Source organism: Pipistrellus hanaki, assembly GCF_964339955.1.
Source record: "Pipistrellus hanaki genome assembly, chromosome: 5".
Classification (NCBI taxonomy): domain Eukaryota; kingdom Metazoa; phylum Chordata; class Mammalia; order Chiroptera; family Vespertilionidae; genus Pipistrellus; species Pipistrellus hanaki.
The window spans coordinates 72,900,188-73,041,066 of record NC_140507.1 but is presented as its reverse complement, the minus strand read 5'-3'; the positions used below and the strand labels follow the sequence as shown (position 1 = coordinate 73,041,066).

Here is a 140,879-nt window from a genome sequence, read left to right as displayed (position 1 = left end):
CTGGAGGTGAGAGCCAGTGGCGAATAACAATAGTGGCAGCGAATATGTGTCTCCTCTGACCTGCGTGGACTGAGTGCCTGCCAGGGTTTTCCCAGGCAGTGCGGTGCAGGTGGAGGTGGAGGGGAGGGGAGCAGGGAGTGAGTCATCAAATAAGGAAGCCAGATAGCAGGGCCAGGTGATGGGAGTGTCTCTGCAGAGGACCTTTGGCCCAGGTGCCAGAGAGGCCTCCCTGAGGACGTGGTGCTGGAGCCAAGATCTGGAGGAAGAGAAGGAACTGGCTGTGGAAAAGTCAGGTGGGCTGGGGTGGGGATGGTCTGGCCGGAGGATACAGCCAGGGCAAAGGTCCTAGGGTAAGCCATGTTTGACCTGTTGGAGGAACAGCTCAGAGGCCCTTCTGGCTGGAGGGGAGGGAGGGAGGGAGGGAAGGAAGGAGGAGTACAGGAGAGGCAGGTCGTGTACAGCCCTGTTTGCCTTGTGGGCTACACGGAGGACTTGGATCCCGCTGCTCCCCCCCCCCCCCCCCCCCCAAGGGAGGTGGCAGCCCTGGAGAGCTGTACCCTGAGAAGAGCGGGACCTGACAAAGGCACTCACAGGCGCCCTCTGGGGGCTGCTGTGGGAAGGGCGGACGGGGCCAGGGTGGCAGCTAGAGGACTAGGGCAGATAGGCTTATGTCCTCCTCCCAACAGCCCCAGGAACTGGCGACTATCATTGTCCCCAATGTACAGGTGAGGAGACAGGCCCAGAGAGGTCAGGTTCCTTGCACAAGGTCACACAGCACACAAGTAACCTTCAGGAGCAGGAAAAAGCCAGAGGTCTCTCTCAAATTCTGGCCCACACAGAAACCGAGCAGCCTGTTAATTCGTTGTGTTGCTTTTTAAATTCTTTGACATATTCTTGAACTTCAGTATTTGTTTCTCCACCACACCGTGCCCACCCTGGGAGGGCCGGGACAGGTCTGTCTTAGTCACTGTGGTGTTTTCAGAAGCCAGTCCCGGGCATGGTACATATTACATGGGTGGTCATTTTGATAGCTGTTGAGCACCTGCTGAGTGGGAGCCTGCGGGGGACTGTGGGCACACAGACCTGCTCCCTGCAGTGAGGGAGGGCAATGTCGATTCATCTGTCCACGAAGCCAGCCAACACGTACTGGGGCCCTACATGTGCAGGCCCTGTGGGCACCCTGGAGGTGACCCGGGACAATGCTGTTCTGTCCGTTCAGTGCGTATGGCCCAATGCCAGAGACAGGCTGTTGGGGGTAATGGGGGCTGTGATGGGGAAATGTAGAGGGGCCCTTGGTCAGCCTCAGGGAATTGAGAAGCTGCTGGAAGGAAGGGGGAAGTTAGCTAAGACCTTAGGAATGGGCTGTGGGTTAGGAAAACAGCCGGCAAAAGCCTGCAGGGGTGGCCCAGTTAGGGGTTCAGCTATAATCCCTGTTGCACCAGCGCCCCCTGGTGGCCACCATCGGCCTGGGGGGACATCCCATGCCCTCTCTAGGCCAAACAGCCTTAAAGAAAAATAGGGAAATTCTCTTGAAAATTTTCCCCTTTAAAAACTGTGAAATGTGAATAAGTAATGGATATTTGGTTTGGGAGGTCAGTACTGTGTCCCTGCTTGGAACGATGTCTTTCTGAGATGGACAGTTTACGGATGTTCTCCCACCTCCGGGCCACCGAAGCTAGTGCTTTACCCAGTGTCACCGCATGTGCACAGCTGTGGCTCGGCTCGGGCAGAACGGGGACAGGAGGTGGGCTGCATCTGAACCTCACAAATTTACGTATTCAAGTGTGGTTGTCCCGCTGCTGGTGAGACAGAGGAGGTAACAGACCTCCCCCACCCCCACCCACAGCCTCCCCAATCATCAATGTAGCACTACACACAAATGCACAGTCAACAGGTGTGTATCTAAGTTTACATTCGGTTGAACAAGGAATACATTCTCATTCAAAAGGGACCAAAGAGGAATCTGGATAAAGTTGCCCTCTCTTCTCTGTCCCCAGCCACCCACTTTCCCTCTATTGATTTGTATCCAATCCCTGCCCTAGCAGCGTGTTCTCCCTGCAGCAGCCAGAGGACCCTTCTGAGCACCCAAGTCGGGTCATTTCTCCCCTCTGCCCACAGCCCTTCAGGGACCCCAACTCCCTCCCTCAGCACACAAGCCCAAACCTTGCCCCTGCCCGTGTGGCTGGGTGGATAGAGCATCAGCCTGTGGACTGAAGGGTCCCAGGGTCAACTGTGGTCAAGGCCACATGCCTGGGTTGTGCGCCCAAACTTCAGTGTGGGGCATGCAGGAGGCAGCTGGTCAATGAGCCTCTCTCATCATTGATGTTTCTACCCCTCTCCCTTCCCCTCCGATATAAATGAAAATATATTATTAAAAAATGAAAAAGCCCTTCCCAGAGGCCCATAAGACCCTGCAGGACCTGCCCTTACTTTCTCCCTCTCACTCCACTCCACCCACAGAGGCTTCCTCACTAATCCTCCAACCTGTAAGGCCTGGCCCTGCCCCAGGGCCTTTGCACAGGCTGTTCCCTCTGCCTGGAATGTCCTTCCACCAGAAACCTCCATAGCTCCCTCCTCACCTCCTCCAGATCTTTGCTCAAATGCCACCCTCTCAATGGGGGCTTCTCTGAGCACCCTATTTTTTTTTTAAATAAATCTTTATTGCTCAGATTATTACAATTGTTCCCCCCCCCCATAGCTCCCTTGCACCAGGCTCCTGCCCCACCCTCTGCCCTCACCTCCCCCCCCCCTCGACATTGTCCTCATCCATAGGTTATACGATTTTAATCCAGTCTCTTTCTGCACCCCCACACCCCTTTCCCCCTGATAATTATCAGTCCACTCCCTTTCTTTGCCCCTGATTCTATTATATTCACCAGTTTATTCTGGTCTTCAGATTTTTTTTTTTTTCCAATGCTAAAACTAAACCACATACATGTTATTTTCAAAACTTGTATGTCAAGAGCAAAACTCTGGCTATTAAATAATAACAACAATGCCAATGCAAAACAACAAAATGAGAAATCAGAATTATGGACATATTAATATTTTTAGCTACTAAGTGAGTCTCTTTTGTTGCTGGTGTAGATTTACTCAGAGTCCTTGGACTTGCTGCACAAGACTTTGCAGAAGACTGGAAGCTAACAGATACTAGCATGAGCAGGAACATGATTAAAGAAGTAGCTTCCACCTCAGTCTTTAATTTCTTCAGATGACTCCATGTTGGCACCTCAGTCCCTTGTGTAGCCTTCAGTTTTCCTCTCCCACTTTGCTGTCATCTGGGCAACTCTCAGTCCTTTTGGGTGAAGGGACACAGGAGCTTCTCCGAGTCCATTGTGATGACGGACATAACACTCTGGCACCCGAATTGGTTGCATTGCTCCTTCTTTCCTTTCATTTTGAACCCAGGGTTCGACCCCACAACACTCCAGGCCTGGCTGCTGCTGCTCCGGGCCTGGATGCTCCGGGCCTGGCTGCTGCTGCTCCAGGCCTGGCTGCTCTGGGCCTGCCATTCTTCCATTTCTCCAGCTGGTCACATTTTAAGAGCCCCATCGGTCCCTCATTGCTCTTATTATCATATTAATTGTTGACTATTAACTACCCAGTACCTCCTTCCTGTGGTTTTGGATGATAGATGTCCTTCATATTAGTTTTCATTTTTAAATTGTTGTGGGAGCGGCAGACCAGTTGCTCACCTATGCCGCCATCTTGGTTTCTCCTCCCTGAGCACCCTATTTAAAATTTATTGACAGTCGCACCCACCAGATCCTCCTGACTCGGCTCTTTTTCCATAACACAGAGCACATTTGGACAAAGTAAGTCATGTATTCATTGCCCACATTGTCACCTGCCTTCTCCATGAGGATGTGAGTGTTGTCTGTTGACTGCATTGCTGGATCCCAGTGCCTGGCACACAGGTGCTCAATAAATGAATGTGAATTATGTATAAAACATCCTTTTGCTTCCATGCTTCCTTCGGCATATACTGAGCACCTACTGTGTACCAGGTTGGTTTCAGATTCAGGGGATACAGTGTTGACTGAAGCAGACTCTGTTCCTGCCCTCTTGGGGCTCACAGCTCTGTCAGGGAGTCAGACATGACTAGGTGGTTACAGCTTGGGTAGTCCTGGGTGTGATGGGGTACACAGAGGTTTCTGGGGGTGTCAGGGAGGGTTCTTGGAGGGGGACGGAGAGGAGCCAGTGTGGTTGACCTGGGTACATAGAGGACGTGTGTCTCCCTGGCCCAGAGAACAGGAAGCTTCCTTTGTGTGGCCTCAGCTGAGGCGATGAGTACTCATTGCCACCAGGTGGCGCTGACGGCCAGTGTGTCCAGCCTCTCCCGCTCAGCGCTGGGGTGGGAGTATCCTCCCAAGGAACCCTGAGGGACAGGGACCCCCAGAGAGTGCCCCCTCTCCTGGCTTACAGCCTCCTTAAGGCAGCAGCCCAGCCATATAAATCTCCCCGCTAATTGTGTCTTTGGAAATCGTCAGGCTAATGCTGCTGGGGACCAGAGACCAGAGAGGGCAGACGCATGCCGTAAGCCACAGAGCAGGTCCTCCTCCTGCCCAGCCTACACAGCACCTCCGCCCAGCCCAGAGTGCCCCTGGGTGGGGATCTTTTATTTTTAACTTGGCCAATGGACAAGGCCTTATTATAGCTCTGGGAGGCGTAAAGGGTTTCCAGTTTCCAAGGGAAGTTACCAGTAAAAAAATATTCTTCCCAAGAAAAGGAGCGGCCTGAGACTTCTCAGCTGCCCTGGCCCAACCACCTCACTGGGGTCCCCTCAGACCCCCTCACGGCTCTGTGCCCACCCCCACCCTGTAAGCATGTCTCTGTGCCTGACTCCTCCCTGCACAGTGTCCCCTTTTGTCATACGGGGTGCTGCTGCTCTGTGGCATTCTCCCGCTGACCCCAAACTGCTTACCTGTCTACTGTCCTCGTGCTAACTTGCTTCTACTCCTTGAGTTGTTTGATAATTTTCTTTAAATGAATCTTCCCTCCCCTCCCCCCCTAGAATTAGATAGTGGTGATGCTATACAACCTTGCAACTATACTAAAAGCCACTGAACTGTACACTTTACGATGGTAAATTTTATCTTAGTAAAAAAAAAAAAAAATTTGTATAAAATAAGAACTTGTCTTTATTTTTCCTTTTAAATATGTTTTCATTGATTTTTGAGAAAGAGGGAGAGAAACATTGATTGGCTGCCTTCTGCATGCACCCCTTTGGGGATCCAGCTCACAGCCCAGGCATGTGTTCTGACCTGGAATGGAACCGTGGCCTCCTGGTCCACAGGTGGACGCCCAAGCACTAAGCCACTCCAGCTGAGCTCATCTTTATTTTTAAACTTGGGTCATTTGCAGTATTAACATCTGTGAACTCACATGTTGGGGGCAGCGAGCTATGCTTTCTTCCTTAGGACACAGGCAAATAAACACATAACTATTTTAAAAATTTGAAACTTTGTTCATGCATTAAATGTACAAATGGGTGGGCATATAGGTGCCCTATAACTATGAGAGTGCTACGGAGTAATTATTGTGTGGCAGGGCTTTTTCATGGGTAGACTCAGTTAACCCTTCATACAATGCCAGGAGGCAGCTGCTTACCATTACCCCATTTTACAGATGAGGAGACTGAGGCACAAGGAAGGGAAATGATGATACCAAGGTCATGTGGCCTGTGTACTAACCATTACTCCACACTGCCCAGTGAGCATGCCCATTCTCTGAAAGAGGAAACAGCTAAATCAGAGAAATGACTGGTGGGCTGAGGACTGAATCTTACCATGTGTTTCATTCAATTTAAACTTGAAAGAAAGAAAGAAAGAAAGAAAGAAAGAAAGAAAGAAAGAAAGAAAGAAAGGAAAGTCCTGGCAGAGTAGCTCATTTGATTAGGGCCCCAAGGTTGTGGGTTTGATCCCCAGTCAGGGCACACACAAGAAGCAACCAATGAATGCATAAAGAAGTGGAACAACAAATTGATGTTTTTTTCTTTCTCCCTTCTCTATTTCTCAAATCAATAAACAACTGGAAAAAAAATTTAAGCAGCTTTTTGTTTCAATAAAACTTTATTTACAAAAAGGAGGCTGGATTTGGCCCAGGCCTAAGCTTGCAGACTCCTGCCATAGATCGCTGATTCTCCATTTCACTCTCTTAGAAGCCTTCAGAGCCCGTTTCTCTCTAGCACTGCTCCAGTTGCTGCAGTCCACAAGTTTCGTTTGTTGTGTTTTATCTCAGTTCAAAAGATTTTCTAGTTTTCTGTATTTCCTTCTTTGGCTGAAGCTGGGCCACAGGTGCCCACCCACCTGTGTTACCTTCCTGTCCCAAATGACATCGGAGGTTGTTGTCCTTTAGAAGTCAACGCTAAGCCACTTCAGCAACTCACGGGCCTACCTTCCCTGGACTGGGAGCCTCTGATGAGTCACCGAAGGCAGAGTGCCGCTGTGCACCAGGCACCGTCCTGTGTAGACAAGGCAGCTACGCGGGGCTCCAGCAGCCCCAGAGCCACCGCGGGCCCTACCTCTGCTCCATTTCTCTCCACCCACCTACTGGCTCTGGCTCAAAATCTAGTCCATTTAGACTCCCCCCATCCCTGTTCTCCTAGATCATCACCAGCTCTGGCCAGCCAGCTTCCAAGTAGATCTGACATCTGTCCACCCAGGGCATGATTGATCCAGCCCTCTTCTCCCCAGCGCTCACTGGGACACTTGCATAGCTCACTCCCCCCCCCCCCCCCCCCCCGTGGGCTGTGGTCCCTGGTCTCTAGATCCACCCCAACCATTCCTCCAGCCTACCCATGGGGATCTCAACATTGAAAGCAGGTCATTCCTCTCCTTGGCTTGAAACTGCCACGGCTGCCTGTCTCCCTAAGGATAACACCCAAACAGCTCCCTGGGGGCTAAAGGTCCTGCACCCCCAGCTCCTCCTGCTCCCCATCACTCACTCTGATCTGGCCGCACAGGCCTCCTTGCTCTCCTTAGAAGGAACCGTGTGAGTTCATTTATTCATTCAGCAAACACTAAGAGTCCTCTGTGCGGGGCCTTCTCTCACGCACTGGGAACACAGCCAGGAAGAGCCTGTGCAGTGGACGTTCAGGGGAGGGACAGGATGGACAAAGGACGCTTGTAAAGAAAAGGATGGTTCTGTGGGTTAAGGTTATAGGGGTTGAGAAGGAAATACTAGTACCCGAGGGGGCTGTGGTGGAAGACGGCTGGGGCTGTGGCTCCGACAACCGGGGAGGGCTTCACAGAGGTGACATTTCGTCAGGATCATTGCTCGATGGGCTGTAGGACAGGGTGTTAGGGCATAAGGCAGGGGGAGAGGGTTGACCTGGGGGGGGATCTCAGGTGTCTTGTTCAAAGCCCAAGTTCAAAGTCTCTTCTGTGACCTACAGGAACCACAGGGGCTGGAACGCTTCTCCCCCAGCCCTGCAGGAGGGGTTGCCTAGCACATGTTGTGACAACCACTGGCTGGAACCACCCTCTCCGTCCAGCCCTCACAGGACCTCCCACAGGAATCCACACCCGCCCATCCTCTCTGGGCACATGCAGTGCCCTGCTGTGCCAGCGGTTGGTCATGTCACCTTTCCGGCCTGTGATGTGATTCGGAGCTGTGCTATCTTTAACTCCGGGCCAGGACGCTCTGATCCCCTCCCGGCCCCGCCCCTGTGGTAAACATGCTCAGATGACAGCGCTGGAATCCCGTGGGGGTGGCAGGTTCTGTGTGGGGAAGGGGGTGCGGGGGTGGCAGGTTCTGTGTGGGGAAGGGGGTGCGGGGGGGGGGGGGGGAGGGGAGAGACAAGCCATCAGGGCCTGCCCCCTATGCCCCCTGCTGCTGCCTCAAGTAGTCCAAGGACTGGAATTTCGGGAGTTGGCAGGCATTCATCCATTTCCTTACTCGGCACATGGGTGCTAAGGGCATGGCAGTGACTCAGACAGACCCTCACAGGGATCTGGAAGGTCTGGGAAAGGCATTATTAAGCAAGTAAATGAGCAAACCAGCAGGATTTCAGTTCTGCGGGGGCAGGAAGTGAGGTGGGAAGTGACAGTGAGTGGGGGGTGTGGCTCCCACTGGTGAGGGGGGCTGCGTGCTTCCTGCCCCTCACGGAGCCTCACTTTGCTCAGCTACCAGTGAAGCGGCCATTATCCCGGCTGTGTGGCCTTGAGCGGGCCACGTGGCCTCTCTGAGCTTGTTTCTTCACTGATAAATCACGGGTAATGATTTTATCATGTGCTTTCTTGTTTTGTTTTTTGCCTTCCTCCATCGAACCTGTTCCCTATTACAGAACCCCATTTCTGGGCTACTGATTGTTCTTTTTTTTATTTTTTATTTTATTGACTTTTTAGAGAGGAAGAGAGAGGTATAGAGAGTTAGAAACATCAATGAGAGTTAGAAACATCGATGAGAGAGAATCATCGATCAGCTGCCTCTTGCACACCCCTCCCACTGGGGATGTGCCCGCAACCAAGGCACATGCCCTTGACTGGAATCGAACCTGGGACCTTTCAGTCCGCAGGCCGAAGCTCTATCCACTGAGCCAAACCGGTTCCGGCTGGGCTACTGATTGTTCTGATCCACGTGAACGTGAACGCTGGGTCTCTGGCTGGCAGAAAGAGGCCTTCCCTCCTGCTGGCTGCCGTGTCAGGACCCGGAGGGAGCAGGCATCCCGTGTTGAGCTGCGGAAACAGCCTCCCCGGGCCCGGGAAGGCTGTGACGGGAAGCCTGTACGGAAAGCATTGCCACACACCCGTGTTCCTTGTCCGTGAGCCTCCTAACAGCCTTTGTCACCTCAGAATAGAAAGAATGCGTACTTGACCGGGCTGTGGTGAGCAGTCAGAGGCGGCCCACTAAGGCCCGCAGAACGGTGCCAGCACACAGTCCGGGCTCAGTAAGTGCTTCTGCGGTTGTCTCTCCCAGGACACGGCTCGGAGCACCTGCTGATTTGAAATCCACTCCTTTAAGGCAAGGATACAGCCATGTAGTGCCCGAGTGGATATTAGCTACTGAGGGCTGTTGGAGAACCCTCCAGCCCAATGAACTACTGGAGGCAAAATGTCACCAGGGCACCGCATGGTCTTTCCTAGGCCACAGGAGGCAAGACCATGGAAATCATCAGCCTCAGGAATAACAGCTCCAGCCTCCCCCCAGGGACTGGCCAACAGTGGGTGCTTTGGAAAACCCAATCGGGCAGTGCCTGGGGTAGGAGTTTGACTGTACTAATGTGGGGGAAACAGAATTTCACAACTGAGATGGCAGAAAAAAAAAAAAAGAGGGGGGCCTGGCTTTTCCTAAGGGGGAAGCAGCTCCAGGAAACCCACCAAGTTCATGGACAGACAGACCTCTGGGGCCACAGCACCCACGGCTCCATCCACGGGTCTCAGTGAGTGGGCAGGCTTTCAGAAGGGTCACGCCCACCTCTTTTCCATGCCAAGTGAGGGGTCTGAACTAAGGCGGGTGGTGTTCACTTTTTATGCGGTAATACTCCATTTCTGAGTGAAATCTTACACAGAGCCCCAGCACATAAAGAAAACTCCTGCATGGAGGCATGGAGCAGACTGACATACTTTGATGTGGGGATGGGTGGACGAGAAGAGATAAACCAAAGAATTTTTATACTTATATGCACAGCCCATGGAGACACAGGCAACTGGGTGCTGAAGACCTGGGGGGTGAGCAGGGGCTGGGAAAAGGGTAAAGGGGGGGGGTGTTAAAATGGGAAATATCTGTAATACTATCAACAATAAAGTGTGTGTGTGTGTGTGTGTGTGTATATGTGTGTGTGTATATATATATATATATATATATATATATATATGAACTCATTAGAGATGGCAGCCTGAGGGCATCTCCTTTAAGTGGACTGGCACCATGACCTTTTACTCTCAGGGTCACCCTTTTCCTCCCTTTGCCCCCCGCTACCCCAGCAGGAACTGTTGGGTGGTTTTCTTCTCATGTTCTTTTTAATGACAAACACCAGCACAATTTAATGGCCTCATTTCTTTATTCTGTGCTGTTTCCCACCTCCACGAGGGTAAACCTGGTCTTGCGAATAAATAACATCCTAGTAACACTGCAAACCCACACGAGGCCTAGTGTCCTCAGAGGGCAGAGTATCCGCGGGCCTGCTGCGGTGTCCGAGGCCCCGGGCAGCTGCCATCTGACAAGGCTGCAGAGGTGTGGGGTAAGGATGCCGCTGTCCTGAATGACCTGAGCTTCTGTCCCCTTCTGCTACTCACTCTTGTTTAAAAGGCCAGGAAGAGTCCCCTTTGCCTGTCAGGGCGTAAGCAGTACTTCGCGAGAAAGACCTCCCTGCAGCAGGTTCTCGAACACACGCACTTTATACTGAGTGATGGAAAGCCAAGACTTTGTACCATCTCAGCTCTCAGCATTCACCGTCTCATCCAGCGGATTTATGGAGTTAAATGCTGCACTTAGGGTTTCCTTAGGAAGACCTGAGCAGTGCTGAGAGTAGCTGGAGCCACTTAGGGTGGCTCTACCCACAATGCTGTGCACTTGTAAATCTGTGAAAAGCCAAGCCCCCAAACAACCTGGCTAGTTCTCACTCAGTGGGGAACACATCAAGCTGAGCTCCTTGGGCCTTTGGCCTGAACCTATTTAGAAAAAAAATACTTCTCTAATGAGGATGGAAATACGGGAGGCTCAAGTAAAAGGCAAATGGGTGAAGCTTTAAGGAAGGTACAGCCACCTGCATTTTAGGAACCGATACTGTGGTCTGCTACCCCCTTCACCAAATTCTCCACACAATAAAGCTTCTCCCGAGGGCCTTGGCAACCTCAGGCATGACAAAACCCTGGGTGCACAAAATTAACCTATCAAGTCTTCAAAGAAAATGTCAAATTCTTAAGAAAAAAAAGAAAATATGGCAGCAAAACCTCAGAACTCCTGTGATGCCTGCAGCCTGCCCACCTACTAAATAAACAGAACACCAAACCAGCCCAAGCTACGCAAGCAGCAGGCTACCCTAAACAGAGAGTCCTGCCTGTGTGGGAGAGAGTGGGGGGCAACTGTAAGAAGTGAGAGATGGTCTTGCTTCTTGAGTCTCCAACTTTCCACTCTGGGAGCCCCCATTCCTAACACTGCGTCCTGTGGCTGGGTTTATCCAGCCACATGAGGGGCAAAGGACAGACCCAACTTCCAGTTTCTTCCGGTTTCTAGGATAGGAAAACAATGGCTTTGATCCCTCTGCCTCTCAGGAAGCAAAATCTTCCTAGACCCAGGCAGATGGGATGTGCAGAAAGTAGCGCATCTTCTCCCCATGAAGGACGGTGCATGTCCTCCTGGAGAAACGTAGTTCTCCGAGCACATGCATGATCCTGAAGGCTTCTAGAACCAATAGCTAACTCCTCTCCCCACCTTCTGCTAGGTGACAGGCTGTGGGGTCGGGAGAGCCCTTCTTCCTGTTTCCTGCCACTTGAAGTGCTCACCAGGAGATGGCAAAGACTGGTGTGGGCACCTCTCCAGGTTTCTGCCCTCTCGGAAGCCTATCAGTGCAGTTCAATGAAAGCCTCCAGCTCCTCAGGGATGAAGCCTTTGTAGGGGATTTTATTCTTGTCCAGGGTGCGGGCTGCAAGGCACTGCAGGGTTACGTAGTTGAAGGGCTGGATGGTGCTCTTAGCCAGCAGCTTCTCATCCAGCAGCTCGTAGGCTGTTTTCTTGAAGGCGTTGGTGGCATCCATGTGGGCCCCGGCTTCAATCAGGGCGTTCATAATCCCCGGACAATTGTTCTGGGCAGCTATGTGCAACGGCGTGTTGTTGTCAAAGTCCCGACTGTCTGGGTCGGCCCCACAGTCAAGCAGGACCTTGACCACCTGGAGGGAGGGGAACCTGCCCACTGGGTATCGGCCCACGTTTGTGGTGTCCTTGTCCACGGCCATGTGCAAAGGAGTGAAGCCATTCTTGCCCCGGGGGGCACACTTGAGCAGCCGGTAGACGGTCTGATGCTTCAGATGCTCCTGGTCGGGTGTGCACTCCACTTTCTCCAACAGGTACAGCAGGTGGAGGATGATGGCCAGGGCCTTGGTGAACTGGACAGAGTCCCCAGGCTCCTTGGGCAGCTGCAGGGCCCGTTCCACTTCCCGGACCCCCTTGCAGAGCACCCCCATGAGATCAGCGAAGCCAATTTGGGTGCCCAGGCTGCCCTTGGCTGCCCGGTCCTGAAGTACGTAAGAGAAGAGTTCGGCAAATGAGAGGAAGCTGCTGGCGGTCATGGGGCTCAGGGGCTCCAGGTTGTTCTGTTGCATGTCTAGGGCATATTTCCACAAGCGGATGCAGCGCTCAAAGTTGCCTGAGTCGGCGTACACGGCACCCCTGTATCGGATATAGTAAGAAGTGTCTGGGTGAGAGGGCCCCAGGATGCGCTCTCGGATCAACAGGGCCTGCATGCGCATCTCGTCCGGGTCGGTTATAAGTGCTTCCAGTTCCTCGGCCGTGTTCACCTCCCTGGAATAATCATAGGCCAGGACCAGCTGCGGGGGCTCCGGTTTGGGCAGGTACTCGCCCCCCTGGTGCCGCAGCTCCATGGCCCGTCTCCAATGTTTCAGGGCCCCAAGCAGATCACGCTTCTTATCCACATACGTGGCCCCCAGCAATTCCAAGGCTTCCACAGCAGCTTCCCGGCTGGTGGGGCAGCAGCTCTCGTAAGTTTCACTCAGTGGTTCCTCCGGGGAGGAAGGGCCACAGCCGGCCCCCTGGGACTTCTCGCATCCCAGACCAGAGGGACCATCTTGGGCCAGCCCGGGCTGCACCTCCACGCCGGCAGGCTGCTCCTGAATAAGGTATTCCACGATGTTGGTGTGGCCGGTCACACTGGCGGCCAGCAACGGGGTCATGCCGTAGCCATCGCGCTCCATGCGAGCGTTGCACCCGAGCAGCAGCTGCAGGATCTCCAGGCTGCCGGACTCGGCGCAGTCGTGCAGGGCGGTGTTGCCCTTGGCGCTGCGCCGGTTCACCTGGGCGCCCTGCTCCAGCAGGTAGCGGGCGATCTCGCGGTGGCCCTTGTAGCAGGAGATCATGAGGCACGTGTGCCCGTGCCGGTTGGCCACCTCCAGGTCGGCCTGATGCTCGCCCACCAGGTAGCGCACCACCTCCAGGTGCCCGTCGAAGCAGGCGGCGCGCAGGGGCGTGGAGTTGGTGCGCGTGGTGCGGTTCACCGAGGCGCCGCGGCGCAGCAGGCTCCGCACCACGTCCAGGTGGCCGGCGGCCGAGGCGGCCCACAGCGGCGGCGCGCCCTCGATGGTCTCGCCGTCGAAGTGCACCGAGCCGCTCGCCTCCACGCTCGCGCCGCACCGGTCCACCAGGTACTCCACCACGTCCAGGTGGCCGTAGCGGGAGGCGATGAGCAGCGGCGTCCCCTCGCCGGCCACCTCACCCGTCAGCTCGTCCAGCTCCTCCCGGCTCCGGCCGCTGAGCAGCTTTTGCAGCAACTGGAGCTTGCCGTCGCGGGCGGCATTGTACACGACGGTGCGGAGGTCCATGGTCCGGACCTCCGCCAGGCCATCGGCTGGCCGCCGGGAGACGGGGAGACGGCGGGCTACAGCCCCGATGGCCCGGCTGCAACCTTCACCGTCTCCCCCGCCGCCATCTTAGGGGCTCCTTGGGCGGAACAAAATGGTGGCCGCTGCCGGGAGCCGCGGCCTAATGGGAGCTCACAGAGAAATGTAGTCCTCGGAGCCGGCCTGCTCTGTAGGATAGGGAAGGAACTGTGCGGTTTGAGAACTCTATCTCCCAGAAGCTCGCGGGCTAGCCGCAAGCGAACTTTTAGCACGGCGCATGGTGGGAATTGTCGTTCCATTTGCCGCCGACTGTGGCGGAAACTGTCAACGGAGGACTACAATTCCCGAGATGCAATGCCATCGCGATAGCTTATGGGACCCAAGGAAGTGTTGTGACTGTCTCAGTGCCGAAGCCTACAGGAAACGCAAGCTAGCGCCAAAGACTACATTCCCCAGAAGTCACCGGGAGCGACTTGGGCGCCTATTACCGAGAGGGAAAGCCGGCTAAGCCGGCCGAGCAGTCTGATTTGGGCTGCTGACCGACAGGGGGCGCTCGGAGAGGCAGGAAAGCCAGCAGGGCGAGGGCAGTAGGGGTGCAGTAAGTACAGGTGGCCCCTAAGGGTCAATCTCGTGCACTCACTTCTCATGCATTTATTCTTTCATTCACTCACCCTTCAATACTGTCAACTGAAGGTGCCGGTTGGCCACCTGTACTTACTGCACCCCTAAGTGGTAACTCCCAGAGATTCTCGGGGTGCGGTCATGAGGGGAGGCGTTAGGGATACAGTTGTGATACAGCGTGTGTGTGGACCGGCTGGGCTGTGAGACAGCTCAGGTGTGAGGCCGCTCAGTCCAGACAGCCCGGTGAGGGTCTCTCGCTGCTTCCGTGCCGGTGTCACGGGTCCTGCTGAGGGAACGCAGTCTTGGAGGGAAACTGAGAGGGAACTCTGTGGAGGCTGAGGTGAAGCTGGCCCGTTGAGCGGGCTCTCTCGTGTTTTTTTTTTTTTTGTTTAATTGTTTTAAAGTTTTGAAGTAATTTTTTTATCCAATCGGATCACAGGAAAGTCTTTTTCTCAATTTTGGTACTAATTATCCACTATTCTCTGAGGAAGCCAGCCCCCATAAAAGAAGTCAAGACCGTCATGCTGGCTAGACTAGTGTAGACCCTCTTGTTTGCCTTACCACCAAGCTGAACCCTGCCCAAATCCCTGACCTACCGACTCCATGACATTGTTTTAAGAGCGTATGTTCTGGAGTAGTTTGTGATGCAGCAATAGTAACTGGAACCGGGTTCAATGTAGCCTGTGGCTTTAATTTCACTGTCTATACTTACTAACCAAATCACACAGCTCCCTAAGAGTTTGTTTACTGTGTCTGCTTCCTCTCTGGAGGACTGCCTGTTCAATGGGAAGATACGCCTTGGTTTAGATTCTAAGAAACAGTCTCATTGTGTTCCTGGAGGGACCGGATAGATCCCTGCTGCTTCCCGCAGCCTGAGGTATTGATATATGCCTTTATATAATTAGTTCAGCCATGTTTATTGATATTCTCAGCACGGACTGTGTTTTGGGTTCCTTGCCACAAGCTGGGGGTGTCGCAGTGAGCAGGCAGACAAGTGTTCTCAAGAACCCAGACTCTGATCAAGGGAGGGAGGCTAGGTCAGGGTGTGCAGTCAGGGATGTGGGAACCCAGAGGAGGAATAGGTTAGACCTGGCTGGGGAGGGAGGAAGAAGTTGGGAGGTGTTTCACTGGTAGGGAGTTTTTCAGGTGAAGTTGTTGAAAGAAGCAGTGTTTCATATCATGCTAGTTAATCTGTTTGGCTTAATACGTTACCTCAGGCTTGGTGACTGCTGTGGACTGAATTGCGTTCTCCCAGAATTCGTAGGTTGAAGCCCTAACTCCCAATGCGACCGCATTTGCAGACAGAGGCTTTAGGGGGTGTCACCAGCCTTGACAGTCATCCAGGGCCACTTCCAGCCCATGCCATTTTCTGGGAGAAACTCATTAAGTCTGACCCACTTCAAGGGGAGAGAACCAGACACCATTCTCTCACGGGAAGGGAGTTAGATGTGGGAGAGATGTCAGTGTGTTTGGAGATGTTTTAAAATCATACACAGGCCCTCGCAGGTGTTTCTCAGTGGTTAGAGCATCAGCCTATGCACCAAAGGGTTTTGGGGTCAATTCCTGGTCAAGGGCACGTACCTGGATTGCAGGCTTGATCCCTGGACCAGTCAGGGTGCATGTGAGAGGCAGCCAATTGATGTGTCTCTCTCACATCACTGTTTCTCTCTCTCTCCTCCCCCTTTCCTCCCTTCCACTCTCTAAAAATTTAATGGAAAAAATATCCTTCCATGAAGATTGGCAACAAACAAACAAACAAACAAAAAAAGAAAACAACACACCCCACAACAAAGAAAAAAAGACCACACACAGAGCAAAGACCCAGGGGATAGACTGTAGCATAGGCACAATGCGTTCAGTACTTCTCACTCCATGCCTACAAGACAGCCTTTTAGGGGAATTCTTCGACAGCAACGAGGGGACAGTCCCTTCTCTTTAAAAGTGCAATTGGTTCTTTTTATCACATACTGGATAAAACATTCAGAGCTAAGCACATCTATCAAAAGGACATTTCATCAAGTCCTCTTGATTTTTTCTACAAGATAAGACATTGCTGAATAAATAACACACATTGTCCGCACTACTTTCTTAGCCGTCTCTGGTGAAATATTTTATTTTACTTTATTTTATTTCATTTTATTTCATTTTATTTTATATTTTATGGCAGAGGTCTGACTTGTGAAGATACCCACTCACACGTGAAGTTTGGGGAAAGGGAGGCGTCTACCATGGGAAAATTATGTGGGGACGTTTTATTCATTTTAATTTATTTTTTATTGATATCAGAGAGGAAGGGAGAGAGAGATAAGAACATAATGATGAGAGAGAATCATTGTTTGGCTGCCTCCTGCACACCCACACTGGGGATCAAGCCCGCAACCCGGGCATTTGTCCTGACTTGGAATTGAACTATGACCCCTGGTTCATAGGTCGACACTCAACCACTGAGCCACACTGGCTTGGTCATGGGGACATTTTATTTCATTATTTTTTAAAATATATTTTATTGATTTTTTTACAGAGAGAAAGGGAGAGGGATAGAAAGTTAGAAACATCGATGAGAGAGAAACGTTGATTAGCTGCCTCCTGCACACCCCCACTGGGATGTGCCCACAACGAAGGTACATGCCTTTGACTGAAATCGAACCCAGGACCCTTCAGTCCACAGGCCGATGCTCTATCCACTGAGCCAAACCGGTTTTGGCCATTGGGGACATTTTAGTCACCACTTCTCAAGCAGAGATACTGATATTGGCGGCATTCAATGATATGTATTCTTTCTTTCTCATTGAGGACCTTACCGGTGACCTTTGCTCATTTCTAATAGAAATGCTGAGTAGCAGGAGTGTGTGGTTCCCTGTGACAACAGGCAAGAGAGAAGCTTTTCTTTGAGCATGCAAGTTAAAAAATTGAAACAAGATTATCCCCGTTAACATGTGCAACTCATCGCATTTAGGACATTCACAATGTTGTACAACCATCACTTCTGTCTAGTTCCAAAATACAGGGGTAGGCAAAAGTAGGTTCATAGTTGTGAGTATGCAAAACAGTTTATTTTTTTATTATTATTTATTGTATTATTACCCATATGAACAACTGTAAACCGACTTTTTCCCACCGCCATGTTTTTGTTACCCCAAAAAGAAACTCCTTCCCCATAAGTAGTCACACACCAATCTATATATTTATTATATACTAGAGGCCCAGTGAATGAAATTTGTGCACGGGGGTCAGAAGGTCCCTCAGCCCAGCCTGCACCCTCTCCAATCTGGCACCCCTTGGGGAATGTCCGATTGCCTCTCACAATCCAGGATTGCTGGCTCATAACCACTCATCTGCCTGCCTGCCTATCTGACGGCTTCTAACCCCTCTGCCTACCTGCCTGCCTGATCACCCCTAACTGCTCCCCTGCTAACCTGATTGCCTCTAACTGCCTCTGCCTTGCCCCACACCCAGGACCCAGGATTCCCTCCTCTGGCCAGTTACAGGCACCCAGGACCCGGGCTGGCTTTGCCTAGGCCGGCCGCAGCTGTAGGGGACCGTGGACGGGCTTGTCCCTCTCTTGGGCCGCAGCCTGACTGGTCCCCATTCCTCTCTCGAAAGCTCATTTGTGCCTGGCTGGTCCTCATTCTTCTCTTCCCAGTATTGAGTATCTGAGCAGTTAAGGTGTGATGGCATGAGGGTGTGATGACCATTTACATATTAGCTCTTTATTATATAGGATTATATATGTACATAAATGTGATATATAAGTATATATGATACATGTTTATATTATACTGGAGGCCCGGTTGCACAACATTCATGCATGGGTACGGTCCCTAGGCCTGGCCAGCAATCAGGGCTAATCAAGTTCCCAGGTTCCCCACCTCTCCGCCTCCCCACCTCCCTGTCTCCTCCTTCCCTCATTTCCTCAACACCCCTGCCACTGGTCACCTGCCGTGTTCCATGCTGCCCCCTGGTGGTCAGGGCATGTCATAGCATGTGATCAAACTTCCAGTCTCCTGGCCGAATTCCCAAGGGGACACTTTGCATATTAGCCATATATATATAAAAAACTAGAGGCCCAGTGCACAAATTCATGCACAGGTGGGGTCCGGTCAGCCTGCCCCGATAGTGTTTGATTGGGATGGGCCAATGGGGGGAGGGCCACAGGCAGTTGGCCAGTCGGCCCTGCCCCCTGGTCGAACTCCCAGTCAAACTCCTGGTGGAGAGGACAATTTGCATATCAGTCTTTTATTATATAGGACTAGAGGCCCGGTGCATAAAATTCGTGCACTGGGGGGGGGGGGCGGTATCCATCAGCCCAAACTGCACCCTCTCCAATTTGGGACCCCTCAGGGGATGTCTGACTGCCTGTTTAGGCCCAATCCCTAGGATTGGGCCTAAACAGACAGTTGAACAGTTGAACATCCCTTACACAATCTGGGACTGCTGGTCCCAACTGCTTGCTTGCCTGCATGATTGCCATTAACCACTTCTGCCTGCCAGCCTGATCACCCCCTAACCATGCCCCTACCAGCCTGATTGACGCCTAACTGTTCCCCTGCCGGCCCAAGAGTCCCCAATTGCCCTCGCCTGACAGCCGGGTCACCCTCACATGCCCTCCCCTGCATATTCCCTCTTTATTAGATAGGGTTTTTTCCTTAACATATTGGACAGTGTACCTGCCGTGGTCTTGACAAACCAGTAAAGATGTAAACCCAAACTAAAAGTGTCATAAAATAAACTCCTTAAACAGGAATTTCATGAGACCTTGGAAAGGTGATATCAAGTGGTTGTTTCTTCCTTTTTTTCTTCTCTTTCTTTTTCTTGATGTTTCACCTTTTGTCCTTTCTTTCTTTTCTCCTTTTATTCCCTTTCTGTCTCTAATCACTCTGCTGGGGGCAAGGGAAGTCCCAAGGCTATAGGTGTATGTGGGGGGATCACTCCATGGGGGGCAGGCCCTTTGGAGGCTGACACCCCAGGCTGCCCAGGGAAGGGATAGCTCTTGGGGGTACAGCTTCCTCCCAGGCCTACACCCCCCGGCTGTGGATGGGAGCTGATTGCTGGGGGCGGGGGATAGGCAGTTGAGGGGCCTCCCAGGCCCACAGCCCAGGCGAAGCTAGGCGCAGATGGCATGTGGGGGTGAGGGAGTAGGGATGAGGGGATGGGGGGAGGGTGCGGTCACCGCCCAGGCCTATGGCCCAGGTTGCAGCTGGGAGCTGAGCACACAGAGGGTGCACAGCCGCCTCCCAGGCCACTACCCAGGTAGCCACTGGGACCTGATCCTGCCAGGGTGTGTGCCACCTCCCAGGCCTATGGCCCAGATGGGGGCTGACAGTGGATCTCATGTTTCAGGGTGTGTGTGTGGGGGTGCGCACCGCTTCCCAGGCTACTGCCCGGGTCACGACTGGGAGCTGATCGCACCTGGGGTGTGAGGCCGCCTCCCAGGCCATTGCTCAGGCCTCTGCTGGAAGCTGATCACACAGGGGTGCGAAGGCCCTCCCAGGACAGCAGCTCAGGTCACAGCTGGGAGCTGATAGCACCTGGGTGCGGGGCCGCCTCCCAGGCCACTTCCTGGGTGGCGGCAGGGAGCTGATTGCGCAGGGGGTGTGAAGGTGCCTCCCAGGCCAACAGCCGGGGCCTCATACTGCCTGCTCTCAGCGGCAGCCCTCCCTGGGCTTGAGAAACTGGGCACTGCCATCTTGTGTCTATGGGTGCCGCCATTTTGTCACGGAGTGATGGTTAATTTTCATATTACTCTTTTATTATATAGAACAATGATATATCTATAATTTAATTTATAACAAAATATAATGTATTATAAATATTACATACATGTATAAGATACATAAAATGTAATGCATATGTATACACACATACATATAATGTATATATAATGTTTTCTGAATAATTTGGGGAAATAATTTGGAGCCTTTACAACCTTTACTCTCAAGTACTTCAGTGAGCATTTCCAAAGAACAAGGACATGCTCTCCCAGACCCACAGTGTAATGATCAGAATTGGAAATGTCACACTGATAAGCCCGATCATTTAATCCACCATCCAGATTCCGAGACTTTCCATTGTTCCAATGGTGTCCTTTCCAGCTGCCCCCATGGAGTCAGTGACGTTCACACCCCTTTCCTGCTTTCCTTCTCCTGACCCAGACTGGTTTGTCACCGAGTCTGGGCCAGGTGGGATCAAACGAGGGTGATTTTTTTTTCTCCAATTATTGCCTCCCCTGCTCTCTTGTCAAATCTCCCTTCTCTCCCCTGAGGAGCACATTGTGTAACGTGACTGATCACTGTCAGTGAAAGAGTCTTGTCCTGTCCTGTCCTGTCCTATTAGCAATTTCCATCTCAGAGCTTTCTTCAACCCCTTGCTGATTCGTGATGTTACCGGGAAAACTTGGGGCAACTCCCCGCTCTGCCTAATCCCTTCTGCCTCACTTTGCTCACGTGCCCGGTGTGCTCTGGTTCTGTCCGCCCCCCTGCCGCGTGGCGGAGGCAGGGCTCGGAGAGGGTCTCTGAGTGCACCAGCAGGTGTGAGCTCTGACCACCCACACAACTGCTCCCCCTGGATCCAGAAAGGCAGGCATGGAGAGCACAGATTCCTGAGGCAGATATGGGTTGGGGGAGGAAACTCAGCTATCTCCTTGTGATGCTGCCTGCCTGTTGTCATGGAAACCCAAGCCACTCTCTTTTGAAGGACCCATTAAGGTGCAGGATATAATCAGCACCCTGTCTGGCAGACCCCCACCCTCCCTGGACAATGCAGCATCTGAGTTGGGCCCTCACCACCCCTCTCCAGCCCTGGCTGGGGATGACTCGCTATGCGACCACATGTCTCCTTTTCCTGTCCACATCTTGGCCTCCTCCCCCGTGGAAATGGCTGAGGGACGTGTCGCAGTTGCCACATTGTCTATGTGTATCAAACTATGAGAAGGGTGTAAGGTAGTGGCTGAGAATGCAGACACTGTATACAAACTGCCAAGAGTCGAGTCCTGGCTCTGCCACCCAGGGGCTGTGCAACCTCGAGCGACTTGCTTCCGCTCTCTGAGCCTCGGTTTCCTCTCCTATAAAATGGGGAATGATAATGGTGCCTACCTCTTAGGAGCTAATATATGTATAGCTGTTAAAATAGACCTAATATATCCATCTGATGTACTATTATCCAGCTACACAAAAGGAATGAACCATGGGCACACGCTACAGCATGGATGTACCTTGAAAACATGCTGCTCCGTGAAGGAAACCAGACACAAAAGGCCACATAGTGTGATTTCATTGATATGAAATACCCAGAACATGCAAACCCAAAGAGACAGAAAACACATTCATGTTGCCAGGAGCTGCAGGAAGGGGGGTGGGGGTGGGGAATGAGTGCTTAACAGGAACTGTGTTCCTTTTGGGGCGATGGAATGTTCTGGAATTAATCAGGTGGTGGTGGTGGTCGCAGGACTCTGTGAAGCATGAAATGTCACGAAGTTGTCACTTTAAAAAGGTTACATGCAAATTTTACGCTCTGTGTACTTGCAAGGTTTAACTGTTGTTCTGATGGAGGGACACACCACAATGACACTCACACAGAAGGAAGGCAGGGTCCTTTGCCACTTGGAGCTCCAAAGAAGAGGACATCAGGCTTACCCGAGGGACAGGTGACAGTCACCGGGGGCTGTAGGGTGAGCCAGTGGGGTTAGCTAGGTTTCCCGGGCTTCCTGAAATGGGCTCATTTGAATAATTTGCCAAACTCCAGGACCATAGGGCTGTCCCTCGTTGCCTGGTGATGCCTAGCTCTTGGACAACTGAAGGAGGTGTCTAGTGGCCCTTGAGTATGAGTGGATAAGGCAACTGGTCCGGATGTGGACTTAGTCAATTGCTCAAAAGGACCTGATTGGCCTCAGAAATGGGTCCTTCCCACTCTCCTTTCCTTCCTTCGTTCTGTGGAAATAGCTACTCATTCCTCACCCGTGAAAGTCCAGGCATAGAATTGCTGAGTCAAAGGGAAGAAAATAAGCTTCTTTTGTGCTTAAGCCACCGTTATTTTGAGCCTGTTAGAGTAATTGGACCGTCTCCCCATACATTGGCAATCCCTGCTTCTTCGCCTCGCTCTCTGGCACCTTTGCTCCTGGAATCACCATCTTGTCTGAGACTCCACTTTCATGAAATCCCAAGTGAAGATAATTGGACAGTGACCAGATGGAATAACAAAATTGAATGGGCAGTCCCTTCAGTTCAGGTGCCCTCAGCTCCATTACAAAGGATGGCTCATCTTCATAGGTGCATGTGGCCTTCGTATTTGTGTTGACAAAGGGGCTCAGACACCAGCATTTATATCAACTGAATACTTATCAGGTGCTAACACTGATCTGGGCATGGATGGGAGGAGGATGAAACTGGTGAGATTAAAGAAGGTGCCCCCTCCCAGAGGTCTCTGGGAGAAACGACAGGTTGGTGGGTTTTATGTACCTTTATTTTTATTTTTTGCTAGAGGCCTGGTGCATGAATTCATGCACAGGTGGGGTCCCTCAGGGTGGCCTGCAGGGATTGGGCCCCAGCTCATGCCCCCAGGCTCGCAGCCCCGCAGTTCCTGCCTGGCACCCCGCTGTGGCCTGGCACCGTCCCCTCACCTGCTCCATTATCCTGCTGCTGCTGTCCAGGTCTCCTTGGGGCCCATCAGGGTCAGCAGCACCTCCACTACCACCCGCTGCCAGCGCAGCATCACAGACACCCGCCATGTTCCACACTGCCCCCTTGTGGTCAGCGCACATTGTAGTGAGTGGTCGAACTCCCGGTCAAACAATTTGTATATTAGGCTTTTATTATATAAGAAGATTGATTTCAGAGAGGAACAGAGAGGAACAGAGAGATAGAAACACCAATGGTAAGAGAGAACCACTGATCGGCTGCCTCCTGCACCCCCAGCATGTGCCCTGACCAGGAGTCGAACCATGACCTTCTGATTCATAGGTTGATGCTCAGCCAATGAGCCACACCAGCTGGGGCATTTGGTTTTTTTAAATCTAAGGAAGGATTCCCCTAAATAAGAATCAGTGCGGCAATGGCCAGTGTGGGTCAGTGGTTAGAGTGTCGGCCCACACATCAGAGGATTGCGGGTTTGATTCCTGGTCAAGGGCACAAGTGTGGGTTGGGGATTCACTCCCCACCTCCACTGGGAGCCCATATGGGGGGGCAATCAGTTGATATGTCTCTCACATCTCTCTCTTTCCCTCCCTCCCTCCCTTCCACTCTCTCTGAAAAGCAATGGAAAAAATATCCTCAGGTGTGAGGATTAACAACAACAAAACAGAATCAGTGGGGAAGCTCATCAAAATGCAGATGCTGCGCCCCCCTCCAGCTTATTGAAATTGGTAGGGTCCTAGGAGTCTGCATACTCTAGGAGCTTCCTAGAGGAACCCAAGATGCTCCTGGGTGGGCCAGTGGTTAAGGGCGGCTGGTGGGGAAATGGCAGGCAATGCTCTCAGCAGGATGAGCCAGGCTGTTTTGAAATTTGAATTCCACCCTTCAGTCAATGGGAGTCTTGGAAGGGCTAAAGGCAAAGGTGGGACTTGATCAGATTTGTGTTCTAGAACAACCCCTCACTGTCTGTGGAGAACAAATGGACGGTGGTGTGTGTTGGGGGAGGGAAGAGACAGCCACGCAGGGATTGCGGCAGAGGGCTGGGGGAGAGGCTGGGTTTGCCCAGAATGACTTGCCCTGGCAAATACCGGGTTGAGGAAATGGATGAGGAGGGGAGGGACCCTGGGATGTGGAGAGGCTGCCACATTGATGGGGACACAGAAGGAGGGGAGGTGGGGCCTGGGTGGGCTGGATGTTCAGTGTGAAATGATTAATGTAGAGGCTCTGAGAGACCCAGGGGGATACATTTGTAGAAATCTCGGGGCAGAAACTCCTCTTTCCTAGGGGGTCCCTAAAAGGCAGTATCCGGTGCCTTTTTTTTTTTTTAATCCAAAAGCTCTTCCATTCCCAAAGGGAGATCTATATATAACACAAAAACTCTCACAATTAGCCTTGATCCAGATATTGAACCCCTCTCCCCACCCCATTCTCAAAGTGCCTCTGGCGTGTAGGTGTCTTGTAATCATATTTCCTCTGCTCGTTAATGAACTCACTGAGGCAGTCCTCCTGGAGAGAGAAAGGTTTCATTTGTCTGGGGCTGCGGAGGGAGACGGGGTTGCCAGAGCTAATGAGGAATCAATGCCTCGTAATTGCTAATTAAATGAGCTTGGCTCTCCCCTGGGGCTATTAGTTGGCTGGCTGGCCCTTGAATGTCCACAAATTTAATTATAGTCCCCAATAAACACCCACAGCACCCCCCCATCTCTGTGGGGGAAACCAAGGAGAAGCAGGATCTTCACGTGTGTGCGGAAACCATCAGTTCATTTATTAATTCATTGATTTATTCTCTGATGCCTTTCTTGATTCAACCAATGTTTATTGAGCACCTGCTGTGTGCCAGGCTCTGGTTAGGGGCTGGGGCCACAGCAGTGAAAAATACAAGTGCAGTCTCTGCCCTCGCGGAGCTCACAGTGTCATGGGGGTGACAGACAGTCCTGTAAACAGTTAACAATAACCAGAGTAAGTGCCGGAGAGAAGACATCCCCGGTGGGAGTGTACAACACAGACTTGTTATATACTTATGGTGGGTGAGGAGGCAACAAGGAAGGTTTCCCTTGGAGAAATGGGTCTGGGATAAGAAGGGAGAGGGAGCTCGTGGGGTGTCTGGGAGGCAGAGCATTTCAAGATGAGGGAGCAGCAAAGACCAAGGCTCTGAGGCTGGGATCACTTCAGCGTAGTGTCTGTGACTTGATCAGGATGTCTCGGAGAACTGGGGGTGAGCCACGCCGATGCCACAAATCACCTCCACAAGTTTACACCTGTCCTGCAGTTGGTCCATGGGACTGATGGTGAGGTGTGGGAGAAAAGAAATCATTCCTGGAATTTTTATTAACAAGTCTTCGTAGAATCCTGATCTAGAGAGAACTTCAAACACCATCCCCTCATTGATTCCCAACCCTGGGTTCAGTCAGATATTTTGTATTTTCAGGCCTGCGAGGGGCATATGGGTGTCATGGATAACACCATGCATGGCACGTTGCTATGTGATCATGGGTGCATGCCTCTATTTTACTCCCCCCCTTGCTCTTGCCCCATGGAATGAGCCTGCTCACCCCCCTGGGTGGGAGCGATTCCTTCCTGGCCTCCCACAGTTACTGTCCGCCTCAGGGGGAGGTTGATGGGAGTCCGCGCTGTGAGGAAGCTGTGACTTGTTGTCATAGTACACCAGAACAACAAAATCACTAGTCTTCCACACAGCACCAGACCACAGCTGCTGCCGTCTTCTTTGCCACCCTTCGCCCTGTGTGTGCCACCCCCCGACCCAGCTCTTCCCCTTCACCTGAGCCACGCTGTAATATATGGGCTTCTCGCTTCTCCACCGCCTCCTGTCCTCCACTCCTGGCCCTCCTGGGGAGAGGACGGGTCTGGTCTGAAAGGGCCCAACTCCCACCCACGAAACGTGGAGTTTGGAGTTGAATGGATGTGGGGTTGACTTGGATTCACCTTTGGCCTGAGACCCCCTTGACCTGTCCCTCTCTGGGTCTCAGTTTCCTCAACTGTCACCTGGATGTAATAAACCCCATGTCCTGAAGTCGGAGATGGCATGATATAATGTATGCAAAACGCCTGACACAATGTTTCTCAAAGAAGTCTGGAAAGGGCACAATATGTCATCTTGGCAGGCACTCCCTAATTCCCCCATAATCCTGCAGATTGATCATGGTACCTGTTGGGAATCACAGACTTCTGTGTGCTGTTTCATCTCATCTGGAAAATAAGGCATTGGGGGGAAAAATCTATTAAGTGAGAGGGGCAAGTCTCCAGAAGCGTCAGACACCCCGGACCACCCTCTGCTCCCCCATCAAGGTACAAGGCTCTCCCTTAATTAACCTGGGGAGCTGCCCGCGTCTGCCGGCACCTGCTGGGAGCTGTCCAGAAGCGGTGCTGAAGCAGGTCTCGGTTCCCTCCCTGGACCCCGAGAGGCGCTGTCCGGAGCCTCCGTGCTGAAACAAATAGTAATTTTCTCCCTTGGTCCTCGCAGAGCTGTCTCCCGCCTCGGTGCTGGAGAAAACTTAACTTTCCTCTCTTCCAGGCTCAACCCACTCCCCTGCCTTCTCTGTTCCTCTGACATTGGGGAGCCCGCCTTCCAAACCTTTCTTTCCTCTCCGATCCTCTTCCCCGGGCGCTTCAGAATGGCAAGGGTCGCAACTGGGACTCACACCGGCTCCTTACCTCATGGCGCGTCCCCAGGACTTACCTCCCAGGTAGTCAGCCTGGTTGGTCTCCGCTTTCCAGGCCGTCAAACTTCGCCGTCTTTGTCGCTCTCTGGGAAGATGTCCATGCGCTGACCTGCAAACCCGCCCCATCCCCGAGGTACCGGGTCCCCCAAACCACCCCTCCTTCCACGCAGCTGAAGTCCTCCCCCCCCCCCCCCCCCCCCGCGCGTCTCACCTGCTCCCAGTCCTGTAGCAGATGCAGGTGTCCAGTGCCTGCCGGAGGCGGTGACTGCGCTTTTATGGGCTTTGGGGGAGGCGGGGCACCGGCAACCCAGGGAGGGGCTCTGCCAGCCGGCCAATGGGACTCGGCCTCGAATGCAGCTCCAAAGATTACCTCATAGGTTGTGGCCTCAGCTTCAGAATAAAAGACTGGCATCTGCCCAAAATCTAGGTTGGGGTTTTCTGGAGGGGGAGGGGCCGCTCATTGTAGCGCCCGGGATCTACCCACTCGGCCCAACCCCCTCCTGGGTCTCTGAGCTCCCCCCCAGTTCAGCAGCTCTGGCTCAGTCAGTTTCCCCAGCTTGCGCTGTTGTTAGATCAGGAGAGATAAAGCTGGTAAATTGTGTTGCGGGGAGTGGAGGGGAGGTAGGCCAGGTTCAGAATATTTAAATCTAGTTTCATGTTGAGAAACTGGGGTCTGTGTGAAGGTAGGGCTCAGAGGAGCCTGGAGCAGAGGTGGGACTCAAGCCTAGACCTTCTGATTCCTGGACTCAAAACCCAATTCATAACTTAGTTTATTGTTTTACTTTACTGAGTAGACTCTGAGCCAAAAAACACACAAACTTGGGTTCACGTTCAGATTTTCCTCCTCCTTGCTGTGGGACTTTGGGCACCGCTGAACCCCTCTGGGCTTCAGTTTCCTCCACTGTAAAATAGTATCTTCTCAGAGCATTGTGACGAGGCATTAATGCTATGGTGTGGGTTGCATCTTGGAAATAAACAATCAGGGCTAGGACTCAGGTGAGGGAGGCACTTGCCTCAGGTACATTTAAGGAGGCACCAAAAAAACCACACATCAGTAATCAAAATAAACCATATTTCAATGCAGTGTTGTTGTTTTTAAAAAAATCAAAATTAATGAAAAATACACACTAAGCAAAATATCATTTTAAATAAACAACAGAATCTGCATTACCGATTTTTTCCTTTAGCCTCAGGCTCCAATGCAACTTGGCATGACATTGGAAAAAAAGTCTGGACCTGGTAATTTTTCCAATAATGTAGCTGTTGTTATTTCCCAAGATGTTCCATCCATTTTTCTCAAATCACCTTTACTGTGTTAGGCACGGCGTTGGGGAGGGGCACATTCATGAATTCAGCAACTAACCTTCCTTTAGGGAGGGTGAAGACACGAAAAAGTAATTCTTTGCAAATACAGCATGCATGGCAACAAAGGGATTTGTGTTCTGGCTTGTGCTCTTCCAAGGATGAAAGTCCCCTAAAAGAGCTGCTTATTTTGTGCAACATGAGCTCAAATGAGCTACCTGCCGATCACCCATGGATCCAGGAACATCAGATAAGGCTTGTCAACAAAGATACCCGAACCAAGGCTTAACTCCATAGGTGCACCGGGGGAAAGTTCGGTCAGACCCTGGGGGAGTGGATGCAGAAGCTGTTTGGATTTTTCTGACACATAGTAGGTACTCAACAAATTCACTGTCAAGTGCAATACTCATCTGAAACACTCTAACTTCTGCATTATGTCTCCACTCAGAGACTTGTCCTGGCTTCACAGTTCCAAAAGAGGAGCAAGGAACTTCTACCAAAGGAAGAAGAAATGGGAATGTAGCCTAGAAATGGCTGCTTTATTTATTTGCTTCATTGCTTTTCCTTTTTATTATTTTTTTTGGTGGGTGGGGAGGTGGGGAGATTCAAACCCACAGGCAAATAGCAAGATAGTGCAATGCACTTCTGAACGTAATCATCTTTACCTAGATTCACCCACCCATTGTTAACATTTTGCCACATTCACTTTATCTTTGTCTCTCTTCCAACCATAATAAGAGGCAGGCACAGTGGCCCCTTCATTCCTAAATACTTCAGCATGCTTCCTTCATGGTCAAAGACAGTTTCCTATGTAACCATAATGTGATCATCACAACCACAAAGTTAAAATTGTGACAATACTATTGTCTACTCTCTAGCCCACGTTCCACTTTGACCAGTTGCCTCAATACTGTCTTTTATGACATTTATTTCCAAGTTGGGATCCAGTTCAGGATTGTGCAATGTATTTCATTGTCCTGTGTTTCCCATCTCCTTTGCTGAGAGGTGAGCTTTGTAGTAGCTCTATCTTGTTAGACCCTAGGGTTCTCCTCTCAACTCAGAGATCTGACTTGCTCACTGCCTTCAATGAGAGTGTGCCTGGCACCCTCTTACCCACACACAGTGCCTGGCACCCCTCTGTTACAACACAGTTTTATTTAGAGGATTTTAAGTCACTTCCTCCTTTTATTTAGAGGATTCTAGAATGACATGGCCAGAAATACACACCTCAAACCTACTTTATCCATTCACTTCACAATAAAAATATTTGCACTGGGGATTCAGCAGGGAACAAAGCCAATCTTATTTTTGTATTCCATTTAGTGTAGAAGATAGACAGTAAACAAACATATAAAGGAACAAAATAACTTCACACAATAATGACAGCTATAAGAAACAGACTGGGGGTGGAGTGGGGTATGATAGAGCAGGAGTCTGCTAACTTTTCTGTAAAGGCCAGAAAATAAATATTTTCTGCTTTGCAGGCCAGCTGGTTTCTCTCCTGGCTATTCTGTTGTTGTAGCTCAAAGGCAACCTTGGAGAATATATATGGGTGGGACTGTGTTCCAATAAAACTTTATTTACAAAAACAGTGGCAGCTTTGCCCTGGCTGATGTTGCTTAGTAATTAGAGCATCCACCCTTGCACCAAAGGGTCGCAGGTTTGATTCCCAGTTATGGGCAAGGAGCAGGATTGTAGGTTGGGGTGTGTGCGGGAGACAACTAATCAATGTGTCTCTCTTACATCGATGCATTTCTATCTCTTCCCCTCCCTCCCTCCCTTCCATTCTCTCTAAAAATAAATGGAAAAAAATATCCTGGGGTGAGGATTAGCAACAACAACAAAATAGTGGCAGCCCTCCCCAAGGGCCATATTTTCTAGTCCCTGCCTAATATGTGACTGGCTGGTGTAAGACATGTAGCTTTAGGCTGGGTGGTTGGGGCAGGGCTCTCTGGAGTGGGCTTGTTTGAGCTGAGACCTGAAAGGTGAGAAGAAGACAACCGTGGAAAATTTAAAGGACAAATATCAGGCTGAACAGTGAGTTTGTTGGGTTACTGTTTGTAGGAACAGTTAGTTCCTAGAGACTGTGTGTGTGTGTGTGTGTGTGTGTGTGTGTGTGTGTGTGTGTGAGAGAGAGAGAGAGAGAGAGAGAGAGAGAGAGAGAGAGAGAGGCCCTGAAGTGTGTCTTGGAGGGGACTTGCACCTCTCTGTTACTCAGAAAGAGGTGGCCAGGAGCAGATCGTATAGGAAAGCCTCCCCTCTTTCTTTCTCTCCCTTCTTGAGCTTTTACTTGTGTTGAGCTTGGTGCCAACACTTCACATGCCAAGTATTCCAAAGGCTTCAAGACAACCCCATACAATTGCTATCGTTGTTGTCCCCATTTTACAGATGAGGAAACTGAGGATCTAAGGAACTAGTCAAAGGCCACCTGGAAAACAAGAGGCAGAGCTGGGATTTAAACACAGCTCTTGCTTGGCTGGCGTAGCTCGTCGTTGAGCGTTGACCTATGAACCAGTGGGTCACAGATCCATTCTGGGTAGGGGCACATGCTTAAGTTGCGGCTCGATCCCCAGGTGTGGGTTGTGCAGGAGGCAGCTGTTTGGAGATTCTCTCTCATTATTGATGCTTCTATCTCTCTTCCTCTCCCTTCCTCTCTGAAATCAATAAAAATTAAAAATAAATAAATAAACACAGCCCCATCTCTTGGCTCCAAAGCCCATGCCCCTCAGCACTCCCCCACCCCAACATTGCCTTCATTTGCGGTCTCCTTCATACCTTCTGGAGAGCAGTTAAGCCTTTACACTGGGATTCGGAGATTTTTCAATTCTAAACTGCAGAGCAGATGTCAAATGTCCTGTTTTAAGGAAGTGGCAGAGGCAAACCTTCCCCATAGACCACAATAATTGGGGGCTGGAGCTGGGATGGGGACCCCCGTCTGCTGACCCCAAGATCTAAATTCTTGTTCACTGTCCATTCCTTCCCCTGTCCTCTTCTAGAGTCCTCATACATATAGAACCTTATCCTTTATTGTCCTCACACACAACCTTTTATTTATTTACTTACTTTTTAGAGAATTCAGTTTTAAAGCCAGGTATATTGAGGTATAACTTCTATACAGTAACCTTCGTATTTTTAGGTGCACAGTTCTGTAAATTTCGCTAATTGCAGTTATGTATCCAACACCGTAGTCAAGAAACAGAACAGTTCCCTCACCCCAAAAACGTTCTCTCCTGCTCCCCTGAATAGTCTATCCCCACCCTGATCTATAATTCCTGGAAACTGCTGACGGGATCTCCATCATTATAGTTTTGCCTTTTCCAGAACATCGTTTAAATGGGATCACCTGGCGTGCAGCTTTCGGTGTCTGGCTTCTCTCATCTCCACAGTGCATTGGAGATCCATCCATGTTGTTGTGTGTTTCGGGAAGTAGCTTGTTCTCATTACTGAGTAGCATTCCCTTGTGTGGGTGGAGTAGGGCGTGTTGAGTCACTAGTGCAGGGACCCTGGGTTCAAGGGCATCTCCAGGATTGGGGGCTTAAGGATAAAGCTGCTAGAGAGGTTCACGTGCAGGTGTCTGTGTGGACAATATGTTTTCATTTCTCTCTGGGAATACCTAGGAGTGGGGTGTCTGGGCCATATGGTCAGGGTATTTTTGACTTTTAAGAAGCTGCCCAACTTTTTTTTCAAAGTGACCACACTATTTTGCATTTCCATGAGCGGTGGATAAGCATTTCTGTCGCTCCTCATTTTCATCAGCACTTGGTATTGTCAGTTTTTGGGTTTTTTTGAGCCACCTAAGCAATGTGCCGTGTCTTTTTCTTTCTTCAGTGTCTTCTTTTAATACACAAGGTAGCATTCTATATATTCCTTACAGAACGTGCTGTTTTTCACTTAACCGTTTATATAGGAGAACACAATCCTATGTTAATCATCAGCAAAAAGTCTAGTTGGAGAGACAGACACTCCCAGGTCATTACAGCTCAGAGTGGACAAAGCTGTGAGGGGAGAGACTTCAGGGTACTGTGGGAACCCAAGGAAGTCACCTGCCCCAGCCCAGGAAGATGGCGGATAAACCAAAGAGGGCTTCCTGGAAGAGGCACCACTGTATAGGCTGAGACCTAAGTCTGAGGAGGAGTGAGCTGAGTGAGGTTGTAGGAGCGTGTCCCTGATAGAAGAAACGTCATATACAAAGGCCCAGGAGAAAACTCTGGATTTGGGCACGTTTAGATTCAGGTCCCACTTGGCTGTACAGTCCTTCCTCCTCTTGCCTCTTCTGCCTACTTTGGGGTCTAGCTGGCCCATTTAGACAGAGGCAGCAACTTCCCCTTGCAAACACTGGCACCTTCCCAGGCTCCATTCTGCCTTCCAGAACAATCCTAGCTGGTGTTTTTTTAATCACTTACTGTGCCCTTGCTGGTTTCGGCTCTGCCCTTGTCATCTCCCTGGGAATCTCAGCTTCATAGACAGCCCCCTTTGACGGTTTTCTCCCCTCTGGGGCCCCAGGATCTGCCACGTTTGCCCATGTCCCAGGAGACAGGCAGGTGCAGGTGGACAGGAATGAATGAGTCTCATTAGAGAATGTCCCCCACGAGGCCCCAGCTCGGAACAGTAGCTAATTATCTCCGAGGATAATAAGCCAACAATGGGTATTAATTAATAGCTCATCACAGTAGAAAAGAAGGTTTAGGAACAAGGGTCTCTGGTGATTCTTCCTCTCCCTGCTCCCTGCCTGACACACACACGTGCACAGCCCCTTCCTCAACCGTTACTATAGAGACCTCTTTCCTGCCACCCTCATGAGCATTCATAAATCAAGACTGCACAGATGGTGGCCTCAGCAAGCCTGTTGTTCTCTCTCCATGGACGGTTTCTGGAGCCCTGAGGATTAAGGAAACAGGGCTACTCTGGACAACATCTGCCTGGTTCTGAAACCTGACCCTGCAGCCCGGGCAGGAGGAGATTAATGGAGGCATTTACTTGGAAGGGGCAGAACACACAAACAGGCCAACCTCCTCGCCTGAGGCCTCCAGGGAATCCCTAATGAAGGTCTCAGCCCCCCATCCTGCCCCCAGTGAGAATCACCCAAGGCACTTTAACACTTCAGACCTGGGGGGAGAGGAGACTTGCAGTGTGTATCCTGGAATTATTGCAATCATACCAGCCAGTGTTTCCTGAGCATCTATTTTGTGCCCAGCACTGCACATTTTATGTATCATACGTGCACACTGAAACACTATATATAAAGATTATTATAACGCGGATGCTTGTTTATTTGTACAGAGCTTTATGTATCGTACAAGGGCCAGGATCCTGCCCATTTTAATCCCTCTGTGTTTCCCAGTGCCTGGAATTGATAGTCACTGAACGAATGAATGATTTCGTTTACTTCTCATAGCCCCCCTGCAGCATAAGCACTAAATCCCATTTCTTGGCATGTGGGAACCAAAGCTCAGAGAAGTGGAGACATTCCCCCCAGGACATCCAGCAAGCAGGGGGCAGAGGAGGTATCTGAAAGGAGATCTTCCTGTGACAGAGCTCCCTGACCCTCGTTCGGATGAGGCCTCGTTCACAAAGCAGGTCAGGGACCCAGCCCGGACTGGAAGACAGCTTCCCGCCCCTCCCTCTGGCCCCCTTCCCTGGCTCTCCCCTCTTCCCTTGCAGCCTTAGCAACAAGCACATCTCAAACACTGTTTCTCAAAAGTAGATATTAGTGGATGGTGCTGCATGTACCAGAGTCAAGTCTTTAAGAGGCTCCTGGAACTCTTTTCAGCTTGTCTGCTCCGATCTCACGTCTGTCTAAGAGGCCAAGACATAGAGCTTTGTCCCTGAGGGGAAAAGGGCAGCACACCGAGGCCAGATTGCTGGCTGGTGCTCACACCAAGAGAGGGTGGCTGGCTGGGACGGGATGTCCCCTCCCCCCACGCCATCCTGCTGCTCCCCTGAATGACTCCTCTCTCACACCTGCCAGTTTCCAAAACCGATGTTGAGGCTTTCATGTTGGCTCTCTGACCCTCACAACATCCTTTCCATAACACTCTTTTCTGTGTAAGCAATACTGCCAGCTACCATTTATTGAGCACCTACTAGGCAAGGGCTCTCTCTACCTCATCTCATCCTTACATTAACTTTCCAAGCTTGATGCGACTAGCCCTGTTTCTTGGAGTTGTACGTGGGCACAGAGAGGTTGGAATACTTGCCCAGGCTCACACAGCAGAGAAGCGGGGAGAGCTGTTGTTCAAAACCAGAGCCCCCACTCCTGGCCGCGGTGTGTGGTTGGTGTCTGTGTTCTGAGAGGGACCAGCTCCCAGTCTGCCAGGGGTGGGTCACAGCCTGCAGAGTCTATGAGGAAAGCCACGCCTCTCGGGACCCAGTTTCCTGTCCAGCCCTGAGTCCTGGGAGAACCGCGAACAAGCACCGAACAACGTGTGCTCCTTTCTCAGCTTTTGGAAGTGCTTCATGTATTGACACAATTCCTGGTACAACCCTCCCCAGCAACGGTCCTAACTTTGACTGCACATCCTAGCGGGGGGTGGGGCAGGAACAGAATTCTTGGCAGCCGTAGTGGTGGAAGGGAGTGAGGTGGGTGTGTGTCAGGGAGGCCACTAGGAGGCTGGGCCACTTGTGTAGAGACAGGGAAGGTGAGAAAGAGCCCATGAGTGAGCGGAGCCTGCCAGGCAGAGGGAATAATAGGTGCAGGGGGAGCAGCAGGGGCAAAGGGCTGGCGGGAAGCCGTTTTGGAGAACCTGAAAGAGGTCCAGGTCCACCCCCCTGTCCACGGAGATCCTGGCCGTTCACTGTGTCAGTGATAAAGCTGGTCCTTGTGTTCTTGATGAGGCTGAAGACTAAGACCCACCGCAGACCACAGTAGGTGCTCAATTAATGTTTGTTGATGAAAGAATGAATAAAGCAAAAAGCTGGTAGGGATTTAAGAGGTCAGACAGTCTAGTAATCAAAAAGTCAAATTCAAGCAGGGATGTTTCACATTAACATTCCCAATTTGGGCTCTTAAAAAAATCATGCGAGGAAACAAGCCCCCGTGGCTGCCAGTCAGAATGCCTACCCAATCTCTTCATTTTTACCTGTGGGAGAAACTGAGTCCAGAGCCATCACATGACACTTGAAAGTCTCATAGCTCATAACTCAGAGCTGGGGCCATGATGATAATGAGCTTCTAATTATCGAATGCTTATTGTATGCTTCACATGCATTCTCAATAAATACAACTGCTGTGGAAAAATATTGAGACACCCTATTTGTTTGTTTAATTTTTACTTATTAATTTTAGAAAGGAGAGAGAGAGAGAGAGAGAGAGGAACTTGGGTTTGTTGTTCTACCTATTTATGCCTTCATTGGTTGTTTCTTTTATGTACTCTGACTGGAGCTCGAACCCACAAGCTTGGTGTATGCAGACTACGCTCTAATCAACCTGGCCAGGGCCTTCTTGTTTTGTGTTTGTTTGTTTGTTTAACATATTTTTATTGATTTCAGAGAGGAAAGGCGATGGAGAGAGAGAGAGAAACAGCAATGATAAGAGACCATTATTGATTGGCTGCCTTCTGCACGCCCCACACTCGGGATGGAGCCCGTAACCCTGGCATGTGCCCTGACCTGGAATCCAATGGTGACCTCCTGGTTCATAGGTCGATGCTCAACCATTGAGCCACACCGGTCAGGCCCCCTTCCGCTCCCCCCCCCCCCCTTTTTCTTTTAATTGATGAGGAATCAGAGCACGCCCAAGGAGGGTAAAGAACATCTGGAATCCCAGGGCAGAGGCTGGATTCGAACCCAATCTGCGTAGAGCTAAGTCTTTTTATATACTTCCTTCAAGAGCGCATTTTCCCTATATTTGTACAGGAGGAAACTGAGACAGTGGAGCGGTGTGTGTGTGTGTGTGTGTGTGTGTGTGTGTGTGTGTGATTCAATAACAGCGATTGAGCCAATCCTTTGAGACCCCAAAAGTTAAGAATTAGCCCACGCCCCAAACTCCAGATTTACCCAAGCCCGAGACTGCGGTTTCCCACTCCCACCTTCCTCCTCTATGCAACAGGCGCTTAATGAGCTCTTTGATGGAGGTTGTGGAAGCAGCGGGAAGCTGCAGGAGGGAGAGGGTTCTGCTTCCCCGCCTCCCCCCTCTACTCCTCGGGGTCTGCCCAGCCCCCAGCCCCAGCCCCAGCGCACCCGGAGCTCTCCCACTGCAATTACGGTAATTAGCTCCGAGCCTCCAGCCCGGCGGGAGGAGGCAGGGAGGCGGACTTTGGCCCAGGCTGACCTGCTTCCAGACGGGCCATCGGATTGGTGCATTCTGAGCACGTGGTGCGCTTGCTGGACTTGTTGCTGGGCATCCCGACGTTGTCCAGGCAACGCCTGCCGCGCGTCCTCTCTGCCAAGTGCCTGAGAGAAGTGGCTGTGCAGAGGGTCTGGAGACTTGGCAGGAGAGAGAAGAGGAGGAATTGGGGGGGGGGGGGGGAGAAGGCAAGTTGCTTCCCTTCCCTAGTTTCCCCAGGCCCCAGCCCCCCAAGTCCCTAGCCATGAGGCCCCCATGGACTTGACATCCAGGTGGGTGCACAAAGTAGGTTCAAGGTCACAGACCTGGCCAGGGAGAACGCAGCCCGCCAACACAGAACGGACCCATGCCAGGGACTATCCCATGCGCAGACAGGGTGTATAGACAGAACACAGATATACAGATCTTGCATTAAAAACCAGTTGCTGAAAAGCCCACCAGGCTCAGAGCTTGTGTTCAGAAAGGTATGATACTGAACAACACAGAGATGAGACAGTCCCTGTCCTTGAAATCATCACCCTCAACAGTCGCCCCTACACCTGACCACTTCCACATGCAGTGCCTCAGCCAAGCACTTTACCTGAATTTCATCTTCATTACTCCCATTTTACAGATGAGGAAGCTGAGGCTCAGAGTGGGGCCAGCTAGGAGGCAGGGACCTAACTAGAACGTAGGGACTCCACCCTCCAGGAGTGTCTATTAAAGCCCACATTCTTAGTCACTTTGTAATACTATAATAATTATAATAATGATAATAGAGTATTAGTTAGCTATTGCTGTGCAACAAAACTTAGTGGCTTTAAAAACAACAATATTTAACATGATAATATATACACCTTTTTGTCACCTTAAAAGATGCTACCTCTGCCCTAGCCGGTTTGGCTCAGTGGATAGAGCGTCGGCCTGTGGACTCAAGGGTCCTGCGTTCGATTCGGGTCACAGGCATGTACCTTGGTTGTGGGCACGTCCCCAGTGGGGGGTGTGCAGGAGGCAGTTGGTCGATGTTTCTAGCTCATTGATGTTTCTGACTCTCTGCTCCCTCTCCTTTCCTCTCTGTAAAAAATCAATAAAAAATATATTTTTTTTAAAAAGATGCTACCTCTAAGAAAAAGATTGGTTTTTTTTAATACATAATCAGAATATGACAAATGCATGAAATTGAACACTGATTCAATGTTATTATCCAATATATAAAACCTATTCAAATTTTTTTGACCATCCACATCATGTTCTTCATAGTATTTTTTTTTAAATCTGAAATATAATCAGAATCATATATTGCATTTAGTGTGCCTGTCTGAGTTCATTTTCCTTAACTTCCATACATTTGGAGAGAGCAGAGATGTTGTTTCATAGATGCTTTTGGTTTGGATTTGTCCTATGGTCTCTATAATTCATTTCATACATTCCACAAACAATTATTGAGCTCCTACTGCAAGCCAGATGCTGGCATCCCAACAGCTGAGAGGATTTCCTGGTGGTGAGATAAATCCATCAAGTGGGGGGCAGTGGTGGTAGCTTGATATGTCCATCCCTTCCTGGCCAAATACCCAGCTCTATTCTACACTGGCTGTGTGACCTTGCATTGGACACTTTCCCTCTCTGGGCTTTAGTTTTGTCACTTGGAAAATGTGGCCATTGCTAGTCTTAACTCCTTATGGGGGTTCTGAATATTGAATGGCACCACACATGGCTAGACTGGTAAACACCGAATGCACAATAAACCAAGTTAACTCTTATGATTTTATTATTCTGTGAGTCTAGTTCACAGTTTCTCCTTCTCCTTGGCTCTGCCGACATCGGGGCCAGATAGTTCGCTGTGGCGGGTCGTCCTGTGCATTGTAGGATGCTGAACACATCTCCACCCACTTCATGACAGTAACTGACTCCCCTAAGTTGTGACAACCACAAATGTCCCCAGATATTCCCTGGGGGAAGAGAATCACCCCTAGATGAGGATATGTGGTATATGACTTTATTTTTAAAAGTATATTTTGTTGATTTTTTTTTTTTTACAGAGAGGAAGGGAGAGGGATAAAGAGTTAGAAACATTAATGAGAGAGCAACATTGATCAGCTGCCTCCTACACACTCCCTACTGGGGAGGTGCCCGCAACCAGAACCAAACCTGGGACCCTTGAGTCCACAGGCCAACACTCTATCCACTGAGCCAAACCAGTTAGGGCTGGTATATGACTTTAAAGACGAGAATTGAAGCAATCTATAACTAGGAGATCAAGCACTCTATTCCCACACATCTAAAGGTTGCGAGATGCTAATGAGTCTAAAGTCCCTTTCTAAGCATCTTTGAGCTTAAGATGTCTGGTTTCACAAGGGTAAGGTTTCCCAAGCTGTAGTCAGACACTTCATTTGCCACCCAGCCTGCCTGGGCCCCTGGAGAACTTCCCCTGGCCTAGTCCCTGTGTCTCTGTGGATCTGGGTGCGCCTACCCACCCAGCCCTGAGAACAAGGACTCAGGTTTCGGCTTAGGACAGCTCCTGGGAGGTCCTTCTGGGCAGGTGAGGGGCTTGAGAGTGGGGCCTCTCTGATGAAGACTGAGCCTGATAATCCTTGTGTCACTCTTGCCCCCAATGTCAATAGTGCTGAGGTAGAGAAACCCTGGTTTATATTAGGAAAGGGACCAGTACTACATCTCCACACACATACCATCTTCATCCATGCACAACCATTTACTGTTGCATTTGTTTCATCTTTTCAAAAACAATTTTATTTGTTGTATTTTTTTTTTTTTACTACATGCGTGCGTAGTCCCTGCAGACAGTTTACAAATGAGAGAAAAACACCAATGAAGATGAGAGTCACACACTACGACCCCCTGCAGAGGAAATTGCTGCTGACAGTTTTTAATATCCTCCCCTGCCTTTCCCCCCATGGGCCTGTGTTCTCATTCATATATTTACAACAATGGAATCATCCAGCATGTTATTTCACTTAATAGATGGGAAACACTTTTTCATGGTTTGAAATTCTCTCCTACATTGTATTTCCTGATACAGCTGCCCCACATTTTTAGTAACAAGTGCCCCCACATTGGAATTCCTGGTTGTTCACAGTTTAGGGCTAAAGCAACTTTGTGGTAGACCTCTTTGGGATTAAGTCTTTGTACATGTTCACATTTATTTCCTTAAGGTAAGGGGATGGAGGCAAAAATTGCCACATCAACAAGTGAACCATTTTAAAGTGAGCCGTTTAATATATATATTTTATTGATTTTTTACAGAGAGGAAGAGGGAGGGATAGACAAAACATCGATCAGCTGCCTCCTGCACCCCCTCCCACTGCGGATGTGCCCACAACCAAACTACATGCCCTTGACCAGAACCGAACCTGGGACCCTTCAGTCTAAAGGCTGACACTCTATCCACTGAGCCAAACCAGTCAGAGTTAAAGTGAGCCATTTTTAATGACAACTAATGAAATTGTATTATCAACTACAATGCAATTTGAAAATTCAGTTTGTGAAAAAACTGAAAGAAGGACATGAAGAGGAAAAATGTTTTATTTATTCCATCATTTAGTTCAATGTCTCTTGACAGTTTGGAGCACACCCTGCCAGAGGTTTTTCTATATGAACACAAACTTATGTTCATAAATTTCACTTTTCAAAATATGAGATCACCTGTTCTTAACAATAAAATCCTCTTTAAAATGAGTAAGATCGCCCAGTTGGCACGGCTCAGTGGTTGAGTGTTGACCTATGAACCAGGAGGTCATGGTTAGATTCCTGGTCAGGGCATATGCCTCATTGCAGGCTTGATCCCTGGTAAGGGGCATGCGGGAGGCAGCTGATCAATAATTCTCTCCCATCATTGATGTGATTTTTTAAAATATATTTTTATTGATCCCAGTGAGGAAGGGAGAAGGAGAGACAGAAACATCAATGATGAGAGAGAATTATTGATCAACTGCCTCCTGCATGCCCCACACTGGGGACCGAGCCTGCAACCCAGGATGTGCCCTGACCGGGAATCGAACCATGACCTGCCGGTTCAGAGGTTGATGCTCAACCACTGGGCCACACCAGCAAGGCTCATCACTGATGTTTTGATCTCTCCCTCTTCCTTTCTTTCCTGAAATATATATAAAATGGGTAAGATTGTCTCTGTTCCCTCCTTTTTTTCTGTTCTAATTACTTCAAAAGCCAGGACCTACCTGACTCCTTTTTCTGTTGGTTGTGTGACCTCAGGGTTGAAAATGTCCTCATTCATTTGTTCATTCAGCACGTATTCATTGAACGTCTGCTGTGTGTCATACATTTTTCTAGATGAGCGATGAAGAAGACAGACAACCTTGCCTTATGGAGTTTGTAACCTAAAAAGAAAGAAAGACAGATACTAAACAAGGAAGCATTATAACACAGGGTATTGGAGAAAGCATAGGGCCACATGAGAGAAGATATAGCAGGTGACTAGCGTAGTCTTTCCTACAAACATGTGAGCTGAGACCGAAGAATGGATTGGCAAAACTAAGAGAGACACAGAGAGGAAAGAATGTTCCGGAAGGTGGGCACAGCATGTGCAAACGCCCTGAGGTGCAAGGGAACACAGCCCATTCTAGGCACTAGGTCTGTGTGGAAAAAAGTAAGGGATGGGGTATCCTGGTAGGAGATGTCCCTGCAAGGGTCCTGATTCTGATGCTGGCTGGGACTAAGCTGGGTGTGAGGAGGTAGGATTTGGGTTAAGAGCAGAGAAAGTGTCAAGGAGACTCCCCAAAATTCTGGCCTGTAAGGCAGGATGGATGGTGTGAGGCTTGATGAGGTTTATAAGAGATGGATCATGAGTTCAGGTTTGGATGCATCAAGGTATCTGTTAGTGTTAGAGGTTTAGGGGGTGGTCAAGAAGTCAGGTGGGAAATAAGTGGGGGCAGGCACAGATAAGGGGCAAGGTATCCTAATGGCCCAAGCACCAATAAGCCAGCCCCAAGTCACACACCCCCACCACCAGGACCCCCTTCTCCAATACTAGAATAAGGCAGAGCCTGGGGAAGCGTCTGTGAGGGTTACAACTGCAGGCAGGCCTTGGTACAGCCTCCTTCCTCTCCCCTCTAGAACTTTGAATATATTTATATGATCATTAAATCCAAACCAGAAAAACTTATACCAATGTATCAAGTGTTTTATTCCAACAGAGAGAGAGAGAGAGGGAGAGAGAGAGAGAGGGAGAGAGAGAGGGGAGGGGAAGGTAGGGGAGAAAGAGAGAGAGAAACTGGCTAGGGCAGACAACATTCTCCTGAAACCATGGTGACCAGTATGACTTAGGGGGCGGGTGCTGATGATATTAATAATAATCTCTGTGGCCGAAACCGGTTTGGCTCAATGGATAGAGCGTCGGCTGGGGGACTGAAAGGTCCCGGGTTCGATTCCGGTCAAGGGCATGTACCTTGGTTACGGGCATATCCCCAGTAGGGGGTGTGCAAGAGGCAGCTGATCGATGACTCTCTCTCATCGATGTTTCTAACTCTCTATCTCTCTCCCTTCCTCTCTGTACAAAATCAATAAAATATATTAAAAAAAATAATAATAATCTATGTGGACTTTTCCAGCATGAGTTATTATACGGGTAAGGCAGCATGTGTGCGTGTGCACGTGTGAGTGCATGCATGGGTGTGACTGCAGTGGTGTGCAGTTTTCCATACGAGTTTAGAGCTGCTTATGGGCAGATGGTGAGTGCCATGTGTGTCCCAAGTGTTGCTTTACATGCATTTGTGCAACCAGCTCTGTGCACCTGTGCATGTGCCCGTGCTCATGCAGGTATTTGAGTCTGCTTGTACATATATGTGCATGCAATGCTGGGTGTGAGCCACTTGTGCACTTGGATGAAGGTGAGTGCTCCCGTGCGCACCTGTGTTGGTCATGTGTGTGTTATTCCAGAAGTGTGTATGCATACATTTAGGTGCATGTGCATGAAGGGAGCTTAAGGTAACAATTGGGAAATGAACATCTATAGTCTAAATAATACTCTTGTAACAATGTTAATTCCCCGATTTTGACAGTATTTCTAGAGTTTCGTGAGACGGGGAATTTGCAACTTCCTGTAAAACCTATAATTACGTTTAAATAAAATGTTTTAAAATCTGGAACTAAGAAACACCAATTTCACACATTTTCGTGTCTCCTCGAAACAAGCAGGAGAAAATGCAAAATATCTAGGCAGCCAACCTATGATTTTTTAAAATATATATATTTTATTAATTTTTTACAGAAAGGAAGGGAGAGGAATAGAGAGTTAGAAACATCGATGAGAGAGAATCATCAATCAGCTGCCTCTTGCACACCCCCTACCGGGGATGTGCCCGCAACCAAGTTTCATGCCCTTGACCGGAATCGAACCCGGGACCTCTCAGTCAGCAGGCCGACATTCTATCCACTGAGCCAAACCAGTTTCGGCCAATCTATGATTTTTTAAAAAGTAATATTTCTAACTGAGAACATGGTTGATTTTCTAAGTCTCCCAGGCTCCACGTGTGTTTTGAAACAGGGGGTGCAGGTGGGAGTGAGGAGACTCAGACCCAACCCAGGCAGGTGCAGCCATGTGGCCAACTGGTGACTCGGGAGGACCTGGGAGGGGACTGGGGACATATAGAGTGAAACACAGGATCAGGCGCATTAGCAAATGCACGGCACTTCACAGGTGACGACGAGGAAATTTAATCAAGGTGGAGTGGAAAAGCCAGAGGCATTAAATCTCTTGGGAGTATCAGGGGAATGAGAGGCAGAGCAGCTAATCCCCAGGGGTGTCAGGTTGTCTGACCACCTGCTGCTATGGGGGTCCCCCCAAATCCCAGGGTTTGGAGCTGAAAGGGGGTGGAGAAGCAGAGACACGGAGATGCAGAGAGAGAATAAGGCAAGGAGGGAGGGAGACAGAGGCCAGGAGGAACACACACACACACACACACACACACACACACACACACTCTGAGACAGAAACAGTGAGAGACACAGAGGCAGGCAGATAGAAAGACATAGAGAAACACAGAGAAAGAGACACAGAGGCAGGCAGATAGAAAGACATAGAGAAACACAGAGAAAGAGAGACAGAGGCAGACGTAGAGACAGAGGAGAGACATAAAGAAATGATTTAAACATTTGCTGCCTCTATTAAGCCACTGTCTGCTTGCTTAAAAGGATGGATCAATTAATGATGCATTCAACGGTCTTCTCTCAGCAGGTCAGTAATGAATCAGTTACATATGGCTGCGTGACAAAACACCCCAAAACTAAAGGCTTACACAACTTCTGGTTCCTCATGGCTCTGTGGTTTTGCTGAGCAGTACTAGCCTGAGCACATTCACACAGCCGCATGCAAAGGGTGTCTGAGCTGGTCTATAAGGTCAAAGATGGTCACTTCTACATGTCTGGGGCCTTGAGGGTGGCCTGAAGGTGGGGATCTCTCTCTACATGCTGTACTGCTGAGGCTGGAGGCCTCCAAACTGCATTCCCCAGAATTCCTTGCAGCTAAGCTCTGGATGCAGTCAAGTTTTGTTAATGGCTATAGCTATATCTATATCTATATCTATATCTATATCTATATCTATATCTATATCTATATCTATATCTATCTATATAAAAGCCTTAAGCGGCCATTATCATTGGATGCCCAGAGGACCGTCTGGATGACCAGCAGATAGCTATGATGCGCACTGACCACCAGGGGGCAGACGCTGGAGCTGCCCCCTGGTGGTCAGTGAGCTCCCATAGCCAACCTCCCGCAGTCCCTTCCCCAGCAGCTGGCCCGATGGACCAAGGAGGGACCCCACTTGTGCACAAATTTGTGTACTGGGCCTCTAATAGTCCTATCGATATAATGGTCTATGCAGAGGCTGTGTTTTTGGCACACCTGCTCTGTATTTCCTGGCAAACACGGTGGTGATATGGTGTAGATAAAGGTGTGAGGGTATCATTTCTGGAGGGCATTAAAGAGGCCGTGGGGGATCCAGTTTTGTTGCTGTCCTCAGCAGTTGTCCACCAGTTAAATCTGTTGAACATCTGTTTTCTGCCCCTTGCAACCCAAAGAGTCCTAACTGAAGGTAAAGTCTTCATGGATGGGTATTTTACACTCAAGAAAGCGGAGAATTTAGTTTAAGGAAAGGGATTTCTGTGAGGAGCTTCCCAGCTCAACCAAAGCAAAAAAGGCAATAACACTATAACGCTATGACATGCGCTGGCGCCAAGGCGGGTGCGATGCGATTGATCAAAGGACCCGCCCGAGTAATCCTCAGAAAGAACACTGCTTGGACCACAGTGAGGTAAACTGAGTCCAGCAGGCACAGGACGGTTTGCCCGGTATCACACCGCGGTCCCTGATGCAGCTCTTTTCCTCCCTGTGGCTGGGGGAGGGGAAAGGGCGTCGGGGGGATGGGGGAAATTTCTGGGTGTTCAGGATTGCAACTAGAACAGGAATAAAAAACGAGTCACCAGCAAGACGGTGAGGCAGAGTCTTAAATTGTCACTGGCCTGAAAAGGGCCGGCTCAAGAGAGGATGCGGAAACATACAGACATCAGGGGACAATGTGGCACGGACGATGCTTTTTAAAAACCCTCAACTCGGTCTGAATTTCCGAACAAAGAGCACACGGCGGCTGATGTTGTCAGGGTCCTAGGGCACAAACATCACCTCTGCTCAAATGTTTACTTTTCTGTGAGGCATGGCACCCTCTTACCCTATAGTCATCACCCCCTTTCCCCTGGTTTACTCATCTCCTTAGTGTTTAACCCCATCTAACATGATACAGTTTATGTGCTGTTACTGTGTCCTAACTACCTCTCCACTATGGGGGGAACTCCAGCAGGGCAGTGATTTTTTGTTGCTTTGTGTACTGCTGTGTCCCCCATAACAGTACCTGGTACACAGTAGGCACTCAATAAATATTGATTAAATGAGTGAGTGGATTCTATATGTGTATATATATAATTACATAAATATAATATAATAATAAAAGTGTAATATGCAAATCAACCGAATGACCAAACAGCAGAATGACCATCTGGATGGCCACGCTATGACATGCGCTGGAGCCAGGCCAGCCAAGGCGGGTGCGATGCCATTGATCAAGGGACCCGCCATTGCCTCACGATCACCCCGCAGAAGGAGGCCCAGACCATCGGCTGGCGGTGCTGCTGTGAGTGGCCAGAGCCTCCCTCTGCAGGGCGATTGACTGTGGGACCCCCAGATGGACCGTCCCACAGAGGGAGGCCCAGGCCACTGGCCAGCGATGCTGTGGCTGGTGTGCCGGGCCAGCCAGCCATCACCCCACAGTGGGAGGCCTGGGCCAGCTAAGCAATTACACCCCATACCTGTCGCCCACAGAGGGAGGTGACCTGTGGCAGGGGGGGAGGGGCAGCATCACATAGATGGCAAGCAGTGGCAGTGGCAGGGGCGGGGTCAGCTGCTGGGAGCGGAGGGAAGGAAAGCCCCCCCATAGGCCCTGATCGGGGGCCAAGCCTAGGGACCCTACCCGAGGGGTTCCAGATTGCGAGAGAGTGCAAGCCGGGCTGAGGGATACCCTCCTCCCCCCCCGTGCATGAATTTCATGCACTGGGCCTCTAGTCCTATATAATAAAAGCCCAGTGACCGTAAAGGCAGAATGACCAGAACTACCATTCGACCATGAGGTGCACTGACCACCTCTTGGCTCCAATTGCCTGATGGCAAACAGGGACTCGGGAGTGACTGGCAGGGAGGATGCAGGCAGTGCTGGGCCAAGGCCCCCGCCCCACCAGTAGCCCCACACACAGGGGGCAACCTGAGGTGGGGGTGGGGCCGGTGAGCAGGTGGGAATGGCCAGCTCTCTCGGTCCCTCCCCTGGCCCTCAGGCTCTGACCGCCCCCCATGGTGAATGGAGAACTGGAGTGGGTGGTGGGGGCGGGAGGGCTGATGAACGGGCAGAACAGCATCTCTCGGATGATCAGTGAACTTGAGCATGTTTCCATATGTCTCTTGGCCTTCTGTATGTCCACTTTTGAGAAGTGTCTATCTAGATCCTTTGGCACAATACATTTTAACTATATACATCGAATTCAAATTTCACCAGTTTTTCCTCTTAATGGAATCAATAGTGTTAAGTTATTAATCCTTTTAGTAAATTAAATTAAATTTGTGAATTTAATCCAGTTACCTATTAATAGGATTCTGGCTTAGGATCCCACAGAACATTTAGTCTCCTCCGGTCTGAGACAGTTCCTCAGTCTTCCCCTGTCTTTCATGACCTTGACACTTTTGAAGAGAACTGGTGAGATATTTCCTCAATTTAGATTTGTCTGCTATTTGCTCATAATTAGATGGAGGTTATGCATTTTTGGGAAGGAACCCATAGAAGTGATGTGTTTGCAGTGCATCGTATCTCATCATCGCTGTCTCATCATCGCTGATGTTAACCTTGATCCCTTGGATAGGGTTGCAGATGGAGCACCTACACTGGGAAGCTAAACCCCCCCCCCCCCTCACACACACACACACACTTTGTTATCCATAACCAAGTATCTTGGAGAAAGGTACTTTGAGACCATGCATGTGTGTGCATGCTCCAACTTCTGCTCACTGATCTGAGCATATGATAGATTTGGAAGGTCAAGCCAACAGATGACTCTCATGTTTCTAATGCAGTGGGTGCCCTACCCATGTCCCCTCAGGCCACCCCAGAGGTCACCTGCTCTCAGTTCTTAAATCTTGCAAGTTGAGGGTGTTCTCTGGTCGAGGTACTGAGCTTGGTTAGGACGTGTGTGTCTGGGGAAGCAGATGCCCCAGGAGGGACACTGCAGTGGATGGATAAAGGGAGGGACAACTCTGAGAACCCACGCTGCAAAGGGGGAGTGAGACCAGGCAGGGAAGGGATGGTCACTATGGGCAACCCATTCCTGTTGCCCATAGTGACCATCCCTTCCCTGCCTGGTCTCACTCCCCCTACTCTTGGCAGGGGGGTTCCTCTGCTCCCACATCCACTATCTGTCCCCAGACCTCTGTCTCAGGGGCTGCTGCAAAGGGCTGGTATGGAGGGCATGCTCACGAGTTCTAGCTTGAATTCAGAGATTTTAAAAAACAGCTTTTTTGAGATATAATTCACATAGCATAGAGTTTACCTCTTTAACATACTGGTATTGTTTTTCTGTCTGTTTTCAATATGGTCACAGAGTTGTGCAACCATGGCCACAATCTAATATACTTATTAATTTTTTTAATGTAACATTAAAAAAATATATTTATTGATTTCAGAGAGCAAGGGAGAAGAAAAGAGAGATAGAAACATCAACAATGAGAAAGAACTATTGATCGGCTACCTCCTGCACGCCCCCTACTGGGGGTCGAGCCTACAACCCAGGCATGTGCCCTTAACTGGAATCGAACCTGGGACCCTTCATTCCACAGGCTGACACTCTATCCACTGAACCAAACCAGCTAGGGCTGCCACAATCTAATTTAGAACATTTCATCTTCCTGGAAGAGATCCTGTCCCCATTGACAGTCACTTCCCATCCCTCTCCCCCGGCCCCTGGCAACCACTAACTCACTTCCTGTCTCTGTGGACTTTTCTGTTTTGGACATTTCATGTACATGGAACTACACACACACACACACACACACACACACACACACACACACACATGGTGTGGCCTTTGGTGTCTGGCGTCTCTCACGGAGCAGCATGTGTTCAAGGTCCATCCACGCTGTAGTGAGTGTCAGCGCTTAGCTCCTTTTCATGGGTGAGTGATATTCCGGTGTGCGGGTGGACCACATTCACCTGCTGATGGGCATCTGGATTGCTTGCACTTTTGGGCCGTTGTGAATAGTGCTGCTGTGAATATGGTTGTACACATCTTTTTTAAAAAAAAAAAATATATATATATATATATATATATATATATATATATATATATATATATTTTTTTTTTTTTTTATTGATTTTTTTACAGAGAGGAAGGGAGAGGGATAGAGAGTTAGAAACATCGATGAGAGAATCATCCATCAGCTGCCTCTTGCATACCCCCTACTGGGGATGTGCCCGCAACCAAGGTACATGCCCTTGACTGGAATCGAACCCAGGACCTTCCAGTCCACAGGCCGATGCTCTATCCACTGAGCCAAACCGGTTTCGGCTGGTTGTACACATCTTCATGTAGGCTAGGGCCATGGACACGGTCATCCATAGGAAGCGCCGGAGGGTGTGTGCAAAGGTCTTTGCACAGGATCTGACACAGAAGAGCAACGCGCACCTTCTTTTGTCTTGGGTCTAGACAGGAGTGGAATTGCTGGATCACCTGGCAACTTCACATCTAACAGGTAGAGGAGGGGGATGCTCTGAGCCCCTCACCCCCCGCCTCAGGTTGTAACCACCGTCTCTCATTATCTATTTCTAGAATTGCTGGTTCGCCTTCCCACTGGAAGGTCAGCCCCCAGAAGGCAGGGACTTCTCTGTTTTTTCATTGCTGTGTCCCCTTTGCCTAGTGCTGTGCCCAGCAGGCAGCAGGTGCTGGACAAATATTTCTTCTTTTTTTTAAAAAAATATATTTTATTGATTTTTTACAGAGAGGAAGGGAGAGGGATAGAGAGCTAGAAACGTCGATGAGAGAGAAACATCGACCTCTTGCACACCCTCTACTGAGGATGTGCCCGCAACCAACGTACATGCCTCTGACCGGAATCGAACCCCGGGACCTTTCAGTCCGCAGACCAACGCTCTATCCACTGAGCCAAACCAGTTTCGGCGAGAAATATTTCTTAAGTTAAGGAAAGGAAGTGAGGATGGCTGGCGTGGCTCAGTGCTTGAGCGTTGACCCACTCAATTCCTGCTCAGGGCACATGCCAGGGTTGTGGGCTCGATCCCCAGTAGGGGGTGTGCAGGTGGCAGCCGATCAATTATTCTCTCTCATCATTAATGTTTCTGTCTCTCTCTCCCTCTCCCTCTCCCTTCCTCTCTGAAATCAATACAAAAATACATATTTTAAAAGTTTCTTTTTAAAGAAAGGATGTGAGACCTATGGCGAGCTTAGCACAGTGCCTGGCACACCCTGTTAGACAGACATGAGCGGAGCACCAAGGATGAGCCAAGCACTGAAACTCACCAGGGCAAAAAGCCTCGGGTGCCCAGCGAGGGCCAACACTGGGAAAATAAGAGCCTCACCCCAGGGTAACCTAACCTCCCCCAGCATCTCTCTAGGCATGTGGTTTGGACCCCCTGACCTTTTCCTCCCTACGGATAGCATCGGCCTCAGTTGTACTTCAGCTCCAGGCCCAGAAAAGCAGCAAAACCAGAAAAGTGACACTGTGGCTGCCTCAGGGCTAGCTACATTGACTAATGACCCCCGGCCTGCACTAACCTGTCAGTAGAGACCATCTCCCTGAAGGAGCACACCTGGAAAGCTGATGGACATCCTATTGAGACCCTCCCTGAATACCTCCCCTAAGATTTCCACCTGCGAGAAAGAGATAAATATGCTCCGGACGAAGGATCCAGTGCGTGCTTGTCCTCTGAGGGGCACCGCCATGCCAGTCCCTCCCCACCTCCTTCCCCACTGGCACCTGCCCCTCCCCCAGCGGAGCACTGGGCAGCGAGCCCCCTGAATCTGTCTGTCTCCATGGGCTCCTTCTCTCTGGCTTCTCAGTGAGCCAAACCAGCCAGCCCAGCCCAGCTCTCCTATTGCTTCTCTCTGCCCTTCCTTGTTTCGAGATCCCAAGTATATTTTGGCTGCCATCATGGACCCAGTACCCCTTGGCTCAGTGCTGTGCAGCCCTTCCCCTGGGATATCCCCACGCCCCATCCCCTTTCCTTAAATAAATTCCATTTTCTTTATTTACTGTCTGAGATTGCTAGGTAGCCTGCCCGCACAACATGCACCCCCAACTTTAACCTTTCACACTCAACACCTGTAACTATGGATTTCACTGCCGATGCCCTGGGGGTTGGGAGGGTGGGGTGCCTGGGCCAGGGCCTGGGCTGGGCTTGGACCACTTTCTCTTTGTAGCTTGGTTGTTTGGGTCTTTCTGTCTCTGCTTCCCTCCCTCTCCTTTCTCACTGCCACCTTCCTATCTCTGTCTCGGCCTCTGACTCTCTCTCTCTCTCTCTCTCTCTCTCTCTCTCTCTCTCTCTCTCTCTCGCTCGCTGTCTCTGTCCTGTCTCAGTCCTCCCTGACTCCCTCTGGGCGACTCTGCCTACTCATTATCTGTTCAGTCTCTTTCCCTTTCTGTCTCATTGCCCTCTCTCCCTCCTCTCTTGACGTTCTGTCTGTCTGTCTGGTGCTCGATCTTGTTCCCTCTGTCCTCCTTCTATGGCTAGCTCCCTTTCTGTCCCTGTGTCTCTGTCCCTTCCGATCTGTCTGACTCTGCCTGGGAGGGTGGGGGGGGCTCTCACTCTCCACTCCCTGCTCACCTCCAGGCCCTGTAAGGGTCATGCAGCCTGTAGGTCTGGGAACACCCTCCACCCTCCACCCTCCACCCTCCACCCTCCACCCTCCACCCTCCACCCCCTCTTGGTTGCCAGGGCACTGGGGCCAGGGAGGAGCCTCGGGTTCATTACCCTAATGGTGTCTGCCAAGGGCACCCAGCTGGCCCGGGAAATAGGCCACTTAAGCCTTTTGGAGCTAATGGCAGTCCATGGCCATATCTCCTGACCGCTTTTTGGGGGGTAAGAGGGGAGAGACGAGGGGAGGAAGAGGAATATGGGGGAGATGAGGGATAGGAAGTGAGATGGGAGGGAGGAGGAGAAGGGAGAAAGGTAAAGTGGGAGGGGCTGCAGCTCTACTTCAGGACTGAGGTGTCTTTGGGAAAAGCAGAGGTGGCTGGAGGGGTGGGAGGCTGGATCCTGGACCCCAGTATCAGCGCCCCCGACACACACACACACACTTACACACCACAAATTCCCACTCGGAGGCACCTCAGAGCCACACGAGTCCTTAATCACAGGCAGTTCTTGGGACCCCCAGACTCCTAGGAGACTGTCCCGGAGTCACACAGGTACACCCCCAGAGCCACAGATGCAGGCGGGGCCATGGACACAGTGATCCTAGAGAAGCCCCTGAGGCTGTGTGCATAGGTCTTTGCAAGGATCCAACACAGAGAACCTGTATACATAGCACACACATAGCACAGACAATGGACACACATGTGCACGTATCCACACATGTGCACATGCTCACAATCACAGACACACAAAGTACAAGCAAACTGTGCGTCACTCACACACTGCACAAGAGGCACGGAGAACTCCCAGGACATGCACAAACCAGTAAGTAAGCAACCGCACACACTTACACTGCATATGCACCGGAGGCATGGAGCTACCACACACCAGGGCCTATGGGCTGGATCTCACCTTCACAAACTTTCACACCCGTGATCAGGCGCAACCTGTCATGAGAACATGCACAGACTCAGAGTCACAGACACACAGGCACATGCAGAAACAGACCCGGCAGCTCCAATGACACAGGAAGCCGCGGCCAGCGGTTTACTAGGTCCCCTCAGCCTCCCTCAGGGCCACATGCTGCTGGCAGGAAAGACAGCCCAGTTCGGCCAGAGCCACCAATCTTTTCTGAAGATGCGAGCCTTCTGGATGTTTCTGTGAAAGCAGTTACATAAAAAGAGAAAGAAAGAAAGAGAGAAAGAAAGAAAGAAAGAGAGAGAGAAAGAAAGAAAGAAAGAAAGAAAGAAAGAAAGAAAGAAAGAAAGAAAGAAAGAAAGAGAAATGAACCAGTAAGTTATATGCATATACGCATAACCCATGAACACAGACAACAGTATATGGTGAAGGCCCGGGTGGGTGTGGGGTGGGCTAGAAGGGGTCATTGTGGGGGGGGAAAGGGACATCTGTAATACTTTCAACAATAAAGATGTTATAAATAAATAATAAAACTAATATGCTAATTAGACCAGACATCCTTCAGGACCACCTTCCAAATGAAGCCAGGGCTGTGAGAGAAGCCAGGTCCCTGGTGTCAGAGGGAAGCGGTGCCTGCAGCCAGGAGAAGGAAGGCCCACTCTCGCACGGATTTGTGCATCGGGCCTCTAGAAAATAAATAAACAAACACAGCGTGTAGCCCACACCGGCAGAACTGAGGATCTAGAGCCCAGCCTCCAATTTGCAGAGGAGCTCCAGCCGCCAGTTGGGCAACCTCTTGGCCTCTAGGAGCCTTCACCTTCTCTCTCAGGAAATTGTCATCGTAGCAGGCCTGTTTGGAGGGAGGGCTGTGGTATGATGCCAGCTCAGCTAGGGAATAGGGGTGGGGGGCTCCTGCCCTCCCCATCCCCCCATATCTGCCTGCCTCTGCCTGCCTCTGTCCCTGGGTTTCTCTGCCCCTCTTTGCTGTGGTCTTACCCCATCCCAGTCTTTCTGTCACACACACACACACACCCCAGCCAGGAGAAGGCAGGGAGGCTTTTTGGCGGAGCTGAGTTCTCACAGGAGTAGAATGTGTGTGTGTGTGGCGGGGGGGGGGGGGGGGGGGGGGGGGTGTGTGCTAGGTTTGAGACTAACCTCCACTATCCCAGGAAACAGAACGCTTCATTTCTCTACCCGGCCTTTTGTTTTGAGCTAGAATTGAGGCCTCTTCATCCGTCTTCCGCGTGTGGAACCCCCATGCAGAAGCCCCCACCTCCTTTCTCTTTACTTTTTATTTCTTTAATGATTATGGTATCACATAATTGTCCTCATCCCCCCATTTCCATCCCAAAATCCTCCCCATGTATATTCCACCCTCTGTTGTCCGTGACCACTGGTTAGGCTTATATGCATGCACACAAGTCCTTTGGTTGATCTCTCTCCCTTCCCCCCACCTTCCCTACCTTCCCTCTGAGGTTTGACAATCTGATCGATGCTTCCCTGTCTCTGGGTCTGTTTTTGTTCATCAGTTTATGTTGCTCATCATTTCCCTTAGATGCGTAAGATCATGTGATACAAGAAATACACTTATAAGAACCGAAAATGAGACAAGCCATAATGGTTATGCTGAGAAGCAAATGAATCAGTCTGTAGTGAGTTTCTTTCTGGGCCAACAGATCTTTTGAGTCCCAATTTCTATGTCAAACAGTTCCTTATGTGTATATGTCAGCCATGGCATTTCAGATCTGGGTGGTGAACGAATCCCACCCCCTTTCTTATCCTCTGTGGCCACGTGGCCTTGACTTCCAGTCCTGGCTGCCACTTGTTCTTCTTCTGTGACTTTGAGCCAGTCACTGCCCTCTCAGTGCCTCAGTTTCCTCATCTGTATGGTCCCCTTCCTCCTCCCTCCCCTTCCCCCCTCCCTCGTGGCCCCCTCGGTCCCCTATCATCTTTAATTGGCTCTTATGGTCCTGAATTCCTGGGCCTCTGCACAGCCTTGCAAGGCTGGACTGGGCCTCAGCTTCCCCACCGCCTCCTGCTAGCCCATCGGAGGGTTCCTTTGTGGAGAGGTGGCCCCCAGGCCCGACCCCCTCCCTGCCCCTGCCAGCACGCTCTGCAGACAGCCCCGGGGAGCCCATTGTCCTTAAGGGCTGCTGTAATTTTGTCTCATTCAGCCTGGGAGACAGCAATTAGAGCTAATAAACAGACCCCAGACTCCTGCTCCGCTGAGTCTCCATCCCAACCCTGCTCCCCTCCCTGTCGCCCAGCTCCTCTACCTTCCTCCAAAGCAGGGGAGGGCCGGAGAGCAGAAAGCCTCCGGGCCTCGGTTTTGTCCTCTAGGAAGTGGTTATGGAGTGGGTCCCCAGACTGGGCCCACTGTCTGTCCTGCTCTATCGGACTGGAAGGCCTGCCGCTCAAATCAGCCTCTTTCCCCGGAGTCTTGAGACACCAACCGGCCCCATCCTCCCTCTGGTCACCCTGCCTTCCCTCTCCCAGCCCCGTCTCCTTTTACTCTGCCTCAAATTCAAGGTCGCGGTTTGTGATGAGGGCGGGGGTGTGTTCCAGGTGGGGCAGGGTCCTGGCAGGGGAGACGGCCTGTTCTCCATGGGGACGGGAAGAGAAGGCCACACAGAACTCATGGACTTAGCGGTGTGGGCAGGGCTAAGGGGAACCGTCAATCGGGTGGGCTCACAGGAGTGAGGGGAGGGAGGGAGCAGACAACGAATCTCAGAGAGAAGCCTCGGAAAGGCCTGCGGCCACCAGGTGCCTGGGCTCCCCTGGCCCAGTCAGGACGACACAGATTAACCCTTACATCTAACCACTGTTCCCGCAGGCGAGCTCATTCAGCTCTTCACAGCACCCAGACCTCACCCAGGAGAACCGGAAGCACAGAGAGGGCGAGTGGTTTATCTGATGTCCTACAGCTAGTAAGTGGCAAGCCTTAGATTTTAACCCAGGTGCCAGTGCTTGTATGCCTAACCACTAGGCTATACATACATACTTTTAAAAATATATATATTTTATTGATTTCTTTATGGACAGGAAGGGAGAGAGATAGAGAGTTAGAAACATCGATGAGAGAGAGTCATGGATCAACTGCCTCTTGCATACCCCCCACTGGGGATGTGCCCGCAACCAAGGTACATGCCCTTGACTGGAATCGAACCCGGGACCCTTCAGTCCTCAGGCCGATGCTCTATCCACTGAGCAAACCGGTTTTGGCTATAGTGTCTTACTTTTATAGTATAAACTGGAGGCCTGATGCATGAAATTCATGCAAGAGCCTTGGCCCCGGCCCCCACCTGCCACCACCACCGGGGCTTCTGCGGCCTCTGCCTCGGCAGCTGCCTGCTGCGGCTTTGTCCAGAAGAAAGGACAGATGCCTGGTCTAATTAGTATATTATGTTTTTGTTATTATAGATATTTTCTAAAATATGTTTATAGTGATTTTTAGAGAGAAAGGGAGAGGGATAGAGAGATAGAAACATTGATGAGAAAGAAACATCATTGCCGTAATCTGCTGCCTCCTGCATGCACGCCTCTACTGGGGACTAAGCCCCCAGCCCAGGCGTGTGCCCTGACCAGGAACTATGGGCTCAGGAACCACCTCTTGGTTCCTGGGTCGATGCTCAACCACTGAGCCATGCTGCCCCGGCCGGTATGAATGGTGAGCAAATGTAATAGACTCTTAGGCAGGTCAGCCTCTGTCTTCAAACAAAGGAAAAGGATTTCTAGAAGGGAGTCGAGAAACTTCATTCATTCATTCATTCATTCATTCATACAATTAATGTCTTTCCTGAATACCACATTGTGTTCCATGGACAGACCGACATCTAAGGCACATGCGCTGGCTCGGGGAAAAGCAGAACTAGCAAGGTTTCTGAAAGGAAGGCCATGGGACTTAGTGTTTGTCTGTCTGGGTGGGGACAGGTGGGGGGCAATTGGGGAGAGGACCAGGCTGAACAGCAGGGGAAAGGGCACCACTGCCTTGCTGGGTGCCAGGTGCCTGCCCTGGGCAACCCTCCTGGGCATCGTTGCCCATTTAGTGCTCACGACAACCCCAGGAGGGGGCGCTGTCCACCCCCCCACTTTGCAGACGAGAACACGGAGGTCAGCACCGGACGCTGCGATGCAGTGGCGCCAGCGTCATTGCCGGGATGTCTGGGTGTCCGTCCTCGGGGTGTGCTGCACGGCTCCCAGGGGAGCACCGGGGGAAGGGGGCGCACAGTGATCTGGGGCACAGACACCCTGCAGCGAAGGAACAGGAAAACGGGGCTGGTGATTTAGAACGTGAGTTGGGGCCTGACAGCTCAGCCTGGTCCGTGGTTTGGTGTCAGAGTCTTTTTCCTCGTGGCCTCCAGGAGGGCATCCAGGGTGAGAATCTCCCTTCTAGAAATCCTTTTCCTTTGTTTGAAGACATAGGATCTGAAGCACAGAGACATGTCCGTGGGTGACACAGTCGATGGCAGAATCCACTCTAGTGTCCCCACCCAGAGGGGCCCCGGAGCGAAATAACACTCACCAGGAACGCTCTGTGTGGGGCCAAGCCCCAGGCTTAGCCCTTCTTTTGTGTAATCCTCCCACCACCCTCCATGAGATAGCGCTGTGGTCCCCATTTTACAGATGAGGAAGGTAAGGTTCAGAGGCGGACAGCTTCCTGCCCAGCACCACACAGGGAGGCTGAGTCTGTGAGGACAACCAAGAGAGAGTGGGAGAGAGACCCAGTCCAGGGGAGATTCCAGTAGGTTGGGGGGGGGGGGTGTACCTGGAAGGAGTGGGGATGGATTCAGATGGGGAATAAGAAGAGTTTCTCATGCCCCCTGCCCCCATCACTCCCTCTCTGAGTTCCATCTCTCCCTACATTTAGCCTTCAGATGGGAGATGGTTGGAGTGTGCAGAGCTAAGAATACAATGCAGAGTGGCCCTGAGATGCAGGGATGTGAGCAGCTGAGAGAGGGAAGGAGACAGGGAGGGGGGAAAGCCTCACTCCTCATGCATGCCCAACCACCCCTCCCCCCGGCTCCCTTCTGCAGCTTCTGCCAACTGCCTGTTTTATCTACCATTCCCGCACCCCCACAGCAAAAATAACAGGACTACCTTGTTGCCTTCTCTTGCTTGAGAAAGCCATTTCTGTACGTACAGGCTTTGGGTTACCTGTGGCGAGGTTTAGAAATGTGTGTTCCCGAGTCCGAATGCTGGCGTCAAAATCCCCACTCGCCTGCCCTGGCCAGGTGGTTAGAGCGATCTCCCCATATACCCAGGTGGTGGGTTTAGTCCCTGGTCAGGGCACATACAAGAATAAACCAATAAATATGTAAATGAGTGGGATGACTAATCTCTCTCTCTCTCTCAAATTTAAAAAAAAATCAATAAAATAAAAAATAAAATTCTAGCTTGCCAGCTAGCCAATTGTATGGCTTCACTTCTTTGGGCCTCAGTTTTACCATCTGCCCGGTAAATGGAATCCAAAATCACGCCTCCTAGGGTAGTTGTGAGGATAAAATGCATTAGAAGAGTGTCCACTGTCCAGCAGGCCTTCAACAGAGATCATCTATTGCTGTGGATATGGTGACTGAGGTGTGTGAGATAGAATGTAAGGATCTACAAATGGCAGGAATGGGGGCAGACCCCGCACGGCCTCAGACACAAGGCATCATTTTATAAATCAATGAGAATGACTAAGATATGGTGGGGCTGGGAGTGCCCAGCTGCTGCAAACCTCCCCTGGTAATCCGTCAAAGAAACGGCATTGAGAATATACGTGATTATAGTCGTTTTGACACTAAGGGAACAGATCATTTAACTTAAAGGTCGTTGTCAATCGCAAACAGTGCTCTTGGCCGGCGCAGGGCTGTTGCCGAGGGCCAGGGCAGTGAATGAAATTGTTTATGAAATCTCAGTACACAGCCGAAACCGGTTTGGCTCAGTGGATAGAGCGTCAGTCTGTGGACTGAAGGGTCCTAGGTTCGATTCCGGTCAAGGGCACATACCTTGGTTGCGGGCACGTCCCTGATAGGGGTGTGTGCAGGAGGCAGCTGGTCGATGTTTCTCTCTCATCGGTGTTTCTTGCTCTCTATTCCTCTCCCTTTCTCTCTGTGAAAAATCAATAAGATATATTAAAAAAAAAAAAATCTCAGTACACAGCTCCTAGAGGAGCTTACATCTGAGCCTTCATTTCCCCAACTGCAGAATGGGCACCTCCACCCCCAGAGCGTCTGTCAGAGGAAAGAAGTGACTGAAACATGTGGTAGGGACCTGTCTCCGACTGTCATCATCTTACTGCTACTTAACTAAACTCATTGTCATTATTTGATATGTATTTACTTGTTTGTTCGTTTATTTTTAATCCTCACCAGAGGTTATTTTTTCCTCCATTGAGAGGAAGGGAGCAAGGGGAGAGAAAGAGAGAAACATCAACCTAAGAGAGACCATCTGCCCGGCCGACGTGGTTCAGTGGCTGAGTGTCTACCTATGAACCAGGAGGTCATGGCTTGATTCCCAGTCAGGACACATGCCCGGGTTGTGGGCTGTATCCACATTGTGGGGTGTGCAGGAGGCAGCTGGTCATCATTGATGTTTCTAGCTCTCTCTCCCTATCTCTCTGTAATCAATAAAAATATATATATAAAGGGAGGGGTGCGCGAAACCGGTTTGGCTCAGTTTGGCCTGCGGACTGAAGAGTCCCAGGTTTGATTCTGGTCAAGGGCATGTACATTGGTTGCGGGCACATCCCCAGTAAAGGGGGGGGGGTGTGTGTGTGTGTGCAGGAAGCAGCTGATAGATGTTTCTCTTTCATTGATGTTTCTGACTCTCTCTCCCTCTCATTTCCTCTCTGTAAAAAATAAATAAAATATATTTATTAAAAATTTTTTAAAGGGGGTGGGGTACCCTAGTTGGTTTGGCTCAGTGGATAGAGCGTCAGCCAGCGGACTAAAGGGTCCTAGGTTTGATTCTGGTACAGGCCATGTACCTTGGTTGCAGGTATATTCCCAGTAGGCAGCTGATCAATGTTTGTCTCTCATGGATGTTTCTAACTCTCTATCTCTCTCCCTTCCTCTCTGTAAAAAAAAAAAAAAAAAAAAAAAAAAAAAAAAAAAAATCAATAAAATATTTTTAAAAATAATAATAAAAATAAAAAAATAAAAAAGGGAGCATGGAAGATGCTGATAGCACCTGTACCCTGGGATTGTTATGAGGACTCAATAAGTTAAAAAAGTGACGTTTTCTTAGAACAGTCCCAAGCATGCATTTCTAATATTCCATGCATGTTATTCTCACACACACACAGGGGTCTGAAGCAGCGAGCCTCTGAGAAAGCTCCCCAGACTGGAGTCATTGAAAGTCTAGGCACTGACCTTCCTTCCTTCCTCTTTCCTTTTTCTCCCTCCAGTGTTTGCTGCAGGCTCCTTGATTGGCTTGACACCTGCTAGGAAAGGCCAGCACCCCTGCCTGCAGGGGACAGACACTTCTGCAAATGCCGAGATGAGTGTTGGGAGAGGGAAGTGCCTGACTTTGAGATGCTGAGGTCTGGGCTCAGAGCAGAGATGGAAGGCAGGATGGGCTGGGCAGCAAAGCGGGGTTAGAGTTGGGGTGGGAGCACCGGGCCATGCTCTGCCAGCCGTGCTCCTGCTGACACCTAGTGGCAAGACAGGATTATCATCGTTTTCATCCCAGCTTCCTCTCTGAGCGTGTAACCTCGGCCAGAATATCTGACTGACTCCCTGAGCAGCCACACCATGTCCCTCCGTGGGCTCTGGTGAATCGTGCTGCTGTGGATTCTGTGGGAAAGGTTTTATGGGGATGCATGCCTTCTATTTTCTTGGGTAGATAGGAGTGCAACTTGCTGGGTCAGATGCTCATTCTACATGTAACCTTTTGAGGCATCGCAGGCTGTTTTGTTTTGTTTTATTTTTTGGTCCTCACCTGAGGATATTTTTCCATCGATTTTTTGGGAGAGTTAAAGAGAGAGGGGAAGACAGAGAGAAACATCGATGTGAGAGAGACACATCGACTAGTTGCCTCCTGCACAAGCCCTGACCAGGGCCCGGGCTGGGGAGAAGCCTGCAACTGAGATATGTGGCCTTGATAGAATCGAACCCAGGACCCTTCAGTCCAAAGGCTGACACTCCATCCACTGAGCCAAACCAGCTAGGGCTACAATAGTTGCACCATCCTGTTTTCCTACCATCCATGCATGAGGGTTCCAGTTACTCCACATCCTCGTCAAAACTTATTGTCTGTTTTCTTTTTAAAAAATATAGCCATGCCGAAACCGGTTTGGCTCAGTGGATAGAGCGTCAGCCTGTGGACTGAAGGGTTTTGGGTTTGATTCCAGTCAAGGGGATGAACCTTGGTTGCGGGCACATCCTAAGTGGGGGATGTGCAGGAGGCAGCTGATCGATGTTTCTCTCTAATCAATGTTTCTGACTTTCTATACCTCTCCCTTCTCTCTGTAAAAAATCAATAAAATATATTTTTTTTAAAAAAATATATATATATAGCCAAAACCGGTTTGGCTCAGTGGATAGAGCATCGGCCTGCAGACTGAAAGGTCCCAGGTACGATTCCGGTAAAAGGTATGTACCTTGGTTGCAGGCACATCCCCAGTAGGGAGTGTGTAGGAGGCAGCTGGTCGAAACTTCTAACTCTCTATCTCTCTCTCTCTTCTGCTTGGTAAAAAATCAATAAAATATACATATATTCATATTGGTTTCAAAGAGGAAGGGGGAGGGAGAGAAATAGAAACATCAATGATGAAAGAATCCTTGATTGGTTGCCTTCTGCACGACCGCCACTGGGGACCGAGCCCGCAACCTGGGCATGTGGCCTGTTTGGGAATGGAACTGTGACCTCCTGGTTCATAGGTTGATGCTCAACCACTGAGCCATCATGGCCTGGCTTGTCTGTTTTTGTTTTGTTAATTCTCATCCTTTTCCATTGATTTTTAGGGAAAGTGAAAGAGACAGGGAAAAACAGAGAGGAATATTGATGTAAGATAAGCACATCGTTTGGTTGCCTCCTGCCGCAACCAGTGCCCTTGACCATAATCAAACCTGAGACCCTTTGGTCCACTGGCCAACACTCTATCCACTGAATCAAACCAGATAGGGCTGCCTTCTTGATTCTAGTTACCTGGGTGGGTGTGAAGTGGTAAGTCCGGTCAATATTAGGTTCTAAATAACCCTAAGAACAGTCTCCTCATCACAGTCCCACTTGGACTTCTTCCCTTCTCGACCCCTCTGCCACTCCCAAGCTCACCAAGTACATGGTCAGTAAATTCTCCTTCAGTGAATGAATGGATAGCCCTAGCTGGTTTGGCTCAGTTGATAGAGCGTTGAACTTAAAGGTTCCCAGGTTCGATTCCGGTCAAGGACACATGCCTGGGTTGCAGGCTCCATCCACAGTAGGGGCATGCGGGAGGCAGCTGATCAATGATTCTCTGTCATCGTTGTTTCTCTCTCCCTCTTCCTTCCTCTCTGAAATCAATAAAGACATATTTAAAACACACACACACACACACACACACACACACACACAAAAACACACAGCCGAGGCCAGTTTGGCTCAGTGGATAGAGCGTCAGCCTGCGGACTGAAAGGTCCCAGGTTTGATTCCGGTCAAGAGCATGTACCCTGGTTGCGGGCACATCCCCAGTAGGGGGTGTGCAAGAGGCAACTGATCGATGTCTCTCTCTCACATTGATGTTTCTAGCTCTCTATCTCTCTCTCTTCCTCTCTGTAAAAAATCAATAAAAAATATATTTAAAAAACACACACACACACACACACAAATGGGTGGATGGGCAGATGGAATGTTACTTTAGCTGTCAAAAATAATCTTACAGAAGGATGTTTAATGAGGAGGGAAGTTGTGGTCGGCAGAATAACGCCACTTCCCCAAATCCACATCCTAATCTCCGGGACCTCCTTATATGAAAAAAAGACCTTTGCAGATGGGATGAAGTTTAGGACCTTGAGATGGGGAAAATTATTTTCACTATCTGGGTGGGCCTAATGTCCTTGTAAGAGGAAGGCAAGGGAGTCAAAATCAAAGAATGAGAGGTGACAGTAAGACCAGAAATTGGGAAGGTGCAGCACCATGAGCCAGGAGTGCAGTGGCCTCTAGAAGCCGGAACAGGTGGCACCAGATGCTCCCCTGGACCCTTCAGGAGGAGCCAGCCCTGCCCACACCTGGTCTGCAGCCCCCTGAGACCCATTTTTGGATTTCTGATGCCCAGGACTGCAAGATAACAAACTTGTGTTGTTTCCACACAAGGATTTGTGGTAAATTGTCACAGCAGCAAGCAGGAGGAAATGAATACAGAAGGATTCGTATATATTCCTATGTGACTGCCCTGCTGGGTTGTACTGGGCGCTGAGACAAAAGGGAAAATGTGTGCCTCTCAATATAGGTTTTATGTAATTTTTAATTTCCCCCAGAAGTAGATTTTGAACATGTTATAAAGTGTTAGCTTCCATTACACGCAGGAAAGTAAAATTATAATAAGTTCTTAACATTGTGCATTTCAATATACCCACTTTTAAGTTTCAATCTATTTTTAATGACGTCCTGGGGAGAAATACCCATTAAAATACATTAAAAGAGGTATAAAAGAGGCACACATTTTTGCACTGACTTCAGACTCCAATGTATGGGTTGGCAAGGCATTGCCAACACCTGTCTTGATGAAAACTTGCTATTTTATTCATTATGGAGTTATTTTGCCATTTATTTGATATTTTATAGTAGTGCATTAAAATATTTATCTCAATTGAGTTTTTTGGAGCCCCCTTAATTTTTGCACCTGAGGCCAGTGTTTACTCTCCTCACCCTAATTCTGGCTCTGCAGAGGGAGGAAGGGAGGGCGGAAAGACTTTACAGCAGTCTGACCTTAAATTCTTTGCCATAATCTCCCTCCCCTCTACCATCTTAAAAAAGAGAAAGCAAACAAGCTGGCTGTGGGTTATGAGATGAAAAGTCATTTTAATTAACTTCTTTTTTTTTTTTTTTTTTTACTTCAAAATTTCCTGAGCGTAGTGTGTAGACAGTAAAAGTACTTTCCAGAAAGTTCTTGTAGAAAGTGGTTTGGGCTGAAGCAACATTGTAAATATCTGTAGACACTTAGGTGATATTTTCAATAAAGATTCTAGGAGATGAGCATTGGTTTCAGCATGGGTTTGTGAGCAATTTTTGTCTTTGTTTTATTTAATGGGACCTGTGTTGACGATAAACTAATAAAGTTGTGGTTTTTGGAGGTTTTCCTCTTCCTAACTTCCATTGCATCAAGCAAGAGTGATGAGCATTTAGGAAAAGCGGAAATCATCTCAGACGACCGCAACCAAAGGATACAGTATTCATTTCAGAAGCTATAATGTAACAACTTTTGTAACATTGGCTCTGAATAATCATCATAAAAGGTCTTGCCCCCGATGGTTTCCGTATTTGTAACTGTTACCACGTTCGCCTCACACGCGCAAGATCTCCTCCCAGGCGGAAACACGCTCATTTTGTTTCTTTATTACAGAATTTAAATATTTACTTCAAAGTAACTTCTTGGAAATTCTGGTTCAGTGATTTTTTTTTTTCTTCTTCTGCATCCCTGTCGTTTTAGGAATGACAGCAGAATTCTAAAAAAACTATTTCAAAGTCAAAGCAATTGAAATTCTAGCTCGGTTCTTTTACCATAAAACTTTTAGATGGAGAGTCAAGGGAATAGAAAAAGGCAATTAGCAGGGTTGCGTTGGCCGGGAATCGAACCCGGGTCAACTGCTTGGAAGGCAGCTATGCTAACCACTATACCACCAACGCCCCGGCAAGCTGAGCTTCTCCAAGGCTCTTTAATAGGAAACACATTGGATTGGCTGCGGTGCCAAATAATGGGATGTCTCTCCCACGCGTCCCTCCGCGCATCGGAGGACACCGCCCTCGGATGTTCCACGCCGCCGCCCGCCCTGCCGCGCTACACGTCCCCCAGCGCCGCGGAAGCCTGGGTGCCGGCGCCGGCCCCGGCCAATCCCGGGCCGCCGCCTGGGCCGCTCGACTTCCGGGTCAAAGGGTCCCGAGCCTCAGAGTACCCCGTGCTCGCCTCCTCCGCTGTCCCCCGCGCCCGCCACTTCCGGGGCCGCAGTCCCGGGCATGGAGCCGCGAGTCTGAGGCGCTCCGGCCCCGGGACGACCCGGCCCGCCCGGCCGCCGCCCGCGCCGGCCCGAGCCCTGGTGAGCAGCGCCCCGCGCCCCATCCCGCTCGGCCGCGACCCTGCATCGCCGAGACCCGCCCGTACCCTCCGCCCCCGCCCCGCCGCGGACCCGCACTCTGGTCTCTCCAGCCCCCGGTGGGTTTCCTCTCCGCTCCGGCCTCTCCTTCCCCTGCACCCCCTCCCGCCCCCTCCTGCTGGGCCCCCTCTCCGCCTCCGCCCGGCCGGCCTCCTCCCCACCCGTCCCGGCGCTGCATGCCACCTGGCCCGGGCCCCTTCCGGGGGGCCGCGCCCGAGCGCGCCTCCTCTCCTCGCCGGCTCTGGAGGCCCCACTTTCTCCATCTCCCACGCAAATAGGAGAGCGGAGGCCACCTCTCTGACCCGTGTGCTGCCCCCTGCCCAGGGCTGGGCCCTCCGCTTCCACATCCCCGCAGGTCCAGTCCCTCTTCTCAGCTCCCCCCATCCCCATCCCCATCGCCAGGCCCGCCCGGCCGCCACCTTCCTCCCACACCTTCTCAGACCAGCCTGGGTACTTCCCCCCCCCCCCCCCCCCCCCGACACTGCCCCTGAGCCCTCCGAAGCAGCCCTTCTCTTTGCCTCGGCTCCTGTCAACCCTCCCTTCCCCCTCCATGAGGAAGTCTTAAAAAAAAAAAAAGCCTGCTTTCGAGGAGCTGGGACTAGAGCCCAGATGTGCACTGTGGTCACCAATCCCTGTCGTCCCTGGCCGGGTCCTGGGGACTGGGCCCCGGGAGGACTTGTGTCCTGGGCGTGGTTCAGGACCTCAGGGCTGTGAGGCTGGCTGGGAACAGCCCCGGTAGAGGGAACCAGGCAGACAATCGGGACTCCCCAGTGATTAGTCAGTCCCTCCATTAACCCAGTGTGTTCATGACACATTCACTCCGTCAAGGTCTTGTGTCCGCACCCCCAGCTGGAATGGAGGCTCTCTGGACCCTTTAGAAGGTCCGTTGTGTGGAGGTGGGGCGGCCAGGCCGGCTGGGTGTGGGCTAGTGGGATCCATCTGCCTGTTCCGGGATATAGAAGTTGGCAGGAAGTGGTTTTCTACAACCCTGGGGTCACCGCCGGCAGGGACAGTTGGCTGGGACCCAGGCCAGTAGCTGAGGTTTTGTGTGCTTTTGCTGGAGGCTTTTCTTTCCATCCAGCATCCTGGTCCAGCCGCCCCACCCCCTGCCCCGTATGTACCCCCTGGGATGAGAAAGTGGAGAGCGCTGATTCCAGCCGAATTTGGCAGAGGTGTGGCTGCAGTCTCCCACACCTAATGCAGCGCCTGGTATTCGGTCAGTGGATGGTGGGAACTCTGGATCGGAAAGGGACTTCAGTCCATTCTCCCCTCGGTGTGATTTTAAATAACCTGCTTAGTCAGCAGTATTAGCTGTCATGTAGTTTCTACGATGCCAGGCCCTGCCCTGTGCAGTCTCATTTAATCCTCACCGTAGCCCCACTGCAGTCCCATCTTATCGCTGGGAAAATTGGGGCCCAGAGAAGTTACGTGACTTCCCCAGGGTCACACAGAGCCAGGATTTGGACCCGGACCTTTCTGATGCCCAGAGCCCACTCTTCACGCTGCACTGAGAGTGAAGCCAGTGCTTTTTTTAAAAAAGTATATTTTATTGATTTTTTTTACAGAGAGGAAGGGAGAGAGATAGAGTAGAGAGTTGAAACATCAATGAGAGAGTCATCGATCAGCTGCCTCCTGCAGGCCCCCTACTGGGGATGTGCCCGCAACCAAGGTACATGCCCCTGACCGGAATCGAACCCCGGACCTTTCAGTCCGCAGGCCGACGCTCTATCCACTGAGCCAAACTGGTTTCGGTAAAGCCAGTGCTTCTTGTGGTGACATGTTGCTTCACCTCCTGCATGATCTCCGTCCTGCTTTTTCTTTAAGTGGGCACCTGCCTGTTGTCCTGGGACCCAGCTTGTTGAGAAGGTTGTTGGGTGCCAACCAAACCCTTTGACTTTAGACAGTGTCCAGGTGAGGACAGGGACAAGCTCACCCAATCTAGAATGCTTACTGAGTGCTTCCTATGTGCGAGGCATGGCTGGGCCCAGGACACAGCAGGAGCCGGACAGCTGTCCTGCCTTCGTGGTGTGGGCAGCCCAGTGAGGAGTGCTCACTCGCTCAGAGCAGGGGTTCTCAGCCTCGGAACTAGTGACGTTCGGGGCCAGGTCATTCTTTGTGGGGTGGAGGGAGAGGGCCATCCTGTGCATCGTGGAATTGGGTCTCCACCAATCAGATTGCTAGTAGCATGCCTTCCAGCCGTGACAACCAAAGATGCCCCCTGGGGGCCCTGGTTGAGACACCCTGGATTAGGGGATCCCATTTACCCCTCCCCCCAGGAGATACTGCGTTCTCTAGTCATTTTGGTTTGCTGGGGTCCTAGGATGCTGCACACATTTAAATACATAAACTGAGTGGGGAGGGGGAGAGAGTGACTCACAGCCACTGGGGGTCATTCTGGTGTATACCATCAGGGATTTTATTTTATTTATTTCTTCAAATATATTTTACTGATTTTTTTACAGAGAAGGAGGGAGAGAGAATTAGAAACATCAATGAGAGAGAAACATCAATCAGCTGCCTCCTGCACCCACTCTACTGGGGATGTGCTCGCAACCAAGGTACACGCCTTTGACTGGAATCGAACCTGGGACCTTTGAGTCCGCAGGCTGATGCTCTATCCACTGAGCCAAACAGGTTAGGGCAGGGATTTTATTCTTTGTGAGCCTGAGGATCTAATTCAAACTTTTCCTCCAAATAATGAATGCAGTGTTTTCCCCTCAGTACTGCTGACACTGGGGGCAGGTCATTCTCTGTTGTGGGGACAGTCCTGGGCCTTGCGGGGTATTGAGTCTCATTCCTGACCTTCACCCCCTTGATACTAGTAGCACCTCCACCCCATCAATGGTGACAACCAGAAAATGTCTCCACACATCACCAAGGGTCCCCTCGTGAGGCAGAGTTGTCCCCTTTGTGAACCACTGTCCCAGAGCAAGTGCTGTGCAGGATGACCACGTGTTGTGACGGGGTGACAAGTTAGCAACTTTGGATTCAGTGCCTGGAAAGACCTCTAAAGAGGTGATACTGATACCCAAAGGATAAGAGCAAGCAGGTCATACGAAAAGGAGGGAAAGGGTATCCCAGGCAGAGTGGGAACAAGAGTGGTGTGTTTGGGGAAGGGTAAGGCCAGTGTGCTGGAGATCATGGTCAAGGGCAGGGGAGCAGGGGAGGTCAGGCGGGCCATCGGGAGCATCCACAGTGGGGAATTTGGCTTTGTTCCATTTCTGGCAGTGTGTGGGTGGGATCCTCGGAGCCATTTGATACTCTCATCTTCTCAGGGACTTCTCACCTTGGGAGAGCTGCTAGGCAAAGAGATGCTGTTTTCTGGCAAATGTCAGGCACCCTCTCAAATTTCAGGCCAGGGCATCAGAATGGCCTTGGCATTGAGTGTTCCCGGAGGCATGGAGGGCTGCCCGAGGAACTGAGACGCGAGAGAAGCAGGGGAGAGCTTGCACCCCTGGATTGCCTGCTGGGAGCTGCAGCCCTGTGGTCTCTCCCGTTGCAGGCTCCCCACCTTCCTGACCAGCCAGGTGGTTAATGCGGACGGTTAAGAAGCTTCGCCTGGACAACAACTCAAACACAGGAAGTTGGAGGAGGTGAGGCGCATGGCTCTGGGCGCGCTGATCGCCAGGGATGTTGCAGAGTCTTAGGTCTGGGAAGATCCCTTTGCACCCTCACCCCCCTACCGTTCTGCATTCTCTAAGGTGAACTTCTGGCTGTTTTGCGGGAGGTGACGGTGTGGGCCGGCGCAGGGTTTCTCGGCCCTGGCACTGCTGGCATCGGGGCCAGATCACTCTGTGAGGCTGTCTTGGGCAGTGTGGGTTGTTGAACAGCATCCTGGCTCCCACCCACTTGATGTCAGGAACACGCCCAGTCACGGCAACCACACACGTCCCCAGAGATTGCCCAGTGTCCTCTGGGGACGGGATCAGCCCTAGTTGCGCAGTGATGGCCTGGTGGTTAGGATGTGAGTTTTGAGTCCAACAGACTTGGGCTCCCCTCCCCTGGGGGTGACATGGGTCAGGCCATTTGACCTCTTTGAGCCCACTTTGCAGGCTCTCAGATGGAGCTGAGCCTGAAACCCACCTCCCAAGCTTACAGTGAGGACTGGAGGTCATTACTCACACAAGATTCGTGAGTTTGGTAACTTCCACGTGTGGGGCCTGGCGTAAGTTGAAGAAACTGTAGGAATTTCTTGACCAAGTTGACCCATGTCAGTCTCGGTTATCTAACAATCATTTGCTTTTGTGGAGGCAGGAAGGTCTCAAAGATGATTCTGGAAGACGCTAAACATGGTGATTCGTTTCCAAGACGCAGGCTGAGAACATGCAGTCCCCGTGTCTGATGGGTGAATGTGTCAGGTGTCAGTTGTGACGGGAACCCATGTCTCTCTGTGTGCGTTAGGTCCCGGGTGGGCACAGGCTGGACTGCACGCTGACTCTGTAAGACTGGTCCTGAGAGCGGGGGGCCTCAGTGGTGCTGGGCAGAGAGCAGCCTGCTGCTTCCTGGGAACCCCCAGCTTCAGGGACATAGGGAGTGACCTGAACACCACTCCGAGGCAGTACGTCCTGTCCCTGCCCAGCACCTGCCCAGCACCAGCCTCCCTCCCCGCTTTATCTCTCAGTGGTTGGCCTGAACTCTCCCCGAGCTCAGGATCGACGGTTTCTTCTTGCCTTCCACCTGCTGCCCTCATCACAGGCCCCTCTGGTCTCTGGTTGATGCCAGTGGTGGCCCCAGCTCTTGGAGCACCAGCTCAGGCAGAGATCATGGAGCTCCCATCAGGCCTTGACAGTGGCTGAACCGGATGTCCTGCACTGTTGGCTGGTTGTGGCCCAGGCTGTGGAGGCGCCTACCGATTGGCAGAAAGAAAGTGGAGGTGGACATGGCCTAAGAGGCGTGCGGTCCACTTTCATTTCCCAGTTGTGTAAACTCTTGACTCAAGAAGGCCAGCACAGGCTGGCGCTGGATGGCGCAGGGCCGGCACAGACTTGCTTCACCGGGGCCCCGTCCCTCTTCCCCAGCCTCTGCCTGCAGTCAGGGCTGTGCCTCGGGGAGAGGAGAGGCAAGTGGAGAGCCTGACTTAGCACCAAGCCTTCACCTGTCTGCGAGCTTGGGCTGCCCCACTGCATCTAGAAGATTCTTAGAAGTTTCTCCGATGTTTCATTTCATTTCTCATCTCCTGGATCGCATTTTCGCTCCTTGGACTCTCTGTAGCGATTGGAGGCAAGATCTTTTTTTTTTTTTTTTATCACTCTTTGCTGTGGAGATAAGCCATTCGACTCTGTGAGTGCTTTCCCCAGGCTCTTTGCTTCTGGGGTTCCCTGGGGGACCCTGGAGGCCATGATCTGTCTTTCTGCTGGGAACAGGGCTTGCGCTGTGGTAGCGGAGTTGGGGAGGAGCCCCCTGGCTTGGTTTTCTGGGCTTGTCGCTGGCGGTGCGTGGGTCCTTGGGTCCGTGTGGGGTCTGCAATGCTCAGCCGGTTCCTCCTATCCCCCCCAGTGAGTCTCCCCCATCTCTGGGTTTGGTTTGTCTGACCTGAGGGCCCTGAAGGCTCTGCTGGCCAGTGGTCTGTGTCTTCAGAGCCAGCCCCGGAGGAGCTGAGGGGCAGGACACCCCAGCTCACTGCGCTCGTTTTGGATGGCCTCATGAGATGGCCTGGCTCCTCCACAACTGGGTCACCATGTTTGTGTTTAGATTTCTCTAAAACAAATATTTGCCTGGCCAGGCCAGTCTGGTCAAGAAGTGTGCTCAGCAGCGTGGGTGGGAGAGGAAGGGAGGGGGCCTCCGCACGGCCACAGCTGCTCTGGAGCGGGATGGGCTCTGCGGGGAGGGTGGGCACTGCACTCTCTCACCGAGTTCTCACGGGCCTGCTTCTCTGAGCGCCTCCGGTGAGGCGCACGTTTTCCCTGCTGGCCAGCCAGCTGATGAACTCTGTGCTCAGGCTTCTGTGCGTGGGCCAGTGGCCTTCCATGGCTGTCTGTGGAATGCCCGCTGTGCCAGGGCCACGTGAGGTTCTGGGGATACAGCCGTGACTAGGACAGACATGGGGGAGCCAGGCGATCGACAGGCCATCATTGTGTCGCATTCTCTGTGTGTGGCATGTGAAAGATGAACGGAGGCCAGCTTTGGTATGATGGTCATAGAAAGTTTCTAAGGACCTGACAGGTATTTAAGCTGAGATTTGATTTGATATTACTTGAGCAAAGAGAGGAGTTTACAAGGTGTTCTGGCAGAAGGAACAGCATGAGCAAAGGCCCTGGGGTGGGAAGGAGTCTGGGCTGTTTGAGGCGCTGAGAGAGGCCAGTTCGCCTGGGGCATAGTTTTGCCAGGGAATGAGGTTCAAGAGCGGCCCAGGCAGAGGACAGAGCTCTGAAGGCCAATATGAGGACTGGCTTTCGCCGAAGGGAAAACCCCCAAGAAAGGGTTTTGAGTTGGTAGACAGTTACCATCATTCAGCTGAGAGGTGACGGTGTCTTGGATCTTAGCCGTCCTGGTGTTGGAGAGAAATATTTAGGGGACGGGGGAAGTTGCACAGTGTGGGGTTTGGCAGGGGGAATTGGAGTGTCTGATGAGGAGGCAGATTGTGTATGGAACTCTGGTACCACTTCCCTTCTCATTTTCTTCCCGCCTGTCCCTTCCTCCTCATAGCTTCTCGCTGAATTCTGAGAGGGCGGAGAGGATGGCCACCGGGGCGCCGATGCCCGACACAGATGACACGGTCGAGATGGAGGACCCGGCAACCCACTTCCAGGTGCAGAAGCACTCGTGGGAAGGGCTCCGGAACATCATCCACGGCAGCCGCAAGAACTCGGGCCTGATCGTCAACAAGGCTCCCCATGACTTCCAGTTTGTGCAGAAGACAGACGAGTCCAGCCCCCACTCCCACCGCCTCTACTACCTAGGTAAGCCTCCCGTGTCCCCCGGGCCCTCTCGCTCCTTTGGGCCCGGGGGCTGCCCTGGAGCAGGTCAGTGTCTCTGGGACGGCTGTTACTAAGGCCTCTCATGTCCACAGGTCAACTGGTCCTCATGGTTAAAAGATCCAGACTGATGGGCCTGGCCCTGCGCCAGCTGCCATGCCCCCCACAGACATCAGGGTCAGCTGTGCAGGTGACGGGGCCAGAGGCCGGTGGGCCCATCTGTGCTGCAGGGTGCTATGGTTCGGGCCTGGAACACGGGCCTGAGCCACTGAGATGAGTTCAGTACCAGGCAGCTGGGCCTGCCCCTGGGCTGGGCTTGGGAGCTGTGGGACTCTCTGCACAGCGGGAGCCACAGTAACTCCAGAGGCTCTGGCTGCGGAGGGCAGTGTTAAGAAGGCCCATGGAAAGCCCTGGCCGGTGGCTCAGCTGGCTGGAGCGTCATCCCATACACCAGCAAGGTTCCCAGTTCGATTCTCACATTCCTGGGTTGTGGGTTTGGTCCCCGGTCAGGGAGAGTATGAGAGGCAAACAGTCTGTGTCTTTGTCTCTCTCTTTCTAAAAATCAGTAAAACCATATCCTTGGCTGGAGAAATAATTAATTAATTAATTAATTAATTAATAAGGCTCATGAAAGCTCTGTGATTGCACAATCGTACGCCCCGTGGTCTTAGCAACAGAGGATGGCCTGCCACTTTTTTGCATGGCTGCCCCAGATACCTGGGTAAGCATGTTAACAACTATTCACTTCCTTCTCCGTGTGTGTGCCTGTGGAGCAGCATTCTACACATCTGCAGTTGTTGACATGTGTGTTCCCTGCCGGGCCAGGTGGGCAGTTCCAGGGTACCCTCGGCAGCCACGCCTCGCCTGGCTCCTAGGAGGTAGACAGTTAATATCTGCTGGGTAAGCGAATGTTGCCCAACTTCACCTAAAGGTGTCACGGAGCAGATACAGTTCCAAGTGTGTTTGAAAGCAGCGTGACACGTGATTGTTGACCCAAGGCAGGTTTCTGTGCTCAGCACTGTCAGCTTCCGGGGCCCGGATCAGTCCCTCCGTACCCTCAGCCCCTGGGACAGTGCCCATTCCTGGTCATGCCCTCTGCCCTCAGCCAGTATCGGAGTGAGTGATGGAATGGACGAATGAAGGTCATTCTGCCCGAGGTTAACCCCGTGCTATTGATTGTGACTGTGACCTAGATGGACATCAGACGGCCCGCCGCTTCCCACAGTCGATGCAGGCCCTCCCCATAGAGACCACGTGGAACCCGGTGGCGGTCGGGCAAGCACAGGGTCAGAAAGGGGAGTGGACTAGCATGGGGGTTGGAAATCTAGTTTTACTGATGCCCGCACGCCCACTCATTTACTTCTGTCGCTGCTGCTTTTGCATATAGGTGACCTTTGCGAAGGTCAGTGGCCTGCAAAGTTGAAAATATTTACTGTACAGCCCTTTACAGAAAACAGTTTGCCAGGCCTGGCCCAGGAGAAACTAGGGCTGGATGTGTGTGCTTCAAGCTTCATTTAGCCGAGGAGGAGCTTGGCTGTTAGGACTGAAAGTGGCCAAGATTCAAGGAGTGTGGGGAGCTGTTGCCTCTTTTCCCTGCGGTTTCCTGGCCCCCCTCAGTCCCTTTTTCCACTTTCTTTGGTCACTCACTCAAGTTCAGATTCCATCCAGGTCAAGGTGCTTATCTGAGTTTCCTTGGGCTGCTGCTGTAACAAAATACCAGCAAGTAAGTAGGTGGCTTAAAACAACCAAGATTGACCCTCTCACAGTCAGGGCATCAGAACTCTAATCAGTTTCTCTGGGCTGAAATCGAGGTATTGGCAGGGCTACAGGGGGCTCCCTGCAGAGGCTCTCAGGGAGAGTCGCTTCTGGCCTCTTTGAGCTGCGGGTGGCTGCTGCCATTCCCTGACTTGTAGCTACATCGCCGCAGTCTTTGCCTCCATGGTCACATCGCTGCCTCCTCTGTGTCTGAAGGCTCTCTCTGCCTCCTTACAAGGCATGATTACATGTGGATAATCCACCCTAATCTCCCCAGTTTAAAATTCTTAACTTAATCCCATTTGCAAAATCCCTTTTGCTACTGAACGTAACATATTCACAGATTCTGGGGATTAGGGTGTGGACATCTTTGAGAGCCATCTACAGAGCCGCTGGAAGGGACAGAAATCTCTGAGCTCCTTTGAGCCACCAAGTATACCTTGTAGTCAGGTCGCAGGGGCATCTCTGGGTATCCAGCCCCCTGTGTGTGTTCTTCTCCCTGGTCCACTTTTACTGCTCTGCCGTCCGCGCCCAGGGTTTCTCGTCTAGGGTTCTAGCCGACAAGAGATGGGTTTCTGGGAGAAGGAATCAGATCGGCTCAACATAAGTCAGATGTTCACTTGTCCATGGCCTGTGGGTATGTCTGTAGCTGGGGTGGGCCGGTACCCGAGGTCCACAGAAGGCTCTGAGGGCCCATCCCAGTGAGTAGGGGTGACTGGAGACACGGGCTGTGGGCCCGGCAAAGACCCCAAAGTGTGCCTAGAACAGTTCAGATCTGTACTGCCTCCTTCAGGGTGACACTACTCACCCTTGAGCTGATCCAGTCTGAATCACTCAATATCCTCAGGGTACCCTTGACTTCACTTCACGTCCAAGTTTCTGGGGTAGCCCTCTCCAGACCCCCCCAAGTATTTATAACACGGCTTTGCACCAGCCCAGCACCTGAGCATGCTGGCAGTCAGCGACTCAGTGGATGGAACAGAAGGGGCCTCCAAGGGCGATGCCTCGCCCGCCACTCTAAGCGCCACCTCCCCCTGCTTTCCCTGAGACCCCTGCCTCGGGCACCAGGCTTTGCCATCATGGCATGTGGAGCCAATCACTGAGTCCTCAGGGAAAGCTCTTCCAGGTGCACCTGATGAAGCCCAGTGCACTCCAGATGGATCAGAGAAGGGACTGTGCCGGCTGCTGCTGCTGCCAGGAAGATGGGGTGGCGGTGGCTCAGGTTCCAGGGCTCAAACTGCAGCGTCAGGAAAGCCTCTCCTGGCTCTCCTGCCCCTCCCCAGGGCACAGGAGCCTCTCGTACAGGACAGGGAGGGCGCAGGGCCCCGGGCAGCTTTGAGGGCTCTTTAGGCAGGAAATACAAGACCACTGTGTTATGTCCAGATCCAGGGTTCTATGCCCCACCAGGCCAGTCACCCAGGCCACAGTGCATGGTGGTAGAGATGGTGGTTGCATTTGAGATGGGGTGCTGTTCCTATAGAAGGGACAGAGCCGGAATGAGAAGGCAGAGGAGGGGCAGTGGTAGTCATTGGTCATCTCAGACCCCTGCCTTGCATGCCGATCATCACCGACACTGGTGCTGAGGGCAGCTCATCCAGGGAATGTGCTAGCTTAGGCCATCAGCTGGGGAGGAGGTGGTCCCAGTATCCTTGGCAAGGCCTCACCCTTGACTTCCCATTTGGAAAGCTCCAGCTGTCCCACAGAACTCTGCAGACAGAGGTTGTCCAGAGCATGAGCAGTGGGCAGCGTGGCCGGGCAGTGTGATGTCTGCGCCTCCAGCTGGGGATGAAACAAATGGAAGCAGCTTAAAGGGTCCTTAGGCATCGAACTGTGAGTGCTGCCCACCTGCCCATCTAAGTTAACTTCATATTTTCCTTAAATCTACTGTTAAAGGAGCCCTTACTTACCTAGTAATTCTCTTTAAATATGCTTGTATTTTGCTAACTATACTTGGTGAGCAACTTTATCATAAGTGGAAAACCCATGTCACTTGCCATATCAAGAAGCTACCTATAAAGATAACTAAATAGAACAATTATTTTTATTATTTTGGTCAATCCTCACCCAGTGATATTTTTTCCATTGATTTTTAAAGAGCATGGAAGGGATGGAAGGGAAGGGAGAGAAAGAAAAAAAGAAGGGGAGAGGGAGGAGGCGGGGAGGAGAAACATTGATTTGAAAAACTTACATCAATTGGTTGCCTCCCGCACACACCCCAATGGGGACCCAGAGATCAAACCTGCAACCCAGGGGTGTGCCCTTGACTGGGAATCAAAACTGTGACTCTTCGGTGCACGGGCAGCACTATAACCACTGAGCTACTGGCCAGGGCTCTGCCGTTAACTTTATTAACAGCAATTGTATTGTCATCCATCCAAAGTAAAGACATTACCGTTTGGAAGATCTGCCATTGTTTTATTTGCCACTAAGAACAGGACAGCACCTTCAACAAGAACACACATCTCAACATCAGAGATGTAAGAATAAGAAAAATTGCAATTTACTGGAATTAGGTTGATGTCTCTGAGTGGCATATGCTAAGTGCTTTGTATTTCTTACCTCATTTAATCCACACAGAATCCTCACTGCAGCTGCTGTAGTTTTATAGATAAGGTTAGGTCAGTGGTTCTGTCGTGGAGGTGCTGTCCTCCAGGGGACACTGGGCAACGACATCTATAGTCATCACGACTAGGGGCACTCCTGGCATTGAGTGGATGGGGCCAAGGATGCTGCTACACATGCCACAGTGCCCAGGACGTCCCCACAGAGTGACCAGGTCTCAGTGTCACCAGTGCCAAGGGAAGAAATGCTTGACTAGACACACACCTGCTCTAACCCTAGAGCAATTCCTGGCCTTTACAAAAGCTTTTAATAAAGGACATTGAAGACCGGAGCCTCGCCTGTTGAGAGCTGGCTAGCCCTGACCAGCCTTTTTTTATTCTATTGTGTGTGTGCTGTTTCTTCAGTAATTTAGTTCAAGAAATTCAGGACACACGTCTCTGCTGTGGAGGATCTGGTACTACTGCGGACATGCTTAAACCTGGGTTCGTAGCTTCTCTGGGGAGGGGTGTGCAGCCAGGTTGTGTTGGCAAGATGACATGGAAGCAGAAGGAACCAGCTGGGCCCAGGCATGGAGAGCCTGAGGCTGGCCCTGCCCTGTGCTGGACCAAGTCACCCATTCTGTTTTCTCCTCTTGCCCAAGGGATGCCTTATGGCAGCCGAGAGAACTCCCTGCTCTACTCTGAGATCCCCAGGAAGGTCCGGAAAGAGGCTTTGCTGCTCCTGTCTTGGAAGCAGATGCTGGACCATTTCCAGGTGAGCTGCGCCTGTTGGGTCCTGCCTGTGGGCGAGGGAGGGGCCAGGTCCTCAGACTGCACACCCTTTCTGTGGGTCCTCAACTTGGGGTCCAGGCCAGCGACTTAACTCATGCACACTGCAGAGCAGGGCTTCCTGCTCACCGCAGCCCTCCCCTCTCCTCCTTCCTCTTCCCCCCTTTCTTTTCCCCTTCCTTCTCCCCTCTCCCCTCTCCCTTTTCCCTCTCCGCCAGTCTGTGCTCAGCCCCAGAGTCTAGGCTTCTGATAAGAGTGCTTATCAAAGCATCTCTTCCTTTTAAATGCCTCACCAAAGACTTGAACTGACTTGGGCCAGGCCTTTTTATGGAGTCTTGGCTAATAATTAATGTCATCCAGAGTTGACTCGGTTCCAGGGAGAAGGATGGCGGGTGAAGAACGAGAGTGCCTTTTTCATTGGTTGGTTTAGTTCTGTAAAAGGAAGTTGACAGCAGGGTGTGGGGGATGACACACTCTGAGTTTCTCCATGCCAACGCAACAGCTCTCCCTTTGCCTGCCCCACTTAGTCCCCAAGCCAAGGAGCTGTATTCACACAGCTTTTGTCTCAGCATACGGTAATTTTGCTTTGGGTTCTGCTTTTTTATTTTATTTATTTATTTAAGTTTTTTTTTTTTTTAATTGATTTCAGAGAGAAGGAAGAGAGAGAGATAGAAATATCAATGATGAGAGAATCATTGATTGGCTGCCTCCTGCACACCCCTATTGGGGATTGAGCCTGCAACCTGGACATGTGCCCTTGACCGAAATCAAGCCTGAGTCCCTTCAGTCCACGGGCTGATGCTCTATAAGACTTGGGTTCTGCTTTTTTTAAAAAGGCATTTCTTATCATTAATGTTCCTCTCCATCTCCATGTCATCTTCAGAACTCTTCTTGCCCACAATATTTTAGCTGCCCACAATATTTTACGCCAAGGTTGGATGTGTGGGTGGTCAGGTGGTCTGGAATTTGCCCCGCCCCCCATCTGTGCAGAAAGTATGACTGATGTTAGGTGGGTTCAGATCGAATGCTCTTGGCAGGAAGAGGGGGTGAAGAGGGTGGAGGCGTCTGTAGGGTTGGCGTTGGGGACCTGGGAAGAGCAGTCCAGCAGGGTATCCCCATGCTGGGGGGCAGAGGACAGTCCTCTCTGCCATGGAGGTTACATAGGAAAGGGGCACAGGGAAGCCCAGAGGCGGGCAGGAGGGGAGGAGCTCCATGTAAGACCTGGAAAGGACTCTGCCACCCGTTCTCCGTGCAGCGCTGCTCATCAGAACGTTCTCTCTAGCGTGGACCCAGGTCAGATAGTCAGGCTCCCCCTGGTAGTGCCCAGGTGCCAGGGCCTCTGGCTGCTGACACTGGCACCTGTCTCCGTGTGTCCCCAGGCCACGCCCCACCACGGGGTCTACTCTCGCGAGGAGGAGCTGCTGCGGGAGCGGAAGCGCCTGGGCGTCTTCGGCATTACCTCCTACGACTTCCACAGCGAGAGCGGCCTCTTCCTCTTCCAGGCCAGCAACAGCCTCTTCCACTGCCGGGACGGGGGCAAGAATGGCTTCATGGTGAGCGCTGCCCCTCGCTGCGGTGGGGTGGGCAGGTGGGCGGCATCCTGCCCCCCCTGAGCCAGGCCTCTCTGTCTCCAGGTGTCCCCCATGAAGCCATTGGAAATCAAGACCCAGTGTTCTGGGCCTCGGATGGACCCCAAGATCTGCCCTGCCGACCCCGCCTTCTTTTCCTTCATCAACAACAGTGACCTGTGGGTGGCCAACATTGAGACAGGCGAAGAGCAGCGGCTGACTTTCTGCCACAGGGGTAAAGCGGGCAGAGGGCGCCAAGTCCTGGCCAGGGTGGGCAGGAACCTGCACCAGGGTGTGGTCTGTTGGGCCAGGCCCAGCTCAGCACCTTCCAGGCATAGTCATCAAAGGCACCAGTCCAGCTTCTAGAAAATACCCTGCCCCCACTCCACCCTCCCTGACCCCAGGCACCTTCCTGAACCCGGCTCTCACAAGCCCCCCTCCTGTGTGGCCCTTTGTGGTCCTCCTCCACCAGACACTTATTCTGCACCTCTGATCACTCGGCCCTTCCCATCTCTGCTCTCCTTTCTGACTCTGTGGTTCAAGCTCAGCTCTCACCTGCTCCTGAGTTTTCTCTCATGCCCCTCCTCATTGGAAGGTGACCTTTCCCTTCTAAAGATGTTTTCAGAACTCTGCACCTGGCGTGGCCGCAGACCTGTCCCCCTGTCCTGCCCCACAGCCCTGGTGCCCTCGCTCTAAACCTGAGCAGCTCAGCCGGGGGCAACTCAGACACTGGCCATGTCCAGGGACACTTTTACTTGTCATAGCTGGGTGGGGATGTCCTGGGGTCGAGTGGGTGGGAGTTCAGAGATGCTACTCAACACCCCGCAGTGCTCAGGACATCCCCCCACAGAGTGTTAGTGCCGAGGGGAAGAAACCTGCTTTAAATGAGACTCCTCACCTCTCGTCCTGCTTCCTCCTCCTCCAGGCTTGTCCAACGTTCTCGAGGACCCCAAGTCTGCAGGCGTGGCCACCTTTGTCATCCAGGAAGAATTCGACCGCTTCACCGGCTACTGGTGGTGTCCCACAGCCTCCTGGGAAGGTAGGTCCTTTCCATTTAAAAAAAATTCTTCTCCTGTCCTGGCCAGTGGGTAAGTGGTTTGAGCATTGGCCCATGCCCTGAAGAGTTGTGGGTTCGATTCCTGGTCAAGGGGATGTACCTGGGTTGCAAGTTTGATCCCTGGCCCAGGGCAGGTGCTATAGGCAACTAATTGATGTGGCTCTCTCCATTCGATGTTTCTCTTTCTCTCTCTTCTTTCTCCCCCTCCCTCCCTTCAATTCTCTCTAAAAATCAATGGAAAAAAGATTCTTGGTTGAGCATTAACAACAAAAATGTTCTATGTACACTTCTTTTATTAATAAACTTTCCTGCTGTTTGCACTTTTCACTTTAAAGAAACCTCAGGAGCCTTTCTATTGATGTCAGTGTCTCAGTCCATTTGAGGTGCTGTAACCACACCGCAGTTTGGGGCGCTTATAAATGGCGCTTACTTACATCTTATGGTTCTCAAGGCTGGTTGTTCAAGTAAAGGCGCCAGGAGATTCAGTGTCTGGTGAGAACCTCTTCCTGGTTCACAGATGGCACCTTCTTGCTGTGTCCTCATGTCGTGGGGTCTCTTTCCTAAGGACACTTACCCCACTCACAAGGGCTCCCTCCTTATGACCTAATCACCCCCCAAAGGCCCATCATGTAGTGCCATTATGTTGGGGATAGGCTTTCACATTGGATTTGGGGGGACACAATCCATTGCAGTCAGCACACAAAGAGCTCTTTGGAGCGTGAATGTGCCATGGTTTATTGAGCTAGTTCTTTGGTTGTTTCTAGTTGTGGGGTATGGTTTTATTTTGGGGTCATAACCAATACTCCTATGAATACCTTTATACACGGATCCTGGCGGGTGATCTTCTGGGCGTATATCAGTCGTTCTCATCTGGGGTGAACCTGCCTTCAGGGGACATTGCACAATGTCGGGAGACACCTGTTTGTCACACCGGAAGCACAGCGCTGCCACTCCCAAGCCCACGGCCTTGAGCCAGCCACTCAGCCTCTTAGGCATCCAGTGGCCGCCCTAACGCGGGTGTGGAGCAGACGGAGGCTTCTGGAGACACCTTTGGTCTGTCCCCAGTGGGTCTTAGGGGAGGACAGAAAGCAGCAGTGGCTGAGGAAGGAAAGGGCCTGCTGAGGAAGGAGCTGCCACGGCTCTGTCCCTGCGACGTCACCCCACTCCCTTCTCAGCTGTTACACCCAGTGATCCACGTGTTCTCGCAATGATCTTCATTGTAATTCTTCTGGAGACAGGTGTTAACTTGGGCTGCTGAACCTGCTCCCGCAGACCGCGGGCCTCCCCGGCAGACACTTGTTGTCTCACAGTGCTCAGGTCTGCAAGTCCCGGGTCAAGGTGTCAGCACCTTGGCCCCTCTCCTTGGCTTGTTCTCCCCGTCTCCTCACCAGTCTCCCTCTGTGCATGTCTGTTCTTAATCTCTTCTTATAAGGACACCAGCCGTATTGGATTAGGGCCCAACCTAGTGACCTCATTTTGCCTTAACCACCTCTTCAAAGATCTCATCTCCAAATACAGTCACATTAAGAGGTCTGCAGTTAGGGCTTCAACATAGGGATTTGACAGGAACATAACACACTTCAGCACACGAACCGCCTCCGTAGCCATTTCCCACACCGTTTTGTGCTGGGAATAATTCAGGCCTTGTCCCCATTGTGCAGTGAGGGAACTAGGCCCCAGAGGAGGTGTGACTGGCTGAAGGCTGAGTAAAGGGCTGCCCCGGGTTCCAGCACAAAGGCTCATGCTCGTGCCTGGGCCCAGCTGTGGCACAGCAGTCCCTCCTGTGCACGGGATGGGTGGCCTCCCGGCACCCTCAGTGGTGTGCCCTGCCTCCTCCCAGGTGCAGAAGGCCACAAGACACTGCGAATCCTGTACGAGGAGGTCGACGAGTCCGAGGTGGAGGTCATTCACGTGCCCTCTCCTGCACTAGAAGAAAGGAAGACAGACTCGTACCGATACCCCCGGACAGGTGAGTGCCCGGCACAGGTGGGCATGGCTGGGCAGTTGGCTGAGTCCCCGTAGAGCAAGGTGAGGCACCAGCTAGGGTGGCCCCAGGAGCAGGAGCAGGCCGGGCTCGGGAACAGCAGCAGGGCCAGCACCGCTTCGGGGCTCTGGACACAGAGGAGCCAGGGGGAGATTGTGAGGGGTGTGGGCCCCAACCTGGGACGCATCAGACATTCACCACCTTGTGAGGATACGGACTCGAGTTTGCCTCTTTCTCAAGAGAAACTGTAAATCCAGACTCATTTGAGAAATCACCCAGGTTTTTTAAAAAAATATATTTTTATTGATTTCAGAGAGAAGAAAGGAGAGAGACAGACAGAGAGAAATATCAGTGATGAGAGAAAATCATTATTGGCTGCCTTCTGCACACCTGAGAATCGAGCCCAAATCAAACATGACCTCCTGATTCATAGGTCGATGATCAACCACTGAGCCACACTGGCTCGGCATAAATCTCCCAATTCTTAAATGTTGCTCGAATTATTTAAAAATACTTAATAAACCCAGCCGGGTGTGGCTCAGTGGTTGAGCATCGATCGACCTTAAACCAGGAGGTCAGGTTTGATTCCCAGTCAGGGCATATCCTTGGGTTGCAGGCTTGATCCCTGGTGAGGGGTGTGCAGGAGGAAGCCAATTGATGATCCTCTCTCATCATTGATATTTCTATCTCTCTGTCACTTTCCCTTCCTCTCAAAATTAATAAAAATATATTTTAAAAAGATAAAAATAAAAATACCTAGTAAGCCAAACAAAATGGGTGGCAGGCCAGGTTCCGCCTGCAGGCCTCTTGTTTGCCGCCTCCAACGAAGCAAATGAAAGAATTGTTCTCGCTACCTGCAGCCAGCAGCCCCTCCTGTCTGCCAAGCTGGCAGAGCCTCCTAGAGGATACTTCCAACCCCCAGTGCAAATGGGAAAAGTGAGGCTCAGAGACTTCCCTGCCGGGGGCGCTAGAGCTCTGAGTGCCACAGTTGAGATTCGTCATAGAAATGCCTGGAGCCTGAACCAAATCCCACCTCTGGAAGCACGCCTTAGTTCCAGGCTATAAGCCACCTGCCCCCCTGGACTGGGGCCCGATGTGTCACATGGGATGTGGGCCACCTTTCTGCATTGTCGGTGGTTTTATCATGGGTTTGTCTGTCCCGTCTTCACAGCCAGGCTTCAGGCTCTCCAAAGGCAGCAGGTGTCTTCTTCGTTATGTTCTACCATGACCTCTCCCTCAGCTAGAGGTTGTCCGTCACTCTGTCTGGATGAGGTCCTGGCCCAAAGTCAGAAAGTCCTGCTCAAGGACTGTGTGCCTGGACCAGGGAGGGAGACCTGCCCATGGAGAGACCTGTGGACACCCTTCTTTCCCCTGACCCCATGTCTCCTCTCTGTGCTCCCCTGCACCCTCCACCCCAACACCCGCTCTCACCCTGCATGGGCGACACCGGCCAGGCTCACCTCACTTTCATTTCTGTAGGTAGCAAGAATCCAAAGATCGCCTTGAAGCTGGCCGAGTTTCAGACTGACAGTCAAGGCAAGGTAAGAGGGCCAGAGAGCCCCGAGGAGCTCTGGATGAGAAGGGGGGGTCAGGGGTGCGATTGGAGCTGGGTAGGTAGTTGGGAGCGTCAGCAGGCCGCTCACCCCCTTCCCGAGGCAGGTGCTCCTCTTGGCCAACTGAGTGCAAAACAACACCGTCCAGAGCTCTGCTTCGGCTGGGCCCTGCTGCCCCTGTCACTGCACCTCACTCTGGAATGACAAGAGGCCCTCCTCACTTAGGGAGTTGTTGCTCAGGCCTCCTTCGTCAGGAGTGCAAGAGCGGCTGTGACTGAGAAGGGCTGTGGGGACGTCAGGCCCCACACGTCAGAGGTTAGAGTTCAGACAAGCTGAGAAAGCCCTCGTATATTTTTGCCAAAATGCATCCTTGTGTAATGTTTCAGAAGAAAGTGTATGATAAACTACACTTACTCTAGTAATTGAGGAGTCGGTTTTTGTTCTGGGCAAAATTCAGCCCTAACCAGACCCCTTCTCCACTCTTGACCAGAGTATCCGTGCAGATTCAACACAGATCAGCCCCAAGCGGCTTTGTTGTATTATAAGCAGTCCCTGGCTCTGTCAGACAGACAGGGTCCTGCAGGGGGATGCGTTATACCAACTGAACAGGCAGTTGGGATGTTGAGGGGGGTGGCCGCTGGGGTGTGGGGCGTGCTAAGGCCCTGCCTGCCTTCTCCTCCTGGGGAAATGCCATGCCAGCCCCATTTAGGCTCCAGGAAACTGGCATTCGGAGACTGTCTTGCCCAAGGCCACCTGGCTTTGCGGTGACAGTCCGCACAACCACCCTGGTTTCCAGCCAGTGGACTGTCATAATAAAGTCCCACAGACAGCGTGACTTAAACAACAGAAGTTTATTGTCCCACAGTTGTGGAGGCTAAAAGTCTGAAATCAGGGTGTCGGCAGTGCTGGTTTCTCCTGAGGCCGTGATAAAGGACCTGTCGGGCCTCTCTCCTTGCCTTGTAGACGGTCGCCTTCTCCCTGTGTCTCGTCACAAGACACTATCCATGTGATACCTGTGTCCACATTTCCAACATAGTGCTGTTGGATTGGGGCCACCCTACTCCTGTATGACCCCATCTTAACTAATGACATCGGTAGCCACTTTATTTCCAAATAAGACCCCATTGGGAGGGACGAGGGCTGAGGACCTCAGCATGTGGATTTGAGGGGGGACACAGTGTGCCCTCAACAGTGACTGTCTACTCCTGGGTAGCATGTAACGAGGCCGGAGTGTGACCGAGTCTGTTTTCCCTTTAGATCGTCTCGACCCAAGAGAAGGAGCTGGTGCAGCCTTTCAGCATGCTCTTCCCCAGGGCGGAATACATCGCCCGGGCCGGGTGGACCCAAGACGGCAAATAGTGAGTCTCTGTCAGACAGGATCTAGGTTATTTATATTCAGGACCTGGGTGGGCCACTCCTCTCTACCCCCTACCTCCACCCCTATCGTAAGAATCATGGATGCTGAAACCGGTTTGGCTCAGTGGATAGGGCGTCGGCCTGCAGACTGAAGGGTCCCGGGTTCGATTCCGGACAAGGACACGTACCTTGGTTGCAGGCACATCCCCAGTGGGGTATGTGCAGGAGGCAGCTGGTCGATGTTTCTCTCTCATCGATGTTTCTAACTTTCTATCCCTCTCCCTTCCTCTCTGTAAAAAAAATCAATAAAATATATTTAAGGGGGGGAAAAAAAGAATCATGGAGTCACCAAATAAAAGGATTCCCGTTTCACTGGCTTTCTAGCCCTTCTGCTCGGATCAGAGACAAACATCTCTAACCAGGTCCTAAAGCATGGCCCCGGGGTCAAGTCCTCACCACCCACGTTGTTGTTGTTTTTTTTTTGTGTGTGAGGCCCAGGAGCCAAGAATGGTTTTTATGATTTTAAATGATTTGGGGGGGGGGTGTCTAAAGAATAATATATCATACATGAGAGTGATATGAAACCCACAATTCAGTGTGTGTAAATAAAGTTTTATTGGCACAGGGCCACACTCATTCTCTACAGCTTGTCTGTGGTTGCTTTCAGATACAAGAGCAGGGTTGAATAGTTGTGAAGGACGCCTGTGGCCCACAAAATTTAAATACTCACTGGCCCCTTTACCGAAAGGGTGTGCATCCCTCGCTCCAAACACTTCCCAGACTCCCTTCATAACAGAAACAGCTAGACTCAGACCACGGGCTCTCGCTGGAACCTCCCATCCCTATGATAGTGCTCTTTTTTAATATCTATATGTATTTAAAATTTTTACTTTATTTTATTGATTTCAGAGAGCAAAGGAGAGGGAGAGATAGAAACATGAGTGATGAAAAAGAATCATTGATCAGCTGCCTCCTGCATGCCCCACACTAGGGATCGAGCCTACAACCTGGGCATGTGCCCTGACCAGGAATGGAACTGTGACCTCCTGGTTCAACCACTGAGCCACGCCAGCTGGGCTGAAATTGCTCTTTCATTTGGTTTTAGTTGCTTCCTGTTTATTTTGAGATGTTGCCTTTCCACTTACAGTACTGATAGGTCCCCATTTAAAATACATTTACGTTAAAAATTGTCACGTTACAGCCAAGTATGAAATCAAGGATGGTGTGTGTAGGTGAGGATTTGACAGAAATTACTGCTCTTCGGTTTAATGATGTAAGACGTTTCCAGAAGTCAGGTTGTGGAGTGCTGTCAGCCCTCCGGAGCATGCATTCCAGCCAGGACACCGTGTGTCACCGGGTTACTTGGTCAGGGATCGGCAACGTTGACAAAAGGGGGCGCTAGTCACCAGTTTCCGCCTGCTGGCCCCTGAGGCCCCTGGCTTCTCTTTCGCCCTCTCAGCGCCTGGGCCATGCTCCTGGATCGGCCCCAGCAGCAGCTCCAGCTCGTCCTCCTGCCCCCGGCCCTGTTCATCCCCACCGCCGAGAGTGAGGAGCAGCGGGAAGCCTTCGCCAGAGCCGTGCCCAGTAACGTGCAGCCGTACGTGGTGTACGAGGAGGTCACCAACGTGTGGATCAACGTAAGGGTGGGGAGGGGCTGGGCGTGCATCCCGGGTCCCCACGTGGAGGAGTGAGCTGGGGCCGGCCAGGGAGGGAGCGTCCACGGGCTGGGCTTGGCCTCGCCTTCCTCGGCAGGTGTGCCCTCACCCGAGTGTCTTCTCTCCTCTGCCCGGGCAGGTTCACGACATCTTCTACCCCTTCCCCCAATCCGAGGGGGAAGACGAGCTCTGCTTCATCCGCGCCAACGAAAGCAAGACCGGCTTCTGCCACTTGTACAAGGTCACCACCATGCTGCAGCCCAATGGCTACGACTGGAGCGAGCCCTTCAGCCCCGGGGAAGGTGAGCAAGCCTGACTAACCCATCGCTCATCGAGGCTGCCGGCCGAGGCTCAGTGCTCCTCTGTTCGCTGATCCCACCCTGTGACTAAGCCGCCCATGGGCGAGACTTAGCCTTTGCTGTCCCTCATTCACACCTCGCAGGGGTTACCATAGCTGCCTGTTCATTCATTCAGTCAACAGTGGTTATTGAGCACCTGCCAGGTGCCAGGCCCTTCTTACACCAGGGGTCGGCAGACTATAGCTGTAGGTCAGTCCCAGCCCCTCTGCCTATTTCTGTAAAGTTTTTTTTACACATGGTCACACCCAGTCACGTTTATGTCCTCTGCGGCTGTTTTTGTGCCACGATGGTAGAGTTAAGTAGTAATCCAAAAACCATGAAGGATGCTGTCCCGGGAGTGATGAGCATGAGGGGCTTTCCTTCCAGAACTGGTGGTTAGGAGAACGTCTCTGGATAATGTGCCATGGAGCAGGGACCCGGAGGATGGGGTAAAAATGGCAGAGGCAGCCACACACAGCTCCAGGCCTATGAGCAGCCCATACAAAGGTCCTGGGGCAGGACCAGGTCTGCATGTTAAGGGAACAGCAAGGAAGCCTGTGTGACCGGAGCAGAGTGAGTGAGGGGAGAGAAGGGTGGAGCAGGTCGTGTAGGGCCTTGTGAGTCTTGGAGAGAACTGGGGCGTTCACATTGGTCTTCCACCAGTTTAAATTATTCCTGAGGTTGTCGTGTGGAACGTAGCCTGAGGGGTGAGGGGAGGGACAGGAACAGGGGTCAGGCACTGGGGTTGGGCTGACCCAGTGATTCGATGCACTCTGCACCTTGACCACTAGCTGCCATGGTTTGCCTGTGGATTGGATGTAGAGCCTGAGAGAGAGAGGCTGGCTCAGACATCATTAGTTCCGTCACAGGTCTATTCTGAGATGGAAAGACTCTGAAAGGGACAGTTTTAGGAGAGAACAATCCAGAGGTGGGTTTTGGACGTATCCAAGGTGCAGAGCTCAGTAGTGGGAATGCTGCGTGGGCAGGTTCGTGTGCTCGGAGTTCTGGGAGAGAACGTATTGTGATGGGAGCGTGGCCGTCCTTGCGCTTGGATGGCATCCCAGCCCCTGGACAGGACAGAGTGCCTCAGGCCGAGCCTGGGTGGGGACGCCGTGTGGCCTCCTCAGCTTGGAGCAGGGTCTCCTGTGGGCACTGCTGGCCTCAGGGCCGGCTCACTCTGCATGGTCGTCCTGGGCATGGGGGGGTTCCGCAGCACCCTGACCCCCACCCGCTCCCCCAGTGTGGTAACCATAGATGCTCCCAGGTGTCACCCAGTGTGTGGCTGCCTCCGCCAGGATTGCCCTACAGTTTAGAGGTAGAGCCTGCAGATGAGCCTCAAGCAGCCACCTGCACAGGGGACAGAGACCCGAGTGAGGATGTGCTCAGGGTGCCAGGAGCCGAGGGGGGCCCGAGTGTCAAGAGGCAAAGCCACAAGCTCCGAGGTGTTGGGTAAGGCAGGGACTGAGGAGTGACTGCTGTCTCAGGCACTGTCACTCGGGGTTTGATGTGGCCCCACATGCCGCCCGAGCCACCTCCACGGAGTTTTCTTTAGCTCATTGGTGTTGCTGCTTTTTGGCTTGTCTGTTGACTTACTGACCCCGCCTGGTTGCGGGAAGTGTCACTTGAAAAGTCCTCATTTCTGCCTCTTGAAATGGGCCAGCTGAGCTCTGGGTGGTAGAGCGGAGCTCAAAGCAGGTGCCTCTCGGGAGCCCTGCTTCTGAGCTGGGCACGCCCGGTTTCCCATGCCCTGTGTGTGCCTCCGCTGCAGGCCCATCTCACACTCTGTCACATGTCTTCCGCCTGCGCGATGGCCGGTGGACAGAGGAGAGGACGTGACCTCATTCGCTTTAGGTCAGGAGGAGTGAGTTCTTTAAAGGGAACCTCCAGGCGTCCTGTGCAGCCGAGGGAGGCCAGCCTGTTGGAATGCACGAGCGGCAGGACAGTGATGGCGCTGGCACTGAAGTGTCGGTGTGACACGTGCTTTCACAGAGGACAGTCCTGCTGGAGAGGCCCAGCAGGCGTGCTTGGCAGGGCCTCTGGGCCAAGAGAAACATGGGCTTGAATTTGGATAGCCAAGAAGACTCAGGAGCGAGTGCGGGCATAGGGCTCAGGTGGGTTGGAGTGAGACAGGGGGACCAGCCAGCTGCACCAGAGTCCGTGCCTCAGGAGTGGCTGGAGAATTGAGGAGGAGCAAGGCCGGCCTGGGCCGCAGACACTGTAGACCGGCATTTGGCCATTGGTGGGGCTGGTCTGGACAGTGTAAGTCTGCTGTGGTGCAGGTGGGTCTCCGTGCTTTGTGTCCCCATCATAGCCTCACCTCTTTTCCTTTCCTTCCTTCCAGATGAATTTAAGTGCCCTGTCAAGGAGGAGATCGCGCTGACCAGCGGTGAATGGGAGGTTTTGGCCAGGCATGGCTCTAAGGTACCAGCGTCTCCATGCACACTTGTACATGCACAGGCTCAGGGACGCACACTTCTGGTCCCTCTCGAGACCTCTGTGCTTGTGGCTCCCTGCCCCCACCTGACTACCCCTCCCTCCTGCCCTCCCCCTCCACAGCCCCAGCGTGCCCAAGGCCAAGGCTGGAGGCACACTGGGTCCAGGATCAGGGCCCCTTCTGAGCACATTGTTAGGGCCTCAGAGAGCTTTCTGTTATCCTCCTTCCACTCCATGAAACCACTCAACCCTGGAAGAACAGTTTGTGGGACACTTGGGGTGTCCACTGTGGGATTGTCTTGCAGCTTCCAACCAGGGCCCAGCCCCACGCTTGCCAGAGGGGAGGGTCAGGAGCACAGGTTGCGGCCTTAGGGAAGACTGGAGGCGTATGTTCTATTCCCCCCAAGCACACCTCTTAAAGACACAGCGTGACTTTGCCTCTGGCTACAGCATCTTCACAGGGTCCAGGCCTACGAAATCCCAGATATCACAAAGGGTCCCCTTAGTCAGATTTCCTGGTCCCTACTTCACACCAGCATAAATGCCTCGTGGACCAAAGACAGACATGGTAGCACACGTGTGTCCCTCACAGTGCTCTTCATACGGTGAGAAGTAGCAGTCAGTAGACACTGGAGTAGCCAGCGGTGACAGGCAGATCCAGGCTCCGTAGGGAACCGTGTTGGTTTACAGCAGAGCCACACCTGACAGAAAGCCCTGTCACCGACTTGTGAAGCCATCACTGCAGATTGTTGGGAAAGAAGTTGTAAAACCATGGAGCACAGTCCCAACTCGATCAGATTTTACATCGTCATCTTTACACGAGGCAAGGGGGACAGAAAGTTGGGCACCCAGATTTTAAAGGACAGTCACCCACTCTTAGTGGCTGTGCCTGGTTGCAGTCAATTTTGCTGGAGGTGTTCCCCCTCCCTTTCCCCCAACCCCAGCTCTTAGCTAGCCCTGCCCCCCGAGGAGTAGCTGGGTACTAAGACTCCATTTCCTCATCTGTGAAATGGAACCATCTATTATAGTAGCTCTAATTCTTTCATCTTGACAGCTGGTCTCTCTCCCTTGTTATTGCTGACTTCGGGGCCAGATGATTCTCTGTGGGGGCATCCTGGGCACTGCAGGGTTGAGCAGCCTCCCTGGCTCCCACCAGTTCTCCCAGTTGTGACAACCACAGCTGTCCCCAGACATAGCCAGTGTCCCCCGGGGCCAGAACCACGCCGGTGAGGACCCTGCTTTAAAGTACTTTGAAGCCCTTGGCATACAGGGGTTTGGCTCACACATAAGCCCGCATCATCCCTTTCTCTGTCACTGAACATTCCAGGCCTTGCCTTATCTCTTTACCAGAAAGTAAAAAACAAAAGGAGCTAGTGACCCTCTAACATCTCTGCCTGAGGTCGTGCGCCCCGGCCATTTCTGCGCTCCCTCTGGAAAGACGTGGCTCCCTCGCCTGGAGAACGCGATTTCCCATTTGTTTGTTTGCCAAGGACGTCCTCTATTTCTAGAAAACCTGTATTAAAACGTTTGGTAACAGTGAACACCAGTGTTTGTTACAGTAACTCAATCGTTCTAGATAATACGTGCATCGGAATCCCCTTCCGCCCCCACCCTGCGTCTGCAGCCTCTGCCCCTGCTTGCGGGGACCACGGGGAAAACCCTGCGGGCCTTCCCTGTTGGCGCACATCATTTTAGGGGGTTTCTAGAGGATTTTTAGAGAGTACATTTTCTTTGTGGACACGAGGATTGTGCCATAGTTATGGGAATAATTCCACCTTTTTGGACACTGCAATTGTCACCTTTTTTTAGTCTTAAGAGCACTTTGAGCATCTTTGTCCCTCCATTTTGAAATCCCCTACTGGGTGATGTCCTCAGTAACAGTTCCCAGAGGTCTCATCGCCAGGTCAGAGGACACACTTTTTTGTTTGGCCTCCATGTTGCCAGGTTGGCCCCAGAGAAGCAGTGCCTGTTCCTATCCCCAGAGCAGGGTTTTCCCTCTCCTAAGGACGTCGCCTAAGAACCCCGCGGGGATATTGGTGGAGCAGGGAGTGCCACCTCTTCACCCCGCGCATCTGAGTCACAGAGGTGGGCCGACCCCACCCGGGACCAGGGCCTGGGGCTGGCAGGCCCTTGGGCCCAGGATGGACCCTCCCTCAGCCTCTGTGGGAGGCTCTGGGCATGCCCAGAGTAACTGTCCAGGGTTCTGATTCTAAGTTGCCCCTGGATGTGCAGCCAACCCAGCTAGATCATCAAGATCTGCTCCCGCACCATAGGGTCTGAGAAGTGCATCTCTTCCAGACACTTCTCTGGCCAACTTGGGGGATAACAGGTCCCCTGCTCACCGAACACTGGGCCTTCCCTGTGAGGGTAGGGAGACCTGGGAAGCGTTGGGCCCCCTCCATGGAGCCCCTATGTCCCCACAGATCTGGGTCAACGAGGAGACGAAGCTGGTGTACTTCCAGGGCACGAAGGACACGCCCCTGGAGCACCACCTCTACGTGGTCAGCTACGAGTCGGCCGGGGAGATTGTGCGCCTCACCACGCCCGGCTTCTCCCACAGCTGCTCCATGAGCCAGGTGGGCACTCCCCTGAGTCTGGATGCACTTGATGGAACTATCTCTGTACCCGCCTTAGCCTCTCAGAACATTCTAGAACATCAGGCAGCAGCCAAGCACAGGGCCACTCCCCATCCAGGGCAAACACTTGGTAGCAGTTTGCTGACTATAGAACCAGAGGGAGGGCATAGGAAGGATCTGAGTCTAACCACCTGGGACCCCTGGCCAGGGGACAGAGTTCTCTGGGCCGCAGTTCGCTTATCTGAAAATTGGGGTAACAATAATAGTAGCCACCCAAAATGGGTGGAGTTTTGAGGTTTAAATGAGCAGTTACACCGGGTAAGGACGGTCAGTATCAGTGAAGGTTGGCCAGTGACGAGACAAAGGGTGCAGAATTGGGGGGTGGGGAGAGGTGCTCAGCGCTCCCATCCTACCCACAGAATTTCGACATGTTCATCAGCCACTACAGCAGCGTGAGCACGCCACCCTGCGTGCATGTCTACAAGCTGACCGGCCCCGACGATGACCCTCTACACAAGCAGCCTCAGTTCTGGGCCAGCATGATGGAGGCAGCCAGTAAGTAGCCCCAGACCCTCTGGGACTTGACCCAGGCTTTCCCCTTGGGAGCCTCAGCTTGCCCGTCTGTAAAATGGACTGGGGTCCCATCAAATAACACTGGTGAGAGGAGGCTGTCCTGGAGGGTGTGAGGCAGCGAGCAGCCTGGAGCCCTGCCTGCTAGGCCTCCCCAGCGCCCAGCCTCTCGGCAGCCCTGAGAGCTCCTCTTGAACATGACCACTGGCCCCTGCTGTCCTGTAGGCTCTGCCCCTGGGACAGTCATTTCTGTGCTGCAGTTAAGGCCTGCACCCCACAGAGCAGACTCGGTTCAGGAGCTGACTTCCTGCCAGCAGGTCCCTAAGGCATCCTTGTCCTCAGGGGCAGCGGCTCCAGGGCGCAGAGCAGATGCTCGGAAGCCTCTGTAGAAGGAGGCCTGGAGGTCAGGCGCGGGCGGAGCCTCGGGAGACAGGAGGCAGCTGTCAGTTCACCCCGGAGCCAGGAGGGCGGCCCTCCCGTTCCGGGGATGACCCCAGGTTCCAGTTCTGGCTGCAGAACCAAGGGCAAGTCAGCTTGTCTCCCCAAAATGTTCCTTCATCTGCAAAGTGATACAATGTCTATTTTTAGGATGAAAATCAAACCCTTCCAAACACACAAGAATCTCTCCCTATGAAGGACGCCCTTCTCTGACCCAGACCTGCCACTTGCTAGATTTCCCGATGTTCTGGGAAGTAAGAAGCCCTGGTGTTTGTAAAGCATTTTATGTGCTAGAAATACCTTCTTATACCTTCACCCCCTGGAACCTTCATAGGAAAAGGGCCTCTCCACCTAACAGCTCAGGCCATGGCTCTGCACGTCACCACCACAGGACGTGACGGAGCAGGACCCTCGGCCCCGGTGGCACAGATGAGGAAGGGTCTTGCACAGCAGCAGGGGAGCAGCGACAGGAACTGGGATCCTGATACCCAGCCCTGGACCTGCAGGCAGGAGGGCTAGGCTACTGTTTTCCAAAACTGCTGATCTTGCCATGTTTGCAGACAACCTCTGTGAGCAGTTGGCCAGCTGTAGCCAAATCCCACCTTAGGGCCACATCAGCAAAGCTTCATTGTTCCTACAGAGACATGGAAAGCCTCCTCGGCACCTAAAGCCGAAAATACTCTCCACCCCTTCCCAGTGAATGTTCACAACTCCTGGCCTACATTACCACTTACTTATTTAACTTTTAAAAGGTATTTTCTTATTGATTTTAGACAGAGAGGAAGGAAGTAGAGGGGTTGGGAAGAGAAACATTAATCAGTTGCCTTCTATACGCACTCCACAGTCCAATTGGGGATCAAACCTGCAACCTGGGTACATGCACTGACCAGGAATTCGAACTGGCGACCTTTCAGTACACAGGACGATGCTCAGTCAGCTGAGCCACACCAGCCAGGGCACCTTATTTAACTTGCAAATCTGCACCCTGTTTACCTGAATAAAATCATCCTAGAGACTCTCTTCACCATCATGATCCAAACACCAGTGCTGCTTTGCAAAAATGAAAGCAATTATAAAAATTTGAGAGGAGCAGACCATGAAATTGTCTGTCAAATCCCAGAAATGCTGTCACCTTCCTCGGGAGTCAGCTAGCGTCAGGGGCTGCTGGAGCCGCCTCTGGGCCAGGCTGCAGCCCGGCACGCGTGTGCACGCTCTCAGAGTGCAGTCACGCCTGGCCCTCTGATTTAAAAAACCTTAGAAAAGCAGAGGACGGGGTGCCTCCAGCTCACCCTCGGCGGGGGAGGCCAGGCAGTGGAGTGTGGGTGTCAGCCCGCTCTGGGCTTCTCTGTCTGCAGGCAACCCCCCCGATTATGTGCCCCCGGAAATCTTTGACTTCCACACGCGGTCCGATGTGCGGCTCTACGGCATGATCTACAAGCCCCACGCTGTGCAGCCTGGGAAGAAGCACCCCACTGTCCTCTTCGTGTACGGAGGCCCCCAGGTGGGTGCTGGCCCTGTTCCCCGCACTCCCTCCCTCCATGCCAGGACTGGAGTGCCCCTCTGACCACACTAGGTTCCGAGGTCCCTCAAGCTTCTGCCTCTGGCTTCCTGTGCACCTTATGACCACTCCCCCCCCCCCCTCCTGCTCCCTTGTCCCTTTGGGGAGCCCCCCTCATCTTATGTGTTCCTTCGGGCCACCTGCCCAGCAGTGACCCACTCTCACCATGGCCACCAGCGTGGGGACAGAGGTGGCCGTGGGCCCCGGGCCCGGTTCTCTGAGAAGCGGACATCGAAGGCAGTGGCTCTCACTTGGGGGAGTCCTATCCTTCAGGGGACACGGGATGGTATCTGGGGACACGTGCAGTTACCACAACTCGGGAAAGCACTCCTGGCATCGATGAGTGGAGGCCAGTCTACACGCTCCAGCGCCCACCACGCACCCCTCCCCGCCTCACACACAGGGAATGATAAGGCCCCGAATAGTGACAGGGCCGAAGTGAGGAGCTGGTTTAAGTCAAGTTCCTCAGAGAAAGCAACTGCTGCCACACCAGCCATTCCCCCACCAGCATTTGTGTCTGCTTTTTAGAGCTGAGGGTAGAAAAGAGGCAGAACATGGCTAAAGCAAGAACAGAAGATACCACGGAGGGCGTAGCTGAGAGGAGAGCTTGGTAGAGCTTTTCTCTCCGTAGCACGCTGTAGGGATGAGGCTTAGTGTAGCATGGGCCCCTCTCCCTTTCCACTCGCCCACGTCCAGAACCTTCCAGGCCATTCATAGTCTTCACAGCAAAATACAGGGTCCTCACTAGGCTGGAAGGCCCCCTGTGGCATCGGGGCCATCTGGCCCATCCTGGCTCACATCTCACACTGGATTGCTTACCACTTGCCCAAAGCCCCACGTCCTCGCTCCGCCTTCCCCTGCAGGTGCAGCTGGTCAACAACTCCTTCAAGGGAATCAAGTATCTGCGGCTCAACACGCTGGCGTCCCTGGGCTACGCCGTGGTTGTGATCGATGGCAGGGGCTCCTGTCAGCGAGGTCTTCGGTTTGAAGGGGCCCTGAAAAACCAAATGGTAACTTTTCTTCCGGGCCCTTCCTGTGCAGCAAAGGGAGGTCTGGGTTTTTGTTGGCTCAGGGTTTGGGGCGGCTCCGGGTCACCTCCTTCAAGGACCGTCATAAGCAGAGTGGCCTTTTGGAACCAAGGGGACATCTGCTTCGCTGCTCAGCTCTGAGTTTTGTGTCAGGGGGACACAGGTATACACCATCCCACCTGGTGCCAGACACGTCAGTACAGGCCCGGGCGGCAGGAGGTGCCGGGCTGGGCTGGACAGGGACTGGTGGCTGCGGAAGTGGTGCTCACAATGATGGTGGTGACAGTGATGAGGATGTGGTGATGATAATGATGGTGATGACGGATGTGATGATGATGGTGAAGGCTGTGTTGATGATATGATGATGGTGGTGGTGGTAGTGATGGTGAAGATGATGGTGGTGACAGTAGTGATTGTGGTGATGGTGATGATGATGGTGGTGGTGAAGATGTTGACACCAACTATTCATTGAGCACTAGCGTGTGCCATACCTCTAATTGTAGGACACTACCCTCATGTTACCCTCATGTCTACTGTAAAATGGGTCCTATTCAGGTTAACACCCTCATTTTGGGGTGGGAAAACTGAGGCCCAGAGAGAGGATGTGACTTTCTCAAAGTAACAGCCAGGAGGTAGCAGGGCAGGGTTGGTACCAGGCCCGTCTGACCACGGCCCCGGGGAGCAGTGTGAATGGAGCTTTGATCCAAGAGGGAGCGGGCTCCTCACGGGCAGAGGTGGGCGGCAGTGGGAGGAGCCGCTGAGAGGTCCCCGGCCTCGTCCCCAGGGCCAGGTGGAGATTGAGGACCAGGTGGAGGGCCTGCAGTTCGTGGCCCAGAAGTATGGCTTCATCGACCTGAGCCGGGTGGCCATCCACGGCTGGTCCTACGGAGGCTTCCTCTCGCTCATGGGGCTGATCCACAAGCCTCAAGTGTTCAAGGTGGGTCCTGCCCGCGCGCCCTCCCTCCTCTCCACTAGCGCCCGCCCGTGCCCCTTGGAGCCCGTGGGGGAGGCGTCTCGGCAGGGGCTTTGCCACGTGGCTGTTTCTCCCCGCAGCAGCCCCACGGGGCCGAGCCCCCCTCCTCATTGCCCGCCACTGCTGACCCCAGGATGGCATCCGGCTGCACAAAACCCCGCCAGCAGCTCTCTGTGGGAGGCTGAGCCTGGGACCCCGGCCTCGGATGGGCAGAGGTGGGGCATGGTGTGAAGAGCTTCGGGGGAGGGACTCCCAGGCCGGCAGCACTGTCCGGGCACCGCGGGGCGGCGATGAGGAGGAGGAGGCAGAAAGGCAGTGGGACCAGGGAGGAGCTGATCCCGGCCTAAACATGCCCGTTCAATTCACCCTCCCTCGACAGCACACAGGCCACGGGGGACACGGTCTGAGGGCCCCTCCCTGCCAGCCCCCCCTCCGTGTGCATGCCCACTCATGTCCTCCGGGGGAGGCCCCGGGACAGCCAGTTGAACGAGGGCTCCTGAAACCTGACCCATGTGCATGTGTCTCTCCTCTCTCTCTCTCTCTCTCTCTCTCTCTCTCTCTCTCTCTCTCTCTCTCTCTCTCTGCCCTGTCCATCCACTGTGGCCCTCAGGTGGCCATCGCAGGTGCCCCGGTCACGGTCTGGATGGCCTATGACACAGGGTACACGGAACGTTATATGGACGTCCCGGAGAACAACCAACTTGGCTATGAGGCAGGCTCCGTGGCCCTGCACGTGGAGAAGCTGCCCAACGAGTAAGGCCCCTCCCTGCCCCGGCAGTTCTGAGTCACCGGCGCTCCTGCCTCTGACACTGCTCCCTGGCTTTCGCTCCTCCCGCTCCCTGCTTCTGCCTCACGTCCCGCCCGCAGCCCGGTCTCCTCTCCGCTCTCCCAGGAGGTGGGTGTCTGGGTGCTCTGGGAGGGAGGCCCCTGGCCCTGCCCTCAGAATGCTCTAAGAAAGTTCTAGGTTTGTACCACTGCATGTGTGGGCACCCTCCTTACCCAAGCACATGGCCCGCCAGAGGCCCATCAGTTGGTCTGCAGCATGAACAGCCTTTGTCTTGTGGGTTTTGGCTCTCTGTGGTTTGGGACCCAGATCCACATGGTTGAAACACTGGATCCATCGGACCAGCTCAGATGTCCCATGGCATGCCGTTGGCAATGGCACCTGATTCTCTGATTAAAGACATCAGTGTTGCCACTTTCAGCTGTGGCTCTGTCTGAACGTATGCTGGGCTCCCATGCCTTCCATGGTGGGGTTCCCTTTACCTCTAACCCCACCTGGGCTCCCTGGGGAGACCAACGTGCAGCCAAACTCGAAACCCCTGCTCTAGACCTGTGCCATCTACTTAAGCTCATACTCATGCACATCCACTGAGATCATCCATTCATCCATCGAGACAGACGCAGATTGCTGGTTGCCAGGGTGTGGAAATGACTGCTGATGGCCGTGGGGTTTTGCTTTGGGGTGTTGGAATGTTCTGGGACTAGATAGAGGTGATGGTTGTACAACCTTGAGAGTACACGAAATGCCCCTGAAATTTTGCTTTAAAATGAGTTAACTTCAGGCTATGTGAACTTCACCCCAATAAATTACTTTTTAAAATCAAATATGGCCACTTTTGCCACATTTCAAGTGCTCAGTAGCCATGTGTGGTGGTGACTTTTGGGTTGGGCAGGTCTGTAACCTCGGGGCAGCACTGCCTGAAAGCTTTCCTGTAGCTCAGGCCATTGCATAGCCAAGAACACCCTTGCCCGGAAGTGAGGTCTCCCTGACCCACCATTTAGGTCAGTGTGTTTCCCTTCCCCCAACCCTCTCCCTCCGCTACCTGTTACTGCCGCCCTTGCTGCCCCTGGGCTGGAGAAGGACACTGGGACTGCCTCTGGGTGGGAGAGGAGGGTAACCTCAGACCCTCACCCCACCTTGTCTTCCAGGCCCAACCGCCTGCTCATCCTGCACGGCTTCCTGGATGAGAACGTGCACTTTTTCCACACGAACTTTCTCGTCTCCCAGCTGATTCGAGCCGGAAAACCTTACCAGCTCCAGGTGGGTGGCTCCTGGATGCTTTGGGTCCCTCCCGGGCAGTGGCAATCCAGGTGGCATCACCTCTCACTGCACTTGCCACCTCTCCCTGGGCTCCCTGTAGCCAATGCCCATTTGTCCTGGATGCAGCAGTCCTGGGTTGATTGCTCCGGGTTCATGCTGCCCCGGTGCTGGGAACACAGCTAGACTCACCCCAGCCCAGAGCCTGGTGGAGGGTGGTCATGCAACTGCAATTATCATAGACATGGTTTTAAACCAAGAAACTTGGAGGAACTGTCCAGGGTTCTGCAAGCATCTGGGAAGGGTATTGGCTGGGCTGTCTGAAAATTCCCTAAAGCGGTGGCATTTTAAGGGAACTAAAGACTAAGTTGGGGAGTCAGCCAGGCCCCAGGGTCGGGGAGGTGTGTGGAGGACACCAGACCCAGGAAACCAGTTGGATGGAGCAGCTTGGACAGGAGACGAGAGTGGCTTGGGGAGTAAGCCAGAGAGGAGTTGGAGACCAGGGCAGGCCCAGGTGGCTGGGGCCTCAAGTGAAAAGTAGGGTGTTGGGAAAGGGATAGTGCTTTATTAGTAAGGGGTGGGCCTTGGGGTGGGGGGGTGGCTAAACGCTGGCATTTAGGGGGTGAGTCTTGGTTGAGGGGGCGTGGCCTTGCCTGGATTTTGTTCTAAGGAAGAGAAGCGGTGTCTGGCCCTGAGAGCAGGACTGGAACTGTTTTGCTTGCTGTGTGACCAGCATCCCCCTGGCTGCCCTGTAGACGGGCCAGTAGGACTTGAGCCATAGTCAGTTGTCCTGGCAGGAAAGGGGTCAGCAGTGGGGAGCAAGAAGCCCAGTGGGTTGTGGAGGAATTCTGGAGGCAAGAGGGACAGATTTGGTCACATGCTGCCATGATGTATTTCTGCTTCCCAGACACCTCCATGCGCTCTGTCCTGTCAAACTTGACAGGAGGGAAGCAGGCAGAGTTGTTTTTGGTTTTTTTTACTCCTCACTCAAGGGTAGGTTTATTGATTTTAGAGAGACAGGAAGGGTGGGAAAGAGAGAGAAACATTGATCAGTTATCTCCCTTATGCATCTCACTTGGGGATCGAACCTATAACCTAGGTATGTGCCCTGACCAGGGATTGAACCCACGACCTTTTGGTGTACATGACAACGCTCTAACCAACTAAGCCGCCTGGCCAAGGCAAGGGCAGAGCTTCTGTGAAGGTGAAGAACTGTTAGAGTGCCTCTCGGCAACCCCACCCCCAGCCACATATGCTTCTCACAAGTAGGCCAGAGGCAGCTGCAGATGAGGGCAGAAGTCAGGCGGGCCGAGGATGGAATCACAAATGTCCCTCTGAGCCTGAAATCTTGGTCAGGTAGCTGAGATAGTTGTTCCCTCCTATGTGATCATAAGTGGCAGGTCTGTTAGCCTTGGGCCTCACTTCCTCATCTGTGAAATGGGCACAAGTACCCCCTGCCTCCCAGTGAGGCTGTGAGAGCTGAATGAACTTCTCAGGGGAAGCCTTTAGAGCGCCTCCCCAGGAGAAACTGGAAGTGAGATAACACTGTTGGGGGTGGGAGCTTGGTTCACGCTCTTGCCTCCGTGCAGGAGTGGGTGGTAGCACCGTCCCTGAGGTGTGATGCCCTGAGCCAGAAAGGGGGAGGGGCTCCAGAGTGCCAGGGTAGGCCAGCAGGGTCGCTCGGTGCCACCAGGCCTGCCTTCTCTGTCCACGCAGATCTACCCCAACGAGAGACACAGCATCCGCTGCCCTGAGTCCGGCGAGCACTATGAAGTCACGCTGCTGCACTTTCTACAAGAATACCTCTGAGGGCCGTGGCCCTCGGCTGCACACCTAGAGCACAAGTGGTTTCTCCGCCGCTGCCACCACCACTACCACCACCACCACCACCAGGGAGACCAGGCGGGAGGACCTGCAGTGCCCTCACCATAGCCCCTGCTGGACTGCCCAGGCCCAAGAGCCACCGCCTTGATGTCCCGACGTCTTTTATCATTTTTAAAAATGCTCCTGGGTTCCTTGCCTGTTGCTTCTTGGTTGCCAAGACGGAGAGATGTGGCTGACACCCACAGGGCACTTCCTGAAGCCACCCCCTCTTCCCGTTGTCCGGGAGCAGGACGCCTGAACTCCGCTGGGCGCTGGAGCCGGTGGGTCTGCCTCCTGGGCCCTGGCCCACACTGCACCCAGCCCGGAAGCATGCGATCGGTTGCCTTTTCTCCTAACCAGCCCCATTTCCTACTTGTGTTTTGTTTTTGGGGACAGCTTTCATAATTATTTAAAAGACAGAAAGCAAGGGGTGCTGAAATCTAGAATTGGGGTCTGCCGCTGAGTAACGGGGTTCAGCCCAGCCAGCACCCAGTGCGCCCCGCCTCTTTCGGAGCCCAGAGTTGGGAGTGGTGGCCAGCAGGTGTGAGCACTGCACACGGTGCAGGCAGCCTCCTGGGCCCGCCTTTCCCCAGCTCCTGGTCAGGCTCCGAACTTGGTCAGCTTCGGTCTCTGCTGGCCAGCGGCTGCTGCCCACCCCGTCCCTCCAGCCACGCGTCTGCCTGGCCCACACAGACCAGATTCCAGGTTGGGAGGGGAACCATCCCCACCTCAGGGTTATTTACTCCTTCCTTTCCCTCCCTGCCAAGAGTTCTGCCAGGGGCGGGCAGAAAAGAACCCCAGAAACAAACCACCTCTACATATTAAGGAAAGAAAATATTTTTGTCGATTCTTATTCTTTTATAATTATGCGTGTAAGAAGTAGGCTCATTAAACGATTCCAGATGGAAGCGTTGCCACCTGCCTGCGTTTCCTTCTAAGCCCTGGGGACGGGGATGAGGGCCTTTTGGAATATGCAGGGTCTAGGAGGTGGCAGAGCCAAAGGCATGGCGGTCTTGGTAGTCAGCCCTGGACGCCTTGGCACAAAAGAGGGAGGGGCACCATGCCCTGGCTGGATGATGCCCTGCTCCTCAGTGGCCCAGTGAAGACAGTCCCCACAGTCCTGATGTGTCGCTCAGGATCCAGCATAGGGTGCGGAGGGCGGTTTTCCCAGGGCAACAGCACAGCCCAAGGTACAGCGTCCTTCTGGCTGGGTGCTCTGTGGGCCACCATTGCTTCCTTTTGCGTGTGCTTGTCCAGAGACGTGAGTCCGTGTTTCAGGCACCAGGACACGCCCCCTTCGTGTTTGTCCCGACAGCAGAGAGAGCCAGGGGACTGCAGGCGGTGCCTGTGGAAAGGCACGCAGGGCGTTTGAGTTCCTGACAGCAGAATGGCCTTGCCGAGTGCAGTCATCCTCTCCATCCTTTGGGAAGCTCTACCTTTACTTTTAATTGCTTAAAAAATAAGTACAAGAGGCCCTTTGTCCCAATCTCTATTTTTTCTTCAATATATTTTATTGATTTTTTACAGAGAGGAAGAGAGAGGGATAGAGAGGTAGAAACGTCGATGAGAGAGAAACGTCGACCAGCTGCCTCTTGCACACCCCCTACTGGGGACGTGCCCACAACCAAGGTACATGCCCTTGACCGGAATCGAACCTGGGACCTTTCAGTCCGCAGGCCGACGCTCTACCCACTGAGCCAAACCGGTTTTGGCCCAAGTCTCTATTTTTAATATTGATAGCTGCATTCTCTTCAGCTTTGTGAATGTTCTATAAGTTATTTTGTCAGGAACCTATCAAGGAATAATAAAAGTTATTCTGGACTTTTTATGTTAGTCAATATAAGGGTTAGCTGGCCTCTGTAAAGAGCCAGATAGTAAATATTTTGGGCTTTATAGGCCAGATAGTCTGTGTTCCAACTATTCAGCTTCACCCTTGTAGTTCAAAAGCAGCCACCAATGATATGTAAAGTGTAGGTATAGCTGTGTGCCAATAAAACTTTATTTACAAAACCAGGCCTGTAGCCAGATTCAACCCAGAGGCTGTAATTGAACAACTGGTATAAATGATACCGTAACCAATAGCTTTGTACATATTTTGGGCATATGTTTGAATTTATTGAGTAAATTCCTAGAATTATCAAAGGCATATTCATTTTTACTTTTTGAAGAATACTGCCAACTTGCCTTCCAAAGAGAACGCCTCAGTGTGCACTTTGCCAAGAGGGAAGAAGAGTGTCAGTTTCTACACTCCTTCACAAACAGTGTTACGTGTTTTCAGACATTTTTATCTTCAATCTTAAGAGGTGAAACATGGCATCTCACTGTAACTTGAACTAAAAAAATTTTTATGTGTGGGAATATTTTCATGTTTTAAAGACACTAATTTACTAGTAATAATTTGCCCCCTTTTTATCTATTAACCTCATTGATTTGTAGACACTACATATGAAGGAAATTAGTTCATTGTCATACAGGTTGAAAATTGGACTATGTTGCTGATTTCAAAATGTTTTACGGGTAAGATAGCTAAAATCATCTCAGGAAAAAGATGTCTTTTACTTAACCCACTGTGAAATAAAATGGAGGGGAAACCAGCCATAAGTCACAGAATGATAGAAACTGGTGAGAAAGGGGACTCGGGTTGCCCCAGGAGACTTGGCGGCTGGCAACCCTCAATCATGTCAAAGCAGGAACTCTTCATCGTAACCTCCTACCCCTGCCTCATTCAGTCCAACATTCAGATTGTCATGAGGCAGCATCTGATGGCCAGATTTTGGTTAGTCACATTCCTGCCCTGATAACGAGGTGGAAACAAATGAGGTGCCAACAGGAAGGGGGCAGCTACAAAAGCACAAGTGTGACAGGTCTCAGTATCTGAAGGTGGCAGGTTAGAGATGTCTGTTTCTTCCTGTTGATACGTGGCCACTGTTTCCTCCACCTGATGGGGATTCCATGAGCGGGAGGGTCCCTGATGCTAGTTGGGGTTACCTGTGCACGTGCTTGATTCCTTTCCCAGTGTAACTGCTCATCTCTTCCTAATTGGCAAGAACCCATATGTGGTAGACATAAAACCCTGTCATATCAATTGCAGATATTTTCCTGGTTTGTCCTTTTCTTTTCAAACATGTTTATGTTATTTTTCAAAAATAACTAGACATCCCAGCCAGTGTGGCTCGGTGGCTGAGCATCAATCTATGAACAAGGAGGTCACGGTTTTATTCCTCAACAGGGCACATTTCTGGGTTGCAGGCTCAATCCCCAGTCAGGGATGTGCAGGAGGCAGCCAATCAGTAATTCTCATCATTGATGTTTTTATCCCTTTCTCTCCCTTTCTCTGAAATTAATTTTAAAAAATTTAAATAATATATAGGAAGTTGCAAAAATAGCACAGAGTCCCATGTACCTATCACCCAGATTACATCTTAACCATAGTACGTTGTCAAACCAGGGAATTGACAATACAATGCAATTAACTAGACTAACCCTTACACTTTAAAATATTTCGCATGCACTCGTGTGTGTGTGTGTGTGTGTGTGTGTGTGTGTGTGTAGTTCTGTTCCACTGTCACCTGAGCAGGTTCCTGTAACCACCACCACAATGAAAACAGAATTGTTTATTCACCACCACGGAGCCCCTTTGAGTGGCCCCTTTATATCCACACCCACCCAGGCTATGGCGTCCTGAGAGAGAAGTCTGATACTGAGTCATGAGTTGTTTCTTTTAGAACTGCTAGGTTTCATGTCATGGCTAGAAAGCAGGGCCTTTGGAATGATGGCTTTTTCTTTAAACTTTAGTGTGAAGGGTGGCTTTTTCTTTAAACTCCTTTAGTGTGTGTGTTGTGTATGTGTGTTTTGAGGCAAAAAGGAAAAACAAGAGTCTTGGGGCTCAGTCTTTCTATACACACACACACACACACACACACACTCTACCCCTCTTTAGCAGGATATCCAATAAGTTCATAATTGAAATACAATGTATTATTAACAACAGCTCTTGGCCACTAATTAGATTCTTCACAGTTACAGGCTGAAGGTCAGACGCAGGCGAGAATAGGAAAGACATGAATGGAACCATGCTGTGTAAAACAAATAAACAGGATAGCAGAACCAATTGATGGAACCAATTTCCAATGAATCCAGGAGGAAATTTCTTAACACAAGCAGGTATCTCTATGTAGGACAGGCTGCCACTGCCAAAGAGCGTGAATTCTGAAGTTGAGGTTATCTGCGGAGCAGTCAGCCTTCTATAGGAGCCTCCTGACCTCTGGACACTGACCTTCATCCTCGGGGAGGGACGGGGGGGATGAGGGGTTGAATGTAAATGATGAGAGATTTGAGTGTGATTCAGTCCAGCTTAAGGGTTACCTGTGACATTTTCTCTCTTCATTCTGTTCTTTCAAGTCAGGAAGAACTAGGAAAAGAGGCTTAATTCTGGACACTCCTGGCCACCAGGGGTTTCTTGAAATGCTAAGCAATTTGTGACCCACCTCTGCACACAGACACAAAATGATTCCTTCTGTAGTTGAAAATCTGGGCTTTCTTCATTGGCATCTAATGCTAGTAGCACCTAGAATTTAGAGTTCTTACCTGCAGTCCCTCCATCAGTCCTCCTGGCAACTCCTGAGGTAAGGGTTATTTTCTCTTAGATTTTTATTTTGAAATAGAATTCTCTAATGTCCCTTGCTCATCTTCCCCTAAAGTTAACATGGCACAAACCAGGTGTTAAAGCCAGGAAATTAACATCAACACGTCTTATCATGTACATAGACGTATACAGACCTTATTGAATTTCAACATTTCTCCCTGTAAAGTCTTTTTTCTGGTCGAGGGCTTTTCTGGCTGATGCTTATGTTTCCCCAAATGGAGTTGAAACCTAACCTCCAACGTGATAGTGTTAGATGGGGAAGTTGGGGGTTGATTAGGTCATAAGGATGGAGCCCCATGAATGGGATCAGTGTCCTTTTACAAGAGACCCCAGAGAACTGGGGCACCCCTTCCCCTGGTGAGGACAGGCAGGAGAGCAGTCTAAACCAGGAAGTGGGCCCTAAATAGACACACAAAGCTGCCCAAGCCTTGACCTTGCCCTTGCCACCCTCCAGAAATGTGAAAAGAAATGTGCTTTTTCCCTAACCGGTTTGGCTCAGTGGATAGAGCATCGGCTTGCAGACTCAAGGGTCCCGGGTTTGATTCAGGTTAAGTACTTTGTTTGTGGGCACATCCCCAGTGGGAGGTTGTGCAGGAGGCAGCTGATTGATGTTTCTCTCTCATCGATGTTTATAATTCTCTCTCCCTTCCTCTCTGTAAAAAATCAATAAAAATATTTTTTAAAAATAGTAAAAAAAAAAAAATGTGTTTTTTGCCGCCCGCAATATATGATATTTTTAGGATAGAAGCCGGAATTAAGAAAAGTATCCAAGCCAGGACCTTCAATTGCAGCTTAATGGTCTTTTTTAATTTTTAATTTTATTTTTCGTGGTCTTGATCTCCTTATTCTGTGATGGCTCCTCAGCTCTCTTTCATGACATTTTTGAAAAGTACCGCTGGTGTGTCTGATGTTTGCTTATAATTAGATTGAGAGCCAGCATTTTGGGCAGGAATTCCAGAGGTGCATCCGGTGGGTGGCTCCGTGACGTAACAGTCTCATTTTTGGTGATGTTAACTTTGATCATTGGGCTAAGGTGGTGTCTCTATTGTAACATTACTCTTTTTCTCGTTGTAATCAACAAGTATCTTGGGGGGGAAATACTTTAAGATTATGCAAATATCCTGCTTCTCATAACTTTCCACCACCAATTTTTAGGATCTTGGCTGCCACAATTATGAGGTATTTTCCCAGTGGCCACCTTCCATTGCCCTCACACAGTTCACGTTCATTCGTTTAAATTTTAGTGGCTCTTTTCTTTCCCTCATTCCTTGTACATTCACCAACTGGAAGAGCTGAGTTTGGTCAGGGACGACGGAACCAAGACCACTGACCGCGGACGCTCCCCGCACTCCCAAGCCCCGCCCCAAGATGGCGGCCAGAGCGGGCCGGGCGCTCCCGGTCACGTGATCGCGCCGCCGCTGACGTGGCCCCCGGGGGACGCCCAACGTGTCCCTCGCCGCGCCCCGTCCGACGTCCAGGCCCAGCGGGCCCGATCTCAAGATGGCGGCGCCCAGCGGAAGGAGGAACCGCGGCGGCGGTGCGAGCTTGTGGGCTGCGCTGCTCCTGGCGGCCGTGGCGCTGAGGCCGGCAGAGGCGGTGTCCGAGCCCACGACGGTGGCGTTTGACGTGCGGCCCGGCGGCGTCGTACACACCTTCTCCCAGAACGTGGGCCCTGGGGTAACTGCCGCCGCCGAGCGAAGTGCCCGCGGGGGGGACGGGATTTGGGGAGGGGTTGCTGCTCGACTTTGGCTCAGACTTCGGGGGGTGGGCCTCAGTGTGAGTGCGAACTTGGGGGGCTGGAACTTTGAGGGAGCTGGGTCACTGTCCTCAGTCCCTGCCGCCTCTCACATGCCCAGCAGCCCTATCCCCCAGACCCAGGCGAGTTCCCCACCATTGGAGGCCGGGCGGACACAGGTGGGGAGGGGAGCTGCAGTTGGAGACACAGGTGGGGAGAGGGGAGGGGAGCTGGAGCCTTTGGGAACGCGGCTCCAGGTCCCGCAGAAGGTCGGTCCCCTTGCAGATATGACTCGGAAGTGCACAGACGTTGCTCTTTCTGCCATTGCACAAGGTCCCCCATCTTTCGTGTCACTGAAGTGTGAGGCCAGGTCCTCCTTTCCTGAGACCCCCGGCTTTGTCCCCAACTTGTTGGAGAAGTCGCTGCCCCTTTCATCTCCTTCTTCATGTCTGAGATAGTATCGATTGCAGCTGTTTGTTGAATGCTAATCTACAGCCTGGTACTGTGCCGATTGCTTTTTATGTTAGGCCTATTTTGCAGATGAAGGAACAGAGGCTCAGAGAGGTTTGCACCTGTCCAAGAGCCATAGCAGCGCAGATACGGGCCCCAGGTGTTTCAGCTTCCAAAGGGGGCCTGCGGCTGTCCCAGAGCCCCAGCTCCTAGAGGGGTGGGTGTTAGAGGGGGTGTGGCCGCCTCCTTCCCATTCTTTACTCCCAATAAGCCGCAGGGGTTGTTTGTCCTGACCCAGGCGCTCACTAGTAGGGAGGCAGGAAGAGGAATTCTGGGTTGTCAAGTCACCAGGAGGCCTTGCCGGGCTGGCTTCCGGGGACACTCACCAGCACTATCTGCCTCTGCCTCCTTCTCCTTTAGTGTAGATTTTCAAAAGCAGGATCTTCTTAGACATCCCAAGATCCTGCCCCTTAAGAACTGAGGATTACATCCTACCAAGCCTTCTTTTCCATTCCGTTTTCTAGGACAAATATACTTGTGTATTCACCTATGCTTCTCAAGGAGGGACCAATGAGGTGAGTTGTACAAAATTCCATGTAATTTAGTGTGATGGTATCTGTTTTCATACAGAGATGTTCTCCCAGGATAATGAGGTTGTCATGGGTGGGTTAACTTACACTCATTGAATTCTTCGTAACCAATAAATGCGAGAGTGCTCATGTTAAAGTGAGATAGTTCCACAGAGTGAACGGATGTCGGGACAGGAGGGACATGAGCTGTGAATCTGCCATTCCCAGGAGGCTTTATTAGAGGTGTTGCATTTGTTTTCTGTGCTGACTAACAAGTCACCATAAATATATCAGCTTAAAACAGCACCCATTCACCATCCCTCAGTTCTGGAGGTCAGAAGTGCTAGGGCTCAGCTGGGTGCTTCATAAGCTAAAATCAAGGTGTCAGGCAGTCTGGCCTTTCGTCTTCCAGGCGCAATTTGTTGTCAGAATTCAGTGCCTCACAATGTAGGCCTGAGGCCCTCCTTTCCTTGCTGGCCATTTTCTCCATCTGATGGCAGAAGAGGAAGTGAAATAGATTCTAAGCACCAGAGGGCGCATTGCACAAGAGGTGCCAGTGGCCGTTAGACCAGCGGTCGCCAACCTTTCGGACCTCGAGGACCACCAGTGCTCCGAGAACCACTGGTCAGCGACCACTGCTTTAGACGGTGAGAGCGGCCTCTGCTGGCAGCAAAGACACAAGGGCTTCAGTCCTACAATCACAAAGAACTCATGCTGCCACCACCAGTAGAGTTGGAAGAAGACCCCAAACTCCAATGGGAATATGGTCTGGCCTTCACCTTGATTTTGCTTCTGAGAGAGCAAAGGAGCAGCCCCACCATATCCAGACTTCCTTTTTTCCCCATCCCCTCCTCTTTGGTAACCATCAGCTCGTTCTCTATGTCTATGGGTCTGTTTCTGTTTTGTTTTTTTTAGATTGCACATATAAGGAAACCATATGGTATTTGTCTTTCTCTTTCTGACTTATTTCACTTAGCACAATTATACTCTAGGTCCATCCTTATTGTTGCAAGTGGCAAGATTTCATTCCTTTTTAGTGCTGAATAATACTCCATCGTGTATACATACCACATCCTCATGAGGCAGCCTTGTGTGAGTACGCAGCCGCACATTGCTAGTTCTGCACCTTCTCTGGGTGGGGCACACCCAGTACACAGCAGTGCCCTACTCACTCCGCAAAGGGCACTCCTGTGTGGGTACCACAACATTTTGCTAACTCTGAATTTTCATTGGGAGGAGAAGCCCCGTGTGAGCACACAGTAGTGTTTCACTATCTGTACTTTCGCTGGCCAGGGTAGCCTTATAGGCAGGTACTACAATATTTTGCTAGCTTTGCACTTTCACCGGGGGAGGGGGCTCCACGTGCACACACAGCCCAGTGGGACACCCTGTTATACCTGCTGGTCAATCTCAGGGTGGAGGGGCCCCTGTGTGCATGCTATGGCACCCTCTTCCTGCTGGAGCTAGCTGGGACTGGCTGAGAACCTGCTACAACACCCTACAGTTTGGCCAGAGAACCTGGATGGAGAGGGGAAACAAATAACTAGAGGCCCGGTGCATGAAATCTGTGCGGTACAGTCCCTAGGCCTGGCCTGGATCAGGGCCACCTTCCCCAGCTGCCTGAAGCCAGCCTGCCCCCTCCCGCACCCCACCCTCCTCATCAGGTGACAGGTGCAGGGGGAGAGGGGATGAGAGGTCGGCTGTCCCCCCCTCCGCCCCCTCACTTGCTGGCCCTGCCCCCACCGAGGGTGGCCATCAGGTGATGGGAGCCTGCCAGCTGGGGAAAGGGACCAAGAGGTGGGCAGTTTGCCTCAAAGTGACTGGTTCAGTGGTCTGTTCTGCCGTGAGGTTTTGAGAATCTCAATTTGCATATTACCCTTTTATTATATAGGATGGCACTCACTGGTTCCTCTGGTTCTGGGCTTCTCAGCTTGCAGAGAGCTTTCTCAGCCTTCTCTGTGTGGTTTCTATACCTTGTGGTGCAGAAGCCGTATAATTGACTCACAGTTGTCTCGGGAGGAAGTGCGCTAAGTATTTCATGTGCTCTTAGGAGGGACGAGCTCTGTCCACGAACACCGCCGTCTTGGATCTGCTTTTTGAATTACACACTTTATTTTATTTATTTCTTTTTTAATATGTTTTATTGATTTTTCACAGAGAGGAAGGGAGAGGGATAGATAGCTAGAAACATCGATGAGAGAGAATCATCGACCAGCTGCCTCCTGCACACCCCCTACTGGGGATGTGCCCGCAACCAATGTACATGCCCTTGACCAGAATCGAACCCGGGACCTTCCAGTCCACAGACTGAGGCTCTATCCACTGAGCCAAACCGGTTTCAGCTTGAATTACACACTTTAAAAGGGTGAATTGTACAGTGTGTGTAAACTAGTAATTTGTTCCTAGATGGATGCTCCAGGCAAAAGGCATCTAAGTGACCATTTAATTAACATAAAAATGGCCTTGTTCACATTAATGAAAAAGCTTTGATGTTAAATGGGGAGTACCAGGAATCTGAGTCCATTATTACTCTTGGGAGGGACTGTAAACTCATTTTACTAACAAACTCTGGAAGTAAGTGCCTTAGGCAGCCTGGAACATAAGAGTGCGTTTTCCATTCCCTTTTGGCCAGGGTTCCAGAGGCTATAAAAGGTAGAATACACAGGTAGTGGGATGTTTTGGAACCAGTTCAAATTTAAAATTTTTTAAAATATACACTGAGTGGCCAGATTATTATGATCCACTCAGAGTGTGTGTGTGTGTGTGTGTGTGTGTGTGTGTGTGTGTGTGTGTGTATTAGGGGCCTGGTGCATGCATGGGTGGGGTCCAGCCAGTCTGGCCAGGGGGAGGGGACATGGGCGGTTGGCCAGCCTGCCTGCCTGCTGGTCGAACTCCTGGTCGATTTGCATATTAGCTTTTTATTATATAGGATATACACTGGCCAGATTATTATGCATTCAGAGATCATAATAATCTGATTACTCAGTATATACTTTAACTGATTTCAGATAGGAAGGGAGAGGGAAAGAGATAAAAACATCAATGATAAGAGAGAATCATTGATTGGCTGCCTCTTGCCACCCCACGCTGGGGATCGAGCCCGCAACCCAGGCATGTGCCCTGATAGAATCAAACCATGACCACCTGATTCATAGGTTGATGCTAAACCACTGAGCCACTCTGGCCAGGCTAACGTTTTAATTTTTAAGTAGCTAATACATTCACATCATTCAAAAAGAAAAACATATAAAAGATTAACAGTGTCTTCTAGCCTAGTTCCTGCCCACATCCTACAGGTATCCACACTTATTAAAATCTTGTGTCTTTTCTGAGGACTATGCCTCTGCAAGCAGGCATGAATGTATTGTCTTTTTTTTTTCTTCCTTAATAGGCATCATTTTTCAGGGCAGTTTTAGGTTCACAGCAAAACTGAGCAGAAGGCATAGAGATTTTGTTGTATCTTCTTGCCCCTCCCCACATGCACAGGCTCCCTATTGTCAGCAGCCCCCACCAGAGTAGTGAACCTACATTGGCATCACTGTCACCCCAAGTTCATAGTTGACCTTAGGGCTTCCTCTTGATGCGCATTTTGTGGGTTTGATCAAATGTATAATGGTGTGTATCAACAGTTGTGGTATCGCGTAGAGGAGTTTCACTGCCCTGAGCAGAGGGGGGGGCACCGGGAAGCACGCTCCAGCGGGGGTCCAGGAAAGGCTCCCTCACTGCAGAGCTGGACGTAGACGGGCAGCTCTCAGAGGCACCACGCTCGCCAGGCTGTGTGTCTGGACTGACCCTCGTCTTTCTCCTCTCCCCAGAAGTGGCAGATGAGCCTGGGCACCAGCGAAGACCAGCAGCACTTCACCTGCACCATCTGGAGGTGAGCTGTGGATCCCAGCAGGGGGGCTCAGGCTGCTCTGGGCAGCAGGGAAGGAGGGGCAGACACACCAATGGGGCCCTGCACCCCTGGAGGGGCACGCAGGGAGTGCACAGAGGGAGGACTTCTTTATGCTTCTGCCAGCGGGCATGAATGTACTGTCTTACCTTCTTTTTTGTTTTTATTTTTCTTAGTAGACATTTTTTTTAGAGCAATTTTAGGTTCACAGCAAAATTGAGCAGAAAGCAGAGAGATTTTTATGTATCTTCTTGCCCCTCCCCACATGCGCAGGCTCCCCTATGTCAGCAGCCCCCACCAGAGTGAGGCATTTGTTGGCAGGGACCGCAGAGCTCCCCAGGGAAGCTGACACTGAGGCCAAGAGCAGGTTATGGGGTCTGAGGGGCTGCAGTCTAGGCAGTAGCTTCAGCTCCAGAGAGTGGGGCAGGCTCCCCAGTGCTCACCTGCCATGTCACCCTCAGTCACACTCATGGTTCATGGGCTCAGTCTCCCTGCCAGGGACTGATGTCTTGTTCACCCACTGCTGGTGCCCAGCTTGAGCGAGTGGTGAGCCAGGGAAGGGATGGAGGAAAGGGAGCCCGTAGCCCCGGGTGGGGAGGAGGAGGATGGGACATCATGGAATCATGTCCCTTCTGTCTGGGGCTCTTCCGCCTCAAATGTGTCACCTCAAGCAGAGCCAAGTTCTCAGACTTTTGTGTGCCCGACAGAAAGTCCAAGCTGTGGCTTCACCCACACGGGACAGATCAACAAGTTGGACACAGTGGGAGGGCAGGGACTTGCCATTAATGAAAGGAAGTGGCGCGTTTTTAAGTTGGACATATACAATAAAGACACGACACTTTTTAATGCATTTTTAAATGTTCTTATTGACTTTGAGGAAAGGAGAGGGACAGATAGAAACATTGATGTATCATCAGTCAGCTGTCTTCTGTATGCTCCCTAATGGGGACCACGCCTGCAACCCGGGCATGTGCCCTGACCAGGACGGGAACCAGGGACCTCTTGGCATATGGGTCAGTGCTCAACCACTGAGCAACACTGGCCAGACTTAATGCGTTCTTTTTTAATCCTCACCTGATATGTTTTATTGATTTTTAGAGGAGAGAGAGAGAGAGGAACATTGATCATTTGCCTCCCATAGGTGCCCCAATCGGGAATTGAATCTATAACCTTTTCTCGGTGTACAGGATGATGCTCCAACCAATGAGCCACCCAGCCAGGGTGACACAGCATGTTTTAATCACACTTGCAGTGTCATCCCAGTCTCAGTGCTAAGCAAGCAGCAGGTACTTACTGAGTGCTATTGGGAAGATTCGTGCCTTTCTGCTGCACTGCCTGCCCCAGGGGCCAGGAGCCCAGCATCCTCATCAGGTCACCCTGCCTGAGCCACATCTCCCGGCCTCAGAAGTGTCACAGGAAGGAGCCTGGGACGCCCTCATCACGGGGAAGGCTCCTTACTGGGTTGCATTAACCGTGTGCAGCTCGCTGCCTCTCTCAGGGAGTCTGAGCCACCAGCCCTCAGGGGCACAGACCCAGGCCATGCAGGCCCAAGGACTCACTGAGCCCGACACCTGCTCACCATGGGGCCACCTGCTCAGCCGAGGTCCAGCCTAAATGGGCCCAGCCTCCAGGCTTCAGACATGGACTGACCCTCCATCATGCAGAGGTTTTGAGAATCTGGGAGACTCCCTGGATGCCACCTCTTTATCCCTACCTCCTCCCCCCACACCCCCGTCCCACCATCTCCGCCCTCCACACCCCCGTCCCACCATCTCCTCCCCCCACACCCCCGTCCCACCATCTCCTTCCTCCACACCCCCGTCCCACCATCTCCTTCCTCCACACCCCCGTCACTAACACCTTCTCCCTGGCCTCCCTGCTCCCTTCTCTATTCCCCACCTCGTTATGTCTGCTTTTCACACATGGCCCGTTGGAGCTCTTTACACTGCAGACATCATCAGCCCCTTGTTGGCACCAGTCCTCCTCTTTTCTTGTGTGTGTTAATCTTCACCCAATATTTTTCTGTTGATTTTTAGAGAGGGAGAGAGACAGAGAGAAACATCGATGTCAGAGATCACATCGATCAGTTGCCTCCCACACATGCCCTGACCAGGGCCAGGGATCGGGCCTGCAACTGAGGTACGTGCCCTTGACCAGAATCGAACCTGGAACCCTTAATCTGCCGGCTGACACTCTGTCCACTGAGCCAACCTGGCTAGGGCACCAGACCTCCTCCCTTGGCTCCTCTCTCTCTCTGGCCATAAGACCTCATGCTTATCAAATGCCAACACTTGCCCCCTCTGAGGACTCTGTAGCAGCCATTTCCTCTGCCTGGGCCAGCCTCCCCCTCCCCTTCCTAGTTCACTCCTGTATTTCTCACCTCCAGGATGCTGCAGCCCCCATGCAATACCTGATGTCATTGGCACTCAATAAAAAGCATTTGGTGAATGAGCATGAGGGTCCCTGCCCTAGAACAGCTTGCCTTCAGAAGGGGACAGAGGATTGTCAGTAACCAGCCAGAAGAACGTTCTGGAACAGGAAAGGGAATGATGCGGAGGGGCCCGGTCCACACTTCCCGGTCAGCCGTGCTTGGAAACACGCGGCCCTGGGCTGATCCCTCGCCTGACCTTTCTCTGCAGGCCCCAGGGCAAGTCCTACCTGTACTTCACTCAGTTCAAGGCAGAGGTGCGGGGTGCCGAGATCGAGTACGGCATGGCCTATGTGAGTATCCGCTGTGCACTTTGGGGGGTGGCCTGAGGTGTCCCCTGGGGAGACAGGCAAGAGGAGGAGGCGAGCATAACTTGGAAGAACATGGGACACTGCCGACCCCAGGTTTGGGGGCGCAGGGAAAGAGGCGGTGGTGGTGCCCAAAGCAGGACCCTGCTGACCTCCAGAGACAGCAGGCAGGTGTGACAGGAAGTGGGCACCGGCATCACTCTCCTGCTGCCTGCCAGTCTCCTGCCGGAGCCCCCATTGGAAAAGCCAGCAGGAAGCTAGAGGGCAGGCCTGGATGCTCAGCTCTGAGACACGAAGAGGGACAGCAAGGGTGGCAGTGGCCCTGAGGCAGGTGTGTGGCTCACTGGTATGTGTGTGGGTGTCATGGCTGGGCAGTGCCTTCTGCACACTCCTGACCCCCACAGCCCTCTCCAGAGGCCGGCCACCCTGCAGAGCCTACCGTGTTCTACCACTTCCACCAGCTCAGGTGCAACTAAGCAGCACAACCACTAGGAGCCGGGCAGCCAGGTAGAGATTGTTTGCCAGGAATTGGCTTCTGCCACGGGACTGACCAAGCAGCCCTGGTTTCCAGAGGCCAGGCAGGCTGGAGGCAGGGCTGGCTCTGCCGTCCCGGGAAGCCCAGCTCTGTTCTGAGTCAGGGCCACCCAGGTCAGCAAGGAGGACCCCCTGGGGATGGGCTTTTCTCACAGCACAGAGACTCACAGCACCTGGCGGTAGTCAGTGCGGAACTGCAGACATGGCTGCTCCAAGGTGACACATCACAGGCCCACTTTGAACTAATGACTCTCCAGGGTCCCTTTAAAACTCTATTTTAGTTCATTTGAGAGCACAATTCTAATTTTTAAAAATCACATTCAAGAGATTGCTGTGCTTGTCCCATTTCCATAAATTAAGAAAAAAATTGAATTAAATACCTTCTTACTAGGATTTGCAGTGAAGGCACGAAGTTTTAAGCCAGTTGACAATCTCTTAAGTAGATTAGCCAGCCACTTCTCCTGGGTCTCTATGTGCTCAGGAAGCGTCAGTGAACGCACACGGTTTTAGTCCGTGCCTCTTGGGGAAGCAAACCATACCGTGTTCTTTCCTGATTAGGGAAGTTTCACTTTTTCCTTTCAGTCCAAAGCTGCGTTTGAAAAAGAGAATGACGTTCCCCTGAAAAATGAGGAATTTGAAGTGACCAAAACAGCAGGTGTGTAAGAGTGGATTGTGGACATGGAACCCAGATACAGGGGGTGGGGGGGAGGTGACAGCAGAGGGCCATCGGGGCCACGCGGTGAGGGAGCACTGTTGCAGGGCACATCCGGGCTACAGGCCAGGCATCCGCAAACTGTTCCTGTAAAGGGCCTATAGTAAATATTTTCAGGTTTGTGGGACCCATGGCCTCTGTTGCAACTGCTCAACCTGCCCCATCAGGCAAAGGGCACACCACGTGTCAGTGAGCGGATGTGGCTAAGTTCTAACAAAACTTTCATACGTGATGAACTTGGAAATGTGAATGCCATGTCACTTTCCCATGTCACAAAATGCCATTTCTTTAGATTTTTGTTAAATGCCCTTAGCTCAAGAGTGGCGGGCCAGGCTGTGCCAATCCCTGATTGATAGCTCTGGTCCATGGGAGCGCTGTGACCTCCATACGGCCTGGCTGTCCTGTGCTCTGTGACCACGATCCCCAGCCCTGGCCGGTGTTCTTAGTAGGTAGAGTGTTGGCCCGCACACACAGGGCCACAGGTTTGATTCCTGATCAGGGCAAGTACCTCGCTTGCAGGTTGCATCCTCGGTCCCGGTTGGGGCATATGTAGGAGGCAACCAATCACTTTCTCTCTCTCTCTCTCTGTCTTCCCCTCTCACTCTTGGGTGACGATTAACAAAAGATTGGACCTCCTGAGCTCCTGAAAGCCACCCACCCAGTCCTCTGAGCCATGTTAGCCACCAAGGGCTGATGCTGAGCAGAATGGGGTGGGAGCTCGCAGTTGGGGCTCGGTGTCCAGAGCAAGGGTGGACCAGTGAGAGGTTAGGATGATGGACAGGGAGCTCGCCAAGGGGGGAAGCCAGAGGGTCCTGGTTTCAGGGGAAAGATGAGGTGAAGAGACCATGTGGCTATGAATGTCACTAGGCATGAAACCCCGGGAAGACGGCATGGGCAGTGCTTAGGGAGGAAGCGCCTGAGTCTGGATGAGCCCTGCTTGCAGGCCCTTGAGGACGTGGGGACCATTCAGAGCAGAGGCCAAGGACGGAGCAGAGCCCGAGCCCTAGGGCACACACTAGAATTGCACAGGGAGTCAGGGTCTGGCTAGGTGTGGCGGGTGGCATTTGCTATAAAGGCATCATATGGTCCTTGAACAAGTTTGCCGGTGATACGCCTGGCCCCCGCCGTTCGTTTTCAGTGTGGCAAAAAGGACCACGATTTTCCCCCCTTGAGCTCTCCTGTGGACTCCCACTGCCCTCAGGAAAGGCCCACCAACCTCTTCACGTTTTCCTGTCTCACCCGTAAGACTCGGGGCTGGGCTTCTTTCCACATGCACTTAGCTTTGGGGACTGCTCCCCGCTCTGCCAGTCCCCACTGGGCCCTACCCTGGCCCAGGAGCGTCGGGCAGTCTCACGGGCACTACCATGCGTTTCCTATTTTGCAGTGTCCCACCGGCCCGGGGCGTTCAAGGCCGAGCTGTCCAAGCTGGTGATCGTGGCCAAGGCGGCACGCAGTGAGCTGTGACCGGCGCCCACTGTGGGCGGCTTTCTCATCTGCCGAAAGGGCAGTGCCTGTGAGACCTGGCGTTACTGGTTTTCTAGGGGCACTGTTGTTTTCTGCCTGGCTGATGCTGCCCTCAGAGGGGTCCCCAGGGTGGCTGAGGCCCTGGGGCAAAGGCCAGGGGCCAGGAGGTTGAGCGGTACTGTGTCCCCCCACCCCCTACCAGCTCCCCATCTTCCCCCACCACCACCCCCCGCCCGCTCTTCCGAACCGGAGCGTGGACCGAGCCCGCTGCTGCCGATCTTACCAGGAGAGGCATCGGCACAAGGGGGGGTCGCAGCTCTCCTGGCGCCAGCGCGGCCCCTTGGGGTCAGGCCAGGCTCCGGTGCTCGGGGAAGAGAAGTCCTGCTGCCCTCTGACCTCAAGTTGACTCTTTTATTACAATTTCCCCAGGAGACCACCTTCCAGACTAACTGGAAAGAAATGAAATGTCCTTTTGTATTTAAATAAAAAAGAGTGAAAAGGAACTGCATAGCCTAGCTGTCTGGTGCTGGTGCCGCCTGGCAGGGGACGAGGGCCCGGGCCCGGTGACAACAGCAGGAGACTGGCTGCCCACTCCCTTCTCTCCTGGAAACGGGGGCTGTGTCCCCAGGACACGGGGTTTTAGGCACAACCTTTCTGTAGGTGCAAAAGCAACGCGATCTGAGGGGGCAGCGTGAGCCTGCTCCTGGCCGGGCTGCGCCTCCCGGGACCGTCCGGCAGACCCGCGCTCCCAGCAGGTCACACAGGCCCCGGTGGGGGGTGACCACTGCCCGGCCCACCTGCTCTTTTGACCAGGTGGTGGCTTTGCTTAGTTTTCTAAAGCCAGGTTATAGCAGGGCGATTAAATAAATATAAATGAAACCCAAATCAGAGGTGCCTTGGTCTCCCGGCTGTGGGGGGGCTGGGAGTCTAACTTCTGACCGTGTCTCCACGAGCAAACGTGTGGCTGTGAATCGGGTCCTTCCTAATTGGAGTCACCATGTTGGATCAACGGAGCCTCTCTGTACCTTCACTCACCGGTGCCAACCTGAGGGTCCGGCACTGCTGTGCCCACTTCCCAGAGCAGCAGTGAGCTGGGAGCATCTGGGGTCCTGTCCGAAGTCTCACCTGTAGCCGAAACCGGTTTGGCTCAGTGGATAGAGCGTTGGCCTGCAGAATGAAGGGTCCCGGGTTCAATTCCGGTCAAAGGCATGTGGCTTGGTTGCGGGCACGACCCCAGTGCGGGGTGTGCAGGAGACAGCTGATCGATGTTTCTCTATCATCGATGTTTCTGACTCTGTATTCCTCTCTCATCCTCTCTGTAAAAAAATCAATAAAATATATTTAAAAACAAAAAACAGCCCTGATGGGTTTGGCTCAGTGGCTAGAGTGTCAGCTTGTGTACTGAAGGGTCCCAAGTCCGATTCTGGTCAAGGGCATGTACCTTGGTTGTGGGCATATCCCCGGTGGGGGTTGTGCAGGAGGCAACTGATGTTTCTCTCTCACCGATGTTTCTAACTTTCTATCCCTCACCCTTCCTCTCTGTAAAAAATCAATAAAAATATATTTATAAAAAAAAACAAAAAACAAGCCTCACCTGTCCATACCCCCGGTGGCCTGCAGTCAGATTGGGGTCATGAGCGTGAAGAATAACTGTTCTCAAAACAAACAACCATCGAAGAGGGACTGGGCCCTGACGATGTTCAGGGAAGGAATCAGCCAGCCCCGGCCTCTCTGCTCGGAGAGGAGATCTGAAGGCTGCACATCACGGAGGGTCCGCGCCCAGTGACGGCCCAGCTTCAGCCTGGTGAGCACAGCCAGCCCGGTCACCACAGCCCGAGACGATCGTCCGGGCCTCCTGCCACACCGGGCAGCTGGCACAGCCCTGAGGTGTCGGCGGAGGAAGGGGATTTCCAGTCAGCCCAGAGTCGCCGCTACCAAATCCCTGGGTGTCCAAGGGTGCGGGGCAGTGGGTGCCGGGCGCCAGGACACGGGAGGGCATCTCAGGGCACAGAAGCCTCCCCTGCCCCATGTGACACGTGTGCATCTTGATGTAGCTGTTGGGTACTTTCAGGAACAAAGCCACACAGGCACCAGGACCTCCCATCAGGAGGGGCTCAACGAAACCCTAGCTTGCGCGTGCAGAGCCACACTCGGCCACACCGTCATCAGCGCAAGAGCAGCCGAGACCACGCCTCGGCAGGGGCCACAGATCCGCCACCTTCACCTCCAGCCTCAATTTAAAAGGCAAAACGCCCTGGCTGGTGTGGCTCAGTTGGTAGGAGCTTTGTCCAGTGTACCAAAAGCTCCCAGAGTCGATCCCCAGTGGGGACGTGCAAGAGGCAGCCTATCCATGTTTCCTCCCTTCGCTCTAAAAATCAATGAAAATGTCCTTGAATGAGGATTTTAAAAAATAAATGAGGCAAAAACTGGTCAGACTTCTGATCAATATGGCAGAATAGGAAAACACTACTCACCTCCCATGACCACATCGAAGTTACAACTAAATTACAGAACAGCCATTCCTGAGGACCACCTGCAGGCCAGTTGAACAAAACTAGGACTATGAAGAAGCCATGCTGAGACTGGAGGGGAGGGCGGAGCTGAGGAATGAGCAGGTTCCATACCTGTGTGTAGCAATTAAGGATTGGGAGGGCTGCCGAAACTGGTTTGGCTCAGTGGATAGAGCGTCGGTCTGCGGACTGAAAGGTCCCAGGTTCAATTCTGGTCAAGGGCATGTACCTTGGTTGCGGGCACACCCCCAGTAGGAGGTGTGCAAGAGACAGCTGATCGATGTTTCTAACTCTATCCCACTCCTTTCCTCTCTGTAAAAAAGTCAATAAAATATATTTGTAAAAAGAATTGGGAGGGCCTCAGCCAGTGTGCTCAGTGGTTAGAGCACTGGCCCATGCACCGAAGTCAAAGGCACGTACTTGGATTGCAGGTTCTATCCCTGGTCTCAGTGGGGGCCTGTGTAGGAGGCAACCAATCAATGTGTCTCTATCACATTGATGTTTCTCCCCTCCCTCTCTTCCACTTTCTAAAAGTCATTGGGAAAATATCCTCTGGTGATATAATTGGGTGCCCCCTCTAGCGGGCACCAGCGTTTTTGCATCTGGTTGTGAAACCAGCAGGGATTGCCTCTGGGAGAGACTGCTAGAAACTGAGGCACTGCTCTTACAGGGCTTGAGAACAGACTCATTGCTCAACTCACTCAGCCCCAGCACCGGGGCAGCAGCTCAGAAAGCACCAGGGACTACAGAGAGAACTGAGTTAATTCCCGGCAAGGACTCCAGGAGCAGGGAGTGGGGCGACTGGAGACAGAAGTGTCACAGACACCATTGCTTCTTTGTTGAGCCTCCCCAACCCACTGACAGGCCCAGGCAGGCACCAAATCTGTGTTCTCTGTTAACCTGGCTACCACCACCCCATCCATAATACTCAGACCTTTCCCCACTCACTCACTCACCCCGCCTGAGTGCTGCTAGCGGCTTTCCCACACAGGCAGCCTGCCCCACTTCACGCTGCGGAGTCCACAACCTCACACGAGTGATGGCCGCCCTGAGGCTTGTGCTGTAGACTTGGCCAAGTCCCCTAAATCCCAAACAAGCAGTGGCCAGCCCAGCGCACCGCACAGCAATTGCCTAGTGGCTCCGATCCCAGCACACGTCATGATCCGTCTCAATTTGAGTTTTAACTCCCGTCAGGTAGCTGCAAGCCTGGCATAGATGGCAGCCAGGCTGGGCTTGGAATGCAGCTTCCACTCAGCAGCCACAGACCTGACAGGTGGTGCTGTCCTCGGCTCGCACTGGGACGCCCTCCAAAGGGGCCCGAGCAGCCGGCCTCCGTTCATAGCATAACCTCTCCCAAGTGCCTCCACGGCCAGCACCAGCGGCAACCAACCACAGATCACTCGGCAGATCCCTCCAAATGGCCCAAAGCCTGGCCCGGGTCACAGCCGAACAGGGCCTGTGCGGGCATCCCTCTCAGGCTCCAGAACCCACACACCCAGTGGCTGGCTTCAAACTGCACCAATGCCTGCAAACGTGACTCCTGCTCCACGGGGTCGTCCCTCACACAGCTCATCTGCTGGACTTGCAAACAGTCCTCAGTGCCCATCAGTCTAAAGGGCACCTCCACCACTGCCAGGCCAGCAGCAGGCAAGGCCCAGCTACAACAGGAGGGCGCACTCGGCCCGCTCAGGTCAGCCCAGAGCATCCGCTCAGGTGACCAAGGAGATTGCGCCACTGGGCCCCCGGACGCCTACTGCATAAGGCCCCTCTGTCAAGAACAGGAGACACGGCAGATCTACGTAATGCATAGCAACGGACACAGGGAGGCAGCCAGCCAGACAACAAAGAAACATCCCAAATGCAAGGGCAGGACAAGACTCCAGAAAAAGAACTAAGTGAAATGGAGGCAATCAAAACTGGTTATAAGGATGCTCAGTAAGCTTAGGGGAAGAACAAACTCAGATATTCTAACAAAGAGATAGGAAACATTAAAAGAGGGTTGAAAACATGAACCAATTAGAATGAAGAATGTAACAGTTTAAGTGAATACACTAGAGCAGCAATTATCAACCAACCAGTGTGCCACAATAATTTTAAAAGATATATATTGATTTTTTTTTACAGAGAGGAAGGGAGAGGGATAGAGAGTTAGAAACATTGATGACAGTGCTGAAACCGGTTTGGCTCAGTGGATAGAGCGTCGGCCTGCAGACTGAGGGGTCCCAGGTTCGATTCCGGTCAGGGGCATCTACCTTGGTTGCGGGCACATCCCTGGTCGGGGGTGTGCAGGAGGCAGCTGATTGATGATTCTCTCTCATCGATGTTTCTAACTCTCTATCCCTCTCCCTTCCTCTCTGCAAAAAATCAATAAAATATATTAAAAAAAAAAAAAAAAAAAAGAAACATTGATGACAGAGAAACATTGATCAGTTGCCTCCTGCACACCTACTGGAGATATGCCCACAACCAAGGTACATGCCCTTGGCCAGAATCGATCCTGGGACCTCTCAGTCCACAGGCCAACCTTCTATCCACTGAGCCAAACGGGTCAGGGCCACAATAATTTTTTAAAACATGTAATACCTAACTATTTAGTCAGGGGCACTGACCTCTTTTCCCATCGATTGTAAAAAGAAAACAACAACAGACAACACAAACAATAGCCGTCTGGTGTGAGTGAATCAAATTACACCATATATATATATATATATATATATATATATATATATATATATAGGCAAAGTTTGAAAATCACTGCACTAGGGGAAATCAACAGCAGATTAGATGAAGCAAAGGATCAAGTCAGCAAATGGAAGACAAAGGTGGTGGAAAATACCCAATTAGAACAGCAAAAAGAGAAAAATCTTTTAAAATGAAGGTAGTTTGCCCTAGCTGGTTTTGCTCAATGGATAGAGCATTGTCCTGCAGACTGAAGGATCCGGGTTCAATTCTGGTCAAGGGCACATGCCCGGGTTGCGGGCTTGATCCCTGGTAGGGGGCATATAGGAGGCAACTAATCAGTGATCCTCTCTTATCATTGATGTTTCTATCTATCTCCCTCTCCCTTCATCTCTGAAATCAATAAAAATATATTTTTAAAAATAATTTTTAAAAATGAAGGTAGTTTAAGGGATCTCTGAGGCAGCCTCAGGCATACCGACATTGCATCCTCAGGGTCTCAGAGGGGAGCAGGAGGTTGAAAACCTATTTGAGCCCAGGCCAGTTTGGCTCAGTGAGAGAGTGTTGGTCCGCTGACTGAGGGTCCCAGGTTCTGTTCCTGTCAAGGACACATACCTGGGTTGCAGGCTTGATCTCTGGCCCTTGTCAGGGCATGTGAGGGAGCAACCAATCAATGTGTCTCACATCGATGTTTCTGTCTCTCCCCTTCCTTCTCCTCCTCTCCACAAATCAATGGGGAAAATATCCTCTGGTGAGGATTTTAAAGGAAAAGAAAAGAAAAGAAAAGCTATTTTGAGAAGTAATAAGGGGAAACTTCCCTACCCGGACAAAGGAAGCAGACATACAATGCCAGGAAGTGCTGAGTCTCAAAGACGCCCACACCAAGACACATAATAATTAAAATGCCAAATGCTGAAGACAAGAATCTTGAAAGCAGGAAGTTACCTACAGAGGAGCTCCCACAAAACTGTCAGCTGAGCCCAGCTGATGTGGCTCAATGGTTGAGCGTTGACCTATGAACCAGAAAGTCGATTCCTGGTCAGGGTGCATGCCCAGGTTTTAGGTTCCATCTCCAATAGGTAACGACGTGCAGGAGGCAGCCGATCGATAATTCTCTCTTATTGATGTTTCTCCCTCTCCCTTCCTCCCTGAAATCAATAGAAGACATATGTTTTTTAAAAAACTACAATAAGACCCATCTCACACCTGTCAGAATGGCTATCATCAATAAATTAACAAACGAGCTGAAACCAGTTTGGCTCAGTGGACAGAACGCCGGCCTGCGGACTAAAAGATCCCAGGTTCGATTCCAGTTAAGGGCATGTGCCTTGGTTGCGGGCACATCCCCAGTGGGGGATGTGCAGGAGACAGCTGATTGATGTTTCTCTCTCATTGATGTTTCTAGCTTTCTCTCTCCCTTTCTCTCTGTAAAAAATCAATAAAATATATATTTTTAAAAATAAATCAACAAACGACAAGTGTTGGTGAGGATGTGGAGAAAAGGAAACCCTCATGCCCTGTTGATGGAATTGAAATTTGGTGAAACCACTATGGAAAGCAATATGGAGGTTCCTCAAAGATTAAAAATAGAGCAGTCATACCATCTAGCCATTGCACTTCTGGGTATTTATCCAAAGAAAACAAAAACACTAATTCAAAAAGATATATGCTGCCCGGCCAGCATGGCGCACTGGCTGAGCATTGACCTATGAACCAGGAGGTCATAGTTCAATTCCCAGTCAGGACACATACCTGGGTTGCTGGCTCGATTCCCAGTGTGGTGCGTGCAGGAGGCAGCCAACCAATGACTGATTCTCTTTTGTCACTGATGTTTCTATCTCTCCTCTGTTCCTCTCTGAAATTAATAATAATAATAAAAAGATATGTACTTCTCTATGTTCACTGAAGCATTATTTACAGTTGCCAAGATATGGAAGCAGCCTAAGAGCTGATCAATAGACAAATGGATAAAGGTGTGCTAGATATATACAATGGAAAAAAGAATGAAACCTTACCATTTGCAACAACATGGATGGACCTAAAGGGAATTATGCTAAGTCAGACGGAGAAAGACAGTTACCATATGATTTCACGTATACGTGCAATGGAAAAGACAAAATGGCCCTGGGGGCTGGGCTTGAGTGAGCATCGTCTCTAGCACCGAAAGGTTGTCCTGGAGTTGCCTGTTCGATTCCCCGTCAGGGCATGTATCCAGGCTGTGGGAGGCAACCAATCGGTATTTGTCTCATCCATGCTTCTCTTTCCCTCTCCCTTCCTATAAATAAATAAATAAAGATAAAAAACAAAATGAACAAACTCATAGATACGGAGAACAAACTGAAGGCTGCCAGATGGGAGGAGGTGGGAGGCCAGGTAAAAAAGGTGAAAGCGCCGAAACCGGTTTGGCTCAGTGGTAGAGCGTTGGTCTGCGGACTGAAAGGTCCCGGGTTCGATTCCGGCCAAGGGCATGTACATTGGTTATGGGCACATCCCCAGTAGTGGGTGTGCAAGAGGCAGCTGGTCGATGTTTCTCTCTCATTGACGTTTCTAGCTCTCTATTTCTCTCCCTTCCTTTCTGTAAAATATCAATAAAATATATTTAAAAAAAAAAAAAAAGGTGAAAGGATTAAGAAATACAAATTGCCAGTTATAGTAGTCACTGGGGCATAAAATACAGCCTCGGGAATATAGTCATAATATTGTAATAACTGTGTATGGTGCCAGGTGAGTACTAGGCTTATCGGAGTGACCACTCTATAAGGTTCATAAGTGTCTAACCACTATGCAGTACACCTGAAACTAATATAATACTGTATGTCAACTGGAATCGAAAAAACATTTTTTAAAGATTTTTTCCCTTCCAATCCTCACGGAGGACATGCCTATTGACTGGGAAGAAAGGAGGGAGGGAGGGAGGGATGTGAATGTGAGAGAAACATAGATCAGTTGCCTCCCGTATGCTCCCCAACCAGAGACCAAACCCACAACCTAGGCATGTGCCTAACCCAGAATTGAACCCACAACCCTTCAGTGCATAGGATGATGCCCCAGATGAGCCACACCAGCCAGGGAGGGCTCAAGAAAAATTGTTCTTTAAAAGGCAAAAACCGCAAGGAGAAAACTCAGCACCAAGCAATTCAAGTCAGTTTCACATAATGACATGTGCTTTTATTTAAATTGTTCTGGAGTGCTCTTTGGTTTTTCAAAATTAAATCCCAAACTTAACAGAAGAGCCCATCAAGGAACAAGTACAAGCATTATGCATATTGATAAATTCAGCAGAGCTGAGGGCAAAGAATTTCATCTGGGGCTTCTCAGGACACTCAAAAGGCACGTTTGCTCTTGAACATGAAGATCTGTCTCTTGACTGGAGCGGTAAGTGGGGAGTTGGCCTTGAGTGGTGACGTAGGAGGTAGGAACGGCTTTGGCTTCTTCAAGGAAGCAGAAACCAAACCACAGAAAGGCTGACCTGAATCTGGGGGCATGATTTTATCAGCCAGCACCTCAGGCCAGGGAGAGGCAAAAGGGAGCGGTGGAGACTGTGGCTAAGCAGAGAGGGGCAACCTCTGTGCAGCTTCACCAGCAGGCAGTTTTTGAGAGAGACTCCACATCTAGATTGGCACATGCAATCCCCCAGTTTCAAATGTTGTCAACTGGTCCCAGGTGGCTCAAACACGGGAGGGGGCAAACAAACCTGTCTCCTCACGACAGCCTGCAGGCTTCCTGTTTGCAACCTTTGCCCCGGAAGGAACTAGACCGAGTCCTGTGATCTGTCACAGGTCATTCCCCCTCTCCCTTGGGCACCCAGAACCACCTTCCTGGCATGGCAAGACCTGTAGTCCTGTTTTGCAATCGATGCCACCTTCTGACAAAATTTGCAAATGCGCTCCCACACCCCACATATCTGCTGACGTGTGAGAATCAACTCCCCAAGGTGTCCCCAAGGCCAAGATCTGTGAGCTTTGCTTTCAGAGGTCTGAAAAACAGTTGTTAGTGTGTGCGTTTTTCAAACATGAAACGATCGTTGGAAAATGTGCATGCCTCTCAGATGGCTTTTTCCTGGTGCCCGGCAGGGAGAACGCACTCCGTCCCCTCACGTGGGAGTCAGGGCGAGGGTCCCACCCAAATCGAGGTGTCCTCACCCACACCCCAGCGCACGGCAGCCCCTCATGGCTCCCTGTGCCCGCTGCCTGGGCTGGGCGGCTGGGCGGTGACCGTTCCCTCTGAGTCACGGAGGCCAGAAGTCTGAGGCCCAGCTTCCGCAGGCGGCTCCTTCTCAGGGCCGTCCCAGCCTCCCTCCCGGCGCTGGGGGTGCTGGCCATCCTGGGTGTTCCTTGCTCTGTAGCACATCCCGCCTTCACATGGCATTCTCCTCTGGTTCAGATGTCTCCCCTTTAGAAGTGTCCCGGTCACTCCGGGTTAGGGGCCCACCGTGATCTCATCTCAACCGATGATGTCAGCAGCGGCCCTGTTTCCCACACTTGGGTCACACTCGGAAGTCCTGGGGTTAGAACTTCCACAAAGAGGGATCCTGCTCACCCCGTTACTTCCTTCCAGTCCAGTGTGACTCCTCTGAAGGGATTAAAAAGCCGGGTTACACTGCGGCGGGCAGCACCAGCTGTCAGATGGCGTCAGTGAGCTGAGGGGTGCCATCGGGCATCACGGCGCAGGACGGGGGCCTCGCAGGCTGCGCTGTTCCCACGCCGAGTCCTCTCCAGAGAGAGGAGGTGGGAGAGGTGACAGGGGTCCATGAAGCTGCTGCTTTAAACGGTTCAGCAGCCTCTGACAGGGGCAGGTCACCTGTCTGGGGAGTTTGGCTAGAATCAGACCGGGGATAAAGAGGTCATTAAATACGATAATCCCACACACCCCCGGGCCCGCAGGAGGGCGGGAGGCGGTCATATGCTGTCCTCGTCCAGCATCCTGGCGAGCCCCTCGCAGATGCGGCGCCGGTGGGAGCAGTAGGGCTCGGCCGGGCCGTAGAGCACGGCCAGGAAGTCGCAGTCGGCCAGGTGGTCGAAGACGTGGTTGATGCGGCCGTGGGACTTGGCGGTGAGGTGCGGGCCCACGGCCTGGTGCAGCAGGTCCCGGCACTCCAGCAGGGTGGCGGCCAGCACGCGCCGGTCGAAGGTGAAGTCCACCTGGTGGAAGCTGACGGCCGTCATGGCCAGCCGGCGCGCCCCCTGGCGGAAGCGCCGCAACAGCGCCAGCTCCTCCCCGGCCAGCTGGCCGCCGCGGAGCAGCAGGCCCAGCTTCACGGCCACCTTCACCAGGTTCTTGAGCAGCTTCTGGGCCTCCTTGCGGCTGCGGGTGAACTCCCGGGTGGCGCGGTACAGCTCGTCCAGCACCTCGCTGCTCGTGTCGTCCAGGAAGGCGCTCACCGTTGCCTTGGACGCCACCTTGCTCAGGAGCTTCTTCTGGGCCTGCAGGGCCAGGCTCTTGGTGCTGAAGGTGTCCATGAGCCTGCGGGGACAGACAGACGGACCAGCATCAGTCCCATGGCCCGGCCTGCCCCTTCCCTGGTGGCCTCCTGTCCGCCCCACATGCCCTGGCCTCTCCCCTGGCAGGCTCACCCCTCACTCCGCCTGGACTCCACCTCCTCCAGAAAGCTATCCTGAGGGAAGGCATGCCCCAGGCACCCCCATCCTGCTCTGCTCCCCCACGGGTCTGCCCCGCCCCAGGCCACAGTGGGGGCAAAGGGCCAGAAGCCTTACCTTATGCTGTCCTCGGAGATCCAGAAACATCTGCTGACGGAGTAAGGAACCCGAGACCCACCCCCAGGCCTCACCCGCAGCCCCAGGCCCCATCAGAATCCGCCCCCACCCTGGCCCCAGGCCGGCCAACCAGGAATGCCCTGTGGCTCCCACTCACACCCAGGGGCTCCTACAAAGCTGTCTTTGTGGGAGCTCAGGCCCAGAGAAGGCCAGCCCTCGCCGCCCTCCCGGAGGTCAGGGCGCCCACAGGGATTCCCGGAGCGGCCCTCCCTCCCGGACCTCGGGGCTACACAGGCCGGGCCACGGAGGGGACCCCTGACTCGGCACCGTGTGGCGGCCCTGCGCCGGCACATGTGCCCGTTTCGCCATTCCGCCGGTATGGGGCAGGCTGCCCATTCTGGCAGAGGAAGCACAGAGGCTGAGCCCGTCCCGAGGCCACTCAGGAGCACAGTGCTCCCCAGCGCGACACCCACAGCCTCCACCTTTCCCAGCTGACACCGCAAGGCTCCCCGAGTCCTGGAGGCTGTCCCCGTGACAAAACCAGCCCTCTGACCGCTGGGTCAAGAGAAGGGACTGCCGCTGAAACTGGTTTGGCTCAGTGGATAGAGCGTCAGCCTGCGGACCGAAAGGTCCTGGGTTCGATTCCGGTCAAGGGCACATACCTTAGTTGCAGGCACATCCCCAGTGGCGGGGGTGCAAGAGGCAGCTGGTCAATGTTTCTCTCTCATCGACATTTCTAACTCTCTATCCCTTTCAATTCCTCTGTGTGTAAAATCAATAAAATATATATATATATTTTTTTTTAAAAAAGGAGGAACCGCCTATGCCTCAGTCTCCCCTTTTGTAAAACGGGGAAGAACTAGCTGCCCTGGAGTGCTAGTTCATGGCCAACCCCGATGCCCGCCAGACTGTGCCCGCCCCCTGGCAGGAGCGGGACCCAAAGCCATTAGCCACCTGGGTGTGAAGCCTCTGTGACAGCAGCAGCGCCAGGCTGGCCACTGGGCACAAGTGCCTATGCCCTCCCACCGGTGTCTCTAGAACATTCTATCCCATTCCCTTTACTCGTCCTATAAACTGCTCACCCTTCAGGTCTCAGCATCACTGTCACCCACTCCTGGAAGCCTCCCCAGAGGCCCCAGGCTGGGCCAGGTGCCCCCTCGACGCCCTGGGCATCCTCCACGTGGCCCAGGACCTCGGTGGCCATGCCCACCTCGCTGGCCCATGGCACGTGCAGAGGCTGCTCACCCCGCGTCCCCAGTGGCAGCCCGGGGCCCGGCACTAAGAGCAGGCGGCCGTGTCTGCGAACACTGGGATGAGAGTACTCCCGAGGCCTGGCTCTCATCTCCCCAGTTTACAGATGGGCAAACTGAGGTTCAGAGAGGAACGTTCTCTGCGTCCAGGGCCCTGGAGCCCCGCTCCTTCCGCCTGTTTGGGTTGCTGTGTGAGCCCAGGCCGGCTCTGCCCCTCTCTGGCCTTGGCCTTCCCACCTGTAGGTCTGGGTGAGGCGTGCAGGTTCTGGAGGAGAGAAAGGGCCTGGGCCACCACAGCACCCCCGCCCCAAGCCAGAAGGAAAAGGGGTGGGAGTGGAGGCAGCTGCGGCCTCCCTCCCGGCCTCCGCTCTTCCAGCCCCTCCAGCCAGTCCCCGATCTGCACCTGGGCCAGCCAGCTGCATGCCCGCCCCTCCTCCCACCCATTGTTCTGCCAGAAACACTGCAAACAGGTCGTGGATCAAAATAAACGCTGGCCTTCCTTCCTGCCTGCGGTTCTCACACAGGTCCGAGGGCGAACAGGCCTGGAGAGGGCCAGCCTCTGAGTGAGGGTCTTTCCGGGAACTGCCGAAGTTCAGGGCCAGGTGGCTCGTGTCCCTGCCCTGCCCAGCAGATGCCACAGCCCACTCTCATTACAGCCAAAAGCCCACTGACGTTTCAGAGCAGTGGCTCTCAGCCTTCCTAAGGCCGCGACAGCTCCTCCTGGTGTGGTGACCCCAACCATAAAATTATTTTCGTGGCTACTTCATAGAGACTAAGACCATCGGAAAACACGATATTTACATTACGATTCATTACAGTAGCAAAATTACAGTTAAGAAGTAGCAACGAGAATAATTTTATGGCTGGGGGTCACCACAACAGGAGGAAATGGATTAAAGGGCCGCGGCATGAGGAAGGTTGAGAACCGCTGTTTTAGAGGCTGGGCCGGAACATTCATTCAGTTGCTCAATGAGCATTTATGGAGCACCAACTGTGTACCAGGCATTGGGAATACACCTATGACAAAAAAAAAAAAAAAAGATCTGGCCCCTGCTCCCCTGCGGATCCCTACCTCAGACCCCACGCCAGTTCCTTATTACAAAACCATTTGGGCGCTCCAGTCTCCCCTGAAATGGACTTGGCAGGCACTATCATCTACCTCTACCCGCCAGGTTAAAAGTAAAATCAACAGAGGGTGAAACAGGCCACCATCTGAGGGGATTGGGGCATGGGGTCTGGGGTGCCTCATGTCATGTTCAATCTGGGGCCACACGCATACAGAACACCATTGAGTTAGTTGGCGGCACCAAAAACCAGCGAAGTGTACACTTTAAAAGATGAATTTATGGTGTGTGCATTATATTTAAATAAAGAATATCGAACGTTTCCCCAAAGAAGATATACAAATGGCCAATAAGCAGCTGAAAAGGTCCACATCCTTGGCCACTAATGATCTATCACTTCACACCCACTAGGATGGCTCATAAAAAAGACAATATCGGCCGAGACCAGTTTGGCTCAGTGGGTAAAGCGTCGGCCTGCAGACTGAAGGGTCCCGGGTTCGATTCCAGTCAGGGGCATGTGCCTTGGTTGCGGGCGCATCCCCAGTGGGGGTGGTGTAAGAGGCAGCTGATCGATGACTCTTATCGACGTTTCTAACTCACTATCCCTCTCTCTTCCTTTCTGTAAAAAAATCAATAAAATATATTTTATATATATATATATATATATATATATATCACCCTGGCCGGTGTTTCTCAGTGGTTAGATCATTGGCCCAAGCTCCAAAGGGTCACAGGTTCAATTTCCAGTCAAGGGGATGTACCTGGGTTGCAGGTTCGATACTCAGCCCCCATTTAGGGCACGTGCAGGAGGCAACCGATCGGTGTATCTCTCTCACATCTCTCACACACCTCTACCTCTCCCCAACCCCTCTCTCTCTCCTTCCTTCCTTCCTTCCTTCCTTCCTTCCTTCCTTCCTCCCTCCCTCCCTCCTCACTTCCTCCTACCTCCCTACCTGCCTTCTACTCTCTCTAAAAATCAATGGAAAAGCGTGGCTCGGTGGTTGAACGTTGACCTATGAACTAGGAGGTCTGGTTCAATTCCCGGCCAGGGCACATGTCCTGGTTGTGTGCTCTGTCCCCAGGGGGGGGACGTACAGGAGGCAGCTGATCAATGATTCTCTCTCATCATTGATGTTCCTATCTCTCTTTCCCTCTACCTTCTTCTCTGAAATCAATTATATATATATATATGTATATATAATTTAATATATTTTATTGATTTTTTACAGAGAGGAAGGGAGAGGGATAGAGAGTTAGAAACAACGATGACAGAGAAACACCTATCAGCTACCTCTTGCACACCCCCAACTGGGGATGTGCCCGCAACGAAGGTACATGTCCTTGACCGGAATCGAACCTGAGACCTTTCAGTCCGCAGGCCAACGCTCTATCCACTGAGCGAAACCGGTTTTGGCTAAAAATATATATATATTTTAAAAAATCAATGGAAAAAATATCCTTGGGTGAGGATTAACAACAAAAGACAGTATCAAGTGCTGGTGAGGCTGTGGAGAAACTGGAACCCGCACACGTACAGATGGCATGAAAAACGGAGAATGGTGCGGCCGCTGGGGAAAACAGCACTGGCAGCTCCTCACCCAGAGTCACTGCGTGACCCAGCAATTCCGCTCACAAACATCCACTCCCCCAAAGCGAAGACACACGTCCACACAGAAACTCGCACACACATGTTCAGAGCAGCACAATTCATGCACCCAAAAGTGAAAGCCCCAAGGCCATCAACAGATGAGTGACAGAATGTGGCCCACACGGCGGAGGGTCACTGAGCCACGAAAGGAGCGAAGTGCTGACTCACCACAGTGTAGATGGAGCTTGGGCACAGGGCACTCAGTGGGAGGAGCCAGACCCAAAGGCCACAGCGTGTGGTTCGTCCACGTGGGGTGTCCAGGACAGGCTCATCCACAGGGGCTGGAGGGGGTGAGGACTGGCTGCTGATGGAGGGAGGGCTTCTTTCAGGGGTGGAGGAATGTTCTGGAATTTGAATACTTTAAAAATTGTGAGTTTAGCCGAAACCGGTTTGGCTCAGTGGTAGACCTTTGGTCTGCAGACTGAAAGGTCCCGGGTTCGATCCCAGTCAGGGGCATGTACGTTGGTTGTGGGCACATCCCTAGTAGGGGGTGTACAAGAGGCAGCTGGTCGATGTTTCTCTCTCATCAACGTTTCTAGCTCGCTCTCTCCTTTCCGCTCTGTAAAAAATCAATAAAATATATATAAAAAATAAATAAATAAATAAATAAATAAATAAATAAAAATTGTGAGTTTACATCTCATCAAGCGGAGCACTTACTATTAAGTGTATATACCCATTACCTGTATGTATACTTTATAGCTCATTTTTTATAATGCTAAATTAATTAAAAAATAGGACTTGGCCCAAACTGCAATGCAAACAGAAAGTGAGATGATGCCATAAGATTTGTCAGTCACTTTCACATTGACAGGCACTCAGTGGTGCTCAGGACAGGTCTGTTTTTTTGTTTTTTTATTGATTTTAGAGAGAAAAATGGAGAGGAGATTTGTTATCCTACTTATTTATGCATTATTGATTGATTCTTGTATGTGCCCTGACTGGGGATCAAACCCGAAACCTTGGCGTATTGGGATGACTTTCTTTTTTTCATATATATATATATATATATATATATATATATATAGAGAGAGAGAGAGAGAGAGAGAGAGAGAGAAACATCAATCAGCTGCCTCCTGCACACCCTCCAGGCAGGGGTCTTCAAACTACGGCCCGCGGGCCACATGCGGCCCGCAGAGGAGTCTGATCCGGCCCACCAGGTTTTTTGGGCAGTGAGAGCAGCCGAGGTGTTATAGTAGGGATTAGTAGTTCATATAGTCCGGCCCTCCAGCTCTCTGAGGAACCGTGATCTGGCCCCCACTTTAAAAAGTTTGAGGACCCCTGCTAGGGGATGTATCTGCAATCAAGGTACATGCCCTTGACTAAAATCGAACCTGGGACCCTTGAGTCCACAGGCTGACATTCTATCCACTGAGCCAAACTAGTTATGGCTTGGGATGACTTTCTAAACAACTGAGTTGCCTGGCCAGGGTGAGACATGTTTGATTAAAAAGAATTTCCCTCCTTAAAAGCTTGAGCTCACTGCACTCAGGGATGGAGCAAATCTATCAGAGGTTTGCCATTATGGTGAACATCCTATATAATAAAAGGCTAATATGCAAATAGACCGAATGGTGGAACAACCAGTTGCTATGACATGCACTGACCACCAGGGGGCAGACGCTCAACACAGGAGCTGCCCCCTGGTAGTCAGTGCACTCCCACAGGGGAAGTGCCATTCAGCCAGAAGCCCTGAGCTGGCCTCACGGCTGGCGAGAGCAGTGGTGGTCTAAGCCAGCAGCTGGACATCCCCTGAGGGGTCCTGGACTGCAAGAGGGCGCAGGCCAGGCTGAGGGACCCTGCCCCCTAGTCCATGAATGTCATGCACCAGGCCTCTAGTCTATATAATAAAAGCCTAATATGTTAAGTGTCCGTTCATTCAACCGGTCGCTATGATGCTCACTGACCACCAGGGGGCAGACACTCCGGTAGGTTAGTTTGCTGTTGAGGTCCAGCCAATTGGGACTGGGTGAGACAGGCTGGACATGTCCTGGAGCCCTCCTGTGGTCCCTCCCTGGCCCCGATCGTGCACCAGTGGGGTCCCTCGGCCTGGCCTGCACCCTCTTGCAATCTGGGACCCCTCGGGGGATGTCCCCCTGCCGGCTTAGGTCCATGCACTGGGCCTCTAGTGTATAGTTATAAATACCTATCAAAAGAGTTCCATCTCCCCTCCATTGACCCAGGAATATTCACCGAATATTAAAACGGTGAAGAAAAACAAAACAAAACAGCCCCGCTCATCAGCTTGTTTTGGGCAGGACATTAGGAAGTGGAGGCCAAGGACTGCCCTGAGCATAGCTGGACACCTAGTGTCCCGGTCCCTGCCCCCAAACGCTAGAACATCCCGCTATTATCAGAAGCAAAAATAAAATAATAAAAAAATAGAAGTTTTCCAAATTTCCAAAATGGCCCCTAAGAGATGTCGCCCACACTGGAAGGAGGTGCCAGAAATCAGTGAACATGGAAATAAACCGGGTAATTCCAGGGCGGTGGGGCAGGGAGGGGAGAGGCAGGGACAGCAGGTGGCCTGGGCTGGGCTGCTGGGAAGGCCTCTCTGAGGTGGCGCCCGGAGCGGGACAGAGAGGGCAGGGTCCGGGAGGCTGGCCGGGCGGAGGGAGCGGCCGTGCAGCGGTCCTGGGGCAGGACCTGTCCGCTGTGAGAGAACAGCAAGGCCACCGGCCGTCCACACCCCCCGCCCAGGCCTCAGGGCTCCGGACAGCCCCAGGCCCCAGGGGCAGCTTTCCCTCCTGCTGACCCCGCTCTGCCCCCCACCTTCTCCCCCAAAACACTGGAGCCGGCCACACTTCGGACGTCTGCTCTCTGCCAGCCCCATTTCAGGTTTTGGACTCCAACCTTTGTCCAAATGTTCCCATTTTGGACTCTCCAACTCCCGTTCTTCCTGGGAGCCACTCCCCACCCCCCTCCTCCCCTCCCCCGGCGGCCACAGAGCCGCTTCCGGCCTCGATCTGCCCGCCGTGGACATTCCACGGAAACAGTCACCCGCCGTGGCTTCCCTCAACGAGCACCTGGTGCTCAGGGGCCATCCACCCTGTAGTGCGTGTCAGTGAGTGCTTCCCTCCTTTTATGGCTAAATAGTGTTCCACACCTTATTTCTAATACAATTAACCATAAGCTCACAGTCGGTCATTTTTAATAAATGGCAAAATTCCTGGAAATACAGCGAGGGGCTCCGTGAGCCGGGGTACGCTCCAGCATGCACCGGCCACGGGCGGCCTGCCCACCACATGAATTCTTCATGCCCCGCACAAAGGGCGTCAATAATTGATGCGCCCGCTCGGCAGGCCCAGACCAGCCACTCCTCTCCTCTCTGTCCGGGCTGCAGTGGCCAAGGAGGGCCGCAGGGGGCGCCTCTGCCCACTGTGGCCACGGACCTTGTTCCCACGCAGCAGGTACCCGCTCCCCGGAGCCCTCTGCTAACCGCTGCCCACGCTCACTGCTCCGTCAGCACTCGTTTCAAACACGGCCCCAGGGGAATCTGCCTGTCTGAGGCTGGGGAGACACCAGTGGCTGTCAAACTGGGCTCCCTAGCCCGTGGGGGCCACCCCAAGGACAAGCAGGGTCTGTGAAAGCCAGGACACTTTCGCCTGTGGTCAGATTTCTATCAGGAAGGTTTTGGGGGCCGAACAGGAATGTTGGGAGACCGCTGCCAAACCCACGCAAGGAAGCACAGGACCGGCTGGGCTAGGCCGAGCAAAAGATGTTGAGCAGCAAGTGGAGGCTTCAGGGCCACGCGGCAGGAACGTGGATGCAGCCCCTAAATGAGTTCTGGATTAGCACCTTTCTCACCTACCCAAGGCCTCACCCCCGTCCCGGGGCATCCCATGCTGTCCTCCCTGAAGCAGCCACCAGAGGGCGCCAGTGAACACCTAAGTGGGGCACCAGCCCTCTGCTCACTTCCCTCCAGGCTATCCACCTCCTTCCTCTATCACCTCCCTGCCCTCACCTCCTCCTCCTTTCTCTTCTTCCTCCTCCCCCTCCTCCTCTTTCCCCTCCTCCTCCTCTTCTAGCTCACTCTGCCCAACAGGCTTCCTCCCGGCTACTCCACACACCAGGCAGGGTCCTGCCCTAAGGCCATTGCTGGGTCTGTGCACGGGGCCTGGAATACCCCCCGCCCCCAGGTCTCCGCATAGCTGTTTCTTCCTTGTCGTTCAGGACTTCGATCAAATGCCGCCTCTCAGGAGGCCCTCTCAGAACCCCCATTTAAACTAACATCCCCATCCGCCTGACCCCCATTATCTTCATGCAGTTACTACCACTGAGTGTAATGGTTTTTCTGGCTGAAATACATGTCTTCCAACCCTGAAGCTTGGCTCACAGTAGGTGCTCAGAATCTGTTTGCTGAATGAATACACGACCTCTCCGAGGGTCACAGAGATCTCATTCGTGGGCCCCACTGTTCAGCCAGGAAAACAGACCAGAGACAGAGTTATCCCAAGGTTTTAGAGCAGCACAGCAGGAGGGGGGCTTCCCCGGGTGGGTGCTCCCGACCCCCACCATCGCACCGGACACAAGGGGAAACTGAGGCCTGGAGGCACAGGCCTTAGACGCTCTCAAGGACTCTGGCTGTGGTCCCTCCTCGACAGCTCGGGAGGGCGGGATTCCAGGGGCGGTCTCATGGAGGGGCGTGGGCACCCGAAGAAGGGGGGTACACTGAGGGGCAGCACTGGTCCTGCCAGCTCTGGGCCCCCACCTCTCCGTGTACAATACCTGGGGCTGAGCCCAGACAAGCAGGCGCTATCACTCAGCACCTGCCTCTAAGTGCAGCTGCCTCCATGCCACCCGCTGGTCTTTCCCAGGCACTGTCTTGCGGCCCATTTGACAGACAGAGGCGCTGAGGCCTCCTAAGTCCACCTCATTAGACCACCAAGCACCCAAAAGGCCTTTACCGGCCCAGGCCGAGGAGGACAGGCTCAGGGCCTCAGACACACCCAAGGCTACACAGCAGGAGGCAGCAGGAGGGGGCACCCCGAGGCCCCAAATCTGCACCTGCCTGACTAATTTCTTCTCTTGGGGACCCCCTGCCTGCTCCCCATCAGAACGGGATTCAAGACCCCCGGGGGCCGGGCCCTCACCTCTCGCTGTGTCCCAGGCTCCGAGGCTGCCCAGCGGGAGCAGCACAGCCAGGTGTTTGTGCGGGCCTGGCTCTTTGTTACGGTTTCCATAGGCACGCGTCCCTGCCCTCCTCCACCCTCCAGCTGCCCAGCCCTCGGCCCAGCCCATCGAGGCAACTTGTTATGTTTTAAAATTGACTTTGTGCACCTGGCAAGCACACAGGCCCCGAGGCAGGCCGAGGCTGGGTGTGCACGTGGAGGCGGTGTGCCTGGTCAGTTAGAGGGGAAGTGGGCGGGCGTGAGGGCCAGGAGAAACGCCTCTTTACTCCATTTTGGAGGGGGAAAGTGAGGCCCAGAGAAGGGAAGGGAACTGCCTGGGGACACGAAGGAGACCCCCATTCCTGCATTTAATCCTGGGAGCAGCACTGAGCCCCAGGAGTTATGGTCCTTCCGTGGCACAGCCAGGAAACTGAGGCTGGGAGAATGGATCACCTGTGCGTGGCAGAGTGGGAACGCAGGTTTGTCAGGTTCCAAGATCCGAGCTCCCCTCCAGGGGTCGGCAAACTCCTTAGTCAACAGAGCCAGATATCAACAGTACAACGATTGAAATTTCTTTTGAGAGCCGAAAACTGACTTCTGCGCATGGGCCATAAAGTCTCAATAGCACTGTACGCACAAGCCCGCAGGTGGTATTTTGTGGAAGAGCCACACTCAAGGGGCCAAAGAGCCGTGGTTTGCCGACCACTGCCCTAACCACTTGCACAACTGCTCTCACCCATCTGCAGCCGCTCAGGGCCCTCACCTCCTCCAGCTGGGCTCAGACAGACTCAGGAGGTAATCATGGAGACCTGGTTACACCGGGGGCTGCCCCTCCTCCAGGGGCCCAGAATGGAGGAGGGAGTGAGGCCCGCAGATCCGGGTCAGCTCCCCCGCCAGTTACCCCAGCGGGTGACAGTCCCAGTTCACAGCTGGCAAAACTGAGGCCCAGGCTTCAGGCCCCGGGGAGCTCCTGGGCGGCCAGTGTGGGTGGGCCTGGCCTTGGCTCTCCCTACAGCCCGGAGCCCGGCCCACACCTGGCGCCCAGTGAACGGAGTGGAGCCCATCAGAGTCCCCATGGGGGTCAGCAGAGGCTCTTAGGTGCCAGAGCACCGCCCAGGCCAGCGGGGGCCGTGCACACCCACGGTGCCTCCCCCTAAAACCCAGGAAGCAAAAGGGTGTGGGGACCGCGGGAAGGGAAGCGGGAGGGGGAACTCAGGCAGGAGCGGGCGCACGGGGAAGCCGGGTTTGCAGGGCACGACGTGGCGGGAGAGACGGAGGGCGGCCAGGCAGCCCCCGAAAAACGCCCGGCATCGCTCTCTCACCTGCTCTCCGGGGTGCGTCGTGGATCCGACAGCCGGGACCGATCCCTCCGCCTCCGAGGGGCCGCCGCGCCGCGCGGAACTCGCGCCTGTTAACCCTGCGGGTGGGGCGCGAGGCTCTGGCCCTCCGGCCGCCCGGCCCCCGCGGCCCCGCCCCCGCCTGCCCCGCCCCTCGGAGGGGGCGGGGCCAAGGTCACGGACTTGGCCAATAGAGGTGCGGGCGGCGTACAAAAGAGCCAATAGAAGCAGGTCACCGCCGCAGGGCGTGTCTAGGGGCGGGGCCGGGGCGGGGCCGGGCGGCTCGGGGGATTCCTCCGGAATCGCGGAGCCGGCCGGATGCTGGGGGCGCCGCGGCCCGGGGCCCGTCGTCGGAAGAAAGGGGAGGAAGGGGGTCGAGGCCATAACAAAGAGACCCACGGGGAGAGAGGAAGGCTCCGAGTCACAGAGAAAAACATCCACCCTGCAGTGTGGAGCAGGGCCCTTCCTCCCTACGGGACTCAGTTTACCCTCCTGGGAAATAGAAATCGGGGTAGAAGCTTGTTTCTTCAAGTACAACCCCGGAACCCTTTACATCCAATCACCTGGGAGCCCCTTACAAACGCAGATCCCAGTCCCCCGGACGGGCTGACTCTGTCCCAGGGTGGAAGATCTACCATCCCTGGCGGCTCATGAGCTCCTTGGGTGAGGTCTGGGCAGCGGCTGGTGGACAGGCCTGGAGGTCCCTCCGGGGGACCCCCAGAGCAGCCTCAGTGTCCGTGGGAATGAGCCTCCTGGCCGCCTGCAGGTGGGCCGCAGGGCCAGCTGGGCATCCCCCACCCCCTGAGGATGCAGCTGTGAGCCCTGGGAACTGGGCCCTGGAGCGGCTCCCAGCTCCCTTGCTCCCGTTTCCTCTCTGCAGCCCCAGCCCAGGGCCGAGCTGCAGCTAGAGCCAGGGGAGGCCAGGGCAGGCCAGATAGCAGATGTTTGTTGAGTGCCTGGTCCTGTCCTGCACAGCGGGGGGTGGGGGAGGGAGGAGGGGGACAGGAAACGATGGCACAGATGCCTGAGGCCCAAATGAATGAAATGCTTCTTTATTCCATTTGGAGGGGGAAACTGAGGCCCAGAGAGGGGATATGAACTGCCTGAGAACAGGCAGGCACAAGTGGCAGGGATGCTGTTTTAAAACCTAGGACTGCTTGTCCTACCTCTTCTCACCCCCGGCTGGGTCCCTCTCTCTCTCTCTAAGCCAGGGTTTCCCATCCTCAGCACTATGGACATTTGGGGTGGTAATTCCTGCGGGGGCGGGGGGCAGGGAGGGCGCGGGGCCATCGTGTGCTCTGTGGAATGTTGAGCAGCATCTCTGGCTCCCACCCTCTCAATGCCAAGCATTTCCTGGGGGGTCAGACTGGCCCTTGGTTTAGACCTAAATCCATCTCTTCACATCCCTTAGCCCCAAATTATGGAGACCCCTTCTTTGGATCCGGGTAGCTAATGGGGTCGCAGAGGCAGAGGGAGCCATTCTAGCACCTCATCAAACACAGCAGGTTGTTTCTATGCGTGCTGCATGGGCAGGAGCAGGCGTGGCGTGTGACGGCGGTGGGTTCAGTCCCAGCCTTGTCAGTAGTGTTCTGCCTACAAGTGTTCATCTCTCTAAGCCTCCGTTTCCCACACTTGTGACATGAGAATAATAAAGCTACAGGTCCACAAATAAGAGAATGAATAAAAGATGCAGGTTCTGCCCTGGCTGGTTTGGCTCAGTGGATAGAGCGACAGCCTGCAGACTGGAGGGTCCTGGGTTCAATTCTGGTCAAGAGCACATGCCTGGGTTGCAAGCTCCATCCCCAGTAGGGGACGTACAGGAGCCAGCCAATCAATGGTTCTCTTTCATTGATGTTTCTATCTCTCTTCTCCCTCTTCTTTCCTCTCTGAAATCAATAAAAATAAAAATTAAATTAAATGCAGGTTCTGCCCAGCTAGTGTGGCTCAATGGTTGAGAGTTGACCTATCAACCAGGAGGTCATGATTCGATTCCCAGTCAGGGCACATGCCCCAGTTGCAGATTTGATTCTGGGTGGGATGGATAGGGGAGGTAACTGATAGGTGTTTCTCTCTCACATCAATGTTTCTCTCTCTCTCTCTCTCTCTCTCTCTCTCTCTCTCTCTCTCTCTTGTCAATAAGCATATCCTTTGGTGAGGATTTTTTTTTTTTAATGCTCACAAGAATGTGAAGAAATTAGAACTTTGAACATTGATGGTGGGGGGGGGGGTGTAAAATGGTGCAGCTGTTGTGGAAAAGTTTGGCGGTTCCTTAAAAATTAATCATAGACTTAGCTTATGACTGAGCAATTCCACGCATAGGCATCTACCCAATGAAGTTGAAAGCAGGGACAAATAGGTAGTTTCATAGCAGCGTTATTCACAATAGTCAAAAGGTGGAACACCTGTGTCCATCAACAGATGATGGATAAGCACAGTGTGGCTCATCGATAGTGACAATGGAATATTATTCAGGTCCCAAGTCCAGCTTACCCAGACCCTGAAGAAGGAGGAAAATTCTGACTCCTGCTGTACCTTGGATGGACCTTGAGGACATGATCCTGAGTGGAATAAGTCAGGCACAGAAGGATAAATACTGGGCAATTAGGTCATAGGAGGTCCCTAGAGGAGTCACATACATGCAGCAGAGCGTGGGTGGTGGGAGCCAGGGGCTGGGGAAGGGAAGGTGGGTGGGAGTGGGAGTTTGATGGGGACGGAGTTTCAGTTTGGGAAGATGAGAAAGTTCTGGAGACAGATGGTGGTGACAATTACCCAACAATGTGAATGTATTTAATACCTCTGACCTGTACACTTAAAATGGTTAAGGTGATAAACATTATGTTATATATTCACCATAATTTTAGAAATGAATAATGTAATATACCAAAACACTGAGTTGTATACTTTAGATGAGTGAATTGCATGGCATGTAAATTACGTCTCAATAAAACTGTTTTGTATTTTTCTAAATATATTTTTATTGATTTTTTACAGAAAGGAAGGGAGAGAGATAAAGAGTTAGAAACATCGATGAGAGAGAGTCATCGATCAGCTGCCTCTTGCACACCCCCTACTGGGGACGTGCCTGCAACTAAGGTACATGCCCTTGACCAGAATCTGCAGGCCGATGCTCCATCCACTGAGCCAAACTGGTTTCGGCCTGTTTTGTATTTTTTTAAGAAAGGGCCCAGTGCCACATCTGGGAATAATAGCTACAATAGTATAACTAATATTTATTGAGCACCTATTATGTGACAGCCGCTATTGGCACTTTACATAAATTAGCTCATCAAATCCTCACAGCAACCCTGCAAGGGGGCTGCAAGTGTTCCATTTCACAGATGATGAAACTGAGGCTCAGAAGAAGCAGGTGGTGACAGAGGTGGGATTAGAACCTGGGGCAGTCTGAGTTGGGTGTAATATGTACAGCTCTCCTGAGTGGCCTGGACAGCCCTGGGGTTGCTCCCAGAAGGCCAGGGAACTGGGGGTGGGGGAGGAAGGGGCTCCCGAGCCCAGCGAAGAGCAGGCCAGAGGCTCTGTCTGGGGTTAGAGGCTCCGCTCAGGTCTTGGGGTCACGCTGTGCCGCTTCCGGCCGTGCGCAGCAGGGGGCGTGTGCTGCCCACAGCTGGCCCGGCGGCGCCCTCTCACAGGAACAGGTGCTAACGTGGTCTGGATCTGCATGTGGGAAGGGTCCCAAGTCCAGGTCACCCAAACCCTAAACCCGTGCAGTGTCACCTGCATCCCAGAGCCAGGCCTTGCGCCCTGTGTGACCCGGGAAAGATCCTCTTCTCTGTGCAGCGGGACCCCGTGCGGAGAGGAGGATTTTCTCGGGATCCTCCGGGAGCCCCTGGCCTGGCGGCTTCCCCACTGCCCAGGAGCTTTGGGGGACCAGTGGAGGCAGTGGCCACAACACACACCCCCTGCTCCAAGCCCAGCGGTAACTCCCCTGTGCCCTCAGTCCATCTGTCCCCATCTTATCTGCGGGCGAGACCCCTCCCAAGGCCACGCAAGAGCGAGAGTGGGCGCAGCCGGCGTGGCTCAGAGGCTGAGTGTCGACCTGTGAGCCAGGAGGCCATGATTCGATTCCCAGTCAGGGCACATGCCTGGGTTGTGGCTTGATCCTCAGGGGCGTGCGGGAGGAAGCTGATCAATGATTCTCTCTCATCATTGATGTTTCTCTCTCTCCCTTCCTCTCTAAAATAAATTTTTAAAAATGTATT

At 52.3% G+C, this 140,879-nt stretch overlaps 4 protein-coding genes and 1 long non-coding RNA gene across 11 annotated transcripts; 2 read left to right on the top strand and 3 right to left on the bottom strand.

Annotated features, from left to right (window-relative positions):
• Positions 1-9,984: 9,984 nt before the first annotated feature.
• FEM1A (fem-1 homolog A) lies at positions 9,985-13,704 on the bottom strand. Its single transcript, XM_084883641.1, has one exon. The coding sequence runs from the start codon at positions 13,494-13,496 to the stop codon at positions 11,508-11,510; it is 1,989 nt and encodes a 662-aa protein (XP_084739767.1). The 5' UTR covers positions 13,497-13,704; the 3' UTR covers positions 9,985-11,507.
• A 10,791-nt stretch (positions 13,705-24,495) lies between these two features.
• LOC311622455 lies at positions 24,496-26,572 on the bottom strand. Its single transcript, XR_014794991.1, has 5 exons — positions 26,457-26,572; positions 26,090-26,202; positions 25,926-25,966; positions 25,539-25,606; positions 24,496-25,041 (listed from the first exon to the last, which is right to left on the bottom strand). It is a non-coding gene; the product is annotated as an uncharacterized lncRNA (long non-coding RNA).
• Positions 26,573-63,324: 36,752 nt separating this feature from the next.
• Positions 63,325-99,407, top strand: DPP9 (dipeptidyl peptidase 9). Of its 7 annotated transcripts, XR_014794990.1 has the most exons (22): positions 63,351-63,566; positions 67,126-67,216; positions 70,269-70,522; positions 75,495-75,607; positions 77,001-77,174; positions 77,256-77,424; positions 78,115-78,228; positions 80,087-80,215; positions 81,710-81,771; positions 83,041-83,141; positions 84,599-84,776; positions 84,934-85,096; positions 87,474-87,553; positions 89,989-90,141; positions 90,561-90,696; positions 92,505-92,650; positions 93,571-93,717; positions 94,520-94,672; positions 94,789-94,923; positions 95,319-95,461; positions 96,641-96,752; positions 98,466-99,407. XR_014794990.1 is itself a non-coding variant. In XM_084883629.1 (21 exons), exons 2-21 carry the CDS (start codon positions 67,158-67,160, stop codon positions 98,556-98,558), a joined length of 2,679 nt encoding a protein of 892 aa, XP_084739755.1. In that variant the 5' UTR covers positions 63,356-63,682; positions 67,126-67,157; the 3' UTR covers positions 98,559-99,407. The 7 variants fall into 7 exon arrangements, 6 of the variants coding, with proteins under 6 accessions (XP_084739758.1, XP_084739755.1, XP_084739754.1 ...); XM_084883629.1 differs by lacking the exon at positions 94,789-94,923 and having other exon boundaries at positions 63,356-63,682; XM_084883628.1 differs by lacking the exon at positions 94,789-94,923 and having other exon boundaries at positions 63,357-63,566.
• Positions 99,408-104,709: 5,302 nt separating this feature from the next.
• On the top strand, positions 104,710-116,219 carry MYDGF (myeloid derived growth factor). Its single transcript, XM_084883664.1, has 6 exons — positions 104,710-104,934; positions 105,967-106,017; positions 109,827-109,888; positions 112,543-112,624; positions 113,756-113,828; positions 115,270-116,219. Exons 1-6 carry the CDS (start codon positions 104,758-104,760, stop codon positions 115,347-115,349), a joined length of 525 nt encoding a protein of 174 aa, XP_084739790.1. The 5' UTR covers positions 104,710-104,757; the 3' UTR covers positions 115,350-116,219.
• A 7,450-nt stretch (positions 116,220-123,669) lies between these two features.
• Positions 123,670-136,792, bottom strand: TNFAIP8L1 (TNF alpha induced protein 8 like 1). Its single transcript, XM_084883663.1, has 2 exons — positions 136,648-136,792; positions 123,670-126,001 (listed from the first exon to the last, which is right to left on the bottom strand). The coding sequence occupies exon 2, from the start codon at positions 125,995-125,997 to the stop codon at positions 125,437-125,439; it is 561 nt and encodes a 186-aa protein (XP_084739789.1). The 5' UTR covers positions 125,998-126,001; positions 136,648-136,792; the 3' UTR covers positions 123,670-125,436.
• Positions 136,793-140,879: the final 4,087 nt, after the last annotated feature.

Coding starts and splice junctions, on each gene's coding strand:
- FEM1A (XM_084883641.1), bottom strand. CDS start 13,496: ATGGACCTCCGCACCGTCGTGTACAATGCCGCCCGCGACGGCAAGCTC.
- DPP9 (XM_084883629.1), top strand. CDS start 67,158: ATGCGGACGGTTAAGAAGCTTCGCCTGGACAACAACTCAAACACAGGA. Junction 70,523..75,494: donor CCACCGCCTCTACTACCTAG/GTAAGCCTCCCG, acceptor CTCTTGCCCAAG/GGATGCCTTATGGCAGCCGA. Junction 90,697..92,504: donor CAGCATGATGGAGGCAGCCA/GTAAGTAGCCCC, acceptor CTCTGTCTGCAG/GCAACCCCCCCGATTATGTG.
- MYDGF (XM_084883664.1), top strand. CDS start 104,758: ATGGCGGCGCCCAGCGGAAGGAGGAACCGCGGCGGCGGTGCGAGCTTG. Junction 109,889..112,542: donor TTCACCTGCACCATCTGGAG/GTGAGCTGTGGA, acceptor CTTTCTCTGCAG/GCCCCAGGGCAAGTCCTACC. Junction 113,829..115,269: donor TGAAGTGACCAAAACAGCAG/GTGTGTAAGAGT, acceptor CCTATTTTGCAG/TGTCCCACCGGCCCGGGGCG.
- TNFAIP8L1 (XM_084883663.1), bottom strand. CDS start 125,997: ATGGACACCTTCAGCACCAAGAGCCTGGCCCTGCAGGCCCAGAAGAAG.